Source organism: Cyprinodon tularosa, unplaced genomic scaffold, assembly GCF_016077235.1.
Source record: "Cyprinodon tularosa strain WSP-4 unplaced genomic scaffold, ASM1607723v1 ctg347, whole genome shotgun sequence".
Classification (NCBI taxonomy): domain Eukaryota; kingdom Metazoa; phylum Chordata; class Actinopteri; order Cyprinodontiformes; family Cyprinodontidae; genus Cyprinodon; species Cyprinodon tularosa.
The window spans coordinates 507501-643308 of record NW_024039060.1 but is presented as its reverse complement, the minus strand read 5'-3'; the positions used below and the strand labels follow the sequence as shown (position 1 = coordinate 643308).

General features: G+C 38.7%; 5 protein-coding genes across 11 annotated transcripts; 3 read left to right on the top strand and 2 right to left on the bottom strand.

The window, feature by feature from the left end:
• The first annotated feature begins 911 nt into the window (after nucleotides 1-911).
• Nucleotides 912-17258, top strand: LOC119789775 (calpain-5-like). Of its 2 annotated transcripts, XM_038294856.1 has the most exons (14): nucleotides 912-1092; nucleotides 3213-3336; nucleotides 5226-5405; nucleotides 6855-6986; nucleotides 7085-7296; nucleotides 10486-10678; nucleotides 10760-10953; nucleotides 13489-13566; nucleotides 13677-14013; nucleotides 14086-14208; nucleotides 14285-14481; nucleotides 15529-15647; nucleotides 15737-15873; nucleotides 16970-17258. In XM_038294856.1, the coding sequence occupies exons 3-14, from the start codon at nucleotides 5241-5243 to the stop codon at nucleotides 17144-17146; spliced, it is 2064 nt and encodes a 687-aa protein (XP_038150784.1). In that variant the 5' UTR covers nucleotides 912-1092; nucleotides 3213-3336; nucleotides 5226-5240; the 3' UTR covers nucleotides 17147-17258. The 2 variants fall into 2 exon arrangements, with proteins under 2 accessions (XP_038150784.1, XP_038150785.1); XM_038294857.1 differs by lacking the exon at nucleotides 3213-3336.
• Nucleotides 17259-22255: 4997 nt separating this feature from the next.
• On the top strand, nucleotides 22256-29019 carry LOC119789791 (transmembrane protein 272-like). Of its 5 annotated transcripts, none has more exons than XM_038294890.1 (5): nucleotides 22256-22464; nucleotides 23861-23957; nucleotides 24029-24079; nucleotides 24162-24368; nucleotides 27265-29019. In XM_038294890.1, the coding sequence occupies exons 2-5, from the start codon at nucleotides 23897-23899 to the stop codon at nucleotides 27480-27482; spliced, it is 537 nt and encodes a 178-aa protein (XP_038150818.1). In that variant the 5' UTR covers nucleotides 22256-22464; nucleotides 23861-23896; the 3' UTR covers nucleotides 27483-29019. The 5 variants fall into 5 exon arrangements, with proteins under 5 accessions (XP_038150818.1, XP_038150816.1, XP_038150817.1 ...); XM_038294888.1 differs by having other exon boundaries at nucleotides 22256-22566; XM_038294889.1 differs by having other exon boundaries at nucleotides 22256-22597; nucleotides 23875-23957.
• A 1331-nt stretch (nucleotides 29020-30350) lies between these two features.
• Nucleotides 30351-43456, bottom strand: pcolceb (procollagen C-endopeptidase enhancer b). The gene is made up of 9 exons (XM_038294844.1): nucleotides 43301-43456; nucleotides 42144-42252; nucleotides 37019-37277; nucleotides 36712-36836; nucleotides 34156-34292; nucleotides 33224-34065; nucleotides 33052-33132; nucleotides 31110-31280; nucleotides 30351-30490 (listed from the first exon to the last, which is right to left on the bottom strand). Exons 1-9 carry the CDS (start codon nucleotides 43393-43395, stop codon nucleotides 30360-30362), a joined length of 1950 nt encoding a protein of 649 aa, XP_038150772.1. The 5' UTR covers nucleotides 43396-43456; the 3' UTR covers nucleotides 30351-30359.
• Nucleotides 43457-53509: 10053 nt separating this feature from the next.
• On the bottom strand, nucleotides 53510-72847 carry per1b (period circadian clock 1b). Of its 2 annotated transcripts, none has more exons than XM_038294863.1 (20): nucleotides 72678-72847; nucleotides 66153-66870; nucleotides 64603-64856; nucleotides 63960-64081; nucleotides 63671-63872; nucleotides 63392-63586; nucleotides 62840-62918; nucleotides 62628-62734; nucleotides 62241-62394; nucleotides 61876-62137; nucleotides 61666-61774; nucleotides 61410-61569; nucleotides 61197-61315; nucleotides 60890-61036; nucleotides 58977-59366; nucleotides 58066-58838; nucleotides 57794-57980; nucleotides 55271-55484; nucleotides 54889-55039; nucleotides 53510-54799 (listed from the first exon to the last, which is right to left on the bottom strand). In XM_038294863.1, the coding sequence occupies exons 2-20, from the start codon at nucleotides 66572-66574 to the stop codon at nucleotides 54512-54514; spliced, it is 4335 nt and encodes a 1444-aa protein (XP_038150791.1). In that variant the 5' UTR covers nucleotides 66575-66870; nucleotides 72678-72847; the 3' UTR covers nucleotides 53510-54511. The 2 variants fall into 2 exon arrangements, with proteins under 2 accessions (XP_038150791.1, XP_038150793.1); XM_038294865.1 differs by lacking the exon at nucleotides 72678-72847 and adding an exon at nucleotides 69627-69713.
• An 18016-nt stretch (nucleotides 72848-90863) lies between these two features.
• Nucleotides 90864-122401, top strand: rell1 (RELT like 1). Its single transcript, XM_038294891.1, has 8 exons — nucleotides 90864-91035; nucleotides 100494-100697; nucleotides 106994-107065; nucleotides 112877-112931; nucleotides 119085-119327; nucleotides 120793-120925; nucleotides 121573-121616; nucleotides 121708-122401. Exons 1-7 carry the CDS (start codon nucleotides 91011-91013, stop codon nucleotides 121606-121608), a joined length of 768 nt encoding a protein of 255 aa, XP_038150819.1. The 5' UTR covers nucleotides 90864-91010; the 3' UTR covers nucleotides 121609-121616; nucleotides 121708-122401.
• Nucleotides 122402-135808: the final 13407 nt, after the last annotated feature.

The following is a 135808-nucleotide window of genomic DNA, read 5'->3' as shown; positions in this document are numbered from 1 at the left end:
TGTGAAAATAGCAGCAACACCAGAGATGTGCAAAAATGACAGCAGCATGTTATTAACTAACTAACACAGAAACTGTGAAAAAATCAGCATGAAAGTAGCAACTTATTGAGATTATTGGTAACAATGATGGTTATAGAGTCTTACAGCTGCTGGGAGGAAGGATCTCTGATAACGCTCCCTGGTGCATTTAGGGTGCAGCAGTCTGTCATTGATATTATACACAAATAATTCAAATTAAGTCCAAGGTTTAAGTTTTCAAATTTGCTGTAATTTACAGAACAATGAGCTTCAATTACTCAGTCAAATTAACTTTCAACATCTGGGTTTACTTGCTAAAAAGCTAGGAAAGAACAGAAGGTTATTATGCAGAGAATCTTTAAGATCCGAAAACAGCTGTAAATAAAATAAAAGGATGACCCCAAATCCCCCCTGAACAATTATACATGTTTCTCCATAAGTTGGTTATTACCAAAAGAAGAACAATAACCACAAATTTAACCATAACCCAAATTCTGAATCGATTTTACTTGTTTTTTTTTTTTATATGTGGATTACTTTGATTGTTGCAGAAATAATGAAGTGAATGTAAAGTTATAAATATTTGGATGTTGAGAGCTTCAGTATTTATTCCAGAGCCTATATTAAGGGGTCAGTTATTAAAATGAATAGAAGTCAGTCTTTTTTTATATTCTGGATATGATTCAATCGTTTAATGTCAGTTTGGTCCCTTTAAGTGTTTCCTAAAATAATCTCAGGCTAAAATTAGCTGCATGGCCTAATTTAGCTATTTCAGCACTTTTTGGTGTCTGCTGCTCAAACGTGTAAATTTTACATCCGATCAACATAACATTTGGCAGCGAGGCAGTTAAAGCATAAGGTGTCAGGCTCTTGGTTTCTCATGTGACAGGGGCAGCACGCTCACCAGCAACCGATCCTTCAGGGGTGTGTGAGGGAGACACAGCAGAGAAGGGAAAACCTGAGGGCAGAAGGTGAGCTGGAGGCACCATGGCGAGATGAGGACTGGATGGATGAGACATCAGAAAGAAGATAGAGGCGTGGGCTCGAATACCTGACAGACCACCGGAAGGATAAGTAAGTGAAGCCAGAACTCTTAGAGAACACCCTCGTTTATGCTGAGGCGTGGACGTTTAGACGCAGATGTGTGAAGATAAAGTATCAGAAACATAAGATTAACAACAATAAGCATATATTTTATAGGTGTGAGGTTATTCCCAGCTGCAACTGTTATGTCATCCTGCCTGGTGACCATATGTCTGTTGTCTGTGTTGAGGGAGATTGAGTTACACAGAAACACCCCACCTTCACCTCACACACTAGAAACACTGAATAAATTGTGACTTAAACACAAAAGCTCAAACAAGGAAATAAGAAAATTCTAGTTTTACTCTTTTTATTTAAATTTACAGATAATAAATAAATTTTTATCATCTTAAGGCACCAAATGTGCTGGACAGGCTCTGAGGACAGGGTTGTTAGAAATGTTAAAGTCTTAAGTTACTCTTCTTCCATTAATTATGATATATAGGAGTAAAAAACTAGTGGGAGAAAATGTCCAAATGTCTTGCATCCTTCCAAGCTTCTTAGTCAATGTAATGTATAACAAAGAACAAGACAAGATGACATAAAATCCTTCATTATAAAAAAAATAAACTGCTGGCCATTAAATAGACATAGATGTCAAAGCTGGTTAAAATTATTCTTTTTCTTAATTAAATTGTTATGTTAAATTGTTAATGTTGTTTTGCAGGAGAATTCTTGGTTTACACAAGGTTAATATGTTTCTGTCAAGGCTCAGAACTGAGAACCCAGAATTCGAAGCAGACAGATAAGCGTGATTCACGAAATACGTCGGATCTGCAACTCAGCAACAAGGGCGTCAAAGGCCGGAATTTCTGTGTAGGGAAAACTCAGGTTAGTGACCACAATTACGAGCGTGAGTCGCAAACATGGTTTTAGAGTTCAGTCTGTGCCCAGAAGAAGGAGTGGAATCCAGCCGGATAGTATACAACAGCACACAGCAAACGCCGCCAGGAGCAGGAGTCTGAAGGCTGCTGAACTGGCTGACATTCAGATCCAAGCGGACGAAGGAAAGTGGGACTTTTCGGAAGACGAAGCCAAAGCCGGTGTCGAAGAGTTTAACAGGAGTCCAGACCAGAAGATCAAAGATCCGAAGAGGTACCGACGGGAAATCCAAATCGAAGTCAAGAGTCAGGTCCAGGTTCAGTCCACAGGCAGAAACCAGCAGGAGTCCAAAGACAGATCAGGCAAACAAATACGAAGCAGGAATGGGCGGGCTCAAAAGTCAAAGGGCAGAACTGGTCTGGATCAGCCAATCAGAACAACAAAAGGTGCGCTAGAGAACTCTCAACAAAGGCTCAAATAATCTGGCACTGATGACTGGGATAAAGCAGCTTAAATACAGGCAGGAGTGGGTTAATAAGATCAACAGTGATGATAAACTGGGTGGAGCTAGGCAGGTGAATGGAAGAACCATTAAGCAAGTCACCAATGCCAAGGTCATGATAGTTTCTGATATAATTGTTATTAGCAATTGCTAATCAATTTGCTGGGTTTAATGAAGAAACTGCAAAAACTTAAACATGCTCTTCCTTTGTAATATCTTATTATCAGGTAAACTACATAAGCCAAGTTTTTTCGGGGTCAAATATGAGACTGTCTGCTTGGCAGCTTAAACTTACTCCAAATGGGTCACCAACAGAACAATGATATCAAGCCCAGCAGCCAATCTGAGGAGAAATGTATTTCAAACTTTGGATCTGCATGCTTTAAGATCTTTTTTATTAGTTTTTTTTTTGTAACGTTTTAAAGAAATTATTGCACAAATCCTAGATGCAGTTATCTTTAAAATCATTCATATACATATACATATACATATATCACACATTTAGGTTTAAAGTATCTAATAAGGTGGTAATAGTTGCAAAGAAATATGCTTTGCAAATACTTTTTTTGTGAAAATGTGAAAAAATAAAATTCATTGGGATGCCTTCCAAACTTAAAGACCTGGAACAAAAGGATAAATCAACAAAAAAAAAAACATGCAAGGGGAAGCATGCAAACTTTTTTGACAAGCATTTCTTTAATCAAAATAGCCAATAGCCAATACCTGATGCTATTTTTTTATAATTATATATTAATATTTCCTTTTTTGTTATTATTTTTTCCTGCAGGCTGCTCCATCTGTCTGCTCTGAATTTCATCCTGAGCACAGTGACAGAAGCGATGTGACTCCAAACAGAGCTCAGACTTTTTTGCTGGCATGCCCCCCCACAGCTTTTCATGCTATTACCTTAAGTAAGCACACACATTTACATATGCAATATTTACCAATGCAGCTCAAAGATTACTAATACATGAACGTCCAACAGATATTTCCAACAGCTGTACATTATGTTGGAGGAATTTAAGCAAAATATGTTCAGTTTTTTTTTTTTTTTTACTTTTCTGTGAGCCTTTCATTTTCCTTAATACATATTGCTTAGCAAAGAAAGATTCTAAGTTATTCCCCCACTTTCAGTCTTTATTTTCAGTGATAAAGATCACTACAATGATAATCCCGGTAAGAAAGCAACAACAACAAGGATCCACAAAAAAAAAAAAACATTCAACCTAACTTCCTGAGTGAAAGCTACATTTCATAGTAGTGCACAAGCATACGCATGTTGCAAGTGTTATTACATGCTGCTGTAATTAGATGCATTTCAGCTGTTGGCTACGATGTCTGTGGGAATGAAGTACCCCAACAACACATTATCAAACTTTATTATTTCCAAATGTACTTTGGAAAATCAAAGACTTACTAGTGACGGTTGTTAAGGATAGAAATCTCTGTCTTTGTACAGAAGACAAAACATCCATCCATCCATTTTCTCCCACTCCAGCCTTCATGGTCACAGTGGGGCGGGTGCCTATCTCCAGCATCTATGAGTGAAAGGCAGGGTACACCCTGGACACGTCACAAGTCCATCACAGAGAATCACATAGATACAACCTTGCACAAACACTAAGGACCTAAGGACACTAAGGACCAATTAGAGATGTAAATTAACCTATCAGTCATCTTTTTGGGAGGAAGCCTGAGTGCCAAGAGAGAACTCATACATGCATGGAGAGAACGTGCAAACTCCATGCAGAGAGACACTGGGCCGGGATTTAAACCCAGAACCTTCTAGCTGCAAAGCAACAGTGCTACAGACTGTGGCCCCGTGCAGCCAAAATATTTAAACAAAACACAGTGTAACACAGTGTAACTAAGACAGACTTAAAGCATCATAAAAGTCCCTAACTGAACCTGGTTTGACTTTCTTATTGTTTTACAGACCTTTTAAAGCAAACCAGCAGCTAACACACTACAGAGGTATTAACTTTCTATGGATTTCCTCACAAAATTATAAATTTAGGCCTAAATATATACATACAGCCAAACTCATATTAGTTTAAATGCTCCTCAGCAAGTTACACACCAACAGTCAATCAGGTTATTACATTTTTAATTAGAAAATTTATCCCTTTTTAACCATAATTAGGAAACAAAATTCATATTATTGTTCCACTCGTAGGCTGGATGGTGGTGCAGTTTGTAGCAATGTTGCCCTGCAACAAGAAGGTCCTAGGTTAGGTCCAGGCTAAGGTTCTTTCTGCATGGAGATTGTATGTTCTCCCCGTGCATCAGTGGGTTCTCTCTGGGTACTCCAAAGTCCAAAAAACATGACTGTTTGGATAAATGATATCTAAAAAAATATCCTTAGGTGTGTGTGCGAGCATGTTTGAATGTCTCTGTGTTGCCCTGGCAACCTGTCCATGTTGTACCCCAGTTTACCCCAATGGACAGGTGGAAACATAGTCAACAGCCACACCATGACCCTGATGGCTAAGCATGAGAATATGGAGGAATGCTTTCCCCGATAGTGATCCTACCATTAAGCATAATATATTGTGTATTTTGGTTGGCTAATGTTAGCCTGCTTTATCAATCCCAAATCCAATTAATCCAATCTAGTTTCCACCATTTTACCTCAACTATCAATTTCAATTGAAAGGGAGTTTGGTGCAATACCTCAAGAATCAGCTACTGGATCACCAGTGTCAAAGAATCAAGAGAAAAGCTCCTCCTGAAGATTTGTAACTCTCTTCTTTTCCAAATAGGCTATCCTTTTATCATTGCCTTTCCACCTTTATTTCAGTCATTTGATCTGAGAATGCTGGAAGCAGTGAATGACTTCCAGGGACAGAGCTTCAACAAGCTGAGGCGCTCCTGCCTGCGTCGAGGAGCGCTCTTTAAAGACCCATTGTTTCCCGCCACCAACCAATCCTTATTCTATAAGAGGGCACCCCCACCTGGAGTGACTTGGAAGAGGCCGAAGGTGAGTTTGACATGGACTAAAAGTCTCCAAAAATAACTCAAACCTTTTTTAGCAAATGCTTGGCTCCTAATTTGATAAATTCATCACTTCTCATCCCTGATCTAAATTAAGATGTAGCTTCAGCATACTGTATTTCAACGGAGGGGATTAATTAAAGCACTTTCTATAATTAGAGAGGTTGTCAGGCAGTGAAACAGTATCCCTCAGAGGAGATGTAGATGGAGAGTCATATCAGTGAGTTTCTAGTGTCTACAGTTGTGCTGAGAAAACTGTGCTCTCAAAAAGCTGCAGTGGTGTAAATAGACTGGCTGTTTTTATCACAGTGCACTGATGTGTTCAGTCACATGGTCAAACCAACCATTTTTACTTGAACAAAAGCCCCAAATTTTCACAACAGTGTATTACAGGTTTATTGTGATTTAATGGTCAACAATGGGTGTTTTATTTGAGTGGTTCAGGTGTACGTGTTCAAATTTTATATTTCTTTCTAGTCATTGTTTATATATAAAGTCAGGAATTTTATTCTAGAGTTTTGAAAGTTGGACTGCACGGTGGGGCATGGTTGATATTGTTGCCGTGTAGCAGCATGGTCCTGGATCAAACTCCATGCAGAAAAAAAAAACATCGAAGGGATTCAGATCAAGCCCCTGCATGCATAGGTGCCCTCCGGGTACTCTGACTTCCTCCTACAATCCAAACTATACAAGCTGGCTCTATGTAATGATGTCATTTATTTTAGTTCTTTAATATTTGTTGCAAAACCATCTCAGTGCTGCTTTAAGTGGTTGAAAGTTCGCTATGGCAGTTGAGTTTTCATCGTGGTTCAAGCGCGGCAGGTGTTGGTACAGGTCTACGTCAGTCGGACAGACTCACCATATCCCATATTCAGCTCCCTCAGGCACATCCCTCACTAGCGTGTCATCCTGTCTTCTGTGGGCTCGGCAGTATTGGCTTTGCAAATAGCTAAGTCAGCACCTCAAACTGATAAGGCCTCAGCCCACTGGGCTCCTAAAAGCCTACGTTGGTCTCCAAGATTAAAAGAGACTTTATTGGTCACCCGCCTGGAACAGCACACCAGTGGGGCGAAATTTCCATTTCAGCTTATCCAGAGATAGTGTCTGAGGCCTTCCTGCCGTCAAAGGCTCTGCCCTCCAGAATCAAAAGGGGGAAAAATATTACACCTCAAAATATCTATCAGTGGCATAACTATTAGCATCGCTCTGCTTAATGTCCATGCTTCAATAAGGCTATTGGCTAAGCTGGCTGCCACTGTCTCATTCTGACCACACCCCCGTTAAACCTCCACTGCTCATCCACATTTAGCCCTATCCCTCCACTTCTCCTTAAAAAGATCACATTGGTGGCATTTGGCAAACAATATTTGCTTCCCAAAGTTGGTCCAATATGCATTTTCTAACTTGGACCTTCTTTCCTTTCTCATCTATTTAGGAAATATGCAAAGACCCTCGTTTGTTTGTGGATGGTATCAGCACTCGTGACTTGCACCAAGGCAGTCTGGGTAACTGCTGGATGGTGGCAGCCATTTCCTGCCTGGCATCTGAGCCGTCATTGTGGAAGAAGGTTCTCCCTTCAGACTTGCTTCTGTTTTATCTCGATCTCCCACCTCTACCCTTTCCTCTAATGTTAACTTTCATTCCCTTTGCTTCTCCCCATTCAAGGTCATTCCTGACCACGTGGATCAGGAATGGAACCCAAAGCGCCCAGACTTGTATGCAGGGATCTTCCATTTTAGGTTTTGGCGCTTTGGAAATTGGGTGGATGTTGTGGTGGATGACCGTTTGCCGGTCAATCAGGATGGAGTCCTGCTCTTCTGTCGCTCAGCAACACCAAGAGAGTTTTGGAGCGCTCTGTTGGAGAAAGCCTACGCCAAGTAAGCAGAAGTAGAAAAACCATATCTAATGGACCGGGAGAGTTTTCTACTCTTAAATGTGATTAAATCTCTTACTTTCCCATATTTCCCCTCATATGGATATGAAAATTAAAGTTTTTAAAGCCTGGCAGCTATCTTTGTTCTTAAAAATCAACACTGCCTATAGTGCAATGGTAACTGATGGTCAATGATTTATAATAAAGGAGCAAGAACCCATTAAGGTTTGAGCCATCAACTTAATTTGAAGGTATTGTAGACGATTTTACTGAATTTTTTAAGACACTGTGTTTAAAAAAAAAAGCACATGCACAACCCTGTACCCACTCCTGTACGCTCTCGCTGTTCTCATAGATCATACAAACCTACCGTGCCTGAATGTCTGCCCTAACCCCTTAGTCCCTCAATCACTATATAGAGCGGGGACTATATAGTGGACTTTATAATCAACTTAGTTAAGTGACCATTCGGACAGATGGTCACCACTTTTTGCTCCCCATTGGTCATGTAACTCCTCCTCCGCTGCGCGGGGCCTGCACCATCTTAAAGCTACAGTGTGTAATTTTCAGCGACATCTAGCGGTCAGACTGCAGACTGCAGCAACATGAACGTCTCCCCCCCACCGCTTCTCCCCCCCAACAGTACGGCGAGCGTTACGGGACAAAATGTCTTCCACGACGTCGGAATCACCTACCTTCTCAAGTGATGAGGTTTGTTTACATAGATCATTTTACAGATAGTATTTCATTAGTCTGTTTAGGGTATAGATTTCATGTAGACTTAAGATAATAAATATACCCATTATTTTTTCTACGTCGTTGTGACGTTTTGGTGAGCTGCTTTGCATGGTGATATAAACAGACGAAGTAATTGTAGTCATTAGTTTAACGGCGAGATTGTGTTCGCTGGAAGAATATATATTCCCCGTTTACAGAGTCCAAGTCTTGTTTGTGGCACGGGGGTTACAAGGCAAGGAAGAGGGAGAGGAAGAGGGCAGAGAGGCCGGGGTGGGCATGCAGCTAGGGCCAGGCGAGGGAGGGGAGCCAGCGGGGTGAGAGCAGAGGAGGAAAGGCTTGAAGATCTCCAAAGGAGCCGGAGAGAAGTAACCGAGGTATATATCCAGAAAATTATTTTACAGAAAATTACTGAATCATTACCTGTGAAACGTCAGTGCTTACCTGTGCTGAATAAGTATACTGGAGAGTAACAGCATCATCACGCAGCATGTTATTGTTTTAGACAGGTCTGAGCATCCTGTACTCCAAAAACTGCAGTGATATTAGACAATTGTGTGTGTAGGATTAATTACCTGTCCAAGAGAAAACTGGCAACTTGAGCGTCACTTTGAAAACCTTTTTCCTCCACCAGTGACTTCCATCGTGGAAATGCCGTGCCAATGTTGATCCGTGTTTTTTGTCGTTTCTTGTCACGCTTGCGTTTATTCTCGTCGTGTTTCCGCTTCTTAGATGACGGGGGTTCGGTGTCCGCCGCTTTTCGTTGTGATACAGAGTAGGCATGATCCTCCATTCGTCTGATGTTTGGCCAAACAGTTTGCAAAGTCACTCACGCCTGCCGCCTTGTTCACCTTTCTTGTTACTGAGGCGCAGTATACCTGCTTCTTCTTCTTCTTTGGTTTCAGGCAGACTAAACGCTTCTCAGGCATAATACTGCCATCTATTGTTCAGTACCGTCTCAGTTCATCTCTCTCAACTTGCCGTAGTTATTTTCGAGCGTAATGGGAGATCTCGCAATCGCTAGTTTGTTGCCTCTGCGCTTGCCGTAGCGCAAAGATGTCTGCCTCCATGGCTGCGAGACCCGCTCCTATGTAATTATAAATAACGAATTCTAAGGCAGCGCAAATATTATGGTTAAAAGGCTGAGCTCATAGGTGATGATAAATAACATAGTTATGTATAATATATTAAATTTCTGACTTTATATGCCTGTAATTATTACACACTGTAGCTTTAAATGTTACATCCCCGCTGCTGGGTAGTGACAGCCTTTGGCAACAGCGGGCGGCTGTGACAGCAAAATCCCATAATGCTTTCAGAGGAGAGCTGAAACCGATACACAGATATACGCCTGACAATGTGCATGCGCACAAATAGATAGCTGATTTTCAGACAAGCACGTAGGAACAGCCTTACGTAAACATATCATCAGAATGATTGACGATGAAGAGAAGCACTTATTTTGATGATCTAATCAGAAATAAAAGATCCTCCTCTATACCTTTAAAAAATGTAGGAAATTAACTCTGAGCAAGAATCAATTCATCTGAACTGAGTTTAGAACTAGTTCTTCTTAGAAACGAACTTGTTTAAAGTAGGCCAGCTATACATTTTCTAGATCAGCTGGAAATAAGAGCTAGCATCTTGGACTAGCGTGACATCTTTAGGAGAAACCTTTATGGTAAATGCCGACAAAAACATTTTAGAATATTCTATCACAATAGGAAAAAGGATAAGTTGGAGAAGTCTGTGCAAAATACTGCTAACTAGTGTTGCGCCGATGCCATTTTTTGGCCCCAATACCGATACCCGATACCTGGCTGTGCAGTATCGGCCAATACCGATACCATAATAATGTAAAATAATTGCCATCATGGCTTTGTCAAGCCGCTGCCTACCTTTGTGAAGCAGGAAAAAATCTAATACAAAGTGAATCCAGTAGAACTTTTTATTGCCTACCAGGAATGGGTGATAATAGTTGAATAAACTTATGGCTCTCAAAATGGTATCGGTGCCCTATTTGTTGGTACTCGACGATACCGATACCACCATTTTAGGGCAGTATCGGTATCGGTGCATCACTACTGCTAACATGAAAGCAGGCCTCATAGAAACATCCACAATTTTTTTTAGTTTATGAATCTTAAAGTAGCCTATCATTTCACTTCTGGAATGATCATCCTACAGAGAATTAAAAAAGTATTGGCAAACCAAGCACTTAAGTGGAATTTGGCTAGAAATATGTGTGTAAAATTGAGCCTGTATGTATAATTGTGAACCTTTGATGATTAGGGAAAATCCACAACATTTAAACTGCAAAAGATGGACTTTTGTGTATCTTTAAATAATTATTCAGAACTATTACAAATCTACAAACTTTCTCATAAATTAATTAAATGAAATTTGGAAATTGATTAATTTATCTCAAGCAGGGCTCACTGAACCAGTTTGATTTCAGATTAAATGGCTGCTATGAGGCTTTAGAGGGAGGAAACACTGCAGAGGCCCTCATCGACTTCACTGGAGGGGTTTCAGAGCCTCTCAGCCTGGACTGTGAGGCCCTCAGCATGCACAGAGAGCAGAGGAAGGCACTCTTCCAGACATTAGCTAAAGTCCATGAGCACAAATCCCTCATCACCTGTTCCATCCGGGTAGGGCTTTTTTATCCTGCGGTTCTTCAAAGTTCAGAATTTATACTGTCCTACATTTTCAGTTTGCTTCACATTTGTCAGCCAGCAGAGGGGGAGACAGTGGAGTCGGTGTTGGACTGTGGGCTCGTACGTGGGCATGCCTATGGCATCACAGCAGTGAGGAAGGTGAGGCTGGGGGAGAATCTGCTGAGGACAGACGGGACGTCCCGTCTCTTTATGGTGCGCATGAGGAACCCGTGGGGGACCACGGACTGGAAGGGGGCCTGGAGTCAGGGGTGAGAACACTTTGAAAACTTTTCTTCTGACTGCTGAAAACGCTTTGTTGGAGCGTTAGGAATAAACCCTCAACGTTTACAGCGTTTTACAATGCCACTGCAACTTTTCTGGACAATTTCAGATGTTTTACAGCAGTTATGGAAAAGTTTTATAAGGAAACATCTGTTGTTTACATTATGAAAGTCTGAGAAACTCTGGAAATGGCCACCAAGGACCAGTAAAGCTTTCCAGAAGTTAAAACACTACTTGTTTATTTCTTATGCTCTGTCAACGTTTTCACAGTCAGGCTCATCTATAGCACCTTGCAAATGTATTCACACTCCTCGGATCTTTTCTCTTTTTGTCACAGTATACATATACAGTATATAATTTATTGTTTTTATTGTGATCTTATGTGATAGATTATCATACAGCAGGGCATATAAGTATATAATTAAAAGTAATTCAGGTTTCACTGTCTTAATATCTTGTAAAAACACCTTTGATTGCAGTCACAGCCAGAGATCTGCTTGGGTGTCTTCAACTGCTTCGTACATTTAAAGACTAAAATTGTTGCTCATTCGTTTCTGCAAAATACAGCTCAGATTGGTCAGGTTGGACCGATACAGTCAGTCAATATACATTTTTTTAATACACATCACAGCTACTTCAATGGATTTCTTTCTTAACTTTATTTAGGTCATTTAACATATCAAGTGTTTTCATATATATTAGTCCATTGACACCAATACGGTATATTTAGTTTTGTCCTGATCTATGAGATAAAATGTAATAGGTTTCTATCAAATGTCTGTACGAAAACAGAAATTATTACAGACACTAAACAACATATACAATTTATAAATACAATCATGTCTTGAATCTTATAACAAATAGGCAGAAAGTTCACATGATAAAAGCTTAAACGATTGAAGATCTTATCAAAGTCAGATATTACATTTTTTTTCCATAAATAAAGATTTTTTCATCCTGCGCTCAGTAAGGATGTTCTCACCTCTTTGTTTTTTTCTTATTTATTTAATCATAACCACAGCACACCTTGTTTTTCCATGATTCAGTGCATACTCGATGGCGCATACCATGATAAAATTATGGTGGTGTTACTTTACTAAACAGAAGCTTTTTTTACACTTTAACCTCAGTTTCTGTGACAGTCCATTAGAAGATGTTCATTTTTAATAACTGGACATGATTTGACATTTCTCTGTACCCACATAGCATATTTATAAAACTGTACCTTGCAGAGGAAACACAGTTGGAGATATTAATCATCATGTCTTAAACCCTTCAGTAATTAAAATTTAGGTTTGTTGATATAAATTTAGACTTGACAGCACGTGCAAAGCTTTTCTACATACTAGGAGAAGCCAGAAATGTGACATGAGCAAAATAGGTTTAAGACATTTAGCATGTTGAGTTTCATGATTTTGCGGATCATATGTGCATAATCAAAACAAAATTGTCTACTGTTACAGGAAGGAGGGATTGGTACAATGAGAAACAGGAGAATAACATGCAAAAGATGTTACCCTCTTGCACCTTGGCATTTGTAATCTTAGTTAGGGATGTCCCTATCTGATAATAATATGAAAACTGGTCCAATATCAGACATACTTTTAGTGTAAGTAGATATTGACCTGCATGCTTCTAGAAATGCCCAGCTTACTTACGCTTCTTCTTAAAGTTTCTGTAACCACTGTATTCATAATATATTGGTTAGTTGTTCTTATACTTATTGTTGTTAACTATTTTTCTCTGAGTAATATAACTTGATTCTTTTCTAGCACTCCACCTTAAAAAATTAGTAAGAAAAGTATTTGTGTTAATATCTAGGTCAAAGACCCAGTATCAATATCATATTGTAATCTTCACCACGTCTGCACCCGTTATCAATATGCAGACAGTCTCAGTAGATTCAGCCAAATCATGCCCACTAACTGCACACATGCAGTTTTTTTTTAACATTTCCACAAGCAAACGTTTGGTCTGATTGTTGAAGATCTAAGACTGCCTCCAGCAATAGATCATCTTTCAGCATTGCCCTGTATTTAGCTCCATACATTGTCCTGAATAAAATAAAGAATAACCTAAGCATGATGCTGCCACTTCCATACCTTCCAACAGGGATGATGTGTTCAGGATTATGTACAGTGTTAATTTTCTTTTTTATGTGTTGATAAAATAGTCCCAGAAAAATAATTATATATATATATATATATATATATATATATATATATATATATATATATATATATATATATATATATATATATATATATATATATATATATATATTTTTTTTTTTTTTTTTTTTTTTTTTTTTTAGGGGGGTCTGTGCACCGTTTTTTCCTACTCTTACTGATGCAGTGAATGTCAAACAATAACTGTAATAGACCTGTCATGAAATCCAAAAATAGTAACATTTTGAAGTAACTGACTGTAATTGGTAATGATGAATAAAGGGGAATAAATGCTTTTACCTAAATCCAACTGATAAAAGCTAATATTGTGTTGTTGCTGCACTCCCCCTGCAGGTCAGAGCAGTGGCAGCAGCTGAGCCGTGCAGAGAGGGAAAAGATGGGGATTGTTGTCCGAGATGTTGGGGAGTTCTGGTACCAGTTATCTAAATTAAAACACTAATATATATTTTTTTACTTACATAAGATTAATATTCTTTTCTCTAAAATTTCAAGAGAGTTCATGCTGATTTGTATCCAAACAGGATGGATTTCCAGGACTTCTGCTGCTACTTTACTGACGTGGTGGTGTGCAGGCTGGTGCAAAGGACTCTGCTGTGGCCGAGCTCTCATTGGAGAGAAACTCAAAGCTATGGGGAGTGGGCTTCAGCTCCAGCTGCTCCCACCACAGCACCTACTGCCATTAAGAGGTACAGCAGCACCACTCTGAATCTAAATACGATTAACAACAGGCCTGGAGGGACCAAGCAGAGAGGGAATGATGTAAGGGATGAAGGAAGGAAAAGAGAAGAGGAGATTGACAGGAAGAGTCGATGTGGGGGATGTATCAACCACAGGGACACCTTTCTGCACAATCCACAGGTAGATCTTATAATAAGACATGTCTAAACACAACCAAAATATAACAAAAGTATTCATGACGTTCTTTTTTAGTTCATGTTTGAGGTGCAGAGGAAGGAAGAAGAGGTGCTGATCTGTCTGCAGCAGCAGGATAGGAGGGTCTTAAAGAAAAATGGGGGAGGAGAAAACCTGCCCATAGGCTTTGAGGTGCTAAAGGTAGGCAGAAACACAGAAAGAAATGATCAACTGTTCTCTTTTCTTAAAATAGAATTCCCTCTTTAACCATCTCCAGGTGGAGGTAAACCGCTGCAGCAGGGTGCAGCATTTGGTGGAGCAGGCAGCCAGCTCCATCTACATGGACTCCCGCAGCGTGACTCTCAGAGGAACTTTGACCCCGGGTCGATACGTGGTGCTGCCAACCACCTTCCTGCCAGGCGATACTGGACGCTTCCTGCTGAGGCTATTCTCACACTCTCGTGTCCAACTCAGGTTAGCCAAAATGCCAAAAAAAAGTGCAAGTAATTAAGTAATTTCCCTATGGGATTTTTAAAGTATGTCTGATTCTGATTCTGAACAAACATAAGCTTCTGTGACCATAAATTTAGCATAACATTCACAGGAAGTTTGATTTATCTGATGTATAGCTTCCTACCAGAGGTAAACAATATCCTGGAAGTGACCCAGATGTACACGATTGGAACCAAGAGTCTGTCCTGCAGTTAATCTTGTTGGAGCAAAATATTTCTCACTGTAAAAAAAGAGATCCACAAAGTCAACACTGTATGTGTTAAACTTTTTAGTAGTATTTCTCGTGAAGAGCAGTGAACTTTCTGTTGTTTTGTTTGTTTTATTTTGATACAATGCATTATTTTTGTCTGCCTTCCCTCTTGTCCTATTCTGCTGTTTTGGTTGTTGTTTTTTTGTACATCCATTGATTTCTTCTATGCATTTACCCATATATATATATATATATATATATATATATATATATATATATATATATATATATATATATATATATATATATATATATATATATATATATATATATAAAAAAAACTAAGTGATACTTCTCACTAAGTATCACTTAGTTCTATTGCAAAATTCTCCTCAGGAGGAATTACACATGTACTATGTGACAACTAAAGAGAATATATATATATGATATACTATATTTGATTTCTTTTTTTTTCATCCATTAAAGTAAGAAAAAACATTGCTACACAGAGTATCAGTAAAAGAAAACATATTGCTACACAGAGTATCAGTAAACACAGAAAATAAAACCTTGAATATGTAAAACTTAAAACCAGAGGGTAAAGCAAAACCATAAATCCATTTAAGCACACAACAGATACACCATTTATTAGCCTGTAATGCTGGCATGAGAGAAGCATTGTTTTCCTTCCCAGAGATTCTGCATGGTTTGTTTATGGTTCCGTTTTCACTAATTATGTCTGTTCACAAAGGGAAGATTCAATACAACTGCCTGAATGTTCTGCTCATTATCCTGGTTCTGTTTTGGTTTTGTTAAAGGGAACTGAAGAACGACCTGCCATTGCCATCATTGTTCCAGTGTTTTCTACCTCAGCATGCAGTAGTCACCACAGTCCATCTCCGAAAAGCATCTGGACTCAGAGCCCCCAAACAGACAGGTGGCTTAACACATACATTTTAGCCATACATGCAGCCATCTAAGTCATGTTTTGTTACTTTGCGCCATATTTGTGTCTCTGGCCTACAGCTCCAGATGTTTACGCTGTGGTGCGATGTGAGGGCGACGTTGTCAGGACACGAGTGTTCAAAGAGGATGGAAACCCCGAATTCAACCTCCGAGCCATCTTCTACAGAAGATACCCTGACACTAACATTGCTGTCGAGGTTTGACCTGTTAAACTTCTCCAGCAACCGGACAGATCGATGCACAAACATTTAATCAATAAGTGTTTGACATTTTGACATGTTACACAGGAAAAACTGAACTTATACAGCCAGGGTCACTGAAGGTCATTTTGAACAGGAGGTGCTGTGAAATGTTTTTGGGGTTTTTTTTTGGATAAAAGACCTACAGTATATGAGCCTATAGGCATTTTAAAATACAATAAAAATAAAATGAGATTCACCACTTTATTGTCATATACCCTTCAGTGCACGCAAACAGGGTGTGTAACACACAGATATCATCAGTTAAAAGGTGAATATAGGCGCTATTTATTAAACTTCACATTAACAATGTAGATTTGTTCAGCAGGCATGAACCTGAGTCACTGTTTTTATTTCACATGTGACTCTATTAGCTCCAAAATCCTTTTACGCAAACCACAAGGAAATAATTATATTATTATACTATTTAAACGTTAACGAACAGTTCTTTCATGACCCCAGCAGGGATAAAGCATGAGAGAAAATGAATTAATGGATAAACAGTTTCTCACATCCATTACACAAAGAACCCGAGATCAAAATATCACTCTAAAATACTAGAAGATAAATTCTCTTATGAGTGGATGAATCATCAATGCGTTTCTTTGCCATATTTCCTTTTTTGTTTCTGTCATTAGATTATGTAATTTTACTAGTCTGCTGCCAGGAGCGGGATACCTCTCTTCTTAGAGACCAGCAGCTCTCTTGACGTTGCCATGACAACGTAACTTCAGTGAACTTGAGTTGATTAGGCCTTAAAATAATGAAATCAAAATCCAAATACGCATAAAAGTAAAATAAAAAAACTTAAAATCCTTTCCCGAAGTATTCATAAGAAATTTATAAATTGTGCAAAGATTTTCAATACATTTTTTTAAAATCTCCCTCTTGCCTTTAGGGCCCACTTCCCGCGACGATGTGATATCTCCTTGGCCTGTCACTAACTCCCGTGTATCACTTGAAATCCCAATAAAACACCATGAATTTGGGGTTTGTCTCTCAAGGCAAACAGGATATAAAAACAGTAACTGCATGTTTGTTTTTATATGTGCAGTTATGGAGCAGAGGTGTGCTGTGGGACTCTCTACTCGGAGAAGCCCGACTCCAGACGACGGAATCCGAGAAGAGCCGGAGCCTTGTGATTGACCTGCGTGGTGGGCGGATGGGTTTCAGACCAAGGGGCTGCATCCATTTGGAGACTTCCACCAGCATCTGCCTCACAGACTTGTGACAACATCTTCAGCGTTCCCATGGTAGTACCAAGATCAGCTGCGTGGACGAAGAAGCAAATATAAAGAAAAAGTATCTGTCAGGGAAATTAAATATACAGTAGTGAACCCTTTCATTGTGTTAAGAGTATTTTTTGGCTGCTATAAATTTTACAATTATTTTATCTTCCTATAAAATATGGTGCAATGACATCAATAGTTTTGTTTTTATTTTGATACAATAATAATTTTTTTTTATTTAAGGACATATATTCCAATGTATTAAAATAAAAAAAACCTTTTATGCATGTTTCTTTGAATCCATTTATTAACAGTAATTATGTTCAGAGCAAGTTCTACCCGTTGCATTGGTTGCAAAAGCTGCTCTTTAATTTCTAGCAAACTAAAGAAAATACTAATAAAGTCCAAGCTTTATCGAGAATAAATGAGTCATGAAAAAAAAGTTTTCTTTGTAGTGTGGTGTTTAAAATGATGATTCATGCTCAAGAAGTTATTTTGATAGGAGCTAGCAGAGCTGGCCCGCTCAGTAGGTGCAGTGAGCATAGACATTCATACGTAGACGCATCAATAGACGCTGTCTGCAGCGAGGCAGACGTGCCTAGAGAGAGTCCACCTTGGATCGGACCACAGTTCAGACTGTCAGGATTTGGTTATGGAGTGTTGACCCAAAAGCAGAGGCAGGAAGGCAAAGGTGAATTTCTTCAGATTTAAATAAAAAGGGAAACTGAAAACAAAGGCAGGTTATACAAAAATCCAATAATGAAAACGAAGTCCAAACTAGCATGAAATCAGGAGCCCAAAAACCTAAAAGAATCAAACATAAAAACTAGTCAAAAAGAACTTTTGACAAAGTTAGGCAGTGTTTGACGAGGACCCAGCAAAGGGGAACTGAAGAGAGAGGGCTTTTAAAGGAGACTGAGACAAAGAGGGGGCTGATGAGGAAACTGGGAGCAGGTGTGCACAGAACAAGAGAGGGAAAGAGCTAGGGAAGAAGGAGAACACAAGAGGGCAGCAGAGAGCAACAAATAGAAACTTGGAAATAACACAATGTTAAATTACTAGGACTATAAAACATGGAGAGAAGAAAACTAAACAGAACTCAGACTAGGACAGTAACTGGAAAAAACAAAGAACACAGCAAAATAAAAATAAAACCACTAACACTAGAAAACAAGGAGTAAAGCAAGACTGAATACTCAAAAGAAAAACATAACAGAAACCTGACACAGACAGCTGCTGTCAATATGAAAGATGAGTGAGACATAATATTACAATAATCTCTTGCATGTCACAACTCCTTAAAAGAACAAAACAAATTTTAAATTTAAACTAGATCACAAATATTTATTCAGATTAAAGACTATTTAAACTGAACTCAAACTGGCAGAGATATTTGCAGATAAACACAAAGTTATATTAACATATCATAAGATAATGTTTTACAAACATTATGTATTTATATGGTATATTATTTTTATTCAGTATTTTAAAGGAATTCTTTTTGATAATGAGTGTTATGATCTACAGAGGAAAATTTGTTGTAATGTGATTTACAGAGAGAGTAAAGTTAATATTATACATATTATTATGTTCATTTTTATTTATTATTTGTTCGTGTCAAATTGTAGTAAATACTAAATTCATGTTGTGTCTAACTAAAGGATTTTTGTCCTTTGTTTGTATAAACCTCCTCCAAAACTCTTTTTCACACTGTTTTCTTTTTCTCGTTATTTATTCATATGTGAACATTTAATCAGTTAATGTGTGTCATATATCTAACTACACTGCAGTGCAACACTTGGGCCCTCTATCGTATCGCCTCAGTATTTTCCCCATGTCTTGCATCAGATATTCAGACAACGACCTAACTCCAGCAAATATGTTGTTTTCTGCAGTATTAATGAGGCTGATATTGAACATAAAAAGGATCAAAAGCATCCTTTGGACCAGCGGTCCCCAACCTTTTTTGTGCCACGGACCGGTTATATGTCAGACAATATTTTCACAGACCGGCCTTTAAAGTGTGGAGGATAAACATGACCAAATAAAATGATACGATTGGCATAAAATCAAATACAAACAGCATAAAAATAGAACTCATAATTATCTTGAATTAGTGGGAGCCCTGAGCTTGTTTCTCCGAAACAAGCCGGTTCCATCTAGGCGTAATCGGAGACAATGACACACTGAAGTGTGCTCCTGATGTCCAGTCTGCTCCGTAGCTTTGTTTTAGTCGCTGTAACTGCAAAAAATCTCGCTTCACAAAGATAGGATGTTATAGATAGGATGCGTCTTGACCTGAATTAACCTGTGTCAAGAGGCACAGATGCACCGACTGATGTAATTGGGAGAGAATACCCCAATTTTTTATATTAATCAAAATAAAACATCAGTCAGACTCTGATCATCAATAAATTACATATATATATTTTTTTTTCTGTGCGGCCCGGTACCAAATGACTGACGGACCAGTACCGGTCCGCGGCCCTTTGGTTGGGGACCGCTGCTTTAGACAATACAGGAGCCCAGTTTCACAGCAAATATATAATAAGAGATTCTGTACTCATTCTGTTCTCATTTGACAGAATTTGGTTATAAGGAGACAGATCCCAGCTGCAATTTGAATGTAAAACGGTTCTACAGTGGAGGAGTTTTTTATGACCTGGATGTGTAACTGTTCTCATGGTCTGACTCAATTAAGGCTTTGTTTTTTCTCTTTAAAACAAATGCGGTTACTTTACACCAATTTGTTTACATTCTATTCAACTCAGTTTATTGATATAGGGCCAATTTGCATTTATTTTCACCCGGATCACACAGTCAGATTGGGTCATACTTTTCTATCTAAGGAAAAACCTGCAGGAAGCATCCTTGACTCAACAGTAATCTCATGCATGCAGCGACAGTGGAGAGGATCAAGCTTTGAATTTTGCTAAATATTAGATACAAGAAGTTAGAGCTACTGAACTGTATAGAAAACAGGAATATATATATATATATACATATATGTATGTATAAAATAGATCCTATTTCAATTCCTATCATTATAATCTGGTTCATATAGTCAAATCTGCTCCTGTTTATAATACAGGCATCATATCAGAAGGTTCTCTGTCTAAAGAAGCACATTTGGTTGCATTTTGTAATTAACTCTGCAGAACCCCCCCAGCGAGCACATCTACCTATTAATCTATTGTTTGCAAACTGCACTCTACAAATATGGCTTTAATTAAGTTTTATTTGACTTATTTCAGCCCTTGACACTGTCGATCACATTGTTCTTATTATTAATGGATTTGACATTTCTTGCATAGAAATAGCATTTTTCATTTCTTATTTATCAGAAATATATTTTACTGTTTTATGAACCAAGTTTACCTTAAGGATCAGAATTGGGGTTGATAAGCTCATGACACAGAGATGTATAGGTCTCTAAATAAGAAAGATCTACAAATAATCTGAACTATAGCAGTTGAATGCAAACAATAAAAAAACTTGTTATTTTACCTAAAGAAAGAAAAACAATACTATGATGATTTTGGTGCTGATGACTAGCTTATTTACTAACTCCATTCACCTGTCTAACTCTGCTCAATTTGTCATCACTGCTCATCTGATCCACCTGCCTCTGCCTCTATTTAAGGTGCTTGCATCCAGTCATCTGTGGCAGATTATTTTTGTTCTCTCTAACCAGTGGTGAGGTGTTTTTAGAGTTCCTTAGAGTTTCTGATTTCCTGATCCTGACCTGTTCTGCCTCTCAACCACTGAGCCCGCCTGTTCCCGTCTGACTTGTTTGCCTGAACTGTCTTTGGACTCCTGGACCTCTGAGTCTGCCTGTTCCTGTTCTGATCCATTTATTGCATACATTATAAGGCAAAAAATTAAGACATAAAATGTCAAACAACCCTTTCGTTTTTGTCAAATAATGATTAATACTACTGTCATACCAGTCATAGGCAATCATTCCTTTCCACTCTTGCTTAGAGGGAGGAATCGCTGAGTACTTTTATAAAATGATGTCACCATTAACCTGGTGTTGTGCTTTGCTCACTTAAGGCTGATTTATACTCAGAAACCAGGTCGTCTGAGTGTGTCGCAGTAAATGCAAATGAGCCCCTGCCGCAGACACTCTGCTGTACCTCTCCAAAATTGTAGATGGTACCTTACCAGCTTGTTTTGTTTGTATGACCGCCATTGTGGAAAACGACTCATAATTTGGACCAGCTAGAAGAGCAAGATACGCAAGAACCTTTTTCCAACTTGATCCCCGCTCTTTTTCGCCCTCATGTCCCTCTGCTGTCGCACAAACTTGCCCCCACTTCCTCACCGCCTTGGCCGGATCTAGACCCCAGCTAGTTCGTGATTGTGCCTAGCGTTGTGACCACACTTCAGTATTGGGCATAACTCTAAAATATCGGCGTCAAGCTCAGTGCGACACACTCTTTCGGGGAGCATAACCAGCCCTTTAGTCTCTGAGGATAGAGACTGAAAAGTTAATTGATAAGAAGAGCTGGCTGCAAAGTAAAAACTTTGTGTAATTGAATGTGTTTCTTTTGATTGATTGATTTTTTTCAAACTGGTATTACAAACAGGATTTTACTACTTGTAATACAGCTAGGGTATAGAACACAACACACAATGCGTGTATTCAAATTTGATAATTCTTGTTGTATTTTACACTTCACTTCATAAATTGGATCTTTTTTTTCTTTTTTGAAGAGAAAAAAGCTTTTTTTCACATTTAAGCTAAAATTTAACTTCATTATCAATTTCAGTCATTTAGGCAATGGCGATGGGTTATTTTATTGTTCATATCAAGCTACAAACGTTAGTGTTTTAATTGACAAAATCAACAGTGGGGTTCTGATTACTGAATCAACACTCTCACAACAAATATTTGTTCACCATTTCAGGCCTTGCATTATGAATTTTAAATATTTTTACTATACTTTTTTTTTCTTTGTATTTTGACGCATTTTCTTTCATTTGATCTAATTATGCGCTTCAATGTTTCTAAATCTGTTTAATAAATAAAGTAGTATTTTGTATTTCTAGGACGTGACTGCTAGGAAACCTCATTCTGGCTGACTGCGTGAACGCGCACGCAGGCGCGCTCCAGTAACCTGCTGGGTTGTCAAAGCGCAGCTGGGAGCGGCAGCATTCAGGACTTAAACGCTTCTCTCGAAAGTTTGAAGGGGACCTCTGTCTATCTTATTCCTTCCTATCAGTGATTTTCTTTCAGGGAAACTCTCACCGGAGACTTTTCAGCGGCTGCACGGAGAACAGAGGACATTTCTGCGTGTTTTTTTCTTGAGACGCTGTGAGTTAAGAGAGCAAACTGTGAGAAAAGGCCGTAGTTTGAGGATCTCTGCGCCCGTTTGACTACATTCTTTTAGATCTAGTTATAACAAGTATCTTCTTGGTAAGCTTTACTGCCTAAAGGCAGCGCTCACGTGAGTTTTTCCTGTCTAGTCGATCTATTTAACTACATGTTAAGGATAATTTAACCTTTGAAACTGGGTTAGACTTTTCAATGTTCAGATTCCCTCTATTGACTATGGGTTCTATGTTTGGTCTTGTTTTGAAATTAACTTGTAATTTTTAATGTTTATTTTTCAGTTAGATTTTTTTTATAGACAGGAGCTAATGTTTGTTATTATAGGACTTATATATTTGTAATTATGAGTCAAGCCTCAAAAAAGAAAAGAAAACACCAGAAAATACTGATTGACTTAAAAAGGATATGTTTGTTTTTAAAGACTCTTTAATAATATTGAAAAAACAAAACGTTACCAAGGTGTTTTTCCCGTGTAAAATGTTTATTTAGAGTCGTCGGGGTTTATTTTCCAGAAGTTGACATCTTTATCTTTTTTCTTCTTTTCATTATTTATGATATAAGAAATAATAAAATACATTATTGCCCCGTAAAAAAAAAAAAAAAAAAAAAAAAAAAAAAAAAAAAAAAAAAAAAAAAAAAAACGCAATGCATTATGGGTAATGTAGGACAAAAGGTTTTTCCATTGTAAATTAAGGCTTTGGTTAAAGTATAGGTTCATCTTGGCCTCTGCTACTTTAAATATGGTATTTAATGTTGGATATATAGCCAATACTAACATTAGGTTTACTGAAGAACGTTAAGAACATATTTTACATTTATTTAGCTTATTTCTGGAGCTGTTATTTTGGTATAATTGCAATCATATAGAAAAGCTGCTAGTAAACCACATTTGTCAAGAAAACATTGTTTTGGGTTGGTTGTAATTACATGTGGTATTTTTCTTACATTTAAAATCAATCAGCTTTTAAAAGTTAAAATCAATATTAAAGGATAGATTAATGAATTAGCTTGATGCATGCGGCCTGATAACAGACTGCTCCCCAAAGGGATTGGTTAAATGCAGAAAGTTAATTTCTCAACTGTGAGATTAATAAAGTTCAATTTCTTGAATTAACAATCTGATCACTATGTTTATTTTTTTTTTGCTGGTTTTTAGAATCATTTGAATCTAACCTGAATTGGGGAAAAAAAGGTATAAAAACATACCGCACACTCAGCTTAGTCTTCTGTCTTTATTTATTAAGCAAATGTTAAGCATTGTTAGAGAGATTTTTGTCTCAATATTTTTGGTTCCCTTTTTTATTGCAGTTCCTGAGCCATTTTTTTTTTTTTGGTCATGGAGGATGAAAAAAATATCCACCGGTATCTCAATTGTTAGTTTTATCTCCACAGGTTAGAAACGCCATCTTTCAAAATGAGTGCCAGCTTATTGCGTCGAGTAAAAGATTCTACTAAGAAATCCCCGGCTGCGACAGGTGAGTATCAGTTTCCTGGTAATTTAATCATTTCTGTTCTGAAAACTGAGTTTTTTAAATTCTTTCTCTAGGATGTTCAAAGGCAGCGATATGCATCATCCCCATTGCTGAGATTGCGATCGGTGAGTAGCTGTACTCATCTCTACTATTATTCAGCGACTTCGCTCCGCCTTCTAAAAAACAGAGCTCTCCTCTGTCCTGCAGGAGCGATATACTTACACGAATGTCCGGCCCAGGAAAAGATCCCAATCTACCTGATCGTGATGGGGGTCTTCAGCTTAACCCTAAATATCCTAACCTGCCTGCCTTGCGTGTCAAACTCCGAAAGTGACGGCCCTACAAAACTTAGCCGGGGCTTTACCGTCTGGAACTCATTGGTGTCCACATTTCTCTTCGCCTGGTTCATCACAGGTGAGTGGCTTTATTATTTGTAGATATGGTATGCTTAAATAAGAGGAAGGCATAATGGCACTGGTTGTCTGGCAGATGTTTGTTGTTCTGCTCAACATAGAAGTTAATATTTACGAGAGCAAGATTAAATATTGGAGTGATAGAAAATCTCTGGAATTTGTGTTTTGGATTAATCCTCTCCTTTAAGGTTTTTTGTGTGGTTCACCTTTAAAATAAGCAGCATTATTTAAAAACACTGCTCTTCCTGGGTTGGCCCCTCCTGGGCGCCTTTGCTCTTTGGGTCCCTCTGGGCTTCTGGGGCTTTGGGCCTCTGGCGCTCGCCTCAGTGCTCTGAAGGGGCGCCTCTTCGGCTCTTCACAACCTCTATTGAGCATTTTTCCCTTGGATAAACTTTACATGCACAAGTGCACGCTCACAAACAACTAGGTGCTTGGCTCCAGGTACTTAGAGATTCACTTCCATACAGAAAGCCCATATTCTGATCTTCAGCTACCACAGCATACATGTCAGATTAAATAATACCACTAATACTTCAGCTATAGTATCAAGGTGCTACTTTATTGTATCTCTTATACTATATCTTTTGGTTTTGCTGTTCTTTTCACATCTCTCTGCAGGTGATGAAGCAGTCTGAAGATATCTTATCGTTATCTCCCTTTTATCTCCTCTTTCTTTCATCTTGTCTATTTTTCCTTATCATTCTACTTACATTGCATTGTGTCCATAAAAGCCCGAAAAATTTTCATAACCTGCCTGGAAATACGAAATCTTGCCCAATTTGAACCAAATTTTATTGATCTCTTAGGCCATAAATCTAAAGAAAAACATTTTTTTTACCCATAGACGGCCATTCTAAACTGCCAGATTGGGAAACATCCCAACCTGGCAGCAGTGAAAGTAGGACAGGAAACGTTAGCCTTTAGATGCAAAACCCCATCATGCTCACAGCATATTTTTGCAAAATATTCAAACATAAATTCTCCAAACAGGAACATTGTAGTTTGGTTTAAAGAAAGCATTTTAGTTTTATTCTAGTTTAGTGTGTTGCAAGGATTTTACAGTTTGAAGAAATAGAAAATTGCACAACATGCCAACCGTAACAAGGATATGCATGACAAGGAAGGCCTACTGCATGCATCATTTAAATAGTTAACATTGTTTTGCTTCTTGAGTTCTTCGAGTTATTTACTGTCACAGCCAGCTCGGAGAGTAAGTGTTGGGGCCGGTATGGTTTAAAGGAATAGTACACCCAAAACATGATTAGCCTTCATTTTCTACTCACCCCCATGCTGAACAACACTCTGGAGTACTTTTTTGATATCTCAAATGCATCTGGAGATCTGGGAGGCTTCTTGCTGTCTGCTGACATTCAAATAATGGAGGTCTATGGTGCCCGAGGCAGAAAGGTCCATAAAAGTCCACAAAAAACGTGTCAATATTCCTCCATACTGCTCGTCCAATGTATTCCAAGTGTCCTGAGTGGGTAGCGTCCAGAATTTACTCGAAACGAAGTCATTTAGAATGTTTTTAGAGCATAAACAGTAGTGTATTGGATTTCCTAAAAGCGCGTTCACGAGTCTACGGAACCCGCGGCAGACCAAACCAGATGAAAGTGTGCACGCTGAAATTAGGACCGGCCCACCAGGCAAATGCTTGGGTGTTATTTTTTTGTTTTGTTTTCAATTGAACCCCTCTTAGATTTCTACTGGCTTGGTTCGTTAGAGGTGTCAAATGTTGAAATGTCAAATGAAAATGTATTGTTCTTCCTTTGAAAAGCAAGGAAGAACAATAGTTCTCATCTCTGTTTAGATATATGTGAGGGGGGGGGAACTGAAGAAAATACAGTATTTATGACTCGGAAAATACAGTATTTAGAAGGAGGGGCCTCCAGATGCTTAAAAAATATATTCAGAAAAACTGACTAAGTCTGGTTGTCTGTAGTGTTCTAAAATTTCTATAATCAACTGTTATTGGGGGTTTTTTTGCCCTTATTTTCAATTCCATCTATCCATTTTCTCCTGCTTAGTCCTTGTCAGGGTTGAGGTGGGTTGGTGCCTATCTCCAGCTGTGTATGGGTGACAGGAGGGGTACACCCTGAACAGGTCACCAGTCTGTCACTGGGCAACGCAGAGACACAAAGACACACAACCATGCACACACACACTCACACCTAAGGAGAATTTAGAGAAGCTAATTAACCTAATTAACAGTCAATTTGCATTTTTTTCTCCCCCACCTGACGCTTCAGTCTACCTTCTCCTACCTCTCTACTCACTGTTAATACAAATGGATATTTAACTCAAAGTTTTTTTTTTGTTTTGTTATTGTTCTTTTAGCCATTTTATTCATGTTCATTTGCTCTCATTCACTAACAGAAGTGGTAAATCTGTACACAACTTTGGTGTTTACTGGAGCAATACCTTATTTGGAACCAAAACAGTTCAAATAATGGAGATGGATGTTTTTAGCTTGTTAATGCAGTAACTCTGAAACTTTTGGTCAGATTTTATTCCTTTACAATCATAAATGCAAATTTGTTGTTCTGGTTTTTTTTATGTGTATGACTGTAATGCATGGCCTTGCCTTTGTCCTTAACCATTCCATTGAAGCTGTGGTTGTATATGAATGGCCTTTGTTCTGATAAAAGGTGAATCTCCAGCTCAGTCACATGTCTTGGGCGGCCTAACAGGTTTTACTCCAGTATTGTGTTCTATTTAGATGCAGCCATGTTTCTGTTAGCTTTAACCCTATCTTTGTTCAGGTTGACTGCCATGTATTGGTACGTTAGCAGATGTACCTTCCCAATGCCCAAAACTCTTTATTCTTACCACAGGGGTGGTTTAAGACTTGCATAAGACTTGTATATCCAATGATTTTATTTATTATTTTCCCACAGGTAACGTTTGGATCTACTCCATTTACCAGCCAAACTACTCTAAGAACTCTACAGATTTGGGCTCCTACTGTGACAAGACACTTTACCTTTTCGCCTTCTGGATCACCACCCTGGTCTACATCCTAGTGGGTCTCTTCCTGTTGACTGGCTGCTGCGTCCTCTTCTGTTTTTTCATCTGCGGCCGGGCGGACCCTGACGACGACGCCAACAACCCCTGAGAGACTCTACAGAGGTTTATGATGGCTTGCCTCTCGCTTGGTGATGCAGTAGTGGCAGCTGTTGGCTTTTGCTGTACAAACAAACCATCCAGAGAGCGCATCTGTTGTTATGCATAACGACTTTGAAATCCCAGAAGAATGATTTTAAACGTTAAAAAAACTGAAAAACTGGTTATAGAGCATTGATCTTTACAGCTACTGAATCTGTTGCTTATCTACCCTGCTGTACTTTGATGACATGTGTTTCAGAGCTGCTTATATGCTTGTTGCTGTTTGTTGTATATTGTTTAACACCAACTGAATGTTTGACTCACAATATCTGCCATGCTGGAAGACATATGTCTGTATTTATATGTTTAGCTTCATACAGTTGTCCGTAATATATTTTATGCAGATAAACATAGAGGTTCGGCTGATGTAAACCTGTCAATCAGACCAAATTAGACGAATATAAAAAGCTTGTAGAAGAAATAGAGAATATTATATAGAACGAAACAACCTGAGATGTTTGAAAACTTACAAACGGCTGCTAATTTGATCAAAACAAACCTTGAGATGCTTTACTTTGGTAGCAACAATTGGCATGTACGTTATCTGATCTGATTACTTCCACAGAAATGAAACTAAAATGGGGAAAGGTCTAATGTACAGCTTCTAGATGCAGCAGAGTGAGATTGAGCATATATATAATCTAGAACATTTAGGCCAATTGCCACAATATACAAAGTTTACTCCTCAAACCTTTTTTTATTATATGGTGGGGGAAAAAACCTTAAACAAACTCCATGATAAAAACTTAGCCTTCGTTTTCCTTTTATGTGTAATCCTTATTAGTTTCCTGTTCTTATGCATTTTAGTCTCTTTGATCTTGGTGGATATTTTTCTTTTTGCAATCTTCCCCAACATAATAGCATTTATTTTTTTACCATCCTCCTCTCTGTTTGATAGGCACTTTGTTTACATTTTGATAAAGCTTGTAGGGGCCTGAACTGTTTTATGTTTGTGCACTTCTTTTTTGGTTTGAAATATATTCCTATGGCTTATTAAATTACAGAAATTGTAAGGAATTTCTGTAATTTTAAATGTGATAATATTTGCGGTTGCATATATAAACTGAGTGATCATGTACATTTTGTGGAGTCTGATGTGGGTTGGCATAATGTTTGTGTTTTATTAGTACCTCTGTCAGTTTTTTTCTTTAAATGCTTGATTCATTAAGTGAACAGCTAAATGCACACTGACTTTTTTTTCTTCAAATCTTCAAAAATAAACTATGCTGGAGGTGATGGGAGCATTAAGCTAAAGTTTCACATTGACTATCTATACAGTTTCTAGCTGGAGCATCTGAGGTTGTTTTGTTTGTCACTATAGACTTGTGCTGCTCGTGCAGGATGTACTGGATTCGCACTCACTCTAAAACTTCCTCATTCTTTCTCCACTTTGTTCATCTCTTCATACATGAGGCTCTCATCAATTTTGTGTTTTCTTTCACTTCCTTTAAAAAGAAAAACCCAAATAAAACTTGATACCTCAGCAATTTGGTCTTTAACCAGCGCTGTTTTTTACAGCTTTACTTTGGTAGAATCACTGCCGCTAATAATTCTGCCTACTCTTACTTTGTCTTTCCAATACAAAGTGCTCCAGAACCAGTCTGCCTGTCTGCTATTTTCTTTTCCCCCAGCAGATGGCAGCAAATAGCTACTCAGGGTTACTTCATGTTGGCAGTGGTTCATCTCCACTGTTATCAGGCATTTGCTTAGGTTTTCCACAGGATCCATGGTTATGTAAAGGCCCAGCAGATTTAAGAGTAACATACATTAAATTTCCAAATTAAAATGTATTATGATTTAGATCTAACACTGAACTGTATAAATAGATGATACCAAAATATATTTTACTATTTGAGATTAATCAGTTGGATTTTGTATGGTGAAAGTGATTCTAAGCTGTTTTTTCTCTTCTACTTTGACACATTTGCTGCAGATTTTAACTTAATAACCAACCTAACCTTTTATGAATGTTACTAATTTGAATTCATACATCTATACAACTGCAGATTTCATTATCTTTACTTTTAATTTAAAATTGTATGTGCTGCATAAGCCTTTTTGCAGTCGGCTAAATTCTGGGGGTTCCCAGGGGATGGCACGGTAGGAGCCTAGTTGTAATGAGGTTTCCTTCCTGTGGAAAAGCAATTGTTCCTCCCCATAGTCGCCGCATGCATGTTCAGGATGGATTGCCAGAGATTTAATATCCCAGTGCGAGTGACCATTTTGGTAGTAGATCTAATGAGTATTTTTAACTTATTGCATTCAACAGTGGTTGTAAATCTAAACTGCAAGTGTCTGACACCATCATATGTACTTATTTACAGTAATTCTTTTCACATGTCTGTACTGACTTAAAAAAAATGTTTCTTTCTTGGCTGTTAGTTTTTATTGTGGAACAGTAACCAGTTGAATAAGGGATGAACAAAAAAAAAACCCTTAGACCTAACCTTTGTCCCCTATCTTAAGGGAATGTATTTTAAATAAAAAGGGGGGAAAGATACCATAATTCTTAAAATCCTCATTATTGATTAAGCTGTATACATTTTTTTTTGTTTCCTACTTTCCCCACACATTTCTGTTGAAGACATATGACAACAGAAACAACATATACCAACAACTGTTTTTATTTTGCATTAGTTAAGAACAAACGTTTTCATAAAAATGTAATTTACATACAACACAAAAAAAGGTATTGTTGAATATTTATAATGTTACAGCTTTCCATGTTAATGATATGTTAAAATGTTGCAGGATAATATGAAACTTTTTAACTTTATAAGTTTTTATTTCTCTCCAGTGGATCTGATTGGTGGAGGAGGTTGTGACATCAGCATGGCTTGCGGGAAAGGTTTTCCAGCGTTTTGGCATGTGCAGGCTGATAAATTAGAGCAAAGCTGGAAGGGCTGAGCTGGCCGTTGCCCTGGGCGTCGACCTTTCCCATCAGCACGTAGTTCCGACCTGAAGGAGGCAAATAAACCAAGATAAAATATCTAAATGTACCAACACTTCTAGAATTTTCATATATACAGAGGTGGCAGTGGGACAAATTAGGTACTGCCTATAGAGCAAACACCCGGCTCTAACAAGGGTTTCAAGCCGGTTGATATAAATAGCAATATTTTTAACTTGTGCACTTTGCAGGTTTATTGTTTTTTTTTTGTTTTTTTTTGTCTCATGTTTCAACACTACAACAGATGTTCACCTTTTTAGAAAGAAAGAACGAAAGAAAGAAAAAAAGAAGAAAGAAAGAAAAAAGAAAGACCATGTTTTCTTGTTTTTCTGGAATATACTTTGATTAAATCTCTCCAGACTTTACATTTTTCTGCCTATACTGAAAAAAAATCATATAATATGTCAAATTTTAGCACTTTAATAGTATATGAGTACTGAATGCTAAACTTCGTGATATTTCAGACTTACACACCCTGTTTTAATGTAGTATTGGGGGAGAAAGTAATGTTAAAAAAAGCAGTTTAGTCAAAAAAAAACAACAGTTCCTCTCATATTTGGAAATATAGAGCTTAGATAAAAAGCTAAAGATAAAAAAAAAGAATGACTGCATAGCTCTGTGCTTTACCTTTGATAATCCCAGGGCATTTCTTGCAGACAGAGGTTAGTGTCACTGACTTAATGGGTCCTGATTTGGTCATTTTGAGCTGTCCTGTCTTGTAGGCTCTGATCAGCGACACCTCCAAAGTTGCCGAGCCGTTTGGATGAGGAGTCAGAGAGGTAACCTTTCCTGTAATCACTGGAAAAAATGAATAAACTGTTAGAGGAAATCTGAAACAGCTAAGATTTAAATAAAGGTGGGGCAGAGTTAGGATTGTATTTGAAAAAATCAATGATAATGTAGGAGATGTGATTAGGAAATTCTATATATCAGAGGGAAAAAAATGTTTTCTATTTGGAAAGATGAATTGGGAAGCCAAATTGTCCACTACAGGAGATTTCTTTATGTTCCCAAACGTCCTCAATGACGATTTATGATATTCCTGTTACGAGGATGCCTGGGGTGCCTATGTTTTGACTTTGACAGCATGTTTTTCAATCTTGAATAAATGATAACGGTAGAAAAAAACAGAGCATCCTTTAGCTGGCCGTCTCCTTTAAGCAAGGTTCCAGCTGACTGCTCTTTGTGGAGCAACTTGTTGCTCTCACTCCATGGTGTGCTTCAGTTCATCAACCTAACAAGTTGCTTGGTTAACATCCATTCTATCTGTTCATGCTGATAAAAGGAAAGAATTTGGTACAAAAGGATTGTTATATCTTAGTCTGAAATCTCTCATGCATTATGCTAATCCACTGAACAGATTCCATTCGGAGCTGTTGGTTTTCCAACAACCAATCAAAACGTTGCTCCATGTTTGGAATGGGTCAATTCCACTACTTGCCAAGTTATACCCAGGCATTGCTGCAACCTTCTTCCCTTTCATACCCATGTTTAATCAACCATTGCATATCAGTTTATTACTCATGGTAAAAAAAAATATTTTGATCAATAAGAAAAATAATATAATGATAACATTTCTAAATATCACAATCGTACTACAGCCTGTTAAGTCTAAAAAAAGTGGACATTTGGCCAGAAGACATGACTTCTATTGGATGGTTTATTGGAGCCTAGGAGTAAATAACGGGAAATTACTTTGAATTATTACATCTCAGAAGAGGTAAAACAGCATTCCTCCACGAGAGCAAAAGCAGGAAAGTGTGAAAACACAAAAGGGCAAAAATATGAAAAATATGAGTTCATCCATAAATGCCTGCTAAGAGTTAACTCAGCTATAGGAAGGAAAAATACCAAAGCCTGGGGAACCTCTAATGAGACCACATTTAGGACTACATATGGTCGCACATCTATCTCAATATAGAGACATTTTCAAAAATACATGCACTGTTTTTTTACACATACTCAACATATTATTATTCATAGGAGAAAAAAATCATTAATATAAATAACACATAAAACTAGAAATATAAATTTTTATCTAAATGCAATTTATCTACTTTTTCCATTGAGGAACAAACTGAGGTAGGTTGACCTTGTTAAAAATAAAAGACATATAGTGTGTTTCTGACTGTGGAAATAAGAGGGAACTCTACAGTGAGATCTAAAAAGCCGACCTTTAGTAAGGTCGCATAATTAAATCAAATGTGTTTTGAAAATCTTTAGATGTTTTGGGGTAACTATATGGAGAACTTTCAAAGAAAACCTTTTTTTAAATGTTTCATATCTGAAAGTGATAACGAGTGTTATCAGACACTAGATATCCACAAGAAGTGTCTCTTTTTAGTTATTTCAACCTTGTAGGGAGAAACTAGCTCCTAGGAGGTAGAGTGACTTTTTCCGGAGGTATAAAACATTGAATGAGCAATAAAAGGTTTAATCTGTAAATGTAATAAATCAAATTTACAGAGACATAAAAGACATTAACAAGTCTGATATTCAGTTGGGTGTCCCTATTTTCTTTTTCATGAAAGTAAAAAAAATGGTATTTTGAGAAGGAGTTGCTGCTCACCAAAGTCATGTGGACAGAAGTTGGACTGGAGAGTTCCTGTCCTTGCACAGAGTTGCGTACACAACGGGTTGACTGGCAAAGCTGCAGGAAATGTGCACAACAACACACATCCCAACATGAAAAACATACAATAACATGCTCACTAACAGAGGTACGACTTAATTCCACTTACGTATCTTGTTGGTAACAGGTTTTTTGGTCACAGTCCTGCTCAGTCCTGGTTTGGGTGTTGGTTTGGGTTTTATGTTTGGCTTTGCTGTTGGTTTGACTCCACTCCTTGGGGTCGGCTTTACAGTTTTGACTCGAGGTTTCATGGTGGGCTTAGGTTTCATCCAAGGTTTCCGTAAAGGTTTGTCCAGGGTTCTTGGTTTTATTGTCGGCTTAATTACTTTGGTTTTCAGTATAGTTTTAGCTCCAGGTTTAGCTGTTGGTTTACTTACTGGCGACTTTGGTGTGGGTTTCGATGGCTTTGGTTTAGAGGTGGGCTTTACTGGAGGCTTGGGAGTAGATCTGCGAAGTGGAGGCTTCTTTACCACCGGAGTCCGTGAAAATGGCTTTTTGGGTGGTTTAGGTGTTGGTTTAGAACGGATACCAGGTCTTGGTTTAACAGGTGGTTTAGTAGTTGGTTTAGAGGTCGGTTTAATAGGTTTAGTAGTTGGTTTGATGGGTTTAGTAGTTGGTTTGATAGGTTTAGCAGCTGGCTTTGTTGTTGGTTTGAGAGTGGGTTTAATGGGTTTAATAGGTTTTTTAGTTGGTTTAATTTTTGGTTTTAAAGCTTGTTTAACAGTTGGTTTTGTATTTGGTTTAGGAGTTGGTTTGATGGGCTTCCTTGGCTTTGAAGTTGGTTTCTGCGGCCCGGAGGTAGGGTGAGGTCTATGAATGAAGTCCCCTCCCGCTGTGGGTGTACGGGACTCACGGGGAACACTGGAGTAGTGAGCCATGAACCCATCTGAGGTGACGCTGAGATCCGACACGAACTGGACAAGAAGTTCGTTGCCATTTGTCACAATAGTTCTACATAAAGATTGAGAAAAAATCCCATTTGAAATCTCCTAAATAAATGGGGTCTAGAATGATCAAGCATTTTCTTTGCAATAATCTCACCCTGGTGGTCTATCTCCGCAGAATTTCCCAATCCTCCTCGAGTCATCACTCTCTCCTCCGTTGAACAATGCCACATAGTCATAGCGACAGTACATATCAGATTCCAAATCCAGCTTCTCAAACTTCACTTCAATGACCTAGGAGACAGAGGGTAACACTTACTAAAAGTTTTACGACGGGGAATGATGCAGGCATGTTTATTCCTTTCTGATTTTTATGAAGTGAGTACAGTGCAGCCACAGGGAGGTGGTAGTGGAGGAGTATGGAAACACAGAGGGGGCTTTTAGCTCTTTCTGTTGCCTTTGGTTCCTCCTCCCCCGTTTCCTTAAGTCAATCTCTTGAATTATTTGAACAGACCTGCAGAGACTCAATGAACTCTTTCATTGAACTCCCTCATTACTTGGCCACTGTCACTTTTTCATTTAAAAGCACACATTCACATGCTATCTAAGGTACATTAGCAATTGCTCTTCTTATTAATGGGCTTCTTCACAAATGCAATAGCAACCAACACCATGATTATTTATCAGACAGAAAGTCCAACCAGTGCTTAATACTGAAGTTTTTATATAGGTCATTAAATATGTTATTGGGAATTAGTGTGACTCAACAGCACAGTATTAGTAGTGTCCTGTCCTGCAGCAGTCTTTCTATCTCTGGCAGCTTTGAACATTTAGGGAAATATGTTGGGTTTAATCTTTGTGAAACAATTCAAGCTCAGTCAGGTCAGATGAAAGGTCTCTATAAACACAAATGTTCAAGTCTTACTACTGATTATTAAACTATTTTATGCCTGGACTTTGACTGGGGGTTCAGCCTCACACCATGATGCAGCCACCACTATGTTTGAAAATGGGGGTGGTGTGTTCAGGGCACATTTAGCAATTTGGGGAAAAATCCTTTTGGTTTCAACTGAGTGGATGATCCATTTCCTTGTTTGATGCTTCCCCCTATGGGGCTTGTTTTGAAGCGTGAGACATTTTTTCATAAGGTGACCCAGCTTTACATATAAATATCACATTGCAACGAATCCAACACTTTTGGATAAGAGAATTTATTATTTCAGTACCTTTACTTTTTAATCTTTTTTAGAGTTTTTATCTTAATTTGTTGTCAATCATTGAATCCAAGTGACATATAACTATTTACATATTTGCATTTCTACTGCATTCATACAAAAGATACTGTACAGCACAACGTTTATGATGAAAAAGTAAAACAATATATCTACACCAGTTTTAAGCTTTATTTACTAAGCAGCTACACCAAAATGATATTGTTAAAAAAATGAGACAATTTTTCTTCAAATAAATGTTTTTAACTTTGATTTGAGCAGTTAATTAGACAATGGAATGAGATTATTTACGTTTTAAAAATAACAAAATTAAATTATTTCAAGTGTATAATATCAAATAATTTTATTTCAAGGGCAAAAATACTCCTTCCATTAGCAGACAATGTTATTTGCCTTCTCAAATAGAGGGCAAATACACTTATTTTGGGAAAGTTTTGCTTATTTTTGGATTTGTTTTTTCTTTTTCACTATAAATATGCTAATGTTTAAGGCATTAAATAATTTGCCTTGAAAGTTGGAACCCCCACTTGGAAACCAACTTCACACCCAACTTAACTTAGCTGGACTCTTCTATTTGCGGGCCGCTGTGGGCAGTAAATAGAGCGCTATTACCACCACAAAAACCCAAAAGCTATTTAGTCTCTAGCATTAGAAAAAAGAATTGCATAAGCCAAGTGACTGGCAGTTGAAAACATTATGATTTTTATTATTACTGAATAATTTTCTGCACACCTGTTGCCAACAACATCAACTTTTAGCTGTGGTCCATACGCTGTTTATCATCAATTTAAGTTTCAAAATAGCCCCACTTTGACCATATAAATGAGAAGATATAGATATGTATCCGCAATTTACCTAAAATAAAAAAATATAAATATATACTGCTTATACACTGTTTCTTCTTTTGTATGATTTGTTACCCATGTAGCCTAAATAGTGTCATCTAAAAACTGAAATATAGTCAAAGCATTGTTCCCAGTTCCCACTAGAATCAGTAGGTCTTAAAAAGGAACCTTAATTCTTAGGCTTTTTTCTGTACTTTGAAAAATAACATTTTCATCTGCGTGGAAGCTTAGGGGCAATCTACAAAGCGAAACACATATCTGTAGTGTGATCAAAACCACTTAGAAAATCAACGTATAATGTTCAATCTACTTGCTTGGTTTATTTGAGGAAAGTTAAAATGAGAATAATTTTGTGCACTTTAGAAAAAAAGTGCACTATTTTTATTAGCCAGAGGCAGACAGTTACTTTCCTTAGATTCAAACCACAACACTTACATAAAGTTACGGGATGATTATATAATTTTAAGATGATTGAACCCTATGCTATCATGAAGCTTTTGTAAACAAACCCAATAAATCGGTATACACCTTTACTCTACAGCCTGTTTTTTTTTTTTTTTTTTTTTTTTTTGACTGTGCTGAGTTTAAAGAAGTATTGCATCGCCATCATCTTTAAGTGCATTATGATCAGCTTACATTGCTCGGCTCTACGGTGATGTGCCAGGAGCAGCTGATACCTGCTGGGTAATTCGAGGTGGGCCAGTTGGGCGTCTTTACAGAGCCCTGTGCTTTGGTCAGACGGCCTCCACAGAACTGGTCCTCTGTAAAGTGAAAACAGGAAATACTCTTTTCCAAGCTAAATGCGTGCACACATCAAGATTGATTGTCAAGTTGCTTTGTTCATTCAGAATGATTTAATTTTACATAATTTTAAATATCTGGGTAAGGTAAAGGCACCAATAATTTCATAAACAATAAAACTAGAAAATCAAGACATCCTAACCTTCCATATGTGGCTTCCCTGCATTGAAGGAAGCTAGGAATCCTCTCCCACCGGTGGCCTCATCAGACACCATTTCCAGCATCATGGTGTTGGAGGTGGAGATGAGGGCACCCGGTCTGAATGTCCCACAGAAACGGCCCAGCTTCTGCACCAGCCGTGAGTGTCCGTTGTACACGTCCAGGTAGTCATAGCGACAGGTGGGGTCAGCCTCCATGTCGAAGAGGCGGAAAGACAGCATGACTACATGACTCTCTGGGACCTGAAGAAATAAAAGAAGAGTTTAAAAAAGACAAACAAGTTTAAGGGCTGAATATTTGAGTTATTAGTTGAATATGTACCTTATGCTCGTTTTAAGTGGTAGACAGACAAACTCACACAGTTATAGCGTAATGCTGACCTATAAAAACTGTCCTGCTGCAGTGGTGAGTCAATAACACACCACAAGGCCAGAATAAATACTTAATGGTATTATGGAGGATTTTTGCAAATATTTGAAAAAACCTGCCCTCTCCCAATCTCATGAAAATTCTCATGCACAACTCTGTACCAAGAGGGAACACCCATTAAACACGTGCGAGAGCAGTGCACAAGTCCATTTCTCCTCGTGCACACTCTGTTTAAAAGTTGCTGTTTGCATCGCTCATACAAGCTTACTTTCCTAAAGAAGATTTGCAATTTTCCCACTATGTCAGACTCATGACCGGTAAGTGAAAATGGGGACGAGCACATAGGACGGCCTTACACAAACATATCACCAGAATGATTGACAATTAGGAGCAACACTTATTTTGATGATCCACATCAAAGGATAAGAAGTTGAGAAGACAACATACAACATATCCTCTTGAAATTTAAGAAATTGTTTTGAAAAACGTATATTTCTGTCTTTGCTTCTCCTTCAAGATATGCCCCCCAAATAAAATAACTATGGCAGTACTTGGTTTAGGCCCAAAGCTTTTCAGTCTGATGAATTTGAGAGGTATTTCTTTTGATTTGATGACTGACAACTTAAAGCTTTTTAAATTCTCAAAATGACTTCACTAATTCTTTCAAATGAGCACATTAAACTGGCAGTTTCTTATTCCTTTAAACTATGTGCATTGTCATGGGTCTCTGAATATTTTAACATGTATAGCCTAGTACTATTTTGGTTATAGTAGGCTCCTTCAGGAATTTTGCTGGTCTGAATAAGCATAGATTTGGTGCTCGTGGATAGCGGCTGTTTGCAGTGCACAGTCACTATCTACTGACCACTAGTGGAAATGAAGTACGGCATGTGGTATAACGGTCTCAACTTCCTATTCTGAATGAGCAAGACTTTTGTCAGAGCAAGACATGATGGTCCGTTCATCCATTTTACATAGTTTAATATCTCCGTTGAATTATTGCCAAGATTTATAGAATGGCATTAATGCCATTAGGTGCAATAATTATCAGCTTGTTCTTTTTGGATAAGTGCGAAGCTGCAACCACCTCTTTGTCCCCGCAGGCACTCCGTACTTTGGGTAAAACTACGTCATCCAGTTTAATCCCGCAAGATCAGTGCAAAAGTAAAACAGTCATGTTTTCAGTATGTGTAGTGGGTTTGATATAATATTGATTTGTAATATCTCCTTATAGTTTAAATAATATTATTAGCATACATATACATGTACACATTTTAGATGTAGGGAATGTCTGAAGAAATGGAAGAATATTTTACCCTACAACGGAACGTGTTCTAATGTGAATTAGCAATGCAAACATATTGATGGAAAAATGCCAGGGCCAAAAATCGTTCCTAGTCCGACCAAAGTCAGTGGTTTTTAAACAGAGCCAGGGCCAGCTTGAATGACAGCAGCAGCAACAGTTACCATCATCTGCATCACCCTCGTTGTCACCAGAGATGGGAAGTAATGAAGTACAAATACTTTGTTACTGTACTCAAGTAGATTTTTCTGATATTTTTACTTTACTTTACTACTTATTTTTATGGCGACTTTTTACTTCTACTCCTTACATTTTTACACAAATATCTGTACTTTCTACTCCTTACATTTTAAAAAATTGGTTCGTTACTTTAGTTTTGAATCATTTCAATGGAGTTACCGTTATTATTTTTCACGTCATCAATACCAAATTCAATCTAACTGGATGGGAATCTACGTTGCATTTGACGCACCACTACAAGATGAATCGACAGATTCGGCGGTATTCATTGGCGGCAAATCATTGCAGCTTGGTGGCGGTGGCTTTAGCATAGTAGCATGGACGATGAGATGATTGAAAATGAACACAACGGAGATCTAGTCCTATTGGCAGACATCCATTTAAAATGTAGGCAACGGCATGAAAAAAGTGGTTTCTACTTTTACTTTTATACTTTAAGTAAATTTACAAGCCTGTACTTTGTTACTTTTACTTGAGTAAAGAAGTTTAATCAGTACTTCCACTTTTACCAGAGTATTTTTGAACACAAGTATCTGTACTTTTACTCAAGTACGGAAAGTGAGTACTTTTGCCATCTCTGGTTGTCACTGTTCTTTTCTCCAGCCTCAACATCATGTTTTTCATCTCTGCAGTATGTACTTACATCCTCTTCACAGATCAGTATCAAAACAGCTTCCTCTTCATCACCTCTTGAACTCTCTGCATCTCTATAGTCCCAGTGGAAGTCAGACATGACTCGCCTCTGCAATCCTCTCCTAGTGTTTGTCTCCAGAGGCATCCTCTCTGCTCCTCAGACACTCGACATTGTCAGACTTAAGACCCTCAGCCTCCCCTATAGCTTTCAAAGCTTTTAACTCAATTCAAGTCTCAACAACCCCGTTTTATCTCCACATTCGGGTGGGATAAGAGGGTTTGGGAGCTTGTGGATTACTGTTATCTGCAACTACTTGTCAGTGATCATCCACAACCCATCCCTCTAACCTTTCGCAATACCTGAGGATGTTAAAGAGGACCTGCCGGATGGTCTGCCTCTTACTGAGCTCTGGAAAATTGTGGAGAATGACAAACTTATGCTACTCCTTGTAATTTTACCCACTCCTATTTATTGCCATTGAATTTTAGACTTCTTGAGGATCCTGACCTCTACTGTGCATGTTTCTTTTTTTTTTTTTTCATTTTATTTCCACCTACTGTTATATCTTTCTACAGGTTAATTTCGGGTGAACTTCTTTGGCCCTCAGGCAGATGCTGCCGGGATCAAAAATTATTTTGTTGCCTTAATTCTCCTGCTATTTTAACTTTTCTTTTAAAGTATACTTTCTGTTTATTCTGCCAGCTTTCTGTCCGTGTATGAGTGCCCAATCAACAAAAACATATATCACCCCAGCCTACCAATATTTGCAAGAACATTAACTGTCATGATCTGTTCTGATAGCAGGCCTTAATTGCTAATTTCATTCACCGGCCTAGTTCTGCCCAGTTCTTAAACATCTCTGATCTCAGGTTCTGCTTTATAGTCGGTCCAGCCCAGCTATCGTTGCCAGATCATTGTTTGATTTCTGTTTGTTCACTGTTTGATTTCTCTTTCTCCGGTCAGTCGGATTTTAAAATTTTAATCAGTTCCAAGGTTCTTGTCCCTGTTCCAGTGAGGAGTTTATTCTTAAACCAGTGTCCTCAGGTGAGTTATTTCCCTTCCCGGTGGTGAAAGCGTTTCAGCGTTTACCTAGTAATTCTGTTTTCCTGTTCCTGTTCCCACTCACCCACTGTCTGCCTCTGCCTGATCTGCCCGCCTAAACCTCAGTTGGACTCCTTCTGGATTCTGCCTCTCTTTTGGTGTTCCCGTCTGAGCTAGTTGCTTGATGCAAAAGACTCTGAACATGTCCTCCAAGGTGCGTTTCTGTCTGAGCTGGATGCTCGATGCACGGGACTCTGAACCTGCCTTCACGCTCTGATGGATTCCTGGAACCCGGATCTGTCCTGAGTGTATTGGAACCTCCTGGATTCCAGTGCCACTCTAGTCTGATCTGAATTCCTGTTCTGGACCAGAGTCCTGCCTACTCGCTGGGGCTGCTGCATCAAGGACGCTCTGGATGGCTCAGGGCTGCATCTCTTTGGCAGTGTATTGGCTGATCCTGCCTAAGATTGAGAGGATGTAGTGAACTATTAAACCAGGTAAGTGACTCACTCTAATATCATCTTCTGTTCAGATGACCATGGTCACTTACCTGTGTTTCTTCCTAAACCAGAATGTCAGTGATTGGGCAGTGCCCAGCCTCCCTCCTGCAGCCGGGTCCGCAGGTCCTCAGCAGCCTGTTTCTGTTCTGTTCTGTTCTGTCTGTTTATATTTTAAAGAACGTTTTTAATTTTCCTATTGGCTGTCTCACCTTGAATACTGGGTCCATCTGTTCCGTTTTAAGACAGGAACAATCAGAATGACAGTTCTCTAAGCCACAGATTTTTCATTTTGTTAGTCAGGTGTCCTAAGTTAAATGAGCAGCTCATGAAGAGACTCCCACGTTCTTGTTGATAAGAGATTAATTAGGTTTTAGATTCAGTTGAGTAGATTGGTGGTAAAACAGACTGATACATGACTGATATATATGGCATATAAGTCAGGTAAAGAACTAGTAGAGCTCAATTTCAAAGGCGGGACTAACAGAGTCTGCCTCATCACGTTAGAACCAATCAGATAACGATAAGGAATGTGATGCAAAACCTCCAAGCGACACGCTGTTTTTGTTTTTTTGTAGGCTGTGAAACATTTTAAACTGTTAAGGAAGCTCTCCAGTGAATGATTTCTGTTGTTTTTGCCATAAAATTCTGGGGATATAAGGCGTGCTCACTGGTACATTCTTAATTTTTATTGCAACTATGCTCAAGTGCGGTCCCCATTGTTGTTACGCTAACAGAAAAGCGCTGCTGCATTATGGTTAATTCTGATGACAAGAGTCAGGCATCGTAAAGTCCCACCTCCTACACAGTGATTGGTCTGGCGAGATCTGGCTGGAGTCAACGGAGATTGCTAGATTGACTTATGCTCTGTGTAATTGAGTCTGGCTGGCCAGACTAGCTCACATCTGCTGTCCTTGCGTTAAATACATGTTTTGGATCATTTTGAGTGTAAATCCCGTTACAGACAGAGCATCAATCCCACCCAACAGCTTTGAAAAAGACACATTAAAAGCGATTTACTCACAGTGATGTACCAAATGCATTTGCTATTAGGTTTGTAGTGATTGGGGAACCCTTCACTGGCTACAATACCAGAGTCCGTGACAAGATGTCCTCCACAGGGGAACATGGGCCTGAAAGAGAGAGGAGAAAACATGCAGTGGATTCCAGGAAATCAGCTACACTGAAAAATTTAGGTAAAAACTGTGCATAAACATAGTTATATACATTTGGTGTATGTGACAGTGGTAGCCTGTGTTCTTCAGAACTAGAGGGAGGTGGAAGAAGTGTGTTTTCACATGAAGCTTGGTCAAATCAGGACGACAGCACTACCGTACATATACAGTATGTGTGCTGTTTTCAGGCTGCACCACAAGAAAGTTGACAGGAGACACTTTTTCTGCAGCAAATAGGCACTTTCAAACTGCAACGCAACAGACTGCTCACAGATGGAGCCTGGTGACACACACCCACCCCTTCACATTCAGATAAACACACATCAAAGCTCTGCCAGCGTGAGCTTTTAATATTGCTGCACCCACTGTACGCAGATTAAGTAGTGGAAAGGGGTTTTACAGCAAAATCTAAGAATAATTACGAATATTTGTTAAAATACTCAAACGAAATCCTCGGTTCATCTGAGGCTTTTTATTTTGCTTAATGTGTTGTGTGTCTCCTGCGGTGCTATACGGCCACAGTTGGCTGTGCTGACCCAGTGGTTAAAGTCCCTCCCTTCCTCCAGACCTTAGCAGCCCACAGGTATTTGTTTGTTACTCGTGTTCAATTTACACCCTGTGCATTTTTGGAAGGCCAGACTTCGCTGAGGCTTTAATAAACATCATAAAACTAAGCTCCAAAGATGGAGATTTCTGATACACCACTGCAACCACCAAATCCAGAGGCGTCTTTGGATGTGCCCAGTTTAATTACTACATCAGTTCCAACACATGTCATTTTCCTCTGTGCGTGTTTACAGGATTACAGCCACATCATCCTAACACTGAAACCTTACCTTTCCACTGCTCTCCCAATGATCCCACTAAGGGGAAAAGGACAGATTCCCAGTCCTTAATCTGAAATTGTCTCCCACTTGTTCACGTTGGGGGGGGGGGGGGGGGGGGGGGGGCTCTTAATAAAAGAGCTATAAAAAGAAGAATGGAATGAGCAGGTATGAATTCTTACCTTAGGTCTGTGTTGTTTGTCTGACTCTGTCCTTCAGTCCATCCTAAAGCCAAAGAAAGGACAAGAAGACATACAGTCGACGTCCTGTCCTCCATCCTGCTTTCCTTAAAGAGCAGGAGAGAAGGCAAAGGAGGAGGAGAGGAGAGGAAGGAGGGAGAAGTCAGGCAGAGGCGTGGACGAGGAAAGGAGGGCAGAAGTTCTAATGGTGCGAGGAAAGCTGGATGAAGGTTCCTTAATGAAAGGGATGGGGTAAATATAAACTTATGGAGGTCCCACTAAGAGATAGGGAGCTTTGTTATCTGGGCGTAGGTCAGAGCTGCTGCTTCACTGCATTAAATTGAGCCAACTGAGCTGGATTTGCCCTCTTTTCAAGATGCTCCCTGTATGTTTCTCATTGAATGCTTTATGGTCTTAAATGGGAGGAGACAATGAGGGAGACCCAGAACGCTATACAACGGGCTGTAGGTGTCCAGAACATTTCTTTATTTGATACTTCTACAAGCCTGTCTCAGTTAAGCAGGCGATGGATAGACGGCTGGATAGTCATGTTGTAAGCTGAGAAATCCTTGTCTAAAACCGCCTATCAGCTGACAAAAGTTGCTGAAACCATTGTCAAAAGTTCCAACAGTTAAAGGTGCAGTAGGAGATCTTGGAAAAACGGTTTGAGCAAACTATAGTTTTGAACATACACAACCATGCCTCTCCCTTCGAACCCCTCGAAACCTCGCCAGGATGGTAATCTGGATGAACTGACTGCAATGACGATGTGGTTCAGGTGGACTTTCTCACTTCAAAATAGATTCAAACTTCTTTTTACCCACTGATCAAAGCAAATATACCTGCAATTGTTACAGGCAAAGAAAGGATTGGGTAGCTCTGCCCAACGCGCATCAGACCCACTTTTTCCATCGTACAGCTGGAGCAGCAAAGATGCTTCAGCCGCGAGTCAGAACTAAACTGGTACAAGCATAAAAAAATGAAGTAGCATGTGCGCCTTTGTTGCTCTTGCTGTTTTAGGGGTGACCAGATGTTCTCTTTTCCCGGACATGTCCTACTTTTCATACCTAAAAAAATGTCCGGGGGAATTTCAAAATTGTCCGGAATTTTGGTCGACTACAGTGCAACAGAACCGAGCCATGTGCTCCAGGGCAGGGGATGCAGTGACCGAACCTGACCCGGTGCAGTAGCCTGGTCACCGGCAGGGGGGAACATACCGTCACCGGGTCGGGTTCGGTTGTTCCGTCCCTGGCCGCCGGGTTTCCTGGTCCGGTCCAGTCAGAGGCCCCAACAGCCCCCCTCCCCCCAAAAAAGTGTCCTCCTTTTTAGAAACCCAAATCTGGTAACCATAGGTAAAAACGTAGCATAACAGTGGCTAGCTTCCAGCCATGGTGTCCTGCACAAGCATTGGGGGGTCGATTCGTTCATGTGTCAGGGTACGCGCACAGGGAGGTGGGACAAACAGACGACCATGACGGACGTGTCATGGAACCAATCGTGTACAACGGACCATCTTTTGTGATTGGTTGAGATTATTCATTGATTTCTCACTGTATTGGGGACCATTTATTTTAGTTTCACTTCTAGACCTTCTATTTCACTGCTTGCTAAGCAGCTGTGGGGAGATCTTTAAGCCACATGGTAAAAAATCACTAGAAAAGATCTCCTACTGCACCTTTAAATGTATCCATTTGATGGCTTGTCAATAAGTCTACAAAACAATCCTTTGAACACCAACCTCTTTAACAAGCGGCATACAGTTTGGTGCTGACCAGGCTTTTTTCAACATGTCAAAGCAAATTATAAGTTGTCAATTAAAAACAGTCAACAGTTTTAGTTTTGACTCTTGTTTTGACTTTTACATCAAGTCTTTGAACTTTTAAAATGCTAAAAACCCAACATCTGTGTTACTGCCAAACTCATGGCCATGATTGTATGTATAAAACCACATCACTGCCTAACCAGCTATAAGCTCGACTCTTGTTAGTGACTGTATTCAGAGAGCTTCCCTCTTGCTGAGGCTACCTACTTCAAATACCTCAACAAACATGATGCCTACATAATGTTTAGTTCAGGAGAACATTTCTTTTTAGGCTTAGCAAAATACATATATTTTGCATTTTGTATGGGCAACTACTGTAATTTATATCTGACAGAAGCTGTTTTTGCCTTTAATTCATCCAAGGAAACACACTTTAACTTTTAATACAAAAGGTTTAGTAGAGCATTGGCCAATCCTTGCAGGTCCAATAGCTTTAACTCTTAGATTGAGAGTGTCTGCTTGGTTATTGGAATAATTGACCAATCTTTCTTGTGCGTATTTGTGAGGTCAAGCACTGATGCTAAACAAGAAGTCCTGCTCTAATTTGCCCAAATTGTGCTCTGTCTGCTTTGTGCCACTCTCCTGCAGCTTTTGCTTGCATCCCTGCTCAAAAACACCTGAAACAAAAGGCCAAATTGCCCCTTTGGCATTTCAGGTATTTTAGGAGAGGCCTGGCCTGGTGTGTTGAAGAAGGGATCCGTGCAAAAGCTGCAGGACAGTTGCAGCCCAGGACTCAGGTTGCCTAACCCTGGTCTAGGCAGACCAAACAGTTTCCTCAATACAAAACTCCCTCATCCAAATTTTACAGACCTTTAGGGTAAGGTTGCAATCTGTCAGAAGGCTCAGAACGTCTGACCCAGAAGACAAGCAGACAGATCAGGGTGAATTCTCAGTCAAGCATTTATTTTCTGCTCAATGAACAGTGGCTCAAGAGCTGGAAGAGGATCGCAGGAAACTCTGTAGTGGTGGAAACTCAGGTTAGTGACTACGAAACTCAGCTGGTCAGCGATTACGAGCATGTAAGTCACTAACCTGGTTTTTGAGTCTGAGCCCAGAGGAAAGAGTATAATCCAGTATACAGTAATTGTTTCTCTACAGCATGTGGTGGGAGTCGCCCTTAGAGTTCCAGGAGAGAAGCCAGGCAGACTGATGAGCAGAAGCCAGTAGACACAGAAGAACAGAAGTATCTGTAGGGAGAATCCAAACCAGAGTCATACCAGGAGCAGCCTACAGGCCAGAAGATCACAGAGCTGAAGTGGTACAGAAGGAAAATCCATGCCAAGGTCAGGATACAGATCCAAGGTCGTAAGCAGGCAGAATCCAGGAATCAGAAAAAAAACAAAAAAAAAAAACAGATCAGAGGAACAGACCAAAGCATTGGCAAAACAAAACTCGGAAGTCTAAAGCCTGAAACTTGTCAAAATCAGGTAATCAGAGACACATAGGAAGTCTAGTGTTTCTCTCACATACAGCTCAAATAGTCTGGCTCTGATGGCTGGAAACAGGCAGCATAAATAGGAGCTGGAAAGAGTTGGATCAGATGAGGACAGATGGAAAACTGGGCGGAGCTAAGCAGGTGAAAGGAATGAACTAATTATCCAGTCATCAGTGCCAAGATCATGACACAATCAAACGATTAAAGGTAATTGTCTAAACATAAGTGTAACTAACTAATATTTTGAGAAGGCCAGTACCAGCATACATTACTCAGAATGACAGTAGATTGTCAATGAAGACATTCAGAGTGGATTTTTAATTGATGCAGAGCCAGTGAGTAACTGAAGGGAATTCTGCTAGTGCGGGTGTCTCAGACTTCCCAAGTCTCTCGGAGGTTCCGGGAGTCTCCAATCTTTTAGACAGCGCAGTGGTGTTTTTTTTTATGCGAATGAGAGCGTGCAGGCAATACAATAATTCGTGCATCATGTGCGGATTAGAAACTACTGAGATTGCGCAGACAACAAGAAAGAGTGGGGTGTGGGGAGGAGGTCGCTGGTGAATCTATCTATCAGCGTACCAGAAAAGCATGAAATAAAAAAAACAGGGCAAGAGATTCAAATGTATTATATTAAGAGAGCTGAAGTGAAATTTCTTTTCAATTAGGTTAAATAAAAATTCTATTTCTTATGAGGTCCATATACATTTATAATTAAGTAATTTTAAATATTTTTGACTTAATTTAAGTAAAAACTACCGTTTTCTATCAAATTTAGATTAGAATTCAAGAAGAACTGTTAAATTCATCTGTAAAAATTACAGCATTTTTTTCTATTTGTTGTGAAGAAGAAAACATTTAGCAGATAAAAACTTATTGTTTTTGAATAATTAGTCAAACAGAATTTGTAAAGAAAACGAATGAAATAGATCCAAAGGACCTATCAGTTACTATGTCTGTTCCAGTGCAGACCATCATTAGAATTTCTTTTAAATATTATGTCTTCAGTACAGGGGCCATAACAGGGGCCAGGACATGATCTACAGGGGCCCTGGTTGGCCCCTGTCTAGAACCAGCCATGGTGAGAAATTATGACACTGTGGCAAGATACACTGTATGCTGAAGTCCCATGAAAAACAGAAAGCACAACTGATGTTCAAGGCTACAAGATTGAAAGTATTAAAAATAAAAGACCAAATGATAACCATTTCCCTGAAATTAGTTTTTGGAACTTGGAATGTCTGGGGTCGGCAACCTGCGGCTCCAGAGTTGCATGCGGCTCTTTATCGCCCCCCTCTTGCGACTTCCTGGAGCTTTTACAAAAATTTATGAAAAATTACTTTTTCTGGTTAATGTATTTTAATATGGTGTGCAGGAAGGTCAAACAGACATTCTTTACGTTTCCCAATGCTGTAAACATTTGTATAATGAATAAATGTAAACAATATATGTAAACATTACTTCAACAAAAATGTGCGTCATAGCCATAGAGATCAGTGGTTAAAGCCTGAAACACATGTCTCAGCCCAGCGCAGTGCCAGGCAAAAAAAGCGGCGGGTGTGTCTTGGGCCATGGATCCCAAAGGGAAAAAAATTAAGATAGCTGATGAGAACAGGGGATTCAAAGAAGAATGGACAACATAATTTGCTCTCATTATCAATGCGGGAGGATTTCCTGCATTTTTGCTTGGCACGAGAATTTGTCAAATAATAAAAATGTTAGGAATCCAGCTTGTGTGGGTTGTTTGTGTGTTTTTCTCTCTCCACCACCAGGTGGTGCCCTGTCCTCCTTGGGCCTCTCTGCACACCTGTGGCTCGTTGGATCATTACTGGAGGAGTATTTGAGCAGTAGGCTTTCACTACCTCAACGCCAGAGTGTTTGCCAGTTTTGGGTACTCTAGCCAAGCTGAGATTAGCTGAGTCTAACCTAAGCTTTGTTTCTCTGAGTCTTATCTAGTTTTTGTCTTTGCTCTTCGTCAGGAAGCCTTGCGGAGTAACTGGATACCTGGACCTTCTCCCCCTGGAAGGATTAACTGAGTAAACACTGAGCAGGGGAAAATCTCCACAGAGCTCTGCTCTGATGAATGTCAGTTCCTGCTTGGTTCCTCATGACTCAATCAACTCCCCCCAACAGGAAAACGGCTACCATAGAAAGATTCCTTTATTGTGTTTCTATAATTTCATCAATGCAACAAAACCTAAACAATGCGGTGAAGTGTGATGAAGCGGCGCTTGGTGAATTCCATGCAGTGAGAGTGTTTAATGCTCATTCCTCACTTCATGCTACTATGTGACATTTGCACCAGGATTAACATTTAATCATGAATGCTTATTATATATTTAGGCCCACGTAGTCCTTTTTTATTATAGTGGTCTAATACACTTTTAGCCCGTGTTGCCATATGAGGCTTATAGAAGACTTTTACATTTTTACGGCTCCAGACAGATTTGTTTTATGTTTTTTTTTTGGTCCAATATGGCTCCGACCCCTGTGCTAGTGTAATAAAATATCAAATACATGTCTTGTAAACACATTAACACTAATTTGTTGAACAACCATAAGCTGGTAAGGTAAGCTCTCTACAACAAAATATGGATTGGGAGCATCATGCATATCTTTAAATCACTGGAAGTTTTTATTTTCAAAGGAGTAAAGTCTGTCAAGTATGACTCAAAATGTGAATGAATATCTTATCTGAATTAATTTAAGAACACAAGAAATAGCATCCTTGAAATGTGTTAAAACTAGACTAGGTCTTTAAATTCAAAGAGTGTCAGGTGTTTTATGGCGTTACTAAGTGTTCTTTTTTTTTTTTTTTTTGCAAATCAACACTCTCCTTACATATCCTGAAGCATAAAATCATGCTAAATGTACTTGTATGCTGAAGAATTAAGAGTTCCCAGAATTCCATTGGAGCTGTGGGCAACTTTCCCTTCCTTGATTTTTGCGTCTGACACAAGCAGTCACAAAAGTTTATTTTGGCAAATATCAGACTCACCAATTAGATTACCAGATGGTTTGTTCCATCTCTCCAGAGAACGTTTTCATGTTTTCACAGCTCACAAGTCCAGACGTGGCTGCTTTGCACCTCTGCATAATCATTATCAATCATCATATATAAAAAAAATAACCCTCCATGCTCTGTCAGATAGTTAATCTGAAAGCTCCATTAGGCTTGGAGGTTCATAGCTCTGTGATTTACCTCTTCCTGGCAGCAAGCCTGCTGTTCCCCTAAGCTTCGGGTTTGCCATAATACCACCAGGAAATTTCACAGCTTGAATTATTTTCACCAACACCATCAATTTGTATCAATTTATTTAGGTGTATTGCTTAGATTTACGTGATGTCCCCCCAAAGCACCTGATTTTAAAGGTTTTCTATCTAAAGAAACCCAGCAGATTGCGTCGAATCATTGCCTTGCAGGCTTCCTAAATAAGCGGGAAGGCACAATTTGTCATCAGCTTCTCAGCTACTGCTCTGGAACATGCATGTTGCAACAGTGGAGAGAAAAACTCCCTTTTAAACAGAATAAACCTCCAGCAGAAGCAGAGTGAAAAGCCATCTGCCATGATTGCATCATCAAAAGACCAAGAGGAAATAAGGAAATATTGGGCATTAGCATGGAGGAGGTAAGAGAAATTATTTTACCTTTTAAAGGAAAGCTCTTTGTTTACACTTTGAAGCTCTCTCTCCCAGAGTCTTTCCTAAAAAGAGATCACTCTGCACAAACTATTTAAATAACACTTCATAACATATATATATTAAATAACCATGAGACATGAAACCAGTTTTTGACACGAATTGTAATCTTACTCTGACCCGAGAATTTATCTAGTGAAGTTTCCAAGATTCACAGTTAAAGAAGCATTTTATACATCTCCAGTTTGCCATATCATCACATCATTACATCATACACGTTTGAAGATTGAGAGACATCCATGGTTCCAGCCTTATCAAAATATTACACTTTGTTCTTCGATCAAGGACGATCTCATTCCATTCCCAAATCTTTGCCATGTTTATAATGAGGATGACTTTTTATCCTTACAGAAAGAACTGTCCTAATTAGATAAGCTACTTGGGAAAACATAAGTTCTGACATGCAACAAGCAGGTATTATCAGGGATTAAAAGACTCAAAAATCATAAAATATCCTCATAAGTTGTTTTTAAATGCTTACAGTATGAAACAATATTCTCTTTTGGGCAATAAATGTATTAATGTGTAAATTATTGTTGAAAATGCCTTTAGTCAATAAACAGGGCTTTCATAATGTTGTCATTTAGTCGGATTGTGCCACTGGATTTCCCTTTGTCTTCAGAAAGAGTTCACCCTCCTCCCAGCAGAGACCTGTCTGCGAGGTGTCTTTAAAATCCTCTCGAATAATATGTCACTTTTTCATCTAAACTGATTTTATCATGTCTTCACCGAGAAAAATCAAGTTTCGTGTATCTGGTTTATGATTTTGTGTGATGATTCTAATTTTCTGTATACTGAATTTATGATTTTAATGATTTACCTGCATCTTAATGTTGAAACTTCTAGGATATTTCAGTGATGTAAAGTACTGTAGTCTTGTAGCTGAAATATTCTATAAGTGTGTTTACTTACTTATAGTTGTTTTTTACTTTCCAACCTTTTCTTTAACACAATATCTTGCTTGAAGTTCTACCCCCATATGGTAGCAACTACAGCTGCTGTAAAAGCCCAGCTTGTTAGATTTTGTACTGAAACCATTACTTAGATGGCGGACCACACAGAGCTCAGACCTTAACTAGCTACTAAGAACATAAATTAATTTTAAAAAAGCTTTAACCTGTTTTAGAGGCCTCCATTTCAGACTGTCACTAATTAACTTTTGCAGTATTTAACTATGACTGAAAGTTAACATATTAATTTAGCAGTTTAAACTGTTAAGAGGTGTACAATTCTATTAAATCAAAAATATGACAGGTATACATAATGAACGCAGTGATAGTTGCATTGTTTAATAGTTTATTCAATATTCTGCAGTGTGTTTAAATAGCACCAATTCACAACACATCTCATGAGACTTTATAAAGTCAGTTTAATCAGATCTGCAGGTAGATTGAGTAAAAAATCCAGCGAATGAAACTGAATCCTTAACTTGGAGAATTCAATCTTATTGGATGAGCTTGCAGCAAAGCAGTTAGTTTGCAGCGGCCGAGCATCTTCTTACTATTTATTTGAAGTTCTGTCATGTTAAATATCATTAAATCACCAGCACACATAAGTATACAAGTTAAATTGATGCTCTGAATATACCATCTTAATCTTGGCTTGTACTGCCAATTGTTGTCATGGTTACTTGAAGAAAAACCTTTTGGTAGACCTTACCTTGAGGACATAAATATCAAATTGAACATCTGAAGGTGGAAAAATAGGAAATACATAGGTCTCCCAAAGTTTAACATCCAATATTTATGAATATCATTCAATATCAATATCATTCAGTTCCATGCATACTGGAAACTGAACCAAGGTTAAAGCTGTGTTGAAATCATCCGTCCTGGGGTTGCTGGTGCCCTGGTCAGGTTGCTAGGGCAACACAGAGACAAACAGGAAAAACAACTATTCACACACACTCGCACCCAAGAAGAATGCAGTGAAGCCTGTTAAGCTAACAGTCCTGTTTTTGGGCTGTGGGAGGAAGCCAGAGTACCCGGAGAGAACCCACACAAGCTCATACAAACAGAGCAAACAAGATCACAAGGAGAACATACAAAGTCCACACAGAAAGACTCTGGGCTGGGAATCGAACCCAGAACCATCTTGCTGCAAGGTTCAGTGCAACTCATTATCCCGCATTTCCAAATTTCAAACAAAAACCTCTGAATTGTATTGCCGATGTATAGTTTAGCAACTCTGATGATGTCTTCCCCCAACTTTAAGCTAATGAGAACTTTCTTTGATGCTAATCGTAAAAGCTGACAAACTCTGAAAAGCACTTTAACACATTTTTATTCTCAGAAGCTATATCAACTTCTACAAAATTTAAAAAGCTGTTTGGTCAAATATATCCTAAATTCTGTCACTGTGATAAAGTTAACTAATACTGGCATTAGCTTTTTACCTAACTTATCTTTAAGCTAGCATCATAGCATAATTCAAATGTAGGTTGCTATCTCCGTCTTTTGACATTATATTACTGAAAAGGTTAAGATATTGAAATTAGCTCAGTACATATTGATTTTGAAACATGTTCGGTCATGATATTAAACCATTTTTTTTTTGTATTTATAAAAGAAATCTACATATTTAATCGAACACCTGAAATGTTTGCTATATGCTAGTTAGCTTCAATTTCTTAGTATTCTTTGCCCTAAGAAACTAAGTTTGCAGACTTCAGCTTTGTTTAAATGGCACAACTTTACACTGCTGCTTCTCAAATATGAATAGCTCACATAAAAGTTTATATGGGGGGTTAATCAGAGGTTTCATTTCTTTGGACATCATGAGAGCTAGAAACCAGGAGGTAAAATTATTTTAAGTTTAGAAAACGAATGCTCAATAGCTAGCCCAGATTAGAAATTACAAAGATTAAAGTTCTAAAAATATATTTACAAAAAAAATAAATAAATAAAAATGTTAATCTTTAAGATAACATAGTTACATCTAATGTCTCATGATGGTTTTCACACACAATAAAAATCATTATTGCAATCAAGGATTTGCAGTGAACTTTGCCACATTGTTTGTCTGAATGAGGACATGCCTTTGTCTTTTTTAAGCTGCGGTGACGGCTTTGGGTTAAAACCGCAGTTTGAATAGAAGGAGAGTGTGGTCAGTTTGGAAAGAGCAGCTGCCCTGATCCGCTCCCTGCTTCCAGCTCCGTCTGTGTACCCGGGCCAACTCCAGCTAAACACCCGCTGACAAAAATAGATGCCTAAAACTAACTCCTAGGAAAAAAGAAAATACAACAATGAAGAGTCTCATGTTTTAGGACATTTGAAGTGATTTTATTGACTTCTTTGTGTACAAAGACCTTCACAAAATATATAAGAAACTGCTGCAGATGCCACCGACACCATGAAGAAAAAGGATATCACATGACCAGAACAGTTTCACGGAAAGAATAAAAGGGGGAAAAGGTGTTAATTTCTTTGAAAACCCGCAACCAAGCACTGATAGCGCATAAACTGAAACTTGACGATATCTCGGGGCAATACTGTCTTTCAGAGCAGCATCATCTTCCACGTTTTAAACAAAAGAGTTGATTAAAGTGCCAGTCAGTTTATTTTTTTTGTGATTTCCACCGTGCAACACGAGGGTAGAGCAAACAAAAGTGCTTGTCGATTAATTTGAAAACATTTTTCTTACTCAGAAAAATATTTAACTCAGAAATGTCACGTACAATCTTTTTTACAGCTCAAATTATCCATTTAAGGGGGCACTTTATCTTTCAGCTCGTAGGGCCATATAGTACAAAAATATACTCAAAGTAAAAAAACAAACAAAAAACAAATCACGTTTTTTTTTTTTTAGAAACATTCAATGTGAAGAAAAGTCACAGAGGAAATCTCCCTCCTTCTCAAGCTTGAACTCTGTAACGGGGTCTCATCCATTTGGCCCTGGGTTCTTTGAGAACTTTACAGCTTACCGGTAAATAAATATGCCCACAGGAACAGAAGAGAACAAACGGAAAGAAGGAACTAAAAGTCACTCTCTAAAACTGAGTGGGAATATTATCCGCCTGTTTTAAAGGCAGTTATCCTGCAGTCTTGTACAACATGCCTAAAGTTCTGTGATCACAGGCAGATAGTTAAAGCAGTTCAGTCTGACCTGTCCAACAAAAAATGGCAGTTGTGTGGATTATTATGCACCTTCATGTACCAGCAGTGTGCAACACTGGGCTCTGAACGTCCCGGAAGGTGCGTGTTTTTTCTCTCTCTGCAGATGAGCAGGAAAGTGATAAAACGCAAGTGCTTTTCTTTTCGTATTAAGTCTCTGTTCGGTCTTTAACCGTCTCTGCTTCCACTCTCTCCTCCTTTTGCACCATGTCTTCTGTATTCTCTTGTGTTTGGGGGTCTTTCCTTTGTGCCTCCTCCTCCTCGTCTTCATCCTCTAATTGAACGTCGTCCATCGCCGTCTCAGGGCGAGCCGCCGTTTCCTTGCTGCTGCACTCTTCCTGGGTTTTCAGCGCGGTGCAGAGCTCCATTTCATGGATCTCTACGTCGAAAGGTGTGGTGGGAGGTACAGAGGGGGGACACTTGCACCCTGTGCAGCCCTGAAAACCACAAACAGACAGATTGGTCATTTCTGTTCCTGAGCATCCACACGCTCTGCTAATGATGCATGTTGTATCGGGGAGCTTACGGGGATGTTGATGGATCGGGGCAGACGTCCTGTACGGATCCAGGGATGGACCTGACCAAGCTCCTTTTTCTGCTCCTCCGTGAAGCGAGGCTGATGTTTCTGCATGTTCCTCAAAGCTTCACGGTCCTCCTGCAGCACCGTCTCCATGTTTCTGTCACACACAACACAGTACGGACGTTTACTTATTTTTAAGGGATGAAGCAGGTAAAATCCTAAATCCAGCTCATAATTGGTCACACATCCATGTATCCATAAATTTTCCTGACCACCTCCCTAAGCTTCTAAATAAATGTCCATCCACCTAATAATGCTGTTTAATGCTATAACATAAAAACAAAATGCTGCGAAATCAGAAGGCTGTTGTGAGGAGGTTTCATGTTACCTGACAGGCAGCTGGTACGTCATCATGACCTTGTCATCAGTGTTGGCCATCAGGAGCCAGATGGGGTCCTGCAGCACACACTTGATGAACTGATCCTCCCCTCCGTCTCCTCCTGCGCTACTGCCGCCCCCTGCTGGCTGTTTACGAGAGTGGTCATTCTCTGAGGAGTCGATGCTGCCAAAGTACTTGCTGGTGTGGCTGCCCTGGCTGCTGACTGATAGGAAAAGAAAGAACATTGTCGGGTCATTAAAGGAGTTTAAAATCTCTACATCAATGAGAACCCTAAGTCGCCCCATCTCTGTTCGACGTAAGCGATACAAATTCCATGGAACAATCTGACATTTCAACTGAAATTATGTAACAATCTCTTTGGGTAAGTACAGAAAAACTGTTTGACTTTATGACTCAAACTGTGAAAAGCAGTGGAGTCTGTATTCTGCTCTTTCATAATTTCACATCATGTGCTGCACATGGCTGATCTCCTGGCCAGATATAAAGATGCAAAGACGTGTGCAGCTTCCCGTACTTTGTTGTTTGCAGAAATAAACAGCACTTTCACCGCAGTGATGTAATCTGACCTGACAATCAAAGCGACAGCAAAACCACAGACACAGTTTCAAGAAATTATGAAACAAAATCAGTCATCTGCGGAGAATAGGAGGAAATGTGTGGACCTGGTAGCTCAGAACCTAAATTAATAACAGCGTTAAATGCTGAGTAAAGAAAAGTCGGGTTCAGTGTTTTCTTGAACCAACTTAGAATATCTGATCTTCTAAAAAAATATGCTTGGCAAACAGAGCAGCCATGTTAATGTACATACAATGACTTTGTATGGTATTAACTCATGCTGTGATCATTTCATTTCCAGCTATATTTATTGTGTTTCTACATCCATGATGTGATCACCCAAAGACCTAGTAAGCCTTTTGTTGAAGCTTATAGTTAAGAATGCCTCCAGTTATCCGGAGCTATGTCTTTAGTTAAGCTGCTATAGGCTTAGACTGCTGGAGGACATAAGGACCACTTTTCTCTATTTTCCCATTCTGCAGTATTTGTTAGTTCAACCTCTAACTTTATGCTCTCTGCTTTTTCTTATCATAGTAGCTACATCTGTACTGTTCCTGTTTGGCTGTAACCATTCTGGAGCGCTGCTGCTGTCCTTGTAGATGATAAGAGTTTGGCCTGTTTTAGTGATTAGTCCCGTTTCTCTCCTAGACATAGCTATGCTTTCTGCCTTCACTGTGACCAACTGTATGTGCTCTCTTTCATCTCTTTGACGTGAAAACTGCCTCAGAGCTTGTATGCTCAACTGTTTCTCAGAAAGAGCCCCCTTGTGGAGCTAGGTTGCTATTACATTTCCTAACATAGAAAGTATTTATAGATCATAGCTTCTATGTTTGTTTTGTATGCCTGCTTCTATCTTAAGCGCAATTTCCTCAAAGGTTTTCTTAACTTCCGGAAAGAAGTTAAGAAAACAAGTTTGCTAATATATTCGCACCACCCGGTCAAAACTTTACCCAGCATATCATTGGTTAAAGTCAACCCCACTGCTCCCTTTAAATTCTTGATGAATTTTTGTTACATAAACGTTTTTAAATCAAACAATGCTGTAAATAACATCAAGATAATATATGAGCAACCAGGTTACACATTAAAAAATCAGCTAGAAAATCCATCTGTGTGGCTAAAGATCTCTGCATGTTTTAGTTAATTGGCTTTCTGGTTGGATGAGCATGAAAACACTTTTATTTACATTCAAGCTTCACCATGAGACAGGTAGAAGAGTAGAAAATACAGCGTGTTTATATTTGTCATTTTAAGCACAGTGCGACCCTGCTTAGATAAATTTAACGCTTCAAACTAAGGAAGCAGTCAAGGTTTAAATGAGGAATGTAGGGCAGGATCATTAAACAAACATAAAAAGCAGTATAAAAATAAATTGTTTTGAATTATAAGAAGGGATTTGAGACCTTGAGGATAAAAATAAATAGCTGCTTTATGTCAGGGTTTATGCCATCTCCTTATGGCTAACATAGACTCAGTGTAGATAACTGATTTATTATGGGACATAAAAATTTTGAGCTTAACCCTACTTTAGAGATTCTCTCGAGGATGTTTTCATGTTCACCATCCGGGGGGACGGGCAGAGGATTTAGAGTCTAACTGTGACCTTGCAGACCTCACCTTGAACAATCCTTTAACTCTTACCTAAAATACTGACAGCTCATTTTGGGCTATTTAGCAAACAAGAATGAAGGGAAGGTTTTTGGATATGCATATCTAGTAGAGCCTTACCCCGAAAACAAATAAAACTGTATAAACTCAGAGTAGCTGCTTAGAAATTTAGAATAATAAAAATGAAAAACAAGATGCATTTCCCTCTGTGCTGATTTGTCTTCTTAATCTGCATAAAATCAAACAATGGGGTCTGTGGTTGTCCTTATTAGAAAATGTAAATACTGCATGAAACGTTTTTAAGGCACTGGATCTTTTGGACATGTCTGAAAAGTAAAACCCACTCACTGGTTCCGCTGGTTCCAGAGGAGCTGCATCCGTTAGAGCCAGAGCCTGATCCAGAGGACCGTGTACCCGAGGATCCAGAACCAGAGGCGGCTGAGCCGGTGCCTGAGCGGGAGTCCTCCTGCAGCAGCAGGTCCAGCAGGTCGCTGGAGGTGGACATGGCGTCCTGGTTGGACTCTACAGCTTCAACCTAAAGGAGCAAAGAATCATTTTATATTCAACTGATTCTGATATTTAAGGTAAATCTAGGAAGAGTGGAACTTTAAGCTGCCTACGTTCTCGTTCTCTTTGGAAGGATCCTCAGAGCTTCTCTTATTGGCGGAGCTTTGGACCCCTGCTGCGGCGCCCTGCACAGAGGGCTGTGCCTGCTGTGACGCTGCCAACGCTGTGGCCACTTCTAACCGGTTACTGGGCGTCTCCTCCAGCTGTAGCAGGTTGAGAGGAGAGGAGCATCTGGACTGGAAGAGGGGGGATTCTGCCCCCTCGCGGTCAGCGGGCGTCTGAGTGAAGGACTGTGGGGTGCTGCTGCGGGATGGGGCGCAGGCGCCTGCCCCAGGAAGAGGATTGGATATAGATGGGAAAGGGAAGGGGGACATCCCGGGGAAACTGTAGGTGGGGTTGTAGAATTGTCCAGAGCCGCCAGGCTGAGACATGGGCATCCCCATTTGGGGGAACATGTAGTTGGGCAGAACAAAAGCCATCATGGGAGGTACCATCTGGGTGGGGGGGAAACGTGTGGGATCATAGCCTGGTAAAGGCTGGGGGAGCTGCGGGTAGACAGGGTAGATGGGAAGCATACCAGGGGGGAAGGAAGCGGCAGGAAGGCTGGCCTGGGAGCCCGCAGACGGCCATGATGGGGAGTTAGTTGAGTGTCCGATGGGAACGTTTAGGGGGGCCGAGGCTGCGGGTGCTCTAGAGTCCTGACGATTCAGGGGCTGAGAACCATGTTGGTCCGACGACTCCTGGTGCTTGAGTCTCTTACCTCCACGGCCTCGCCGTCGGCCTGTGCCGCTTCCAGCAGCCGGGTAATCGCGAGAGCAGCGAACACCTGAGGAGGACGCACAGACTACATGAGCACCTTCTAACTTGGTACTTCAAACGTTTCAACATTTACTTTAACATAAAAAAATGCAAAATATAAGGAAACAAAACGATGAACGGAACAAGGTGATTTTAACCATCCTACCTCGAGACAGTGCAGGCGGGGTTTGGCCTCGCGTGGTCAGAGACGCCGTCTGATCCAGGACCCGCAGCCTGCTCAGATCGTTGAAGCGATCGAGGAAGGCCTGCTCCTCCTGCTGCGTATGGGCAGACAGAACCTCCTTGGTCAGGCCCAGCCGGCCTGGAGCTCCGCCTCCTGCCGCCACACCTCCCACGCTTCCGCTCCGCCAGCTGTCCCTCTCCGGCTGACTTGCCGGAGGGTGAGTAGGAGGGGGAGGCGGAGGAGGAAGAGGAGAAGGGAATGTGGTTGTACTGATAGGAGCAGCTGGAGTCAAGCTGGTAGCAGTGGGAGGTTTTGGGTGGGTAGCTGTAGTGACAGGGGTTGGAGTTGGAGGAGCCTCCTCCATCACAATGTCTGAGACAGGAGACAAGGAATGAGAGGATATTAAAAACCAAAATCTGTGAGGCTGAAATAACCTGATATAATACATTTATAGTAAAGAAACGCATGTCTGAAGCAATAAAACAAAAAAAGAGACAGAAGTTTGAGGTTAATGAAGAAATAAAACCACAGCCTTGCTGCTCAGAGATCAAACATCATAAACATCATAAAACAACCTGCGTATTTCCAAAGCCCTGGACTTGGTACCTCTTTTTTTTGTTGCAAAACCTAGCCTTCGATTAGCCTCCGCTATGCTATCATTTTTCAGCCATCTGTGCATTGCAGTTGTTGAATTCTGCTTTGTTTCTGGAAGATGATAACTTCCAACGCTGCACTAAATAGCAGCACCTTAGGATGGGGGGGACAAGTCCTTCCTCGACACCATTTTACATGGGCACCGTCGTTTCTCGGACTTCCCAAGGTAACTGTGACCAAACGATACAAAACATAAGGAGGATCGGAGTAAGGGTTTGTGAATTTAAATCACCCGATTTCAATTCATGAATTCAAAGATCAAAAGATGTCAACATGAAGCTTCGGTGGTAGCAGCATCATGTTGTGGTCACATGTTGTGGGCAGAGTGGATGTAATCCAGAGTCTTCAACTGTGTCTCCAATGGTTGATACTTGACAGTTGAGTAATCCAATGGGATAATAGGAAAATATGTGCTTAAAGATGGCTTCGTGTAAAGAAACAAACCACTTTGAAAATTAACAACCAATCCCTGATAAAAGTGGTCAAATATTTAGCTTGAATTAGAGCAGAACCTTGTAGAAGTCTACAAAAAGTACCTGATTGAGGTCCAGCTGGCTGGGAGACATTAAACTGAATATTAGAAGGGATTTAAGTTTATATTCAATCATCAATCAAAAATCCAAATTCTTGCTCTTAGAAAACACTGGTTGGTTGCTGTAAAATAATCAGTTCAATTAAAGGAGTTATTAAGTTAAACTAAAAATATTTTATATGCGACAAAAAAAAGAACATTAACATTTTATGAGCTGAGTAAATAGAAAACATTTTATTATTAGCATACATTTAAACTAGTTTGAATTAAAATAATTCCCATTTAAAAACTGGGTAACCCTTTACAATAAGCATCATTTATAAATGGAAAAGGTATAATTCATTAGTGATATTATAATTGATGGTTATTGTAAAGTGTAAACAATAACTGTGATGTATAGATTGCTATCGAGTTAAAGAGTTTAATATAAAAATAAATCTATAAGCATCACTGCTGTCCCTTTTCTTTAATAAGGCATGAAAACTATAAGCTGTAGAAAAAAAAGTTAGTTTAGAAAGAGCAAGAAAAATAAACAATTTTATAATCTGATCATGTTCTAAATTCTAAAGTAAGGAAGTTGTTTTTAAATATCCATCTATTGTATAACAAGCTGAAGAAAACGGAAAGAAAAAGGAAAGAAAGATCTTCAAGGTTGGTGGATTCGTCCCTTCAGAGACCTGTGGAGAGTGAGAGTGTTGACGGTGCCCACCTGACTCGGGAGGTTTCTTGTCTCCTACATGGACGATGGTGCTGCTGAAGCTACACTGAGACGTAACTGAGGCTACACTCTCTGCCTTCGAAGCCATGGTCAGGGGAGGCAGAGGAGGTGGTTCACCTACGAGGTTAACTGAACCACCTGAAGAGAGACCAGCGTTGTAGTTAAGATGCACAGAGACACTGAGAGCCAGATTTTGTTAGCAACTCACATTTCTGTTTTGGACTGTAGGTGTACATAATTAAATGTATTTTTCTTCTAATTATATATAAATAGGTGGAAGATGTCAAAATTCGGTTACCGTTGTCGTGGCCGCCGGAGTTCGCCTTTTTGTCCTCGTCGGACGTGGATGAGGCGGTGCAGGAGGAGGAGCCGCACTTCCTTTTCACAGTGTTAGGAATGTTACAGCTCTCCAAGTACCTGGGGATAATTATAAAGAAAAAAAACACAGGATGAGTGACGTGGCTGCGATGAAGAAGAAAGGAAGAAAACGGTTTCCAGCTTGAGTACAGACCTGATGATGCTGTCCAGGCAGTTGATCTGCTGGTAGGAGTAACCGGTGGAGGGCTCCTTCTGCAGGAGAGCAGCAGGAACCAGGGACCTCGGAGACTGAGTCAGGTCTGCTATCGACTCTCTGATTGCGTCGCTGTTTATGGTTCTGAAACCAGCTGCACCTGGACAGGCATGAGAGGGACAGGCGAGTCTAGTTTGGCCCTCTACATCATCACACTGAGGCTCGATTCCTTCATCAGCCTGCTGTCCGTTCTCACCAGCACAGGTGTTTTTTCTAGGCGGAGGACGGTTCCGGGACTCGATGAAAACCTGCTGCCCGTTGGTCTTGACCGTGTGGACGTCTTTGCAGATTTGCTGGAACGTCATCTGAGGGAAAACGGAAAATATTGAGCACAACTAAGCCCAGTAGGCTAAAATTAAAGACTATTTCTTTGGTTAAAAACAAAAGAAAGCCGTCTCAGACTCACAGGCTTGTGCGAGGCAACGGCGACTTCGTCCATGGCGGGGCCGTTGCTTTCGCTGGACGAGGCGGCAGAGGCACTGGGGTGCTGCTGCTGGGAGCCCCGGGAACCGCTGGACCCAAGAGAGCTGTAGCCTTGGGAGCCGCCGCTGTGGACCGGCTGGACCAGAACCCGGTGGATCTGCTCGCTCAGCTGGAACACGTCAGGCGTGGTGACTCGACTCTCGCCACCCATCGCCGTGGTGAACACGTCTTCATTCAGGGGGCTCCTGTAAAACAAGGAATCCATTAGGAGCGACTCGCTTCAAAACCAAAAGAAACTAAAGGAAAGCAGATAAGTTTTTTCAGAGCTACTGGGCAAAAAGCGCTTACGTTCTGACTTTGTGACGTCCGACGACAAACGCCACCTTCCTGCTCCAGGGGTTGACGAAGGAGGACCAGCTGGTGTCAATGGTCACGTATTCCCCGCTGCGGGCGCACATCCTGAGGGGCGAGTAGTCAAAGGGCTGTCCTGCAAACTGAAAAACTGAAACAAAAACGAACCACAGCCGTAATTTAGACAGGAGCGGAGACGATTATGCAAGGCTGGCCACATTGGACGCATGCACAGGGGAAACTCCGGTGGATTAGAAATGCGGCTCGACGTAAAGAGCGTTAAGAACGGTGGAATGTCAGACCGCCTCTACAACAGGGAAACTCCCGACAGACATTCGGAAAAATCTGAGGAAGGATTAACCAGACGGTCTTAAACAGCCTCACTTTTCTCATGAATGGCCACCATCGTCGGCCTGTCGTCTGGGTGGATGTAGAGCAGGATGGGGGTCCCTACCAAATCCTGAGGAAGGTAGCCTAAAAGCGGCACCGCCCTGGAAAAAAAAAACACATTCACATCATGAGAAAAAGCTAAAAAAATAACCTCTATTTGTCAGTTTCACTGCCCTACTAAGATCAATCATAACGAGGTGACTGACCTCTCATCGACCTCCTGGAAGAGGCAGTTGGGAGTGTGACTGGTGGTGAAGATCCTCTTGTCTGCAGGGATACGAGGAGCTGACAGGAGGAAAGGAAACAGATGAATATCTTCCTCCGACTGATGAATATAGACATATGAGTTTAATCCATATTCAGAGGAATATGGCGCTCTGAAGCAGAGCCTGTCCATCTTTCCTTCCATAGATGTCAGGAAGAGTCACATGAATTCTTTACCCTGACTAGAGCATTAAAAGTGCAGCGTTCGCTCAGTGTTTACATTATTTTTGCATTTCCCTCACTCTCAGCTCTGTTTAGTCTCCTTCTGGTTTGCTGCACCAACATGTTACGCCTTATTAACAACATAACGCCACCCTATCACCCAGTCAGGACCTCTAACCAGACTAAACAAGCTCCTCCATGTTAAAAAAGAATCCAAATAAAGGAGCGCCTGTTTCCCTTTATTGTTATTTATATATGTATATATATATATAAGTGCCTTGTTTCTGGTACATAATGCATGGATGCATTGGAAGACAGTGTGGTTAAAATACCTTCGTATCCAGAGTGGACCTTCTCAGCGATGAGCAGGCAGCAGGGCTGCGGTTCTGCAGCGTCCGAGTCTCTGAGGGTGAGCTGGTAGGGCGTCAGGCGGAACGGGTGGTAACGCATCTCGCCCCCCTGCGCCCGATCGCCGCTGATCCGACAGAACATGGACTTCTCCTGGTTGCAGTCGACGGGGGGAGAAGCTGAAGGAAAAAGCCCAGAGACTCAGTAAGGATGGGGGGGTTCTAAGTGGGATTTTTCTACAACTTTACTTCCTATCAGCTGACCTGAGCCGATGCAGGACGCCCAGGGCGGCAGTCGGCAGGGGGCCGTGCTGCTGTAGAAGGTGCTGACATCCTGCGGAGCGAGGAGCTCCGAAAACATTATCCCCTGGAGGCACTCGGGCTTGCAGCGCAGCAGGGATGAACACTGCGGGGAAACGTACACGACCTTCCCCGACAGGAAAGACACGGCCATGGAGAACGTGTCCTGAGAAAAAACGCACAGCGAGAAATAAACTCAGTCTACAGGTCAGGCACCATTTGCAGAAGAGACCAATAAAAAGCAGGAACTCACTGTGTTTTTCAGGGTGTATTCGGAGCTGATGTTGTCCAGCTCCTCGATGGTGAAGGTGGACAGGTCCAGGCTGCAGCCGTGGCATTCCTCCACGCTCCACTGGTGGTAGTACTCTTTGTTGGCTGAAAAAACAATTGAACAGCAACCATGCTCAGATCAGTCTGGTTTACCACCGTTCTAATATCTGAAAACCTTTTTATTATTTCTCTGACTATGGGCAGGTTTAAACCCTAAGCTATGTTCTTGGTAATTTTATTACCAAATAAACTCTTCATCCATCCCTTGGCCTTGAAATGAAGGTTTTTCTGCTTTTCCCATTTTAAAGAGCAGCTAATAAAACCAGGACTCAGAGTAAAGATGCGTTCAACACTCAAAGCAACTGAATATATCCAAATACGGTGTATTTATTTATTAATATTAAATGGGCTAACATTTAGGTTGGATTTTGTTTTACTCAAAGTGAACAGATTATTTATTTCTAAGTAGATCTTAGTGGTGATGTAGCTGAGCTTTCCTTGTTATACAGTAACATCCTATTTATGAGCAAAGATAAATAAGGAGGAAAACAACTGTTCTTAAATATAACCAACTGAAACGACCATCACATCAGAGAAGAATCGAACCGTGGAGGGCGTCTGCTCACCTCGGACCTGTCTGACACACTGCAGGGCGTATTTAAGAGCGTTCAGGGTGCTGGAGTGGCCCTTGGCTTTGCGCTCCGCTGGCAGACGGAGCTTCAGCTCTTTGATGGCCTTCATCAGCTCCTTCTGCGTCTGCAACCGGGCTGACTGGTCGCTGCTCCAGCCGGAGGTGGAGGGCGGGTTGTGCTCCGAGCTGTGGGACAGCAGGCTGTAGGCCAGAGAGCCATTGGGAGGTGACAGACTCTGGAAGTTGGAGCTGGAGAACGGAGACAGAATTAGAGGAAAAAAAGAAAATCATCATACTTTATTTTTATTTCTTTTCACACAAAAAAAGAGAATTTAATACAGAGAATCAGTTTAAAATGTCTGCAGACTTCCAGTCTTTTTCAGGAAAAGTATCTCTACAGCAAGATACTGCTTCATTATGCAGCAAAGCAGTATTTAAATAATTCTGTGTTACTCTACTGTTTTTTTTAGGCACATTAGAGTAAAAGAAGCTGAACACAAAAGCACACCACACTTTGGATATTTAAATGCTGTTCGAGGTTATTGCCAACACATCGGAATGCTGCAGCAAAGCATTGTTCGTCACTTCATGCTAAACAAACACCCGGACATGCTTTGTGTGAGAGTTGTTGCGAAAACGTGCATCAGATAAGTTCAATGAAAAAAGGATGTGGATTTCAGGAAACCGACTGATAAACTTCAGCAGACGGGTTTCATACGCTGGTATCTCGATTGAGGGGGTTCCCCGTTCAAAGAGAGCCTTTTCTTTTCATCTTGTAAAATAGTAACACAGAACATTGTTGAAGTTTTTAGAAGCTTCTTATGTTAGGAGATGTGATCTGATCCAGCTGTGTTACATACTTTCGTTAGCTGTGGATTTGGTATTAAAACTTGGGGATATATTTCAAAATTCCTGATTTTCCAGAGTCTGTTTTCTAGATGCAGCCAGTTTTCATTGCACTGTGGCCCTTTGAGTGCAAACCATTCCTGTAGTATGGTTTAATTATGTCCACCTCGCCACCCTCACTTCCACAAATCATAACACAACCCTGAGGCTGTCCTCTGATTTGAAGTGAACTTGTAGTTTCTGTCGACTCCTTTTACATCCAAACAAAACTGGAGCAGTTACAATCTATAAAACTGAAGGAAAGGGCGTTTATTCTAAAAATGAACAAGATAATGAAGAGTTTTAAATCCCCCAAAGGTAGTGAAAAGTATTTTTTCCCATTCAAAATCTTTTTCCTTAAATTGAAATAAGAGATTGTTGTCAGTAACTCTGAAATCCCAGATTGTGATTCAGCAAATCAGACAAATATCATCAAATAATTAACTATAAGAATAACTGGATGTCATATAAATCATCTTAAATTCAATTTTGTTGGCAGAAATAATCATGTCTGTCTTTTAGAGATGGAAACATCCTCAGTTAGTGTTGGAGGATGATAACAATCTCAGTTTTTACTTTTCCAGACTGTTCTGGAACCCCGAGTGTATTTCTGTAGGTGAAGCATTCAGAGGAGTGCATGTGGATGGACTTGTCTCCTACCTTTTGGTGCTATCGGTGGTCTCCAGCATCATGCCGGAGTCCTTCCCATTGGAGGAGCTGTGACTGTGGGAGCTGGGCGTGGATTGGTGTCCGCATAATCCGTCCCTCCCAGCCCTGCCCTCGCTTTCCCTCTCCCCGGAGTCGTTCCCGCTGGAAACGCCGTCCATGTCGTCCGAGTGCGACTCCCTCTGGTCTCCGGACAGGCTGGACGCACCTCCCTGCTCCTGGTCGGAGACATTGGGACAGGTGGTTTTCTGCTCGTTCACCTCGTCCTCCCGGTCCTTGTCGCAGGTCCCCGATGCTCGTCCCCGACAGCTACTGCTGGGCATTGACGTGGAGCTGTCATAACTCATACTAGTGTAGGATGAAGTCGTAGAATTTAACTGGAGCAACTTAATTTTAAGTAGGACTGCTATGTACATATAAGTGAATCATCTTTGCTGGGTTAGAGAAGAAGAAAAAAAAAATAGAGAAAAAGTTTTCTTGAAAACAAAAAACGCTTCAAGCCCTCCTTTAGGGCAAAAAAGGCTCCAAAAGCCTTCAAAGTGTCACTTAAAGTCGCACAGACAACAGATGAACGTCTTGTTATGAAGCAGCCTTGGCAGCGAGTCCTCCAACAGATGGGATGAGCAATGGAGAGTCAGCGTGAGAGAGAAAAAGCAAAAAAGAAAAACATTTGCTGCGAAGAGACGAGTTGCTTCAGATCCTAAAAGGCAACCTGAAACGAAAAAGAGAAGGAAGACATGTTAGAGTAAAACCCACCCAAAAGGTCTGTTTTGTTTTTAGAACAACTCAAACAAAAAACACCATCCTGTGTTATCAGCTCATCGTGTTCCCCCAAACTCCAAAACGTCCCTGAAGCGTCTGCCGCCGTCCAGCCCTGCTTGCTGCATTGAGGCTGTTGCAGGCTGCAGCCGGCGGCTCTTTTTGCACAGATTATCCAGAAATAAAAAGCGCAGAAAGACACTAATCTGCAACCCATGTGGCAGCATACGCAGGTATGCTGAATATAGCATAAAAACCCCACAGGGTTAGCCGTCATAGCAAAGTCCCCTTTTACCCACAACAGTCCAAATAAACATTACGTCAGGGGACAAAGCTCAACACCAAAGATCTCTCTCATTCATTAGGACTTCAATACGGAATAGGGCCTCTTTGTGGACATATGTAGCAGCTACCTACGCAGGTAAGAGTCTGATTCTATTTATTGACCATCCAGTAATCCTTTAAGAGTTGCAGATGCAGCTCTAAGTCACCAATCCTATCACTTTTATACACCTAGCTGCCTCTGATCTCCCTCCTGTCCTTCTACAGGTGTGCAGTGATGCTCTGCTGCAGAGTTTGTCTCAGTGAAACACATCCCGAGAGGCACCTTAGAGAGAAATAAACCCCCTCCCTGACGCAGAAACCAGAAAAGAAGAAGGTAACAGGTGTTTACAGCCGGTGACGTCTGCAACTCATAAATAACCTAAATCAAAAAAGGGGGGATTGAGTGCATGAGTTCAGTAGTTCTCAGTGCACTGAGCTGCCTTCATTAAATTGCTAATGAGCATTATGTTTAGTCAAAAGGATGATGCAGGCTCTGCACATGGCAGAATGTGTGAGCAGCGGACGAACTGGGCGGGAGAAGGAGAGCAGCAGGAATGGGGAGTTAGTTGAGCGCGAGGCCCGGCTGGCATCTGCGAGTAGAAGAAAAATGCACAGCGGAGGCGGTGTTGATCGACGGTGCCCGTACTCGTTTTGTGACATAACAGCAAACTTCACATTGCATGTCCGCCTGAATGCATCGTTTAGGTGAAATGTGGTCGGGCTACGTGGGTGCTCTATTAACGCTCAGAATAGTTGGAAAAAATACAATTTTTAATAGAAGTTGAAAGATGTTGATCTTCCAATCTACAAATAGCAGCAAAGGTTATTTCTACAGAAAATTACTCCAAATGCACACATAAGGTTTTTACTTATATGGAGTAATAAAAACCATCCATCATTTTCCTTCCTTTCAACTATTTTTGCACCACTTTATTCTGCCTGGTTATGACAAGAAAACGTGCATTATAAAACATGTATAAACTATGAATCCCAACAAATATAACACTGTAAAATCACCGCAGCTAACTCAGCAGGATCAGATCTATATTTACCTCCACCAACTCTTGATTATTCCCAGCAGAAGGCTTTCTGCCGAACCAGTCTCCGATTATGCAAGTTCTAGTCGATGTCAGCGTGGGAAGGTACAGGGAATGATATAAGCTCTGCTTTGTGCTCCTATTACACTGTTTCTCTTCTAGAAATGATGACTAAACTTTAGGGATACACACCCAGTTTATTCAGACTGACAAGAAAAAACAAAACAAACAGCTGAATTGACCTCTGCAGTTAATGCAACTAAAGGTTGCTTTTCAGGTTTGTTATTGTTTTATTATGCGAGTATAAGCAAGTCTGTGCTGTTAGTTTATTTTTTTTTTTTTTTGCAGCATTTAAAACTATAGTCATCAACCTGCAGCTCGGCTCATGTTTACAAATTCATCATTAGGTAGAAGGTATACAGATGATCAAATGGATAGCATTTCCTATCAAAGTGTTCCTACAGCACAGCCTGTTTAACTAAGATTTTAGCCTTCAGAATCAGAATTATGTTATTAATCCCTTGCAGGAAATTCTTTCATCCATCGCTTTCGGGATACTTTTGCAGAGGATTGCAAAGCCAATACGGACTTCAACTCCTTTAATTTTCCAGATTTGACAAATCTGGCATGAAAGCGTTTTTTTTTTTTGCAACTGCAATGCTCTTGATATTCAACACTGACAAATGACAGATCAATATATATTTGCAGCTCTAATTCTGCAAGAATACTTGTTTATTTGCAGCAATAAATAAAACGAATTCGACCAAACAAACAGTAATAATTTTAATACAAACCCTAGCCTGGTCAAGTTCTAGAAAATGTCACCAAGACAATCAGTGCAAGCATTAATGATTGGACCATATAATAAACATTTAGCTCATCTTTACACAGACCAGATTATAAACACACTGAAATTATGGTTTAGATTGCAAGAAATAATGGAAGCAAATTTGTTTGTCAAATAAAGAGCCTCAAGTGAGGATAGAAAATGTCAACTACTCAAACGTGAAAAATAAGTTGACCTGAGCTGCAAGTTTGAACAACTCTCATGTATTAACAAGAGAGCAAGGCCAAGCAGCTATATTTGGGCATGCACAGACTGAACCTGGAGGCAATAACATGTAGAAAACAGACTGTTTTTGTCAACCTTCCAGCTTACGTTGCAGAACATGACAGGTAATAAATGCTTTACTGCATTGCAAAAAGTGGACAATGAATGACAGATGTTAGAAATCTGACCAATATAGACATAAATCCTTAAATAGAAATGATTTAATGAAGGAAATTAAATTAAATATTTTCTCCTAACTTAATTGCAGACAGTTGGTGTTTGTACCAAAACAATCACCTGAAAGCACGTAGGTGTAATCATCGTTTAGGACACTGCCTCTACATCCAGAAACGATAAACCGAGCCTCCAGTAGAGGTCCAACCGAACCCGAACAGAACCAACAAGAACCGCACCAAAAAAAAAACAGAGACGTCACCGTTATCTACAGCCTCGCTGCGCAGCTGGATTCCGCTATCCTGTCTTGTGTTCACACATGAGCACGTGTCCGCGGCGGTGTTTTCCCGCGAGCCTCGCAGCCACCTGATTGGCCAGCTGTCTGAGCCAATGGGAGAGCGCGGTGGGCTGAGGGAGCTGATTGGATGGGGCCTGCCAGACATGCAGCACACTGAACTGAACCCAGATCAGCTTCAAATGGCACAAAACCCCACATTGGATTGAAAAATGGGGGGAGTTTCATGGGATTGACTAAAAAAAAAATCATCTGTTTATCACATTTTTCATGTTGCCTGATACTAAATTCTATTTTACATCCCATAATAATAACGACTCTACATGAAAGATACACAGAAAGACCACAGAAAAAAAAAGTTCCAACCATTTATCTGATGTTCTGGCCTGATTTACAGGAAACTGCTCAGTTCTCCCACAACAAATCGTAAAATGAGTGTCAGTGGGTAGCCGACTGTTCATCTACCCGACCACAAAAAAGAGTGTGTCATTCTGTACCATGATATCTATCTACAAGGTCTGCACATTTTTTTAAGCAAGTGGAAACCAAACCATGCATCCGCCTCATAAGAAGCTTCAATGAATTAACCAGCATTGTAATGAATAAGATCTGAGCAGGACTTTACTTTGTTAACAGCTAAAGGAATCCAAGATGTACAGAAAACTGATAAAAGAGCTCATTTTCAAAGTACGAGGGCCTTAAATAAAGAAATTACAAGCATTTCACTATATTCACATTAAAAGCTATTATTAATACTACCTGATAAATATAAAACAAAACTAATTTTCAGCTCAAATTCAACCCAATACCTGTAAAAATGCCCACAGCTGTATATTAATTATTTATGATTTGCAAAAACATATTTTATTTTTTTTAATTTCTTAACTCTGTCAGTCATTCTGTTATTTCCATACACTTGTTCTATTCTAAAAAAAAAAAAAAAAAGTGAGGGCGTCTCTAGAATTTTAAGGATAAGACTGAGAAAGGAGTGCAAAGATTTGCAAAGATTTCTACCAGTTAAAAAAGTGCCATTTTAAGCTGTTCTGTTTTTGGCATTCTAAGCTGGTCTGTTTTTGTGAGCAGTAGCTTGCTTTGAGCCAGCTGACAGACAGTGCTCAGAGGTTGGAAATATTGGTCTTTTTAGCACTTTATTTCTATCAAAGGGAATTTAAATTTTATAACAGAATTTATTTTTTAGCTTTTTTCTTTAACTGGTTTATCTTGATTCTGGTAAGCAGTTCTTATTTCCCAACACTATACGATTATCTATCCATTTCCCTTCTCCTATTTATTCTGTCAGGGTCTCAGGAGGCTATGGGCAACAAAGAGACACAAAGTCATACAACCATGCACACAGGCTTTAACCACTCCGGGAGTCTGGGAGGGAGTCACAGTACTTGGAGAGAGAACATGCATACTCCATGCAGACTGGGAATCAAACCAGAACCACCTTGCTGCAAAGCAACAGCCTTACAAACTGCTCCACCGTGCAGCCTACTATATGATTATCAAACAATTAAACTCACATCTTCTTACACATATCTTTACATTCTATTGCATTCCTTCCAACCTTTTTAATAAATCATTCTTGGCTATATGCTGCACCATCTAGACATCTGTACTAAATATGTGGTTTAATATACCTGAAAAGTGTATAAATCTTATATAATCAATAAAGGCCAGAGTGTTATTTACATCCAACTATTCTAGATAGTCTTTCAGCAGCACTCTAATCAACATATATCCCTGATATGCAATATGATGAAGCCATGAAGCCTAAAAAAAAGATACGATAACAACATGCCCAGTGTCCTTACTGATATGTTCCAATCTCTGCAACATAGCAGAACCTCCAGACACACAAGCAGGATAGAAACCTAATCCTCTGGACTTGTGAAAAGTCCAGAAAAGTCCTCTAACACGTACCAAAACAGTCCAAAATGTAGGAAACAACAGCCTGCATAGCCATCACTCCCTGCTTCAGCCTTTCTTGTTTTCCTGTATTTTTCCTTAACAGGCATCTGCAATCCCCATCCTTACAAATGATTATGCATATTTAAAACATCTGTTGCCTGCATCTGTTCACAAACAATAGAGCAGCTGCAAAACCAGGATTATACCTGCTATGGATGCTGCAGACTTAATGGAAGATGACAGATACAGAAATGGATGCAAAGAGCATCAAAAGCAATATAAGCAATCAGCAACCTGCAATCTTTTTTTAATTCAATACAAGATGTCCACATTAGAGGCAACAGGTAAGGCATCATCAAGATGGTTGTTTATATTGGTGTAATAAACCAGTTATAAACAGCTGAGACATCAGCCCAGTCCTAGTTACTGAGTTTTCTCCCTGAATTATTTAAAATAAATGGTCTCGATTTGTGAAATGCTTGCTTTCCTCCCTGAGCATTTATTTGACAGTCCAATTAAGGAATAAGGAATAATCTGATCGTCTTTGATTAGCAGACACAACAGGAGATAAAACCCTATCTTTATAGATGTGGGTCTGACACAGAGGTTGCAACTGCAATACACAGATTTTACAGCTCTGTTACTTTACATGTTGCTTCATTACCCCAGCAGCAAAGACAGGAAAAACACAATAAAACAATCAGAGAAGACATTTATTTCTTAGATTAGCAACTCCTCCCAACTTGGAGCAGTTGGCAGGAGGTAGAAGCACTTCTTTATTCTGATTCATATCGGTTCACATGGCGGGATTATTCAGCTAATAATGGGTAACCAACCCAATCTATGAAATATATTTAGGATCATAAATATGTTCCGCTGTTTACTGTTTTTAAAGCTATGACAGTTAGCATGCTAGTAGTAAAACACCCGTTAAAGCAGGGCGATAAAATCACAAATCATCTTACCTTACTAGTGCTCAAACGTAGATATACCGTTGGTGTTATATTCCCACTTAAGCAAAAGAAACTTTCTTCCCAAGAAACAAGAGAAATCCACTAAGTATCGGTTAAACTCCCTTGCGGTCTCAGTACTTGCTCTGCATGCACCTCTCAGCTCCGAGCGAATGCAGTTTACACGCACAGACACACGTGTTGCCATACATGCCAAGGCAAGTGATGGCGAAATACGTACGCTGATTGGCTGAGAGGTTGTTTGAGCCGCTCCCACAACACACCCCTTTGCGTTCCCATTGGCCTACATGGGCGGGGCTTTCTGCACGAGGCTCGTCGGTCACGTTGCTCAGTGACTGGAACTGCAGTCCATTTCCAAACAACAGTGGAAACACGAGGGAGTAAACCTCCCACAGCAGGAGCGCATTACCGTAGTATATGTCATACCAAGACACCAGAAATATGGAGAAGGAAAGTACTGCAGTGTATGATAGCATTTATGTACTTTCTAGATAGGAATAATGGACGTGGCATATATATATATATATATATATATATATATATATATATATAATTCTGTTTAAAGCTGCAAAAAGGTTATAGATACAATTTGACAAAGACATGTGCAAAAATGTATAACATTTAAATAGTGAAGAGTTTAAGATAAACAACAAAATACTGTAATGTAAAGTTTTTTAATGATACAAAACTGTGCACTTGGAGAATAAATAACCAACATAAAGCTATGGACATTTCTCAAGTGATAGATAATTAAAAATAACAGCAACATTAGAGATGTGCAAACTGACAGCAGCATGCTATTTAACTGACTAAGGTAGAAACTCTGCAAAATCAACATGAATGTAACAACTTATTGAGGTTGGTAGAAACAGCGATGGTTCTAAAGTATTTAACTTGCTGGGAGGAAGGATCTGTGATGCTACATACAGTGTATATACATATATTATATATATGTTCTCCCTGAGCATGCGTGGGTTTTCTCCGGGTACTCCGGCCTCCTCTCACAGTCAAAAAACATGACTGTTAGGTTAACTGTTTCTCTAAATTCTCCTTAGGTGTGAGCGTGTGTGAATGGTTATTTGTCCTGTTTGTCTCTGTGTTGCCCTGGCAACCTGTCCAGGGTGTACCCCGCCTCTCGCCCGTAGACAGCTGGAGGTAGGCACCAGCAACCCCAGAAAGGATATGTGTGACGAAAAAAGGACAGATGATTTCAACACAGCTTTAACCTGGGTTCAGTTTCCAGTATGCATGGAACTGAATGATGCATACAATTTGGATGTTAAACTTTGGGAGACCTATGTATTTCCAATTTTTCCACCTACAGATGTTCAATTTGATATTTATGTCCTAAAGGTAAGGAAAGGTTTTTCTTTAAGTGACCATGACAACAACAATTTGCAGTACAAGCCAAGATTAAGATGGTATATATATATATATATGGTAAATGGCCTGTACTGACATAGCCCTTTTCCAAGTATGATGTATATCATATGTAAATATATATATATATATATATATATATATATATATATATATATATATATATATATATATATATATATATATATATATATATATATATATATATATATATATATATATATATATATATATTTACATATATATAAATATGATATATAAGATATATATCTGATGTTATTCTCATTAATCTCTTTATTTCTAACTCGTTATAACAAAAAAATAATGAAAAAAAAACAACACTTAGTACTCAAGAAAAAAATAACTTTATCACAAAACTCCATACTCAATTTAAATGAGATATGCAACCGAAGAGGATACATTGAAAAACGTACACAAAATTTAGCAGCGACGAATACAAAATATATATCTGTGGTGCAGAAGAGCAAATTATTAAGCTTACTGAGGGCAGTGATGGCTAAAAACAGCTGCTGGAAGGAAAGGTGCATGATGGTGCTCCTTAGTGCACCTAGGGTGCAGCATGGAACAAAAAAAGTTAAAAATGAGCCTGAGCTAACCACAGGCTCCTTTGCTATTTTATCCATATGATTACCAACTGAAAACATTAAGCAGCATCCTTTTCCCCCTTGTTTCTAATTGGCAGAAAGCAATATTACAAACTTTCTGTTTTTAACTTGATATTAATAAAAATTGTTATTATTAAGAAAAGTAGTAATTCAATAATATAAATATGTAATGTGTCCTAGACTTGGTTATTGTTGTCATTACCATCTTTTTTTTTAAGTATAATCATTTATCTGAAGCTGTAGCTATCATTTTAATTATACTGTTTGTATTTTTTTTTTATCCTGTTTATTGATTCAATGCGCCTAAAAGCAAATACATTTTCGAGTAACCTTCTAATAATCATGAAGGAAAGATGGACCGACGCCCCTAAAGCTGCAGAATCACGAAGCGCTAAATAGGATGCGGCTTTGCTTCGTTATTACGGCAGCTCCACCGCTCCGGCATGCACATCTCAACGTGCTCCCATCATGACATCATCTGGCCCCGCCCCTTACACACCCCCATTCACCCCCATGCACGTAGCAAAGGGAGGTTACTGAGACAGTAAACAAAGCAGATGTAGGACACTGCATGCCTGAACATCACCACAGATATGACGCACTTATAAATAAACCTTAAATGGTATATTTATCTATAAATAGAAATGTAAACGCAGATATTTGTTTCTTAAATATGTGATTTTAGCTGTGAGAAAGAAAATAAAGAATAAAAATTGCTCCTGCAGAAGAGGAGTGTCTGCAAGGAAGGACATTAGTACGTGTGAATTTGAACGTACCTTTTCTCATGTTTGCTGGATGTGTATGCCTAATGTGCTACCAATTTATTCACCACTCTTTTCTTTATACAAAATATATTTAATGCTTTAATTACACTTTTTACCCCCTAAATAGATTTTCATTAGCTATTACTTTTCAACGAAATTTTTCTTTATTCCACACAAACACAAAGTGGCACTCAAAGGTATTATCTCATGTAATGCAAACTTTAGGAAAATAAATAAATAGATAAAACCTTATGATACCAGACAAATCTTGGTAAAATAATCTGAAGCAAGCTGGTGAAAGTTTAATGGCATTCCTTGTTATCATTCAACACAAATTGTTTTTTATTGTTGATTCTTGATGTAGGAGCCTAAATTACGTTTAAGTTGAGATCAAATTAATTCTTTATAAGTTACAGTGTTTATTGGAATATAAAAGGTTCCCATATTTGAGGATATTCAATATTTCTAATTTTACTGAGGTTCTTTTGCAAATTTGCACAGTTTGTTGCTCATTTGCTTGTTTGATTGATTGATGAATTTATTGATCTCATAGTGGAGAAATGTACTCATTACATCAGCTCAAATAGTCAAAAAGAGAAGAAGAAGGTGCCAAAAGGCGGAAAAGGTGCATGGAATATACAGTGCGTCCAAATATGACTGCTAAAGTCTGTTTATTTTGTTTTGTTTTTTATAGCAGGATTATTTTTCAGGGTTATTGCACAGGTTATTTAGATGGGTATCCATGTAGATGGATATTTATATATATATGTATAGCTATTGCACTGGGTATCAAATGTAAACAAGCAGGTTATTGCACAGAGTATTAAATAGTAATGGCACATTATACATTGCACAAGTTTCTGGATGTTTAGGGGTGTGGCTTCTGCTTCAGTGTTAGTCAGGTAATTGGAATGGAACCGCACCTTTTTTTTAACCTCATTTACATTTCTCCTAATCTTCCTTTATTATTATTCTATTTTTCATACCTGAAATTTCATATGTGATGGATAATTTTTGCCATCAAATTGTTTACAGAGGGGAAAGGAGCCACAAGCATTTGGCTTCATTACTTAGGAATCTATGCTTTATTCAAATTAAAAAGAGAACCTATAAAAGAAGATAAAAGCCTTTGGGAAATTTTTCTAATTTTAATCTCAGACTTATTCTCATAGAATTATGACAATTTTTATTGAGGTTTTAATCCTGGGCTTTAGTGATATTGTCCTAAGTAATTTGACTTTTAATTCTGAGATTAAAAGTCAAAATTCTAAGGATAAAGTCACAATTCTGAGCTTTAACTTTTCTTTTTTTTTGCTTGCCCTGTAAGATTGGAGATCTGGGTCATGGAGGGAACTTGACAAATAGATGGTTTGTTGTTTTTCTCAGCCATTCTTGTTTTCTTTTTACTTTGAAGGAGGGTAGTGAGGCTCTTATCCTGTTGGAAGATCCGTGACTGGATAGCTCTATGTTTTTCAGACCTAATGGCAAAAATTAAGGTTTCCTGGATCAAACCGTAGCCACCCTCAAAAGAAAACTCAGCCTCTTCCAAGTCATAGGGAGGGCATGATGCTCCACCTCCTCTACAAGTGCTCATGTGCTTCAACCGCTTTATTTTTATCTCCTGTTCTAAAAGTAAACTACAGTTTTATTTGGTGAGTTTATTTACAGTAAAGGAGCTCAGATGGGTCTCATCTTTCCTGTTGAGTGACATAAATCTGTAAAGTACTTGTATTTCTCAAGGACAGGCACAAGGCATGAAGAAAAAATCTGAAAGCTTTTTTTTCTTCTCTGCTTTATGTCCATTGGTGCACGCATGAGAACAACATTTAGAATACTTGTTCAATAGCAATTAACTGAATAAGTAAGTAAAAAAAATTCTGATCCCAGATGATACTAATTAAGGTTAAATGCTTAGTTGGAAACACAATTATAATGTTAGGGTTATTTTTTCCTTTTCTCTAACAAATGTAGTCATGCAATTTTAGCATTTCTCTTTAAAATATCCTCCAAAATCACCAGCGTACCCTTATTTAACTCTGCATGTCACTTAAAGTAAGCAGATTCTTTCAAATGAATCACTTATGAGGGGATTCAAAGCATGGCTTCAACAAAATGCAGCTTCCTGCACACCTGTCCACATCTGTAGAATGACAGATAATGAAATGGCTGCATCAGAAAATGTGTCCACTAGAGGGCAGCATTGCAAAAGAAAACACAACTTTATTTACTAAATGTGAAAGCAGCACACCTTAAAATATGAATAAACAACAACAACAACAAAAAAACAAAGTATAGATAGTATGGCTTTAACTAATAATAATAATGATAAAAAAAATTAACACAACTAGAAATGTAATAATTAATTAAACATGAATTTTTTTATGTGAACATTTATATTTACAGTTTCTCTTAAAAAAATCATAAAAAAAAACTAATTTTGTTGTTTTCAATAGAGTCTTTGACTGTTAAAGTTTCCCTAAATTGATTTACCCTGTTCTTTAATAATAGCACACATTTCTTGTAATATTACACACTATCCCCTCTAACCCTGAAATCCCACACACTCCGTCTGCGCTCCGCTCCGCTCCGCCCCGCTGCGCTCCAGACCGCCTGCACAAAGCAAAGCCTACAGCCGCCGCTGTGGTCCCCTCCGCTCCGCTCTGAGTTCCTTGGAGATCGTAGAGGGCATGCGCGAGATGAACCAGGGTTTCCGCGGATCATTAAAAATAATTACAATTCATAATTCTTTTTTTAATCAAGGCCTTAATTGGCACTAAAATTAATTAAATATGTTTATCGTTCCATTTATGATTCTTTAATAAAAATGCTTCTAAAAACAATTTCGTCAGAAAAGCTATATTATATCGCTATTAATTTGCGTGGAACTGTTTATAAAGCCGTATGTTCGGAAAGGAAGCTCGAGGCGGAGAAAAAGCTAGAGAATATATATACGCATGGGCGTAGGTTTGCATAGGGACCATAGGGACATGTCCCTACCAAAATTTTGAACCGACCTAATTGTCCCGACCAATAATTGGATGTGAGCAACATGTTTATAATTTACAGCAGTAGTTGTTGCAGCAGTGGCTTCTTTTCCTCTCGCAGCTCCTCTGCCTGGTCTCTCCTGTCCCTTTCATGTAGCAGCGCATGGAACTGCTGCGCTGTTTAACTCCACTCTCATTGGTTGTTCTGCCCTAAGTTCCGCCTTCTCTCTCTCTGATTGGCTGTTTTCTAGTCCGCATGTGCTTGGAGCACAACATTGAAAATTTATTCACACTAGAATGCTGCGGTTACTACAATTAATATTAGGCTACAAAACTAGTCCCAATATAAAAAATGAATATCATGTACACTAAAAAACAAAACCCTTTTTTTTTCTTTTACAAAGCGAAATATTCTGGGTCAGCCAGGAGTTCTGAAGACTGCTGGAAAAATGGGCAAATAAAGGCTGTAAGCCATCAACATTTCTGATTCTTAGCCACAGCCAACTAAAAAAGAAAATGTGAGGGTTTCCTTTTTACCGATATTTAGTTGATATTACTGTTTTCATTTTTTTGTTTCTATTTTTACAATTTTGATATAACAACTGATCTAAGTGGGTTGCTCTGTGGGGAAAGGCACATTTTACATTTATATTACTGTATGTTTTAAAGTCTCTATTCTCCAGTTAATGATGAATCACTTACTAAATTTGTTGACCATTATTGAAATAATCAATTAATATGATTTTTTTTCAGCCCCAGATAAAATACCTGAACTGGGCTACACAGAGTAACTACAGCCCAGATGTTCAACTTTTATAGTGAAGTTAATATCTTAATGAATGTATTTTTTTGTTTGATACAGAGAGAGAATAGTAGGTAAAAATATTAGAGTGGGGTTTAACTCTGCACAATTCTATATCTTCAAAAGAAAATACTGTATTTACCTTCTCTCTTAGTCGTTCAAATGAAACCGTTTTCAAAGTGGAAAACAGTCCTAATTCCACATTCATCAGAGCCGGTGAAACTTCAAACATTGATAAACAGCATCTAATGAGTGTAGTGCTTATAACATTTTTATTAATGGAGCAAAATGTTGCTTTTCTCTTTCAACAATGAATTCCTCTTATCAGTACGGATGCTCACATCGAGCATAAAAAAGGACATGCATATTGCATAGCACCAATGACACCTGACCAATAGTGTCCCTACCAAAGTTCAAATCAAACCTACGCCCTTGTATATACGTATATATATATGTGTGTGTGTGTGTGTGTGTGTTTTTACATACATAAAACTGTGCTTACAGCTCCTTCATATTTCATGTACACGAATAACTTGTGTACATGGTTCTTGTTGATGGCATTAAAATCATTTCAAATAGCATTAAAATAGCATTAAATTAGAGTCACTCATTCCTGTATGAACCCTGTGAGCGCTTAATTTAATATGACATATTAAAAAAATCCCACCATCATCCAGCATATGTTCAGTTTCTGCCCAAATATATATATATATAGATTTTTGTAACAGAGATAAGGATAATTCAAAACTGCTTTTTTTTAATGAACTTGTTCTCTACAACTCAGCATCTCTTTTCATTCCTGTAATAAGAAGTTTCTTTTGAATGGATTTGATTAAACTTTAAGTCCCTCGGTATAAAATAAATATTTTAATGGAGATGAGAAATCTGCTTCCTGGTTGGTGAATAACCAATAGTTTGGATCCAATCATGTAAATAAACGGTGTTAGTTTATTATTATTTATTTATTTTTTTAGATATTTATAAGAATTGTGCTATAATTTCTAGTCAACGATCTGTTGCTGCTATATTTTAATTTGACGAACCGGAATTTGTCGAGGTTCTTTTTCCTGTGTGGTGTGATTGCAATTGCGGATCTTGACCTGGCCGGACCGGAGCGGAGCAAAAAATAGCTCGGCTCCGTAATTTGTCGGTGACGGACGTGGAAGACGTACGTGGACGGAGACGTGCGGAGGAGTAGCGGTGGATGTGGAACAGCTCTCATTGATTTCCATGAAAGACAAGCGCTCCGCACGACGTACGTCAGCGGGGCGGAGCGGAGCGGAGCGCTGACGGAGTATGTGGAATCTGGGGGTAAGTGGGACACAATTTACAAAGCACTGCAAAAAAGAGCACTTCGTTGTTAAAATTAGAACACAGCCATCAAAATGAGATCTCCTCACTGCAAAATACAAAATACTGCTCTCTCACCATGTTTCCATTGATTATAAAAATTATGATGATTAGATAACAAATGCAACTCACAACTGAATCAGAGCGTACTGTTACACCTTATTACTAAATTAGAAGAAAACTTTAAGTTTTTGGAAATTGCAGGATGTGACTCAAATGCTTTTTCAAATGAATACAAAGTATATGTGCTGTCTTTCTCTAACTGTGTTTGGAGCAGAGCAGCTTGTAGCCATGAAATGTGTCCAATATTTTGATAACAGAGTTCTGTTATAGAAGGAAACAGTGCAGTCAGTTGCTGAATGTGTGTAGTCAATGGAATTTACTGTCGTATAAACTGAGAAAAACTATAATAATACATGGTTGTTTTCACAGTTAGCCTACCATAAAAGAATAAAAAACACTGCACTTCTAAATCTGTTTGTTTGGCAAGAAATGCTGTTTTCTAAAGTGTTTTGAGTTCAACATTGAGAACAGCGATTAGCTTCAGTTTTCTATTGAACACCGAACATATGGTCATCTACTGAATATTCAGTTCTATTTAGTGTTTAAAGATGTTCAGCCTGGCAGCCAGCCTGCAGCTTTCTGCTCGTGACTTTGCTAAAGGTCAGCTGCTGATCAAGGAGCTTATTGGGGTGAGGCCACTGCAAGCAGCAGCAGAGCTTCAATGATCAAAATGAATCGCTGGTTATTATCTGTGAACTTACAACCTTTAGGATGCTTAGCTGTACCAGCAGTAGCAGGAAGCTGTTTTGCTAAGATTGCTATCTGGTGCATACAAAAAAACTCAACTAAAAACAGTGTGAAAATAATGCATTGTTATTGAAATGATGTCAGTGACTCAACATTTACAAACAGTTTCATCCACACCCTTAAACGATTGAAGCAACAACAGAATAAAACAGCAGCGAGGCATCTGAGTAGCTGGACATTTTGCTCCAGGGTGACTCACGCAGCTTCATCAGGGAGCTGTTTGTTCCTCCGCCTGCATGAAAACACAAACAAGAACAGAGGAGGATGCCGCACTCGCTCAATCAATCCACAGCACCTAAAACATTGTGTAGTCTGTGAAGATGAGGTGGAGAAAAAAAGAGTATGAAAATGAATTTGTATTGTATTGCAAGAGCAGGATTTAACATAGAAAAATATTGCATCTAAACATGATGTGACAGGTTTCAGCTGTGGGCTGGTGCAGAGAAAACAGCCTGGTGCTGAATGGTGAGAAGACAAAGGAGATCATCTTGGACTTCAGGAAGGACCGGGCCTAACCACGCTCCACTGGTCATCAACATCTCAGCTGTGGAGGTGGTCAACAGCACCAAATTCCTGGGGGTACACATCACAGACAACCTTACCTGGATTGTAAACACCACCTCACTGGTCAAAATCTTCTACAGAAGCACCATAGAGAGCGTTCTGACCAGCTGTCTCACTGTGTGGTGTGGAGGCTGCATTGCCTCAGACTGGAAGAAAGTGAGGAGAGTGGTAAAAACAGCAGAGAGGATCATCGGGACTTCATCCCCCTCCATAAAAGACATTTCATCCCTGCATGCCCTATGGAAAGAGGCTTCACAGTATTCAATGCAGGACCAGCAGGTTCTGCAACAGCTTGAACTGTTTAACTCTAAACTGGACTCTGATCACACTTGCATCATTATTCTGCACCATCAACGTGATGAACTTTCATAATCCTTTCAAACAGAACATGACTCAATGTTCTGCTGCATTTTGCACCATTTTTATTTTGCAGTACACTTAACCTTTTTATATTAATGCCATTTTGCACCATTATTGTTAAACTGGTTTCTTTTCTCCTACACTGTTTACATTCTGATCACTGCTGCACTTTATAATTGTAATGTTCATTTCACTTTTTTACTGTGGAAAGCTGCAACAGAATTTCGTTTTGTATAGACTGTGTATTCAAAATGACAGTGTAGTTTGTCTAATTCTTTTTAGCAATTTATTAAAATGGAGAACAAATAATCTGATTAAAGCTCATATCAAATCAAGAATTATCAATTTTTTGTGCACCGGAATGAGTCAAACAGTAATGTCAAAAAAAAGTTTTGGTTACTGGTATGTCATATTTACGAACTAAATATTCCCCCATACATGATTAATAAAGAAATGGCAGCCAGATACAATACTTACAATAGAGGTGATAAAAGGCAGGTTTTTTTTGTGCTTTTTTATGTTGTTTAGTATCATAAAACTCATGTTAAGATCTATTAACAAAATCTGATTCAAACACCCTTCAATGTCTGCTGCAACCAGATTAGGATAATCGAAATATGGAGCAAGCACACACCCCTAAATAGCTTTACTTGTTTTTTGGGTTTTTTTTGTGTTCTTTTTACTTGCTAAGTGTTTACAAAGCGACATAAAAAAGCATACCCACAACAGTGGGGGTCATGATTCAACAACAGCTCTTTCACATGGGTAACCAACAAACTATTAACAAGGAGGACAGAGAAGGAGGAACATATGGAGAGGACAGGTTCAGATTTCTAATTAAATGGAGGCAATGAAGGGAGAAACTGAAGGGACAGCTGGTGGTATTGTTGTGGTTTCACTCCATTTCTGATGCATGAACATAAGTCTCCTAACAGAAATATCTTAGGTGTTTCAAGTGTTTTCATTTTCTAAGTTTTGCAATGTCTTTTTTATTTCAAATTAACTGGAAATCTACCCATTTTTGATAAGTATGAGGAAGGAGAAGCTTCTTTTTTTCCATTTGAGCATCACCAAGACGAGGGAATTTGATCTCCGTCTCCATTTCTAAAAGACCATCAACTCTATGTACCATGAAGTAATGCTATCTTGAGCAACTTATTATCTCTCTATGTGTTTTGGAGTCATTCTCATCTGACCAGAGCACTTTCCTTCACATGCTTGCTGCATAACCTACATGGCTTGTGGGAAACTGCAAATGGAACCTCGTATGGTTTTTCTTTTAGCAATGGTTTTCGTCTTACCACTCTCCTATAGAAGCAATATGTGTGGAATATGTGATTCATCTGGCTGCTCTTTAGGTTGAAAGTGGTGGATCGTTTACAGCGCATTTCCATACAATCTCCATTTTCCAGTAAAATTAGATGTTCAAAGCTTTGGATATCGGTTTACAATGTAACCCTACTTGTTCTAATGGTTAAGCTGGAGTAAAATTTAAAATATCCTATTTCCCATATTCGTTCTTTTGATAAGCAAAATGGACATATCAAAATATCTATTCTCCATACATTGAAAGTTAAATTGAAAATTTAAGCTCTAGATAAAAGGATTTTAGACTAAGTCATCACATTTGATTTTGATAAGCAGTGAGACTGAAAAATTCAGGGTTTGTATTGTTTATATTTTAATGGATGCAGAGGTGGATCTAGACCAAATTTACTAAATAAAAAAAAATGTATGTGAACATAGAAACAAAGAAGCAATACATTCTTTTGTAATGTATTAAAGGTCATAGCTACAACTTTTCAAATGTAATACATCAAGCAGCTAAGGTGGTGCAGAATAAAAGCTTTAATTTAAAGAGCAAAGTATATATAGTATTTAATTAACTGTTACATAAATGTTAGCGGGTCCAAAATAGATAAATATTTACTTCTCTTTTTAACGTTGACATGAAAAGATTCTGCACCGATAGGAATAGTAGGTTTAGGTCAGATGAGACAGAGCTCAGGTGTTGCCTGAGAAATGGCTTCTTCTCTGTGCTCCATATCTCAGATTCAAACCAGACAGGACAAAAAAATACACAAAAGAAGCAATACAAGGATGGACATTTTTTAAGTTTTTTTAAGCATTGGTGCCAACTGCCTCAAGAAAGGGCCTCAAAGGCCAAGCAGAGGTTTTAGTTTTTTGGTGATGCTACCTCCTACCAGGTAAGCCCAAAGATGACCCTCCAGGGCCACCGTCCTGCAGGTTTTAAAAGTTTCCCTGCTCCAGCCGATTTTCATTGTTTGCTGAATAACAGACCTTTGCTGAACTGCAAGCATCAGAATAATCTGTGCTAAAGCAGGGAAACCTCTAACACACGCAGGACAGCGGCCCTGGAGGACCGACTTTTGGCCGGCCTGTATGCTTCTTTGCACACTTCAAACTCGACAGAGTGGTTATGGTGAAGCAGTGGGCTGCAGCTTGCTTTGCGTCACGTCATTGATGAAGTTTTGACCTCTTCACTGCTTCATTCAGAGTGACACCACTGACTGCTTCAAGATTTTGAGTTCTTCAATCATCCTTTCATTTAACAAACATCAAAGAAGAGTGGAAATATTTCAAATTTAGGCTACCTAATAAGGTAATGTTCATTCAAAGTGTTTATTAGAAAGACTAAGCAGGCAGCCTATACTTTCCAGTGTTTTAATATTTATGGTATTATGTTATGCCATATGTGCAGCTCTTACTGATGCTAAATATATGAATGAATAACTTGATAACCGGATGTCATCTTGGTTAAACAGGTGCTCCAGTGGAGGTGCAGCAATACCTATTTGCTCCTCCTCTGGACTGAGCAGCGGATCCACTGAAAGTTGGCAAGAGCAAAAAACTCAATATCCAAATTCGACCAAACTAAAAAAACTGAACACCAGCCTCCTCGGTTCCCTATGTATTTTCAAAAGCTGGGGAAATTGCCTAAAAACAAACATAAAACAGCACAAAAAAAAAAAACAAAACATTTGAGCCCTGCTATTGTATGAAAACTACTTTAAAAAAATAAAAAATATATACACCTGAAGTAACACAGGCACCCTTGTTATTAGCACAATGTCCAAAAACACTCAGTGCACCAAGCCCACAAAATATTATGACAAACCAAAGATGTTCAAATTGTTAATTCATTGTTTCAATACTCTGATTCTTTAATGAGGTACTTAAAACATATGTACAAAGCATACACAACTGTTTTGCAGAAAAGATGCATCAAATTCTTAGGATTTCGTGGATTTTTGGTGCGACAATCATGGGCGCCAGTAGATGCCAGCCAAGGGAATTGAATGAAGCTACCGGTAGTGAGCCATTTTCTGACACAATGATTCAAAATTATGCAATGCCTCATTTTGCCATTGTTACAGGTTTTTTAAAATATTTGCTAGCCTAATGAGACCTGGAAACCAGCTGACAAAGAGTAGGAGCGCAGGCTGGTGCAAGTGCGCCTCTTATTGGTCAGGAGGAATTGAAGTTGTATCTACCATCTTTAAGTGAGCCACAGAGCAACTTATTAGACCTCTGCTCTATCTAGTGATGGTAATTTCAAAGCCCTGTGAACCAATTTTACATAATTGGCCAAAACTCACCAAAACACCATGCTCGATGCATTTGCAATAGTTTAGAATGGCGGCATCTGCTGGACGCTATCAGAACTACAGTTGAACTGGTATCCTAATGTCCACATTATTTCAGTCTTGAACTGTTTTTTCCATAGTAATAGTAATGATAATGATTATATAAATAAATAATAAAAAAACTAATGTGTGATTTGTGAAATTGCATTATGATAAACAGCCCTACTGATGCAGAACGGCTATATCACATTGTGCTTCTGTTACTAAATCCCCGAGTTTTAATCCATCCTGGGTTCCAAGCTTTGCAAACATCCGTTTGTATTAGACACTAACAAACATGCCTTGCAGCTGAGAGATTCTGCAATCAAATCCTGCATATCTGTATTTTTTATTTTGCTAATTTATGTTAATAAGGACACTTCTGGGCCCATGCAGCCTATTATTTGAGTGAGCTGGACCTACTGCTATATGAACACATTTAAAAGAATCTTTTAAATAGTTCTGATAGTTTAAATTATTGGAACCAAGTCTGCTGCCCAGTAATTCCCACAGGTTCTCCACTTTCCTGTTGTGGGTCTGACAGATGAAGATGATCATAATAATTGTTTAGATGTGCGGCATGAATAAACATCTGTTATAAATTATTCAGTAGATGACTGTGGTGGGTATAGATGTGTGTCTTTAAAATGTGTGTCTCTGTTTATTTTAGATCCATGTGCATGTAGTGAACTATTCTGAAATAATTCTGAACTGGACCTAAATATAAAATTTCTTTCCCTGTCTTTGAATAAAACTGTAAACAGGAAAACCTGCAGATTGAGCAGTGATTCCGCTGCATTTAAATACTTCAGTAGTATTAAAGCGCCCAGATGATTTGAATTTATTGTGAAGCTCGATACCAAATGTGACCGTATGAGGCCTTCCTCTTGTTGGTCATGTGAAGGGGGCGCACTGGAAACTTCTCAGCGACATTTCTGCTTGAAAAAGCTCGAAGCTGTCGAGCAGATAGACTCAAACCTAACATCACTAGTTCTATCAGCTGAAACCTGTAAGCCTATCCTATCTCAATGTGGAGGAAGCTAAAAGTAGAGCACCCTAATATTTAAATCTGTGTTTAAGTAAAGCTGTAAAAGTAAAAAATGTAATTGGTAATAATGTTTGAACCAGTGCATATCATCATAAGATACTGATTTGATATTATGTCTTCAGAACAGGGGCCGCTATGGGCCTGGGCAGGTTCTACAGGGGCATTGACCCCTGTTGGCCCCTGTCTAGAACCGCCAATTGATGCAAACGTACAAAACAAAATAAAACTTGATATACATATGTAAAAGATATATTTATTTAAATGTATTTATTTATTTTATTCATTTATTCGCTGAATGAAAACAATACAATAGAACCAGCGCAGGTGATGACTGAAGTCATGAATGAAAGAAAATGAGCAGAAAGAAGTAAAAAACTTATATCTTCCCCCACTTTCAATAAAGTAATACTTAGTCAATTCACATAATTATAACCATACAAAAAAAAAAAAAACACAACAAAAAACAAAACAGAACACACCATGTTCACCATACACAAAAAATGAACAACAACAACAAGAACATAAAACAACATCAGCCTATCTACTGTCATATCAGCTCATCAAAATTACCTTCAAGATTCTGTTAAACACAGAATAAGGGACCTAACTTCCTTATTTAACAGCCTTATAAATGCATTTTAAAATATTATACTCTATCATCTCATTAATTTTCAATGTATTCAACTTAATGAATATCTGATTTGTGTGATCTCTGTATCTGTAACTCTTATGGCTCACTTCTGCAATAAAAGAGATGTTTTAAATGTGATCCTTAAGTGTTACCCCCACATGTCCACACAACATGTCAGATATGGACCATATCATATCGTACAATCAGTGAGTTACACAGAATTCATAAGGCTTTTTCATTAATTAATTCCTTTATCTTGCTTAAAACAGCAATAGTTTTCATGCAATTGTTCATCAATGAGAACATCAACGAACTTGACTGTTTGTGTATGTTGTATGGAAACATTATCAACATATAATGGACATCACCTTTTTTTTTGTCCACTACAAAATATTATTGACTTTGTTTTACCAATATTTAAGAAAAACCTATTATTATTAAACAATAGTTTTTAATAAAAAAAAAAAAATCAAATGGATTTTCAAGAGCAAGTTTTAACTTAACTGTATCATTTAAAAATGCAGAGGAATTACCTGAAAAAAGTTAATTGTGTACATCTCTAAATTGTCTTCTATTTACTGTTGGGCTTTTATTTCTAATCTCTGCAGCCAGTGAGTTTTTTTAATTTTTCAATTGAACAAAAAACATTCATTTACATTTTCAAGTAGGAATCTTCTTTCAAAAAAACAAAAAAAAAAACAAAAAACAAGAAAAATTAACAGTTATATACAGGAGATGAACTTAACTTGTGCAATAAGGAGGACCAACTCTGCCATATTTAAAAATAAATACAGAAATAAATAAATGCTCAATAAATAAATAAGCATACAATTAATTGCCACCAAAAATACAATCAACAAATAAATGTAATTAGAAATTATATTATAATGGCAGGCAGAAATTTTAAAAGGGCAGGCAGAAAGGAATAGCGGCGGAGAAATAACTAGGGTAAAAAAATACAAAGGAAGAATAAAACAGACAAAAATATGATAACATGCACATAAATAAATACTTAAAAATATAAGTAATTAAAAAATGAAGTTGAAGATAATAAATGACAAAAAAATAAATAAGGTAAATATTAAAAAGGCAAAGAAATAAAGAAGCCAATTAAAAGAGTTATAAACCTTTATGACTAGCTGTATAATTTAATTTCTACTTACATTTATTTGTTGCTTGTATTTTTGGTGGCAATTAATTGTATGCTTATTTATTTATTAAGCATTTATTTATTTCTGTATTTATTTTTAAATATGGCAGAGTTGTACCTCCATAGTGCAAGGCAACAGAAAAAATGAATAAACAGACAATAATATTACAACTAAGAAAAACATACAAAATTAAAAAAAAAGAATTAAATTAAAATAAAAGACACAGACTCATTCTGCAACAAGACAGCTCCTTGCATCATGGTAACTTTAGCATTTTGTTGAGTCAAAAAAACAAAACAACAGAAATTGTGACATGTCACTACATAGTTTTTGTATATGTCCATAATTGTAGGCTAACAGAAATTAAGATGAATACAAAAAATATATTTAAAAAAGAAAGAAAAAAGAGAGATAAACATGAATAGAAGATTTTAAGTTCATTTCTGAAACTTATTAATTAAGGTTTTTTTTTATTTTTCTATTTACTTATAACAATATTGACCATGTTGGATAAAGCCGGTAAGGTTTTTGTTTATCATAAAATGGGTTATTTTATTTATATAAAAAAATTATAATATTAGAACTGTAAATATACAGTCATATGTCTATATTGCTATTTTTTATGTATTTTTTTACTGTTTTCAAGGCTTCACTAAATTTAATTGTTCAGAGCTGTTTTAAACGAAATTTCATTTTGTTTTCACACGTGAAACTGACAAAATAAATCGGTCTGAGTCTAAGCGGAATTCAGAAAGTTCGGTTGCCTAGCAACATAACGCACCGCGCTTTCTACAACCGTCGATCGCAGTCGCCATTTTTCCTCCTAAAATCGGTCTCCGCCAAGTGACGTCAATTGTTAACCTCGGGCGCGGTACACTACGCCTTTTCCACCTAAAATGGCGTCTTAGCAACAAATGTCACGTGACTGGCGGAGACCGATTTTCCTAAATCTGCCCCTGTTTTCAGGCTTATGTTAACTGTAATCAGTGGCACGGGAAGGGGGGTGCTGCGGGGGCTGCAGCCTCCCTCGTCATAGCATCAGCCCCCCATGGGGGGGCTGTGGAGTAACATAATATTGTACTTAAAAACATGAAATTATTTATGTATTTATGTCTTAAAAGACTGTGTTTGATATGGGATTAAAATGATGGGCTGTGTATAAGATATAAACTAATGATTCATTATTTTAATATTTCATAAAAAACTAGGCTACTCCCCCTGAAGCTTCCGCCACCTCACATTCGTTTAGGCATGGCTAGCAATAGGCAGCAGAAACGTATTTCTGACTATTTCGAGGTAAGAAATGGTTTTAATTCCCCTACACTGCCGCATTTAGCGTTATTTATGTGCCTATTTGTCTTAGTCCTGTGGCTGAAGAAGTCTACGCTAGAATAAGGCTGCATATCACTAAATATTATGTCTTTATTAAGCTTTTTAGTGGTAAATATGAAATTAGTTAATTTTTTTTTTTTTTTGTGTGCGTGTTTTTTGTTTCAGATATGAAATCATTCCCCATATCCATAGTCGAATGGACTTACAAGACGTTCAATGCTTAGTTTAGGCTATATTTAGGCCATGTTTTATTCAAGTATTCCTGATCCTGTTGATTGGGAGCTGTTGTTTGTTTTGAATGATTAAAAGAGAAGAAATAAAGTTTAAAATGTTCATGCTTTGTTCCGATGCATTTTAAATGGCAGTTTTTGGCGACAAATGTAGGCCTACAATATTATGTTAAAAACGTCAGCCACAGCCCTCAACATAATGACGTCATGTGTTTTCCAACCCAGCCATCAGCCCCCCTCGCTTGAAACAGCTTCCAGCGCGCCTGACTGTAATGACTTATCTTGGACAGGCTGCTATGTAAACAGGCCTTTAGTCCTTCGTTTAGCTATGCTGCGGTTGTTTACACTACGCCTTTTCCACCTAAAATGGCATCTTAGCAACAAAAGTCACGTGACTGGCGGAGACCGATAGAAGGAAAAAGAAAGCGGAAGAGGTAGGAGGGGAACCCTCTCGCTCTGTTCGCCGCGTGTTGCTCTTCGTTGGAGGCGGTTTGAGTTTAAACAGGGCGTGTCCGCTCGCTGCAAGACAAGGAAACATGTTGGTGGTTGTCAGCTGTCCCTCTTCAGGTTGCGTTTGACCACAGTTTGTCCACCAGAAGAGAAGAGAAGAGAAAGAAAGACACCCAGTGGACACTTTCCTGTCCTTTAATGGATCATTCTACCCCAGGACCGGGTAAGTTTCTCAAGCTGTTTCAAAATTGGACGAAAATCGATCTAAAACGGTTGAAGTTGCTAATATTTGACATTTATATCCCCCCAAAACTTTTTTTTTCTTTCATGTCTGTATTTCTATGCCTTAGAATTGAGGTTTAAACTTATTTTTGCCGGAAAAAATGGCTTGTAGTAAAGCTGGATGAGAGTTTGTCAGTTCTACTATAAGTTTGAGGAGGAAGCCACAGCATCCGACACGCATTTCAAGGCACTTTACAGTTCAACCAGATCATCCAGTCAAATTGATTCAAAGCTTTTCATCTAAGGAAAAGCAGTTGATTGCATCGACTCATTGACTCCCTCACACTAAGCATGCTTGTAGCGACAGTGGAGAGGAAAAACTCCCTTTTAACAGGAAGAAACCTGCTCTAACACACAGCCAGACGACAAGCTCTAAGCCAGCTCCCATGCCAGAGGATGAAGAGGGAACATCCAAACAGTCAGAGAAACAGGACTACCTGTTTAGGTTTATGCATTTCCTGTTATTCATTCAGGAAAATATGCCAAACAAGAAAATCTTGACTCTAATCTGATAAGATATCACATTAATGATCTAATAAGAATATAAGCATATATCTGCTGGGATCAGTCTGATTTATGGACTCCATTTTTTTCCCCTTTTAACACTTTAAAGATGCTTTAAAAGCCTCAAAATCAGAAGCTGCAGAGGCAATAATTAGACACCATTTTAGAAATAAAATATGAGCACACATTAGAGTTCTTCTATTAATTCTATTATTTTTAGATGCAACAAACTTCTAATTGGTAATCTGTCACTTTCTGTGCCCAAGATGCCAAAAGTGACATGGATTGTGCAAGAAAAATATGATGTGTGGTGAAAGCAGTGTTTAAAGAAATTATCACAATGTCTTATGTCTCTCTATGTGGCATTTCTAATTGCAAACACATATAGCTGTGCAGTTGCAGGTGAACCAAAAACAACCACATAGATTCCTAGAACTCCCTGTTAAACTTAAGCCAGCTTTTCTTATTTAATCCCACATAATATGATGTAGAAATATTCTGTGTTTTTTTGTAGGGAGTAACTATGTTTTGTTTGTTTTGTTTTTTTCAATGTTTTTAATCGGGCCACTCTTTGTTGCAGTAACTAGAGCTTTTGCAATTTCCTTAGTGTTAATACACAGGAAACCACATTAGGCCGTAGCTCTTTAATCTCTCTCTGGTTACAGTCCAGGCAAAGGGATTTTAAAATTGTATTTCATTTTATTTTACTTGAATGACCCTTTCATTTATTTTTTATTTTATATAAATTGCAATATTTGGGGTAAACTGAATTAAATGCTTAATATGACTATTGTTTGTAGGTTTTAAAAGCAAAATTGACTGAAGAAAAAGTTATAAGCTTCCACTGTACATCTTATCATAAAACATGCCAGGATCATGTTATTGGGATTATTTTCTTTAACAGGGATTTATAAAACCAGAGATCTATGGAGCTAAATTAGTGACAACTTGTACTGACATCGAATGTGAGATTTGGCATTGAACATTTAAAGACTGGAAGACTAAACGCTGATATTTCAAAAATTGAAAAGTCAAACACTGAAAATTATATTTTTTTTTAACAAAGGAAAAAATGGTGATGATACTGTCACCTTGAGCTGCATCATTTTTTGCAACCGGAGATGATTTTAGGGTAACTTTGTTTAGATGTGCCATGTGTTCCTGCAGCTACAGTGTCTCTACAAGCTGGTGCTGTTTTTTTGGCGTGGGGGTGGGAGCTAAACTGAATGTTCCTTCAGGGTCCTGCCAAATCTTACATCTGTTGTTTGACTCACACAGGATTTTTTTTTACAGGCTTATAATAATTATTTACATGTCCATCTAACTGATCCAAGGGGATATATTTACTTTGGGAGGTTATTGTGTTTCTTTTCCTCCAACTTCATGATAAAAATGATACACAGGCCTCAGTTTAAAGAAAAGAAACATGTATTAACAATAAAAAAAACAACCCTATATTATCAATACATGGTGACAGGTTTGAGAGGTAATGCATACATTATCTTAAGAGATGGCTGCCGAATGAACGGCTCGACGAACACATGCTGATGCAAGAACCCCGTTTACTCCCAGCGTTACAGCTAAAAAAGACTAGTAAAGCAGATACCTGGAGGTGGCCTAGTCAAAGTCCAGATCTGAATCAAATTTAAGAGGTTAAGATGTTATGTGAATTTGGCTTCATCCAATATGACTGTAGCCTTTTGGGAAGTTGATGGAGACATATCCGAAAATGGATCATCACTCCACTAATATAGTTTTACCGTCAGTGTTGAAATACAGGTGCTGGTCATAAAATTAGAATATCATGAAAAAGTAGATTGATTTAAGTAATTCCATTTAAAAAGTGAAACTTGTATATTATATTCATACATTACATACAAACTCATATATTTCAGATGTTTATTTTGTTTAATTTTGATGATTACAAATGACAACAAATGAAAATCTCAAATTCATCATATCAGAAAATTAGAATATTACTGAAGACCAATAAAAACAAAGCATTTATAGAAATGTTGGCCAACTGAAAAGTATGAACATGAAAAGTATGAGCATGTACAGCACTCAGTATTTAGTTGGGCCTCCTTTGGCCTGTATTACTGCAGCAATGCGGCGTGGCATGGAGTCGATCAGTCTGTGGCACTGCTCAGGTGTTATGATAGCCCAGGTTGCTCTAATAGTGGCTTTTAGCTCTTCTGAATTGTTGGGTCTGGTGTATTGCATCTTCTTCTTCACAATACCCCATAGATTTTCTATGTGGTTAAGGTCAGGAGAGTTTGCTGGCCAATTAAGAACAGGGATACCTTGGTCCTTCAACCAGGTACTGGTAGCTTTGGCACTGTGTGCAGGTGCCAAGTCCTGTTGGAAAATGAAATCTGCATCTCCAAAAAGTTGGTCAGCTGCAGGAAGCATGAAGTGCTCTAAAACTTCCTGGTATGTGGCTGCGTTGACCCTGGACCTCAGAAAACACAATGGACCAACACCAGCAGATGACATGGCACCCCAAACCATCACTGACTGTGGAAACTTTACACTGGACTTCAAGCAACGTGGATGAAGTGCCTCTCTTCTTTTCCTCCAGACTCTGGGACCTTGATTTCCAAAGGAAATGCAAAATTTACTTTCATCAGAGAACATGACTTTGGACCACTCACCAGCAGTCCAGTCCTGTTTCTCTTTAGCCCAGGCAAGACGCTTCTGACGCTGTCTGTGGTTCACGAGTGGCTTGACACAAGGAATGCGACAGCAGAAACCCATGTCTTTCATACGTCTGTGTGTGGTGGTTCTTGAAGCACTCACTCCAGCTGCAGTCCACTCTTTGTGAATCTCCCCCACATTTTTGAATGGGTTTTGTTTCACAATCCTCTCCAGGGTGCGGTTATCTCTCTTGCTTGTACACTTTTTTCGACCACATCTTTTCCTTCCCTTCGCCTCTCTATTAATGTGCTTGGACACTGAGCTCTGTGAACAGCCAGCCTCTTTAGCGATGACCTTTTGTGTCTTGCCCTCCTTGTGCAAGGTGTCGATGGTCGTCTTTTGGACAACTGTCAAGTCAGCAGTCTTCCCCATGATTGTGTAGCCTATAGAACTAGACTGAAAGACCATTTAAAGGCTTTTGCAGGTGGTTTGAGTTAATTAGCTGATTAGAGTGTGGCACCAGGGGCCATCAATTTTGAACCTTTTCACAATATTCTAATTTTCTGATATGATGAATTTGAGATTTTCATTTGTTGTCATTTGTAATCATCAAAATTAAACAAAATAAACATCTGAAATATATGAGTTTGTATGTAATGTATGAATATAATATACAAGTTTCACTTTTTAAATGGAATTACTGAAATCAATCTACTTTTTCATGATATTCTAATTTTATGACCAGCACCTGTAAGTTGGGCTTGATGTTGATTACACTGCCAAAAATCTGAATCTAGATAAGTCATTTTTTCTTAAAATAAGTGCATTTGTTCTTGAATTGAGGAGATAAAGGAGACATTTTGCCAATGGAACAAGAAAATGTACACTTAAAATAAGAAAACACAATTGCATTGTCTTATTTCAAGTGCATATTATCTAATTATCTTATTTTAAGAGTAAAATTACTCATTCCATTGGCAAACTATCTCATTTACCTGCTCAAATTAAGGGTGAATACACTTAATTTAAGAAATTTTTACTGATTTCTGGATCGTTTTTGCAGTGTAGGGCTGAAACAATTAGTCGGATTAATGAATTAAAATAATTAAGAACTAATTTAGTATTTAATTAATCATTAAGTTGAGTATAGAGACTCTAAAACATGCCTTTAGCTGACAGAGCGACCTACTTAGAGTAGTAATTTTGCCAAAATAAAAAAAAAATATATAGATATTTTATTATATGCTTTACCCAAACTGCACCAGTGGAAAAGTTTCAGTTTCACCTGGTTTAATTCTTTAAAAAATCGTCTTAATCTTCTAATAAAAAAAATATATATATAATAATCGACAGATTAATCAATTAGAAAAATAAAGTAGTTGTTAATTGTAGCCCTAATGTAGACGGTCTTTTAAAAAGATAAAATAGAATGGAAGGATCACAATTCTTTCAAGCATTTTTCAGGCTTAAGGTGCCACTAACACTATGTTGATGTTTTACGGATGACGTGCGCCTAATAAAGCCTTTTCAATGTCTATGAAAAGAAACTCTCCTTTAAATTATGCACTATTTGTCACGGTGCAACACAATGAAGTGTGTGGTAGTAAGATTACATGGAGGAGTAGTAAATACAGGAACGTGAGTCACACATTACCGAATGCATCATTGTCTTTATATAACCTTAGACCCTGTTTGAATATTTTAGTTTTTTTAAAAAGTTTTTTGTCTCATTTCTCATGTTTGTATACGCTAACATTACGTGTTTTAGAGGCGAAGGACTGGGAATCATCGCTGTTGTATTTGAGGCAGGAGTCAGTGGAAGTGAAGCAGCGAGTGTTTTTACGCACATGTTTTTTGTTGTTTTTACAGAGCATACCACCTCCCATTGTAATTTCGCTGTGGGGGCGAAATTATAGTTTTGTTTTTTTCATTTCTACATGCAGACGGGTTAACCGACATAGATAATGCGAACCAATCTTTAATGCACCGTTCTCCTTTGCACCAGGCCTCAGGCTGCTACCAGTAGAGACATGGCTCCTAATATCCCAAATCCTTGACAGAAGAATAAAAAAGATATTTTCCTGTGGCCGACAAACCCAAACTGGCAGGATTGAGACGTTTGTTCTCCCACGATCTTTTCTGCTGACTTTAGCTTGAACAAATTCCGGCATGAAAAGGATTTTGGATCTGGGCGACATGTATCAGCATGCTTACACATGAGGGGGAAAAAAACTTACATGTATGTCATTCCTCTCTGTAAAAGCTTCATTTGGGCTATAGTGTTGCCTTCCAATCATATGAGTGAAGCTGATGAACTGAATAACCTTCAGGCTGCTTCTGAATGAGCTCCGGGCTGTCATGGTGGACAGCGAGCTTAATTACCTGTAGTTTTGCAACAGCTGGTATCAGCGCGGCTTCATACGGCTAATCGCAGCAGTAGCTCTGTTCTTGACATCTGAGCCAACATGGATTTAGTTAGTAGAGAGACCAGATTAAATGGTTCATCACATATTAAGTGAGGAAATTAAATTATGGCTGATGGAGCCCCTTCCAAGAAGGTGACCCAGCTGGACACATAAATATTGATGTAGTTTGTTTCTATGGAGAGAAAAACAAAACAGAGAAGATAAACTGGATGGCAGAGACGTCCAGATGGAGCTTTTTTATTTTCCAAATAATACTTGTTGTGCAGCTTTGACTGATACACGTATTGACCCTATAGCATGTCAGCATGAATTTTACATACTTTTATTACTTATTTTGTACAGTATTAACCAATGGGTTACAGAGACTTTAAACAGAAGCAGATGGTTTCTATTGGCGTTCCAACATGGGAGAAGTTAGTTGCTGGCCAATATAATATGATATCTGATATTGGACTCATATCTGATATTGATATTGGATTGGGACCGCCCAGTTTGATAGCATTAGTAACAACAGATGATGATTATCTTCAAATGTCTGCCTTGCAACAGCAATCATCACTTATCGTTTTATCTAGAAATCAACCAATGCACTCCCCCCCCCCCCCCCTTTTTAAGGCTGACGGTCATATTGATGATTTTAATATCAGTTTAATCAATGCCTTAGATGTGGAGGGGTTGAAGCCAATACCTCTTCTTCTGTTTAGATGTAAAATGAAATGAAAAGATAATAACACATCTTAAAGAAGTCTAATTTCAAACTAAATGAGACTTTTATCTAGGGCTGCAACTGGTATATTTTGCAAATATATTAATCTGTCGATTTTTACTTTTTTCGATTAATCGGATACCAAAAGGTTCCCTAAAGAAGACTTACGGTAGCTAAATCAAACCGAGTGAAACTAAAACTTTTCCAAAAAACATTTTAAAAATCTGAAATGCAAATGGTTTACATATTTCTTTTTTTTCTCACAATTTTGGTATAATTACTGCTCGAAGTGGGTCGCTCTGTCACTTAAAGGCAACTTTTAGAGTCTCTAAATGCCAGTTAACGCTTTATCGATTACTGAATTAGCTGTCAATAACCGGTTAATCACGATTAATCCGATTAATTGTTTCAGCCCTACTTTCATTAATATATCAAGCAAAACATTACCGGTGTAGACCTTGATGCATGGCTGCTGATTGCTCTAATGCTCACATGCACATATTTATATACAAACATTAAAATAGGCCAATACAATCGGCCTGCTGCTGTATCGGTCATCTCTAGTTTCATCAGCAGTTATCTCTACAATTTGGTATTTTATAAACTGTATTTTCTTGCTTTTTTTTGCACTCTGTTCAGTAATATAGTCATTTGACCCATTAGCAATGCCAATTTTTTTGAGGGTTAAATAAAAAAAAAAGATAAAAACCTTTAAAATGGGTTTATTTTAAATGTGTTTCCATATTTTAATACTTCCTTTGATTATTTTACTGGAATTAGTGTCAATACAAGCTGGTAAAGAAACATTTGATGCATTATTTTCTCAATGAAGTTCTCAGCTTTACCCATCTAAACTTTTTAAACATCAAACCTTATGATCAGATTAGGGACACATGGTGGTGATGCCCCCTCTCTAGCTTTCTTTAAGTATATGATGAGCCTTCTAGAACAGCGTCCCATTCTGTGATCTGGGTTTAATTGCTCTAACCCACAGGTGTCAAAGTCGTTCCAGAAAGGGCCTTGTGGCTGCTGGTTTTCTTTCCACCAAAGCAGTAGCACACCAGACTCCATTCATCTCATCAAGGTGAGTCTAGTCTTAACCTGATGACTTGATGGGATGAATGGAGTCTGGTGTGCTACTGCTTGGGTGGAAAGAAAACCAGCAGCCACACGGCCCTTTCTGGAACGACTTTGACACCCCTGCTCTAACCGGTTAGTTGTTGTTTAGAGAATTGCAAGAACATTCTGCGAACTAGAGTTTCCTTAATCGTTTCTTGACATAAGCACACGGACATGTGGTCACAAGGCGGTCAGTAAGCAGACAATGTTCAGTGTGTTTAGTCGGAGGCCGGGACAAAGGAATGGCTCAGCTGCATCAGAGGGCACATGGTTGGAACAGCATATTACCTAAACATTGAGCCGTGGCGCGTCTTGAAAATGAAAGGACAGAGTCGGAATGTTGGAATAATTGATTGAGCTCTGACTGCCGGCCTTGTCTTTGTTTCTGGCCTTTTTTCTTCTTTACTGCGCTTGCCGTCCACTGGCGTGGACAGGAATGCTGACAAAAGCCCTCTTGTGTGTTGTGATGGTCTGGCTCATGTGACGCTTACACATTAAAGGTTATGGGAATGTTCACCTCTAGCTGACCGCAGATTGCAAACAACACCTTGGTGCTTGAACTGATCAAGACAATTCAAAATAGTCTGCCAAGTTAGGACAGGGGTCTTTTTTTTTTTTAACACGCTATGAAAAGAAAGCAAACGGTTTAAAGTTTCTTTGTTTGGGCTTCTTTATTAAGATAGAAATATGTTTTATATCAGTGTGCATCTTTTTAAAAAAGTTGAATGTTCTGAACTTGGTCTTCAAAGCTTAACAAGATGGTCTAAAGCATAAGTGCTAAAAACAAATCCTCCAGCCACAATGTGAGTTTATGAGGTGGAGATTCTATAGCAGTTATCTATTATCTTTATATTTATTAACCGATTAATAAAAAAGGACTCCAGATCTTAAATATTGGACACTCATCTCTACTATTTAGGTGTGTGTGGTGGGTCAGGTGAGGAAAAACATTTATTTTCAGTATATTTAAAGGTAAAGTGGAGGATTTTCACGGGTTTTTTATAAGACCCTGATCTCCACTTTAAAGAAAAAATGCACTTGCACAACCCTGTACCCGCTCCCGAGCGGGAACACCTATTAAAGGCGTGCACAAGTCCATTTCTCCTCATGCATGCTCTGTTTAAAAGTTGCTGTTTGCATCACTCATACAAACTTACTTTCCAAAAGATTTCCAATTTTTCCACTATGTAGGACTCTCCAATGGTAAGCAAAAATGGGGACGAGCGCGTAGGACGGCCGTACGTAAACATCACCAGAATGATTGACATTTAGGAGGACCAATTATTTTGATGATCCACTGGAAAAAGAACATCCTCCTCTGTACCTTTAAGAACATGTGACAATATGTGTTTGACAGTTATAATAAAACAATATAACCAGTAGATGTTTTTAGAAGTTGATATTTATGTATTTAGGTATTAATTACGATTAAAATAATCGTAATCGTAATAATCGGGCTTTTATTGTATTGTTTATTATGATAGATTTCTAGTCATAACTATTTAGATTTATTGCCTAAAGAATAAAGTAGAATTAGCGAGGATTAAAAAAAAAATAATGGGGCAATAATGAATTCAAAGAATATTATATAATTGGGTCACTACGGGATTTGAAGTTATTTAATTCGCAATGTGTTTACATATATGCATATTTGGACAATAGATTAAATTTTTTAAAACATTTTTTGGTTTCATATTTTCATTATTTGGCTCTTCAGTCCTAACCGACCTAAAAAAAGGAGAATTTAGTCTGCTTAAATGTCTGACTGTGACGGGGGAACAATCCTCTCATTTATGTAAACATGGTTTTAACTGCATAAACATCCCTGCTTCCTGTGGGCTGGTTTGAAAGCATTGGTTGGTTCTTCTGCTCTGAGCTATTAAGGTTTGGAAACTTAAAAAAAAAAAAAAAAAAAAAAAACTCTTGTACGATTTATTCTGCATGTTTAGCCTAGATCTTAGCTCCCAGCTCTGGACTGATCTGTACCTGTATCTGTCTCATTCACAGTGAGCCCCACACCTTCTGGGAACGGTGGACACACTCAGTTTTTAGCCTTTGCTTTAGTGCTGGCCTTCTTCCTTCTGGGTCTAGCCGGGGTGGTGATCTGCCACGTCCTGAAAAGGAGGGGCTACCGATGCACCACCGCCCAGGAGGATGATGATGATGATGAGGTGTTCGAAGAAGGAGATGGCGATCCTGAGCTTGGAGGAGGTAAGAGAGGAGATGTTGTTTGTTTCTGGTGAAACCAGAAAGGAAAAAAAAAAAGAACATAATTTAGAGTTTTATGACATTAAACAGATCCTACCTACTGAATGTATGTTTATACATACAGTAGCATTTCGTCTGCAGACTTGGAATGATTACACAAAGGTAGCAAAGCTATTGCCTGAAGGACTATATTTTTCTCCTCCTTTTTTTCCCCCTCCTTCTAGAGTTTAGGTTTCCAATTCAGGGAGTTAATGTATTCCCATAATAAAGGCTGGAAGTCTTTAACATTTTTTAATGTTTTTCCAGGCCTGGATAAGAAGGAAAAAAGCAAAGATCGAGCATAGAAAAACATTTTTGTTTGCCAAACTCTGTTCCATATTCTAATTTGTAGAAATAAATAATTGTTGCATTAGTATAACTGTATAATAATTGTGCGAGGCTTATAAACTCTTACCGATGTGTCTTTCAGATTGATTGGAAATGAAAATGGCTCTTTTGCCTGCTAAAGCTAAAATTAACCGATGCCTTCGTTGCTCTGAATGTGTTCATGGTCGGAGTATAGAATCAAGTTAATGATTAAAGAGACATTTTGTACCTTTTTAGTGAAAAAAAAACTTTAAAATAGCCCTTTAGCAAACAAAGTGTGGTATTAAGATGGATTTTTTTGGATACTCAGAAGTGACCGGCATATATATATATATATATATATATATATATATATATATATATATATATATATTTTGTTTTTGTATTTTCTCTGACTAAATCGATCACAGCCTTGCACTGACTTGGATAGATAGGGCAAATGATCTCTTTGATGAGCCGAAATGTGGTGCGAGCCAAAATGTAGCATGTCAGGGACTTCTCCACATTAAATTGGTTGCTTCCTTATGACATTCCATCTGGCATGTTTTAAATTATCTTATTATTTGGCTTAGACTATTGGCTTAGATTCATTGTGTTTAATTGTGTCTGCAGAAGCCTTAGAACCCAGAGTTTTATCAAGATGTTAGGTTTTATTGGGCCTGAGAAGAGATGTTGATGTGTTTTTGTTCGTTGTGTGCTTACCAGACAAAGTGGTGAACAAACACAGGGCTTTGTTCCTCCATCATCATACAGCTGGCGGCACCAGGTTGAACCAGCTCTGTAATCCTCAGGTTTCTTTCTTAAACTTCCCCCTCGTCTGCAGCGCATAATTAGCTACTTTGTTTTAATCAGTTGATGTGAATAATGACTAATAGGAAAATTTTGGACTCCCAAGGTTTCAGGTTTTTCAGGAGCAGCCATCTCTGTGGGTCAGGTTCACATCCTATGATTTAGATTCAGGAAACAAAAACTCTAAACTATAATCCTTTTAAAGGTGGGTCGTTGTCCATGTTGCTCCATTCTATTTTGTAATACTAGTTCTCTATGATCTCTTGTTTAATTGCTGAGTCATTGTGGCCTGTGCTGCAACTGGTGGCGTTGTATTCCCCATGCTGCCCAGTATGAGACTAACATTTGGAGTAACTATGGAGCAATAGGAGTCGACGCCATTATTTTTTTTTTTGCTAGTTCCATTTTTTTTCCAACTCAAAATGTTTTTTATTCACGGTTTCTGCGGGTCAATAAAAATCATTAAATTCTTATTTTTTAAATTAAGGCCTTAAATGGCATTAAAATTCATTAAATTTGATAATCATGGCATTAAAATGCTTCGGAAGTTATGGGTATTTGTTGATGGCATTAAGATGATTTCTAAGAGCATTAAAAGAGCATTAAATAAGGGTTACACATTCATGTATAAACCTTGTTATTGGGGATAAAGTTTAGCAGCAAAGATCCTCATCATTTATACATTCCTATAGAATAACACAGTTTAAATTAAACCTTAGTTATTGGGATGGAGACAAGACTTATTGTAAAGGCTTGTCTTAAAGTATTTAAAATTACATTTTTTTTACTTAACACAGTACAAAATTGATATCAGTTCTGTGTAATTTAAAAACAACACAAAGATGGCAGGTTTCTGAACTAAGGTTTCTGTTAGCTAATAATTTTGGTACCACAGAGTTCCTCATTAGGTCCTCTGCTTTTAAGTTTGTATGCAAATGACGTTCTTGTTGTTTGTCCAACTTGTTTAACCCTTAAACAGCTTTATATCAGCAGATTAGCAGTGATTTGCAGACGTTTGGCTGTTTATCATCATATATTCAGGTTAATGTGGATAACATTCAACCTTTAAAATCTTTATGGTTTTGAAATTATGCAAATATAGCAATTATTCTTCCCTACAAACAAGGTACACAACTTCACAACTGGAGACACACCTCTCTGCAGAGGTTTACTGGTACAATATATGTAGGCTGCTGCTTCAGATTCAAAACTCTGTTTACATGGCTATTACGTCCAGACAAAACAATCTTGCAGCTTTCATCAGAGGTATTTGACCTTTAAGGCTGATATAAAGAAAATATTAAAAAGGCTGAAACATCAGAGTAGGTGCTAGACTTATAATCATTAGTGGTTTTTGAGAGAAAATGAAGTCTTTTGCTGTAGTAAATGTTCTGGATGCAGGACCAGTTCCCGGCATAGCAAGTTTATTTGTATAGTACACGGACAATTCAAAGGGCTTTACATTAATTAGACTATAAAATAGCAGAAAAGTAAAGCAAATAAAGACAAAAACATGGTGAAAGCAGATGTACCTTTAGTTCCGCAGGATTCGTTTGTCCAATTTAAATTTTTTTCAGTAATGGTTTGATAATTGCTGTTTTTATGGCCCAGGAGGAAACGCCTAACATAAGGGATGTGTTTATGATTTGAATCAAATCGGACTCTGAAACAGGTAAAACCCTCTGAATAAACTTGTGGGTAAAACATCAATAGAAAAGGAGCTTAGCTGCTAAACACTTTCTTCTAAACTTTTGCAGATTGTTCGGCAGCACTGGGGCATTTTAACAGTTTTTATACTAGCTGGAGACAGTATTGGTGATGGAGTTGTTGATGGACAGACCACTTTGTTTTTAATACCTTATAGTTTCTTAGTAAAAATCTTGTCAAATTCTTTGCAGGCCTTTTTAGATTGGAGCTCATTGGTCACGGAGATAGGAGGGTTTGTTCTGTAAATCTGTTGACTTTGGCAAATCAGGCGTGAGCATTAATGTTTTTTGTTGATAACATCATAGAAGAAAGATTCTGTTGCAACTTTTAGTTGTAAATTATATGTGTGAAGTTTCTCTATATAGATTTCATTGTGAACTTGGAGTTCATTCTTTCGCCACCTTGGTTTGGTTTTTCAGCACTCCATCTTTTCTTTTCTCCCTGCTGGAGCGTTTCTCCATGGACGTTATATCCTCCCAGAGACGACCTTCCCTGTAACTGGAGCAATGAAATCAATTATGTCTGTAACTTTAGAATGTAAATTATCAACCAGCTCATCTACTGAGTTACAGGCTTAAGTGGAAATGAAAGGATAAATGAGGATAAAGTTTTCTATTGCAATTTTTCTCGATGACAAGCTTTATAACATCTTGTTTGGTAATTGGACCAATAGGAAAATAGTTTTAAAATAAACAGAAAAACAAACAAACTAGCTACTTCTGAATGCACAAAATATCTCCCATCCAGTCTAAACCTTGGTTGATTAGAAATAAAAAATCTCTGTTTACATGAACACTAAGTAAAATGATCTGATTATGCTTTTTGTATACATCCACCAGGTGTTTGATAAAATTAAAACATTTAAGTATGCAGGGATCTTTCTAATTTTCCAGGAAAACTGTATAAAAATGTGCGCGGCACACATCCTCAGTGGAGTTTGTTACTCCAGAGGTCCAAATGTGTGTGTACATAGACGCCATTTGGAATGGCGATCGGCAGAAAAACGCCTCTCTCTTTCAGAATGAAATTTCTTTTTGATTGGACTCGATCTGATTAAAATCTTTAGTCTGACATCTTTACATAAAACATTTTTGATCCTATCAGGCCTTTAATCCGATTATTTTTTGCCAATTTTAACGTCGCTTTTGTGTTTTTCTAGCTGAAGGAAAAGTCTGAACATCCAAGTGGTAACTAGTGTCAGAATGGAGTTGGGATTCTTGGATGGTGAATTAACAAATTGCTGCTGCTGCAAACATTCCCCAAACCCTGACACTTGCACCTGGCTGCGCTGTTTGGTTTAAGCTAAACGTATCCATTGTTCCGCCTTTGTAGAAACTCCACTTCAGACTCATCCGTCTCTTTGTTTGCTAACTTCACACACCTTTCCCCACAGGGCAAAGGTTTCCCTCTTGTACAGCTTTCTTGGAAATTAATCTTGTGCAGTAATTTACCCATTGTTCAGGCCTTCTCTTTCAACCATTTATTCGCTATCTTCTAAATTAAGATAACCCAGGCCAGCATTGTTAGAATCCAGAGTTTTGACAAAATACGTTTCTGTTTTCTGAACACAATTTGTAATTCTCTAGCATAGACTATCACCAACAAAATATTTCATTGTGACACTGTGGATTTTCCGTGACAAAAGGACATGGTACATGTTTTCTTGGCTCCATGAGTCATGGGTGTGTGTGTGTGTGTGAGAGTTTTTCTGACTTCATGTCATGTGTTGGAGAGGAACAGGGTGAGAAGTGAAGCAATAAGCCTGCTGGATGCTTTGTCCTGTTCTCAGCTGCGCTCTAATTTAGACGACATTCCTGGACCTGTTGAAGTGACGCATGTCAGAGGTTCCACACGCTGATCATAATAGGTTCTGATGGAAAGTGTAAAACCTGTAGCTGATGAATTAGCATCGGCTCTAAACTCCACGTCATTACCTGCTGATGAAGGGATTTTTTTGTGTGTGTGTGTGCTAAACTCCTGGGCTAAAATTAGCTCTCCTTTGAGGGTAAAGAAGGTGCCTCCTCCTCTAAGGGGTGGAGTGTTGAGCTAACCAGGGAGACTGCAATTGCATAACTTATGTTCAGACTCTAATCATGGGAGTGTTCAGAAAGGTGGAGAGAGAAAGAAATCTCTATAAAACAAGCATTTTAAGAATGTTCCTTTTTTTATGTGATGCAAACAATTTCTTTGGTATCTGCTGCTTTTTAAAATGCAAAAAAGGAACTGTTTTGCATCAATAAACTAGAAAGTTTGTTTTACTTCCTTTCCTTTTTGTTTTTCTTTGGAAACATTCAAACCCGCATAGCTCGGTGTCTCAGGGTTTCCCATGGATGTGAGAAGGCAAAGTGGCAAAGAGAAGTTAGTTTTGACACGATGCTAAGGGCCTTTGCTGGTTTTTCTCACCCATCTGTTATCCTACCTTGGAACTGTGAAGTTTATTTCTATACAGAGTGAAGCTATTAATAGTGGCTGAACTTTAAAATGCATGAATGTAGCTCTGGTGGGTTTATTTCCTACTCGTCTGTTGTCTTTGTTCATTTTTTCCCATTCTTTTTATTGGAAAGCCCCGCCCTCCTCCTGACATGTTAAAACAGACATTTAGCTTTTGTCGATCCTGTTTCACGGTCTTGCTTTCTTCTGTTCCTCGGGCCATGTTTTAAAAACCCACACATTTCCCTAAACGAAGCACAGTTCTGTTGTCAATCAGGTCACACAGTTGACTGCCAGGGAATTCTGTAATAGGGAAATAAGAACGAGCAATTATGAGAGGAAACCAGGAAATAGGAGCCGAGCAGATTTTCAGATTTAATGGCAGCTTTATTTGATCTCTGGTCTTTCTGTAGAAAATGCACAATGTTCATCACCTGATGATAACCTGATGTTTGCAAACAGAACAGCACCAGAAAGGAATAAAATCCCTGTATTGAACTCCATAGAGTCATAAAAAAGCTTGTTTAACCTTTGAATGAGCAGTTAGTACAGGTGCGTTCATTGAATAAGGGTTTGGCCTGAGCATGGACCTTGTCCAAACCCTAAGGAAGAGTAGTGGCTTTCTGTTAGCTGCCTAATGGTGTTCTGCCCAGTCCTGCAGATCTTAAGGTCCTGATGACATAGCTAACAATCTACATGCTTAGGATGAGAGAAGTGATGATCATAGTCAATGACTAAATAAAACTCTTAACATGTAAATCACATTTCACATACTGTATTCTTGTAGAAGTAACTGCGTTTGTCACAGTGAACGCAGATATGCCGCAGATACTCTGGTGCACCTCTCCGAAATTGTAGGTGACCGCAGACAGGAGGCTGATTGGTCAAAGCTACATCCGCTCTACACTACGCATATTTCCTGTTTGGTACCTCATTGGATTATTTTATTTGTATGACCGCCATTGTGAAAGTAAACAATTTTTTTCCTTTCTTTCCTATTCGGGCAGAGTTTAATGAGACCATGAGTGAGAACAACGACACAGTCGGACAGATCGTCCACTACATCATGAAGAATGAAGGTATGTGTCCCATGACCTCTCCTCCCTTCTCTAGAGAAAAATGTTAATGTCTTTACTGGAAGTTTGTTTTGAGTTTGTCTGATCTCATGGCTGTAGGCTGGATTGATTCCCCTCTGCCTACCTCTTCCTGGAGTCCTTCCTGCTCTGTGTTGTTGGGAAGGTCATTTTCAGACTCCGCTTAGGAAGGAAACCAGAACTCTGGGAGAGAGCTGCGCTCCAGGCGGCTGCAGCTCAAAGACTTTGGCTCAGAAATAAGAGCTTTCTCGTTTTAATGAAAGTTATAACAGGAGACTGCTAAAATGGAAGATATGGCTGGATTAACTCCTGGTTTTCATCAAAGTAAAACTGGTTCTACTGGTTTTATATTTCATCCTTTTTCTATTGAAATCCAAGAACGTTTAAAGCTGCTGTTGGTGTAATTGTATGACGTGGCCTAAAACCTGGAATAAAACTAGGGCTGGGCGATAATTCAATAACGATATATATCGATCGATAGACGTGTGGCGCAATAGAAAAAAAGAGGGTCGATAAAAGTTCAATAAAAAAAAAAACGCAGTCTTCCTTCCTTCTCATTGTGGCCTATCATGTAGGTTTATGCTAGTCACTACTTCCTCCCAACCAATCGCAATCACGGACCCAGGCACGCCGTCACAAAGCGCCGCCCTCTCAAACCACAACACAGAGCACATGAAGATGTCGCAGCAAGGAGAGGCGGAGGAAATTGTTCCAAAGAAGGATTTTTGTAGTTCGGCAGTTTGGCAGTATTTCGGTAATGGCAAGTCGGACAAAAAACAAACCACAGTCATCTGGAAAATGTGTAGGGAACCAGTGAAAACGAAGTCTGATAACACAACCAACTTTTTTTAATCATCTCAGCCGCTCACACCCGCAGGAGTACGAGCTGTGTAGGCCACGACGCGCATCTGCGTCGTCCTCCGAGGAATCTTTGGGAATTTCGGGAAAATATATATATATTTTCAGTTCTGGGCAGTTTCCCACGTAGTCTAACGAGTAAGCTAAGCCGAACCAGGTTCAGCTTAGAAGAATGCGGGCTGTTGTATTTATTTGGGTGACTTTTTTGGTCACTTTAGTTTATTCTTTGTCAGTATTTAATAACATAACTCAGGTCTCTTAAATTATTTTTCTTTAAAACAATTCTGTTATGGTTAAAAAAGTTGGTTAAATAAAGATTTAATTGGAAGTCTGTGTTTGTGTTCTTTATTAAAATTAAATTATTTAGCAATATCATAAAAAGTCCAGGCAGAGCTGCACATAAAATATGGTTTCAAATCTTTTCAATAATTATCGATATCGATCAATATGCATTTTTTTTTTATCGATAAGCTTTTTTTCTATATTGCCCAGCCCTAAATAAAACATCCCATCATAGAGGAGGATTTAAACCAGACTTTTTGTACATTGTGTTTTAGCAATGATAATAAGAATAGTAAGAAACTTAAAATTTTAGCAGAGCTGTAGAGGAATTATGTTTTTATCAAAGGAGGAAAAAAAGAAGGGAAGTTGATGATATAGGGACTAACACCAGTAATTAGAACAGCTCAGTTTTAGTCATTTTACCTTTTTTATATGTTGTCACAAAATTGTCACAAATATTTCAGTTATTTGAACTTTTGAACTGAATGATTTTGGACATTTATGATTAGAGTTAGACCTGTACTAATGGTTAATAATCATGGGGCTCTGAAGGTTAAGTTATCACTCCTCGTTTATCTGGTAGTAATGAGGGAAAGATTTAAAAAATAAACTCAGATAGTCTTAGGCTGTATTGATATCCCAGGGGGAAAGGAAGTCAGACGTTTAAAGCTGGGTTTAAACAAACTCAGAAGAATTTTTTGGGTTTTAATTTTTAAGTTGATTAGTTATCTTTTGTTTTATAGTAGGTGTTGGAGGTTCTGATTATTGTGCTATTAATGAACAAAAAGCAGAAGAAAAACAAAATGTATATATATACTCATTTAAACCTACTGAATAGATTGATTCAAATTAAAGGTATTATTATTGTTCTGTGTGGAAAATTATACTACTACAATGTCTAAGCAATAAAATTAGTTTTTTATTCAATTTTTCTTTTTTTTTGCTTGGCAGTGTGAAAACTTATGCAGAGGTCATTATATAGGAATAATAACAAATACGAAAACTGTAGATATCCCTCTATTTTTAATATTTTTTGGGCCATAGATTGGAGCAGTTTTATTCTATTTATTTGAATTTTTTCATTTTAACGATAGTATAATCTGTGAAAAAAGGTTCAAAATAGCTTTAAATAGTTTTAAATAAAATTAATCTCTGCTTACGACATCCCATCAACACAACAGTTTCTACGGCCAAACTGGGTAGACTTCCTGTTCCTGATGATGACCCCACCTCTGACATACAAAGCCGTTATCGTTGCGTCTTTGATTCATTGTCCCGAGCTTTAGGTTGACTTCAGCGGTGACCCAGCTGACTCATCACGGCCACGAGTGCTGGAGCCCTTTAAATGTGATTCATTGTCTGTCTGCTGGGAATCAGGTTTCCAGCAGGAAACTACTCACTAGAGGATGAATACGGCTATTCCAGGGTATGTCAGAGGTACTTTGGGTTGTATTTGCTTTTGTATTTCAGGAATGGGGAAGCTGAGTAACCTTAAACACTACTCCTATCCACAGTAGATATTCTCTGAAGATAACAAACCCAGGAAGTCTAAGACTAAAGGAAATGCTGCCCCCTAGAGGCAATTCACTAGAACACACAAAGTAGGCTGCACATGATGAGATTTAAATGGGATTCTCTGCCTAGTTAGTTCAATAAATATTACAACCTTTTAGTCCATAATATTTACAGCAACATAATTGGGTATGAACTGATTGATGAAATACAGAAGTAGAAATTTTTGTGATATAATTAGATTGACTTATCACGCTATTCAAAGGCTTCCTGACTTATAAAACAGATGTCACAGCGGCTCCATTAGAGGTTAAGTGGAGCGGAGTTTGTTCAGGTACACAGAGTAGACCCACTTAGGATTCTTTCAGTCGTGGGTTCTTTCATTTTTTATTTATTTTTTGCTTCTTTTTTTGTCAGATTAAAAGTATGTCTATTATATTTTTGATTAATAATCGGATAACCAAAGGTTCCTTAAAGTAGATTTTTCACGAAATTAAACTAGGTGAAATTTTTAACTTTTCCAATTGAGTTCTGGATAGAACATATTGACAGACGGAAAAGTTTTTTTAATCTTAAATGCAAAATGTTTATATATATTTTCTAAACATTTAGTATAATTACTGCTCTAAGTGGGTCACTCTGTCAGCTAAAGGCACATTTTACAGTCTCTACACTCCAGTTAACGATTAATCAATTACTAAATTTGTTGATTATTTCAATAATCGATTAATCAGGATTAATCCGATTCATTGTTTCAGCCCTAAGCTACATCAAATGGGAATAAATCCTTCCTAAAATTTCCACTTTAGTCTCATCGGTCTACAGAATAATTTTCCTAAGTATTTCCTCATCAAGATGTTTATTTAGCAAATGTGTAATGGGCCTCTATGCTCAGCAGTGGTGTTTGCTGTGGATTTTCTCCCACAGATCCAAATTCTGTCTGTTATTCTTTGTAATCCTGAACACTGAGCTTAGCTGAGCCAGGTTAGACCTGCAGAGCTTCCAGGTTCGGCCATTAATGCACTCTTCATGTGATTCTCGTGGGGAAATGTTCACTATTGTTTCATGACTTTAATATTTTGTGGTTAATAGCTCTCGCTTTGCTTTGATGAACACCTTAGATATGGCTGCAAAATCCATTGCATTGCTAATCGATGTAGGACTTTTCTTTTTTTTTCTTTCTCATTTGTTATCAAAGGATAAACTGAAAGTGTATTTTTCTTTCCAAATAGAGAGCTAATTAGAAGTTTTGATGATCTACGTTTGGCAGGAATCAAACGGAACTTATTCAGTCCATACTTAAAATAAATAAATAAATTAATTAAAAAAAGATACTTTCACGAAAGGACCGAATGACGTTTGAATCTTTTTAAATCAATGAATTAAGCAATCCTTTTTCTTTGTGTCTTTGTTGAAAATTAATGTTATTTGATCTGAATCCCTTTTAGTAGAAATCCATTTTTTTACACCACTGTTTTCATCTCCTGCAACAGAAAATGCAATTAAGCCCATTAAACTGTTTTCAGTGGGATATTTTTTACATCTTCAGTTGATCAGCTGTTCTCTCCATTAGAACACTTTGTTCCTCTTTTTATTTTGCTTTAAAAGCAACTTCTGATGTAAATACTGAAAATTCAGATGTTGTTTTGACAACAGCCAGCCTATCACATTACTTTACATACTTTACATCCAGGTGACGGGGCTCATGACACCTTCAACGTTGTGTTTATTTTTTGTTTTTTGAGTTCTGTTTTATCACCTAAAGTTTGAATAAGAGGTGGAACAAATGTTTATGGTTCTCCTTTTTAAAACATATACAGTTTTAAGGGATTTAATAAGATAAATGGCTCCAGATTCCTGATTTCTGTTTAAATGACTCCAGTACAATCCAGTCTAATAAAGAGATGCTAACTTTGTTGCATTCATTTGAACTAAATCCTAGTTAAGGTAACAGTCAAATTCAGCTGATTGTTCCAGTCAGTAAAGAGAAAACCAAAACCATTAAGGCATATTTCCATAGAAACAAGTTTTTCTTCTGTTTGTTTAATTTTTAGGTAGTTAGACGTCCATGCTAAGTACGTTGTTTTTATTTTCACTTCCCAAAACCTCCCTAAAATGTTGATAATATACACGCATTCTGTTGTGACAGAATCGCTAATTACGTTTTTAGAAGTAAACATATTTTATTCCATTAGGATGTGGAAACGATGAGCTTTTAATGTTGTTTCACTGAGGAATAAATGTTTAACCCTCAAATACAAAACCATATTTTTCTTTGAAGACTAGCTGTTAATTTGGTCAGACACCAGAAGGTTTATTTTACTTGACTTGTATCAGTCTAAAACATATACTTAGACTTTACTCATAGTAAATACCCAATTTAATAGGTGCATATTATGTTTTAAACAACTATGTATTTTTTTCTTTGTAGTCTTTTGATTGGCTAACTGATAAAAAACCCGGTAATAAAAATGCATTTGTGTCCCTTTAAAACCCTCTAAGTGACCCTAAATGGTTCTTTTATGCTGCTACAGCTGCCCCATCCCCACACAACTAACAAAAAAACACCCTGCGGTATTTTTATGACAGGGCCTTGGTTCACAGAGAGGACCAAGGGCAGCACTTTCCAGTTAGATGTCCGTACAGATTTTCATAACTTTTACCAAGTCGAGTCTTATTTTCCCATATCTCCTTTTCTTTTCTTTTAAGAGGATGCTGTGGGACTTGATCTGTTCTGTCATCCTTAAACTTAATTTAGTCAATCTAGACCTGGCCGAGGCAAATGTGCGCCTCTCTCCAAAATATGTAAATCTAGATCTGATTTGTCGGCTCTAATATTAAAGGAAGTATGTGGTTTTAGTTTGAATTGTGAGAATTTTCAATGTTATTTCCAAAGAATAATCTTCAGGGATGTTTTTTTTACAACAGATTTCACTCGGTTTCCATAGATTCCCCCTGGCGTTGCAGTGAGAGCTAATTAAATGAGAAAAATGTGTGATTTTATGTTTTTTAATTAAAAGTTTAGCTTTTGAAGAAGCCTTTGAAGTGAATTTGCCATTCTCTTCATGCATTGGACTCTGACGCTACATATATTTCCATTTATTGTTTTCATTTGTTAACATTTGACTCTGTGTTCCTCCTCAGCAAACTCTGATGCCCTGAACGCCATGATTCACCAGAACAGCATCGATTCAGATGTGTAAGTATCATCATCTCATGTGTTTATTGCAAAAGCAGAGGTTGTGTGCACTAAAAGGTTTCTTCCACCAGGTGGCACTGCAGGCCTCCTTGTAAACCTCTTGTCTTGTGTGACATTGATAAGCAGGAACTCTCCAAGCAATCAGGCCATGTTTCTTTTCTTGATTCTTCTCCAGATTGGCAGGGTTTGATGGAGGCCAAGCAGCTGGAGAATATTTCCCAAATGCTGCTGCGCCCCACATCAGTGCATTGTGGGATTTTAAAGCCATATGTGCAGCTTTTCACATTTTGTTTTTATTGGGTTTTAAGTCAGAATACATTTTGGGGACTGTAGGTTTAAATTAATAAAAGGAAAACTAAATTAAAACTCCAGCTGTTAATGCCGGGACCTCGATATGTTTCAGACATACTTAATTGAATATTTATTCAATTGGCACAGATTAGGTTTATTTTGGTGTCATTCATTTAGTTATTTTTTTAACCATATAACCATTAAAATGACTATATTTGTTTAAATCCTGAGCACTGACTTCTTTTAAATGTTTTGATTGATTTTCTGTATATAGTTTGGTCATTTGTTAAGCCTGATTATCAAAAGCTTTATTGGATTTACAACCCAGGGCAGCATTTAAAAAGTTACAGTGTAAACTAATTTAACTTTTCCTCATTCAATAGATTCTACGGAGCCCCTCTGATGACATGGTCAAAAAAATTTTTTAATTGTGGCCACGAAGTAGTATTTCGTGCGCACGAAATACTACTTCGTGGCCACGCAATAAGTATAACGTGCACGAAATACTTATTAATAATATTAATATCATTCCTGGACAACTGGGTAAGCAAATCGAGCGCGCCATAAACCTTAGAGAAGGCGTAGACCTTAGAGTAGTATTTCGTGCGCACGAAATACTACTTCGTGGCCACAATTAAAATTTTTTTTGACCATGTCATCAGAGGGGCTCCGTAGATTTCTCCTCAAAATTTAAATAAAACACCTGATTACTTGACTACAACTATACAAAAGTAAATAAAAAACAGAAAATGTAATAACTTTAAAGCTTTAGTTGTTTTATTCAAATGAAAAGGAGACTCAATCGAACCCTAGCTGTTATGCAATTGCCATACAAAGGTTTCACAGAAATATTGTTATTGAAAGTTGTTTAGGGAAAATTTGGCAAAAAATATAGTTGGTTAAAAAAAATATATAGTTTCTTGGCAGCTTAGGATTAAAAAAATAATCAACCCCTAATCAAGTAAGGAAAAATAACTACAAAGAGTAGCAGCAGCAATTAAATATAATGTTTTGTAATAATTTTCAGATGAATGACTAATAAAAGATCAGTGACTTCTAGAAATGTTGAGGTGTGGGGCAAATAAACTAAATATTGAAGAACTGGATGTAAATTTATTATTCAAAAGCTAAACCTTTATATGCTAGCATAACTAGCTTTTTTTTTTTTTTTTGGTTTACTTTAATGGAAAGAAAAAGGGTTAAACAAATGACACCAAGCTTAATTAATCTATAACTAATATTTTTGAAGTTTTTATTCTTTTTTTAAAAGTATATTTATTTTTATTAAGCTAATTTGGTGTCTGCAAGCTAACTTGCTGGCTAGTTAGCACATTAGCCCATTAGCTGAGTTTGAAACAGCTGCTTCTCAACGCTTTGCAGATGATCAATAAATACTTAGTAGAGTGTCTGTACAAAAGATGTAGCTAAAATTGTGATTTATGATTGAATTCTATACTATTTAGTTTTAGAAATGATAAACTGTGAGCTTTTATTTTCTCTCATAGTTTTGTCAAAAGTTTCGTGTTTATAGATAAGAAGAATGTGGATGTTTTTTGGGGGGAAAAAAACATCTCAGTACTGTGAAAATGCTTGTTGATGTGACTAAAATTCTATTTCTAACAGCATCAGAATGTTTAACAGACAGCCTGGTTTTAAAAGGGTGATTTTTAATTTATCTCTGTAAAAATATATAACAGGAAATTATCAGTATGTTTGCAGGAACTGAATAAAATTGGGACGTAGAAGGGATTTGCGATGGCGAGAAGGCAACATGTTTTCCCTGTGTTAGATTATCATTATCCCCTTAAAAATAAACAGTTTTCTTGCCTTTATTTACATCCAATCGGCATTATTCGTCCTTTACCTTTTTAAATCAAAGGCTTTTTCCTTTTAGGTGCATGAGAGGTGACTCCAGTCAAATGTAGATGTTCATCGATGGGAATAACAAGAGAAGAAAGTGAAAGGGGAAATAAAAAAACTGACACTCTAAAAGAAGGAATGCTAGTAACTGAGAAGATGTACATGAAATTAGAGGACTACATTTCCCATCGTCTGTCCTCTGCTTTTATCTTCTAACATTCATGCAGTAGAAGAGAAATCATTTTTTGATCGGGTGAATAAACAGTAGCACCGTTCCCTCTGCAGAACAGAAGTGCTGAGGTCCGACTCATCCATCACTCTCGACTGTACTGAGCAACTTTCGCCTCCAGTTTTCCCTCCCGATATCTCGAGTCACATATTTCCAGCCCTTGTTTTCCCTTCCACTTGTTTCTTTCATTTCAAATTGCTCTCCATAGCGCCTACATGCACCACCCCTTCTCTGGCTATTACAATCCATATCTTTCCGTTTCCCTCAGTTGGGCAGCCTGCCAGCAGATCACTTAGAGATGGTGGATAGGGTAGAAGAGGGGTATTGGTTGGGGTTGATTTATTGGATACACAGGCTTAGGGTGACGGACAGAAAAACAGAATGATTTGGAAGTAGAGGAAAAGACGGATAGAGGGAAAACGCGAACATGAGGGCGACTGTAGTGTAGCCAGGATTTACTTCCCACATTTTCTTCTTGGTGTTTCTTCCCCTGCATCCTTCAGCCTCCTTCCTCTTCACTGCATCACATCCCTATTTATCCCCTTTGGAAATAGAGGACCAAATCCTAACTGCACACCTGCATAAAAAAAAAACATTTAAATACATCTTCTTTATAACAGAATTGTTGCAAGACAACAGCACTAAGTATTTGACAACCATGGGGGCAAAAACAGGACATTTAATGAATATCATTGTCCCAATAAATATGAATTGTGTCGAATATCGACAGATGGCATCACTGCCCATCCTTACAGTCAAAGCATTTGCTTCAATTCGTATTTCTTCTGCTTTTGCTTTTATGTCACCGCTATACTTTTAAAATCAAACAATTTGTAATATCAAAAAAACCTTGCTTCACCTTACCGTAAGTGTCCCTTTATCATAGTCCATGCAGCGGTGTTACAAAAGGGTTCGCCTTCTTCTGATTTCTTATTTTTTATTATTTGGGGGAAATCCAAACCTACATGTCCCACACAGGGTCATGTAGGTTTGGATTTATTCTTTTTTAAATCATAAAAAAACAAAAAAAAAAACAACTGTTTAACTGTTGCCAACACTACCACAAACATTAGATGAAATTTACTTTTCTCAGGTTAAATTGGTCACAAAGAAAGATGTAATATGTTATATATATATATGTGTGTGTGTGTGTATATGTGTATATATATATATATATATATATATATATATATATATATATATATATATATATATATATATATATATATATATATATATATACACTATATTGCCAAAAGTATTTGCTCACCTGCCTTGACTCACATATGAGCTTAAGTGACATCCCGTTCCTAATCCATAGGGTTCAATATGACGTCGGTCCACCCTTTGCAGCTAGAACAGCTTCAACTCTTCTGGGAAGGCTGTCCACAAGGTTTAGGAGTGTGTTTATGGGAATTTTTGACCATTCTTCCAGAAGCGCATTTGTGAGGTCGCACACTGATGTTGGACGAGAAGGCCTGGCTCTCAGTCTCCGCTCTAATTCATCCCAAAGGTGTTCTATCGGGTTGAGGTCAGGACTCTGTGCATTCCAGTCAAGTTCATCCACACCAGACTCTGTCATCCATGTCTTTATGGACCTTGCTTTGTGCACTGGTGCACAGTCATGTTGGAAGAGGAAGGGGCCAGCTCCAAACTGTTCCCACAAAGTTGGGAGCATGGAATTGTCCAAAATGTCTTGGTATGCTGAAGCATTCAGAGTTCCTTTCACTGGAACTAAGGGGCCAAGCCCAGCTCCTGAAAAACAACCCCACACCATAATCCCCCCTCCACCAAACTTTACACTTGGCACAATGCAGTCAGACAAGTACCGTTCTCCTGGCAACCGCCAAACCCAGACCCGTCCATCAGATTGCCAGATGGAGAAGCGCGATTCGTCACTCCAGAGAACGCGTCTCCACTGCTCTAGAGTCCAGTGGCGGCGTGCTTTACACCACCGCATCCGACGCTTTGCATTGCACTTGGTGATGTATGGCTTGGATGCAGCTGCTCGACCATGGAAACCCATTCCATGAAGCTCTCTGCGCACTGTTCTTGAGCTAATCTGAAGGCCACATGAAGTTTGGAGGTCTGTAGTGATTGACTGCAGAAAGTTGGCGACCTCTTCGCACTATGCGCGTCAGCATCCGCTGACCCCGCTCCGTCAGTTTACGTGGCCTACCTCTTCGTGGCTGAGTTGCTGTCGTTCCCAAACACTTCCATTTTCTTATAATACAGCTGACAGTTGACTGTGGAATATTTAGGAGCGAGGAAATTTCACGACTGGATTTGTTGCACAGGTGGCATCCTATCACAGTTCCACGCTGGAATTCACTGAGCTCCTGAGAGCGACCCATTCTTTCACAAATGTTTGTAAAAACAGTCTGCATGCCTAGGTGCTTGAATTTATACACCTGTGGCCATGGAAGTGATTGGAACACCTGATTCCAATAATTTGGATGGGTGAGCAAATACTTTTGGCAATATAGTGTATATGAGAAAGTATTTAGACCACGCTTCTTTGTATCTTTATATTTATCTTAGATGTCATTGCATCCCAGTTGTGCGGCCTACATATTATTAATAGCTGCAGGGATTTCCTCCTCATTTTTATTCTATTTATTTAACTGAACAATGAGTCGAAGTTTAACAAAACATCAATATAAAGGATATCTTTATTAGCAGAGACACTGATTACAGTGATTTTGAATCTGTAGACAGGTCATTAAAGGTTCAATGTTAACCTGCTGTTCTCAGTCTGCCAGTCGTGTGAATTCTCCCTTCAACGCTTCCAAATCAAAAGGTTATTTTCTAAGAATTAAAAAGCAGCATCTAATAAACACAGGCTCAGAAAAGCAGCAAAATCCTCCTAAACCTGATCACCCTCCCCTTTCTCCACCCAACCTGAGCGATTATTTTTTTATTTATTTTTTGTGGCCGCTAAGGAGATGTGAACTCCAAAATAATTGCGCCTTGGTAACAAACAATCTCTGCTTTGCTTATTTACATCAGCAGGCAGGAGCTGCGTTTGCTCCACAGTTGTGTGCAAATAATGAGCGCTGCTGCTCTCCAGGGCCACACAAGACGAAAACGCGTAGGGGAACAAAAAAAAAGATGAGAAACATGGCCTCAATTGGCCTCTCTTGTTCGAATCCAGAGGCAAATATGAGCGTGAAAAGGAAGAGAAACCTGCAGATAACTTGGAAAATTAACAGAGGAAAAAAAATCTTTTATCATTGCTGCTGTGAAGAGAAAGTTTCCATCATTTCTACTTTCTTGCTTTAAAGAAAATCAATGAAGGCCTTCTCTCAAGGGGTTGTCAGTAATTGCTTAGAGGTATGAAATATTAATGTGTCATTCAGCAGCAACAGGTTTTAACTTGGGAAGCGCAGCTCTTCTTTTTACTCTTTTCGCTGTAAAAACTGATTGAAAGGCAGTTGTTTGCTATTCTGGGGAATTACTCAAAGCTGCTTCAGTGGTTGTTATGATAACCCCTCTTCTAATATGACTCTTTATAATAGTTATTGTTCAGGCGCTGAACTGGATTGGAGCTCACGTTGTTGATGTCACCACTGCTGTACCAAATACCTTTGATGCATCAGGCTTTGGTCCATTTAAGATCTCTAGAGTCAATGATGTGACCATTTAACTGCATCTTTAATGCATCGCTCACCATGACTCCTCAGCCTAAGCTGAAAACTGGAAATTGTGCAGCTTGTTTAAGAGCGGAGGAGGGGAAAAAGTAAGATGGCTAACTCTTAAGGTTCTGTGTTCAGTTCTCCGACGTCACCCGTCTCTCTGGCTTCTTCGACCCCACCACCGACCCCCATATCACCAGGGGCGCCCCCCGGAGCCCCGAAGCACACGTGCAACCACCTGCACACCATCGGCGGCCTGGGCGGCCACAAGAACATCTGCAACCGCTGCAACCAGAAGAAATGGCCGCTGATGAGGAAGCCCTCAGCCCGAAAGTCAGAGCAGCGCCGCAGCAACGAGGTCACCGTCCTCTCTGTGGGCAGGTGGGTAATTCCTCAACTCCGACAAAAACTATGATGATACTTTGAGATGATTGTCTGACATAAAAGAAATCTGAAGACTCTAGTAAGAGGTTAATGTGGATCCGCGAAAAAACATATTTTAAAACAAAACTATCATGCTATGGAGCTAAAAGATTACAGATTACATCCTCTGTTAGTATGACCTGTAAAACGCATTTAGCTGTTTTGATAAATAAACACAGTGCTTTACATTGAAGCACTGGTTGAAGGCCATTTTTACCTAAACTAAGTAATTCATATTTTTAGTCATTAATGTTTGTCTGTCTTTTAGCAGGATGATTTGAAAACTTGTAAACAGATTTCAATCACATTTTTGCCAGATGTGCATGTCATGCCAACGAACCATCCATTACATTTTGGTGATGATCCAGATCATAGTACGGAAACTGGAATTTTAAAGGATTCTTGAACATCATTTGTCAGAACAAGCAGTTCCCTCCCAAACCAGAGGGTGGCAGCAGTGATTATAGAAGTCTTCGGCATTCGATTAAAAAAATTCCAGAAGTTTTATACACTAGACAGAAATGCCAAAACGCAAGAAAAGGGAGCTATGACTCGCTCAAAGTCTCAATCTGCTGATGAAAGAAGAAAACAGAGGGAATGAAGAAGGTGAGAGCAGGACAGACACCAGAGGCTGCAGACATGCCATTTCTCTGTAGGGGAAATGTTTACCAGAGGTGCGCCTCATGCCAAGGAAGCGTTCATTAGAAATTGGTAATGATCCAGATCATGTGTGTGTTTTAGCTATAGGTGTAATTATATGGGGAACATTAGCTGCTTGGTGGAGGTCTGTGCTCTCTGAGTGCTTTTCTGATTCTCTAGTTTATCAGGAACTCCAACTTTTTTTTACCAATAGATTGTGTTAAGTGTTGCAATAATTTGTGTTCAGTCCCCTGGAGATATATTGTTGACCCATCCCCCTCCCCACACCCTTTCAATGCATTTATATCTGCTAAGTTTCTGAAGTCTGTGTCCTTTAGCTTTGAACATTTAGAGACGGAGCTTTTTCGCTATTTCATTCCCCCTTGTGAACTAAATCAAACTCAGTCAAATTAGATGCAGAACATGAATTTACATCTCTTGTCTCGGATTCTTTTAAATTTAAGGTGTGGACTGGATCCTTTCATGATGTAGTTTTCAATTATGGTCTTATCTTTTATCGCTCCTTTTGGGGGTATTTTTTTTCGTCATTGTTTTCGTGCCAATCTTCCAGATACTTCATATTTATAGAGTGCCCAGCGAACAGGTTCAATAGCTGTTGAGGCACCTGAGCTGTGGATTTCTGCAGCTCCTCCAGAGTTACCACGAGCCTCTTGGCTGTTTTCTCTGATAATTGCTTTGTTTTTTTAGCCTGCTGTTGTTTCCGTCACTAGGTTTGTAGCTAAGTTTCCAGATATTTGAACATTATGATGCTTTTACTCTTCAGGTTCCGCGTGACAAAATGCGAAAAACCAGCCAAGGATCGACGCACTATACTGATATCAGAGTCTAACGGCAGCGTCCCGTCAACACCCACAGAGGTGGCCCGCCGCAGCAGAAGGATGTCAGAATCCCAACAGGTTGGTGCTCTGCTCAGATTTTTCTGTGGAGGCAGCATTGCTTTTTCTGTTGCTGCCCTCTCCTATTTAACATGTGCAAATAAACCGTCAAAAAAAGTCAACTTTATTGCCGTTGCACAACTAGCTCTAAGAAATTGATGACTTTCCTACTTTTAAGTTTATAACATTTGATTAAATTCCACTGTTAAGAAATAAATACATTAAAAAAACTGAAACCAAACAACGGAGTCCAGTTCAGTTTGTAGCAACAGTAAACTTTGCAGCAATGCCTCATGGGAAGCATGCATTCAACATGAATAGAAAGTGTCCTGTTAAGCAGGATCTAAACATTTGTTTCTGTCCTTTGATTTTCATCCAGACACTGAGAGCTTCTAATATGAGCGACAACATCTCAGGCTTTAGAGCCGCCCTATTTAGATCCATCAGACTGAATCAACACGCTAACCAAATTTGCTTAAGGGCGAGGGGAAGAATCACTCTCATTAACATCCGTGTTCTCTTACCTGAAGTGTAGCTGTTGACTTCTGTCTCCATCATGCTGACACCGTAGGAAGGAGAACTTAGCAAGTGGATGAATGATGTGAAAATGCATATACATATGTATAAAAAAATAAAAAATGTGCGTTTTTTTTTTTTTTTCTTGACAGGAAGAGAAAGAAAGCTCAGACAAAGAGAAGCGATAGAAGTCCAGGTAACATGCGTTATTTTAATTGTATTTTTATCCCCTTGTACATTTTACATCCGCTTAAATTTAATGACCCTCCCTCCTCCTGCCCTTGTAGTTTTCCCACATGTCAAGAACAGGACCAAACATCTGGACACTTTAGATTTTCTCTTTTTATGTTAAACTCAAACGGGAACAGTGGCGCCCTCAGAGCTGGGATGGACAAACCGATCCAGGAGGGGTCTCTCCACGCCGGCGGTGAAAGCTGCCGCTGAGAACCTGGCAGGTCAAGGTTGATTAATAAACAGAAAAAGAGGAAGAAAGGGAGTGAGCCTTCCCCCACCCTGGAGCATTTTTTTAGCAGTGCCTTGCTCAGGGGTGTCTTAGCAGGACGGCTGACGCCACAATCTGAGCTTGAACCAGAGCTTTCTGAGTAACTCTGGTCTTTTCAGGACACCCACTTGAGTAACCTATGTATGTTTGTATATATGTTTTTATAAGTGAAATTACAAAACATCATGTTTGTGTGTGTGTGTGTGTTATATATAAATTTAAATTATAAACCTACATCCCTGAGGCAGGTACAGACAGCCTGGCACTGTTCCCAAACCAACACCAGGATATCGACTGTATCGGTACCAGTGGGGATAAGTCGCCCCTGTAGTGGCATTAGATGAACTCAGAGTGCCTGCTTTTTAACATCTATCACTGTTAAGTTCCAACCTATTTTTTTTAATCTAATCACAGTATGTTGTTGTTTTAGTGTTCTGTCTTACCTCAATAAAGAACTTTCAGTATTCTGAGTCGAACAATAGATCAGCGTTTCCAAGCAAACGGCGAATTTCTTTCCCCAAAAACATTATTTTCTGCAGGGGAGCAAAAATAATTGGCAGACTGTTTGTGCTTCAAGCTCCGGTTGGTCTGGGCTCCTCGGGGACACATCTTAGAAGCTTTCTTTCAAAAACAGCAAAAAAGGCAATACTTGTTTTTGTTTGTTTATTTAAGCAGAACAAAATGTCAGCATTAAAACATATGCCTAAAGATCTTTTTTACACTTAAATACTCTTAAACCACTGTCATCAAACTTCAGTCCTCCAGGATCGATGTCCTCCAGCCTTTAGATGTCTCTTTACTTCAGCACATTTAAATCAAATGATCTGGTCATTAGCCGGATGCTGAGGGTACATAATGACAAGGAGATTGAGGCGTCTTAGAGCGGGGACACCTCTAAAGGATGCAGGACACTGGCCCTCCAGGGCCGTAGTTTGGCACAGCTCTATTCAGGAGCTGACTTACACTCACCCTGTGTCCCCGGAGTGATTGGAAATATGTTTGGATTTTCAAGAAAAATACAAGAGCTGCCGGCGTTGCAGCCTTTCATGAACCGCTAGATATTTAAACAGTAGTGAAGCTGCTTTAAGATGGACAGGAACTCAATCTGGACGGGACACATTTTAAACATGACTGAAGTTTGCAGGCTAGATTTCCTCTTGAAATAAAGTTTTATCAACAGATTAAATGTGTTTTGCTATTTTCTTTAAAGTAGATTGATACTGAAGACATCTGAACCATTAAGGAACACGTGGAAATTTACGATAAAGTGTAGAGATGGACCTGGATTAGAGCAGTAGTTGCTGCTAATCAATGCAGCAACGTCCAAATGGAGCCTAGGTGGAATTTCAAATGAAGAAACTCATTGCTCTCCTACATCCACCTGCGAGACAGACAATCAGCTTTGAACAACACCTTCACAAAAGGTCAATCGGCATCCAAAGTTCATCTTAAAAAGCCTCCGATACGCACCTGTCTGCTCCTGTGCACGGGCGGTGGATTCGCTTTGACTTCATTCAGATGACTCCGTTTCAGGTTAAAGCTTCATCAGAGTGTCATTCCTCCCGGACTCTCACTGCGTTCCCTGTCTCATCTCAACCGGTCCGGCAGAACACCGCCATGTTGAGCCTGGTTCTGCCAGAGATCTGTTCCCAACTGGGAGGTTTTCCTCTCCACTGTCGCTTCATGCTTGCTCATCATGCACAGGTTCTCTCAACCTGTGTTATCCAACTGGACTTCCATCTTCCAGGTCCCTGAGTGAAGCTCTAGATCCAGCTCACTCAGTTCACTGGATCTCCCCAGGTTCAGCAAACCGTCTCGCTAACCAGCAGTCTACAGACTGACCAAGTTCATCTATTTCCACTCCACCACCAGTTTTAGCCCTGTTCTTTGCTCCTGTTCATGCATATCTATCAAAATTCAGCGCTATGTTTCCTGCCGAGGTCTGAGCGCCAAAGACAAAGTAATTGTATCAATAAATTTCTCCTAATTGTCTTTTATCTTCGTGTGAGTTTTTTAGATATAAATATTACTGGAGCTTTAAAAGATCAATAAAGCATTTAATGTCCATCAGGGGGGTATAAAGTATATTTAAAAGTATCACTTATTTCTCTTCAGATAGTATGAGCATAGATAATAGGAGCCTCTAATCACAATGCAATGACTGAGTGTGTTATTGACTATTTAAACTTGTGTCTGTAGATGACACCAGGGGCGACGCTAGATGGGGGGCAAGGGGTGGCCACCCCTGTCATTTTCTTCCCTCTGATACGGATGATGGCAACATTAATACTCTTAAGTGAAATGTTCAAAACATTTAAATTTTGCATATATTAACAGTTACTTGACAAAAACACTGGTTTATTATGCACATCAATATAGCAACATTAAAGATAAGTGTATGAAGGCTCTTTTCAGAACTAGATTTTGTGGTGTTTTATTTATGTGTGTATGTGAGAAAATGCAAGTCATCTAGAAGTCTTTGGTGAAAAATATTTTAATAAACTTTTTAAATAATCAATTTATGACTTTATTGATCTCACAGTGGGGAAATTTGCTTTATGTAGATATTAGTACTTGTAAACATCAATTTTATGCAGAATGATTATTGATAAAAGTAGGTAATAATGACAATGGAGAAGGTGTTCGCCCCAGAACTTACACCTGAAAGAATTTTATCCACTATACCTTTTATCTAGGAAGCATGGATGTTTAAATATGGATATATCTATTTGTTAGCAAAGGCTTTCAGAAAGTATAGTTAGTCTTTATTTAGAAAATATGGATGTTTTGCTCATTAATTTTCCTGTTGGAACAGTATAGATGGACTCTGCGGTTCTGGTGCCTATCAGCTTTCAGCCACCCATCGATGCACATTGGGGACTGCCTGGCCACCCTTATAAAAATTTTCTGGCTACGCCTCTGGATGACACCAGCCTTACCAGAATAGGGGGATGCTTCCCCAGTAAAAAAAAACAACAACAAAAAAAACCTGGATCACCAGTGATTTGAAAGAACTGCTAAACAAGAGTAAAGGAGCTTTCAGGAAGGGAGCCAGAGAATTAATGAGGAGTATACAGAGGCAGCATAAGGTCAAGGTAAGAGAAAATAAGTAGAAATCTGTGCGGTGGAACACGTCTCATAATAGCCCTATAACGTATTTCTCTCCATTTGATTTGCTCAAACAAAAAGTGACCATGTCCACGTGGTTAAACATTGGTTAAACCGGATACAGACCACCAGACAATGGCACTTTTTGGGAGTGGCAGCCTTGTGGTTGGGCTTAGAGAATCGATTTCTGATGTTCTGAGTTAAAAACCCACTCCCACAGACTGCCACTGTGAGCAAAGACCCTTAACCCCCGATTGCTCCTCGGGCGCCCAATGATGGCAGCCCACTGATCCTACAAGGGAATGGGTTAAATGCAGAGGTCAATTTCTCCAATGTGAGATTAATCAGAATCAGAAAGTTGAATTATTATTTTTAGTACAATTTACTTTACCAAATACTGTTTTTGATTTCCAGTTAAAATTTCTACTTCAGCAAGAGTTCTTTTGGTTTTCCAGTTGTATACATGGGTCATAATATTAACTCTTTTTTTAAATTTCCCTTTTTCTCTAATTTAGTTCCTTTATTTATCTAGGGCTTCTGTGACATTAAAGCCCATGATAGGAGTGGATGTAATGTTCTCAAAGGACCTATGAGGCTATATTTAGTGGTTATGAGTCATCAGGAAGGACAGCTATTGGTGGTTAGGTATGAAGTTGAAATCAAACATTCTTCTACCTTGTATATGTAATAAGAAACATTCTGAGTCACTGGAGAAACGAACCGTGACTCAGACTTAACATTTTCTTGCATTTTTCCTTCTGTAAATGTCACTTCACTTTCGCTCTTTTCGAAGCAAACACTTAGGGATGATTTTATTTTTAATGTGGCTTAAAAAAAAAACCCACATTAGAAATACTGCAGGAAGGCAACGCTTCTAAGGATCTGTGTCCGTTCACCTGCAGGCTACCTTTTCTCTCTCATCTGATGGAGTCATCCATCTTCATTTTCCATTCCGTCTCATTTCCCCCTCCACTTTCTCCACCCTCTGAGGGGCTCCTCTCTCTCTCTGCTTGGCGCTCTAATGAAAAGATGATTTGTCTTACTCATCTCGAGTACGCCGACCTTCAGCTCTCGACCGTGTTATTTCCAGATAATAGAGATGAGATGTGTTTGGAGCACAAGACTGAGGATTAACAAGCCCTGAGTTTTTTTTTTGTTTTTTTTTTTTGCTCTGCCTCCATTGACCTTCTGATGCTTGCTGGGCTCACCCACGCATCGAATCCCTGTTCTCAGTAAAGGACCCAGGTTTGAAGACCCAAGGATAAACACTGTGAGGAGAAATCTGTTCATTCAGGTCATTATTTGACTGAATTATTAACAGGTAGTCAATAGCTCCCAGGCTGAGTGATGCTTGACTGTGCCGGAGGGAGGATTGACTTTCAAGGTTGTGTTTAGTGAAAAAGGGCACATAGGGTGACACCTCCACACCCTGGACTTAAGACTTAAAGTCTTCTGGAAACATGCAATAAGATAAATAGCTGCAGGGCGCTGAAGCTGATGGACGACAGTTAATGAGACAGCTGCAAATATTGACTTCTGATACATGAGGGTGTTTACTTTAGCTTGCACCGGGACATGAAACCACCCCTTTGAGTAAAGTGGGTGAAAACATGGTGGAGCAAATCCATTCATAAGCGACGCATATGTAAGTGTATAGGTGCTATTCTGATCTGTCTCCTGTAGAAGCTCAGAAGCTGTAAATTTATCCCGGGCACTGAATTATTCAGGTCCCCAGACGACAGGTTCCCATGACGAGGCCCTGCTGAATGCCCTGCGTCTGGGGAGGAGGCACCATCCACCCATCAAAGTTTCCCGTTTCATAATGAGCTCACCTGAAACATCTGTGATTTCACAGTAAATCTTAGGATTTATACCAAGCATCTGACAAAAAGTTAGATTTTGTCCCATGTGCCTCAAAGTGACAATTCTTTGAAGTGACAAACACCCTGATTCTACTTTGCCCAGATTTTGCTGTCCAATCATTCAGAGTCCAGTGAGAGGGCAGCAGCCAGTGTTTCAACCAGCAACATCACCTTTGAGCTAAATGTTGAAATGGCAAACATTACATCGAACGACGATTTAGACGAAAAACCCCAATACTGTTCCCAAGTAGAAGGTCTAATCTTTAACTACAGTGAAACATTAGCCAATATCTGAAAATGTTGCTTCCGTTCCAACGGGGGGACGTCTATTTTGAGCTCTGCCTTTGCCAATATTTTAACATTGAGTAATGACACTAATCTTAACAGAGGAGGTGAGACAAATCGTAAAAACATTGACACAGTTTTAGCAAAGAGAGGCCAGAGACCAACAGAACTGATTTACCTACTGCTGATTAATCCCCATCCAAAAATAAACAAAACAAAACAAAGGAAATGTCAAGGATACTTTAACCAGATAAAGTATCCCCCACCCCCCCAAAAAAATACACACACACACACCCCGGGGACAACGGTCCCTCACCACCGTGTCCCATACATACACACTTAAGGCCAGCAAGTTTTCAACAACTGTTTATTAACTAACAGTAAATCCTTAAACACTAAACACAACAGTATTGGTCTTTTATTTTTAATATTTTCAATCTTGTAGCCTTGAACATCGGTTTTTAAATTAAGGCCTTAATTGGCATTAAAATTTCTTAAATTTGATAATCGTGGCATTAAAATGCTTCGGAAAAGAAGCTTGAGGCAGAGAAAAGGCTAGAGAATGGGAAAAATGACAGTATTGGTCTTTTATTTTTAGAACTTTCAATCTTGTAGCCTTGAACATCAGTTGTTGCTTTCTGTTTTTCATGGGACTTCAGCATACAGTGCACCTTGCCAGTGTCATCATTCCTCACCATGGCTGTTTCTAGACAGGGGCCCAAAGGGGCCAGTGTCCCTGTGGATCATGTCCTGGCCCCTGTACTGAAGACAAAATAATACAGGGTTTACACATGAATGAGTAACTCTTATTAAATGCTTTTTAATGCTCTTAGAAATAATCTTAATGCCATCAACAAATACCCATGACATATATATACTCACCGGCCACTTTATTAGGTACACATGTCCAACTGCTCGTTAACACTTAATTTCTAAGCAGCCAATCACATGGCGGCAACTCAGTGCATTTAGGCATGTAGACATGGTCAAGACAATCTCCTGCAGTTCAAACCGAGCATCAGTATGGGGAAGAAAGGTGATTTGAGTGACTTTGAACGTGGCATGATTGTTGGTGCCAGAAGGGCTGGTCTGAGTATTTCAGAAGCTGCTGATCTACTGGGATTTTCACGCACAACCATCTCTAGGGTTTACAGAGAATGGTCCGAAAAAGAAAAAACATCCAGTGAGCGGCAGTTCTGTGGGCGGAAATGGCCAGACTGGTTCGAGCTGACAGAAGGGCAACAGTGACTCAAATAACCACCCGTTACAACCAAGGTGGGCAGAAGAGCATCTCTGAATGCACAGTACGTCGAACTTTGAGGCAGATGGGCTACAGCAGCAGAAGACCACACCGGGTGCCACTCCTTTCAGCTAAGAACAGGAAACTGAGGCTACAATTTGCACAAGCTCATCGAAATTGGACAATAGAAGATTGGAAAAACGTTGCCTGGTCTGATGAGTCTCGACTTCTGCTGCGACATTCGGATGGTAGGGTCAGAATTTGGCTTCTACAACATGAAAGCATGGATCCATCCTGCCTTGTATCAACGGTTCAGGCTGGTGGTGGTGGTGTCATGGTGTGGGGAATATTTTCTTGGCACTCTTTGGGCCCCTTGGTACCTATTGAGCATCGTTGCAACCCCACAGCCTACCTGAGTATTGTTGCTGACCATGTCCATCCCTTTATGACCACAATGTACCCAACTTCTGATGGCTACTTTCAGCAGGATAATGCGCCATGTCATAAAGCTGGAATCATCTCAGACTGGTTTCTTGAACATGACAATGAGTTCACTGTACTCAAATGGCCTCCACAGTCACCAGATCTCAATCCAATAGAGCATCTTTGGGATGTGGTGGAACGGGAGATTCGAATCATGGATGTGCAGCCGACAAATCTGCGGCAACTGTGTGATGCTATCATGTCAATATGGACCAAACTGCCTGAGGAATGCTTCCAGCACCTTGTTGAATCTATGCCACGAAGAATTGAGGCAGTTCTGAAGGCAAAAGGGCGTCCAACCCGTTACTAGCATGGGGTACCTAATAAAGTGGCCGGTGAGTGTATATGAAATATATAGATCAAAATATTTTTTCTCAAATGTATTATTTTCTTTTAGAAAGCATTGTCCAAATTGATACTTTGTTTTTACATGAACAGAAACATGTATTTGGCACTAATGTCACCTTGTACCTCCAGTTATAATACGCTCTTGAGGATCACGCCTGTCTTGGAGGTGTGTGAAGACAATGAAGGTGTTATAGCAAGTTATGTTAAGCTTATTAAAAGTTTCTCGTTTCCAAACTAGATCTTCTGGTAGAATAGAAGGGGGAAAAAAACAAGCTATGAGAAAAAACAGAACCATTCGATACGATGTTATACAATGGCTTAGCAGCTTGGAAAGGTTTTACCTGAATGAACAAACTGCACATAAAGTGCTTCAAATATCTCCTTCCATGTTCCTTTAGTATTTCACCACAGAAAAGGGAGATAAATAGATGGTTGGCTTGTGTTGGTCTAAATATATCTGCACCAAAACAAATGTTTGGTATTGTACCAAATCTGAAAGGATGAATATAGTCAGAATTATAAGTGTTAAGGCTACAGACAATAAAACAAAAATTTGAAAAACTAAATGGTGCCCTCAGCAAAGCAACAACCAACTTACATCTAAATGGGTAAGAAATAAGTCAGTGTGCTACACAGAGGAAAACACTGCTTTTATTTCCAACGTGATAATAAAAAAAAACTTTTTTAACTCATGAATACCAGCTAATATCTAATAATGTTAATATAATAATTAAGACCTGCAACATTTAGTCTTTATTTAAAAGTGGAGTTCTGTCATCCTTTGGTAACAACAGGTAATAAATAGTTTTATTTACTTGGTTACATTTTCTTAATATTTTCCGAACGTACCTTTACCAGTAGTTTTATCGTACCTTACTTCTTACTTGACTTATATTCTGGTCAATTCTCCTACTTGAGCAAATATTTGTCCAATGTGAGTTAACTGCGCTAATTGTGAGTTTCTTTGTCCTGCTCTATTATATGTACATGTTCATTACAGTAATGGTTGATTGACTTGAATAAAATTTCCTCTGCAGTAATTAATTTTGTAATCATGCCCCATTTATATAAAAATTAATCTTTAAATTACCAGAACTTGGACATAAAATCCCTCTGAAAGGATCTTTTCTAAACAGTAAATAAGATCTGATGGTCCAGCAAGTACTCTGTACTTGAGTAGCCTTTCTGCAAAATACTTTTTCACTCTTTCATGAGTAATTTCTTGGAGGACTATTTTTTGACTTTTGCTTGAGTAAAAATGTTGAGGTAGTGCTACTTTTAATAAAGGATATTTATTGGTCTAGAGTAGGGGTCGGCAACCCAAACAGTTTAAAGAGCCAAATTGAAACAAAAAAAACCCCAAAACAAATCTGTGTGGAGATGCAAAACTGTGAAAGTCTTATAGGCCCCGTCCACACGAAGTCAAACCCTGGCCTAATCGCAGAAATTTTTCACCAAACCAGCCTCTCATCCATACGAAGCCGGCGTTTCGGGGGTCTGTAAACTATCTTTTTTTTTTATTAAGCCTTCAGAGTGGGAAGATTTTGAATCGCAGTTTTTGCGTTTCCATCTTTAAGCTCTAACCGCATTTTTTTTCTTACACACATGCGTCATAGCGTCACCTCTAAACACACATGCGCGACTAGGGGTGGGTATTGGCAAAGAAGTCACGATTCGATTCGAATCCCGATTCACATGCCACGATGCGATTCTATCACGATGCATCACGATACTTGAAATATTGCGATGCATTGGGATATTTTCACTGAACACTGTAAGAAAAAGATACAGCCCTTACCAGTGGCTGACTGGCTGGGTGTGATCTGGATAGTGTCTTCAATTGATACATAACTGAAAGCAACTGAATTCATACATAGCTGTATTTATTGAAATTACTTTTGGAGGTGTTGCCATGAAAACAAATACTGGACAGAAATATTACTATTACTGGCATGGACACACCAACAAAAAGATCTTAGGATTCATCAAACTTAAAATAACAAAATGAGGATAATCAGTCCGGACATGCTTATGACACAAAGCAGCAGGCGTCAACACATCCGCAGCGACATCTGCTGGACTGGAAGTTGTATTCCACTTGGTTTGATTGATGTGCGCCAACCATTAATGTATTTTATTTGTTCATTTTTTTTTTTTTAATAATCGATTCTTGCCTTCAAGAATCGATTCAGTAGATCACAAAAATTAGAATCACGATGCATCGATTTGACGATTATTTTGCACACCCTTATGCGCGACACAGTATCACAACAACAATGGCGCCGTACTGTGTTGAATGGTTGCTGCTAATGCTACTCACCCTGCTGTCGGGCTTACAACAGAATCTTCTTCTTCTGGAATATCTCCAGGCAGAACAGAGCAATATAGACGACATAGTTCAGCACCTGAATTTGACTTGACCACGAAAATGGACCCGCAGGGCCATTTTCGGGTTTTCCGGTTTGGTTGTTGTATAAATATTACTGCGCATGCCCAACATTTCGTTGCCTGTTTTTGCCTATTTTTGCTTTGGCACCACTTACAGGCCTGGCATACATTTTGCAGCGTTTTCATGCATTCGTGTGGTCGATCACATTTATTTTACGTCTCCGTCTTTACGACAAACGTTCTGGAAAATATTAGCGTTTCGTGTTCGTTTTGTGGACGGGGCCTTAAATAAGCCTTAAACGACAACATGGGCTCTAAGTGTTTTGACCCACTATAAAAAAGGACTACATGGGCTTAAATATATAATAAACATTCATGATTAAATGTTTATCCTGGAGCAAATGCCACATCATACTCTGCTGTACGATATTTGGTGCGTTAAGTTTAAATTCCATTGCAATATTAATATCATTAGGTTTTGCTGCATTGAATTTCATTAATTAAAAAAGACTCTAATGTGTAGTTCTGTGCTCCCGCCTACAGCTTTGCCAGTTTGCCCCTTAGCTAATTCAAAAAGACTTCCAACTCTTGATTAAAGATGGTACGCCAACAAATTGCATGTTTATTTTAAGATAAAAAAAAGATGAAACATTCATAGTTTTCTTTTTTTGATTAACTTGCTCTCAATCTTTTTTAGTGATTGGAGTGATAAATATCCCCACAAAATGCCATAACCCGTGTGGAGAGTCCGTATTTAAATAGACAATCCTACCTGTTCCTCTGAGAGGTGGAAGTGTGTTTCTGTGCAACAATTAAGGGTGACATCATTAACTTCAACACTGCTCTGAGAAAAACAAACACATTAACGGAGCACACACACCTCGGGGACCCTGCAACCAGCTGCCTAATGGAGCCAATAAAAACAACATGAAGGAATCTGACACACATCGTGCTCCTTATTCGCTCTCATGCTGTCCGTCCGCAGCAGGGTTAGCAAAACGAGCTTGTTGCTATGGCGCCTTTCTTCTGGCGTGATCTTAGTGTGGAACCAAGTGAACTGATTATTGTGTCACTGAGAGTGATGTTGAAATGTAGAATGCAGAGCGTAATGGAGGGTTTAACTTGTTGATAGATTTCCAGACTTTAAATAAAAAAAAAAAAACATTTTAAGTATGTTTTAGATGCTGTTAGGTAATATATTCTTTAACTGGTCCATGCTTCCCTTTAATTTAATCCCTGCTGGTCTCAAGCATGCAGCAGTACAGCCTCCCATCAATTGAAAATATTACGGTGTGTTTCCAAGCTGTCGTTTCTTTCTACAGCTCATATTTCTAAAAGATTTGTGCTTCTTTGAAAAGTTTTGCTTTGGCTTAGAGGTCAAACTTTTATCTTTATATGTTGACTCTGGGAACCTGTTCTGGTGGTTTAGCTTTTATTTAACCTCCCACCTTTGAGTTAGACCTTTGACTAGACTCCCAGTTAGTCTTTAAACCTTAAATTAACTCAGTTTGTAAGAAAATACATGGTATCTTTAAGTCGTTTTATGGTTCAGTTCTTTTTTTTTCTTCCTTTTTTTTTAATAAAAAAAGCATCAAACAAATCTTTATCAGTATTTCATTTGCAGATTTATTCTGAGTTCCCCATACTGGACTCCTCTTTGCATTATGTATGAGTCTTTTAATGGGATGACCCCAGAGGCCAGAAGGAAATGTTTTTGTTCAATACTTTAAAATGTTTCTATTTTAAACTTCCTCCATATTCTAAAGCTATTTCTAATTCCTTTCAGTTCCCAGTATTTAATGACAAACACAGACCATCTATTTGTCTCCGCCTCAAGAATTAGGACAGCCGTTAAAAACACCATAAGTTTGGAATAATTCTTGATATATCTACGGCTTCCTTTCACATCTTTAAATGGTCCCTTTCTGTTCAAACATCCTGCTCCTGATTCTCAAATAATAATTTAATCTTTTTTGTCCTTTGGTTGATTCATATATTCTGGACTTAAATTTAGGCTACATTGTATTTACATAATATACTGTAGGTATTACCATAAAGGAAGATATGTATTCTAATATACAAGCTGGTTAGACTTCTGGAGCATTAAGTATGTGTGGCTGAATAATTAATATGTATTACATCTAATGGGGCTTTACTTGGAAAAAAAAAAGGTACTGTTACCTGCTGCAAGAAAAACAGACCTGACCTAACCCCTACAGAGTCAGAGGAACACCAGAGAAACCAGAACTAACACTGCAGAACAATTGAACCAACAGTAAAGAATCCTGAGCATCGTTAACACTTTAGCAGATCACCTATATGCTGCACTGCATTATTTCAAACTGATGTACTGGATGTGAACTAGTTCTCTTGGTACAATCAGTGTTTTTTTTAATAATCTTGGCATTTTTTGACAATTCCTTGACCAAATCAATTTGCAATTTCTTTGTGGAGCCTTGAGTGGAATAATGTGTAATTTTGTCTATATGTGGGATTACCTCATTATTTTCAGACTCTCACATTTAGGGAATTGAATGGACTTTTCCCTTGATTAAAGCGGTAACTATACAATCTAGACAGAGCCAGACATTTAAAACGACTCACTTTTTCCAGGATGAGTTTATTATCTTTCTCTATTTATCTCATTTGGGTTGGTCACATAACTTTGTTTTTATTGCTCAATTTCTTTACTGTTGGCTTTAATTGAGAACACTTTCAGGAATGTGGCTGATTTATTACTTCCATAATCTACTGCATATAATCAACTACAGAAAGATTCAGGAGACCATTGGAAATCTCTGTACACCAGGGACAAGTCTAAATGAATACTAAAGACGAGTTTAGGTGAGATTCCTGGAAACAGGAAGCACTTACTGCAGGAGGAACACATTTGACCACAGATTATTAAAACATTCATCAATGGCAGCATTAAAACTTGGCTGTGAACTAATAAATATCAACAAACTCAATAGACCGATTTGAAACAAGCCCCATAGGAGACAGTGAGTCCACAGCCTCTCTTTTCTTCACCACAACAGCAGATAAAAGCTTTACTACAGACGTAATCTTTCCCGTTCCATCCTGCTAAACTTTGGGAAAATGACACCAAAATACCTGAGGACTGATGTGACTTAGGGGGGTAAATCTTATCCCCGTCCCTTTCACACGCAGCATCAAACCGCTCCAGGTTTGGCCTAAAGAGGGCATTCCTGCTGCTCCTCAATCAAGTCTTTGAGGGTTTGTCGTCAACTTTAAGATCCATCCCTTCTCCACTACACCTATAGAAAGAATGACTCATTGCAGAGCTGAATGAAACATCGAAAATGTCTAACTCTTGCAGACTGAACTTGGACACCACCGTTTTTTGGAGTCTGACTCACGATAATGTCATGAATCCAGCTCACCATCAGAAAATCCTGAAAGAGAAATGGGTTGGCCATAAGACCCTATGAAATCCATTTAATTGCAATTCGTCCATTTTTATTTTTCTGAATCCCATTTTTTCGCTCAATTCCACATTTTCATTTTAACCACATTTATCATCCTCGAAAATACGTAATTATACAGTGACTGAAAAATATTGAGCATATATACGTAAAACCCTAAAATTCCAAATTATATTGACTGTTATTTCATTTTCACCGGCAGCACCCATTTCTTGGAGGGCTTTATAAATTATTTTTTTTTTTTTTTTTACAAATAATCAGACTGAAGCCTGATCAGATCAAAACCAATCAGACTCAAGATTCTATTCCGGTTTCGATCCGATCAGAAGGAAATCCTATTCCGAAAGAGAGATTCCATGGACACAGACATTCGGATCATTGGAGTAAAATAATCTCCACTGTGCATGTGTGCGTCATGAGTGTGACATTTTTCCCTGCATGTTTAAATGATTTAATCTGAACGGTTGGTACATGTATACACACCTCATGATTGGATTATTTTATTTACTGTCCTTGCAAACAGAGATTACAATTTCCAATCAACTAAGGCTTAGATTGGTTAAGGAAAATGTGCATGTAAACGTAGCTAATGTCTGTTTCGGCACATATGGCAACCAAATATTCAATAAACTAATTTCTTGCTTGTGGTGAAGTACTGGAATGCTTCTTCTCACTGTTTCTGATGCAACTCTTTGACTGTTAGCTACAGGGCCACGGGAAGTGGGG

Coding starts and splice junctions, on each gene's coding strand:
- LOC119789775 (XM_038294857.1), top strand. CDS start 5,241: ATGCTGGAAGCAGTGAATGACTTCCAGGGACAGAGCTTCAACAAGCTG. Junction 7,297..10,485: donor TTGGAGAAAGCCTACGCCAA/GTAAGCAGAAGT, acceptor GTTTGATTTCAG/ATTAAATGGCTGCTATGAGG. Junction 14,209..14,284: donor TAGGCTTTGAGGTGCTAAAG/GTAGGCAGAAAC, acceptor AACCATCTCCAG/GTGGAGGTAAACCGCTGCAG.
- LOC119789791 (XM_038294890.1), top strand. CDS start 23,897: ATGAGTGCCAGCTTATTGCGTCGAGTAAAAGATTCTACTAAGAAATCC. Junction 24,080..24,161: donor CATTGCTGAGATTGCGATCG/GTGAGTAGCTGT, acceptor TCTGTCCTGCAG/GAGCGATATACTTACACGAA. Junction 24,369..27,264: donor CTTCGCCTGGTTCATCACAG/GTGAGTGGCTTT, acceptor ATTTTCCCACAG/GTAACGTTTGGATCTACTCC.
- pcolceb (XM_038294844.1), bottom strand. CDS start 43,395: ATGGAGGACAGGACGTCGACTGTATGTCTTCTTGTCCTTTCTTTGGCT. Junction 33,133..33,223: donor ACCTGTTACCAACAAGATAC/GTAAGTGGAATT, acceptor CATTTCCTGCAG/CTTTGCCAGTCAACCCGTTG. Junction 31,281..33,051: donor CTTCTGTCCACATGACTTTG/GTGAGCAGCAAC, acceptor CATTTTTTCCAG/TGATTACAGGAAAGGTTACC.
- per1b (XM_038294863.1), bottom strand. CDS start 66,574: ATGTACATAGCAGTCCTACTTAAAATTAAGTTGCTCCAGTTAAATTCT. Junction 61,775..61,875: donor CCGTTGCCTCGCACAAGCCT/GTGAGTCTGAGA, acceptor GTTTTCCCTCAG/ATGACGTTCCAGCAAATCTG. Junction 61,037..61,196: donor CTCCGGCGGCCACGACAACG/GTAACCGAATTT, acceptor GTCTCTCTTCAG/GTGGTTCAGTTAACCTCGTA.
- rell1 (XM_038294891.1), top strand. CDS start 91,011: ATGGATCATTCTACCCCAGGACCGG. Junction 100,698..106,993: donor CGATCCTGAGCTTGGAGGAG/GTAAGAGAGGAG, acceptor CTATTCGGGCAG/AGTTTAATGAGACCATGAGT. Junction 112,932..119,084: donor AACAGCATCGATTCAGATGT/GTAAGTATCATC, acceptor TTCTGTGTTCAG/TTCTCCGACGTCACCCGTCT.